The following is a 121,281-nucleotide window of genomic DNA, read 5'->3' on the forward strand; positions in this document are numbered from 1 at the left end:
ACAGCAGAGCCTGGATTCAAACCAGGATCTCTAGTGGCACAGCTAGCACTGCGATGCAGTGCCTTAGACCACTTCGCCACTCGGGAGGTGAACTACACGGCAGGACCTGGTCAATGACCTGAAGAGAGCTGGGACCACAGTCTCAAAGAAAACCATTAGTAACACACAACGCCGTCATGGATTTAAATCCTGCAGCGCACGCAAGGTCCCCCTGCTCAAGCCAGCGCATGTCCAGGCCCGTCTGAAGTTTGCCAATGACCATCTGGATGATCCAGAGGAGGAATGGGAGAAGGTCATGTGGTCTGATGAGACAAAAATAGAGCTTCGCCGTGTTTGGAGGAAGAAGAAGGATGAGTACAACCCCAAGAACACCATCCCAACCATGAAGCATGGAGGTGGAAACATCATTCTTTGGGGATGCTTTTCTGCAAAGGGGACAGGACGACTGCACCGAATTGAGGGGAGGATGGATGGGGCCATGTATCGCGAGATCTTGGCCAACAACCTCCTTCCCTCAGAAAGAGCATTGAAGATGGGTCGTGGCTGGGTCTTCCAGCATGACAACGACCCGAAACACACAGCCAGGGCAACTAAGGAGTGGCTCCGTAAGAAGCATCTCAAGGTCCTGGAATGGCCTAGCCAGTCTCCAGACCTGAACCCAATAGAAAATCTTTGGAGGGAGCTGAAAGTCCGTATTGCCCAGCGACAGCCCCGAAACATGAAGGATCTGGAGAAGGTCTGTATGGAGGAGTGGGCCAAAATCCCAACAAAAACATATGGTGGATTGGAAGTGATGCAGACAATTACATTGATGGAAGTTCTAATCTATCTGCAATATTAAAGCTGATCTACCCCCTAAAAAAAAAGAAGAAAAAAAAACATGTCATTAATCGTCATGACCTGTATGTAGGATGAGGAGGCAATATGGGAAAACTGGTAGTCATGCATACATACGTAGGTTACTACTTGGAATTCAACACAGTAATGGAAATATTCAATATTGTTTCCATGTAAATACCACACCCTGGCTCATGAGTCTGACCTTTGCTTAATTGGAAGACCCCTTTGCCATCATAGACGTGCATGTCCACATTTCAATATTAAAGAGGAAGTGATACACAGTACCCATACTAACCAGCTCCTCAGAACTCTTGCAGAGAGTATATTTACATTTCCATTTACGTCATTTAGCAGACGCGCTTATCCAGAGCGACTTACAAATTGGTGCATTCACCTTATGATAGCCAGTGGGACAACCACTTTACCATTTTTTTAAATATATATTTTCCTAATTTTATTTTTTTAGTATATTTTTCATTTGTATTTTTATATATATATATATATATATATATATATATATATATATATATATATATATATATTTTTTTTTGTTTATAAATATATTTTTATTTATTTATTGTTATTATTATTATTATTTGTTGTGGGGGGTGGGGGGTAGAAGGATTACTTTTATACTATCCCAGGTATTCCTTAAAGAGGTAGGGTTTCAAGTGTCTCCGGAAGGTGTTCAGTGACTCCGCTGTCCTGTATATGACATCATAAAACTGAGAAGAACTGTTCTTTTCAGGCACACCCATCCCCAAAAAGTCATTCTGAAAATCTCAATGGGTCTTCAGCTGATGGGGTATGACATTTGAACTTTGCTCATGAGGCATTTATGTTATACTCTTCAAGATTCTATGGGTACATATAATTAAGTCAAAAAATGGATGTAGCAATAGCATATTGTCCCTTTAACTCACACATTTGGGAGCCTGAGATCTATACTAGGCTGAAAGGTTTGACCAAATTAGGTTATATGGAAAAGTTGATGATGATGATGACAATATCCATTTACTGTAAGAAAGCACTCATGCCATCTGGTGGATAAAAATAGTTCATTAAAAAAGCACAACGCAAAGAAAAAAAACTTGAATAATACTTATTATATTTTTGAAATTCGAATACAAATATGTTATTCTATCATATGAATGACAGCCATAATACATAAAAGAGAATACATTTTAATACATTTACAACAAAACAATACACAAAAAAACAGATACAATTGCTGTAGCTGCAGATAATATCCATCATCATTACACCATATAATTAAACAAAGCTGTTACAGTAATACACAGTTAAACCATGCTTAAATACAATATATCTGTTGGTAAATAAAATAAGAAAAAAATCCTTATTGAACAAGGTTTTATTGTGTGTGTGTGTGTGTGTGTGTGTGTGTGTGTGTGTGTGTGTGTGTGTGTGTGTGTGTGTATGTGCTTGTGTGTGTGTGAGTGTTTGTGCATGGCTGCATGTGTGTGTGTGCTTGCGTGCGTTGAGAGTGCATAATCCATGTTCCCGGGTTCCATCTGCTCCTCTGATGGTGTGTCCCTCCATCCCTCCATCCATCCATCCATCCATCCCTCCCTTCCTATCTCCATCCCTCCATCCCTGCCCCCCTCAAGGACCTGCACAAAGTTGTTTAGGACATGCAGCCAAACAAACTCTTAAGAATCCAACAAAGAGACATACTTTAAATAGATACAGTATACTTTGATATCAGAGCATTAGTTCCATATTAGTATCATATTAAGTATCAATAGCATATGGCTATTAGTCTTACCTGGGGCTGTGACTGGCTTCACTTGAGAATAGACCGAATCTGCCTCAGGTGGGGTTTCTGTTTCTGTAAGGGGTGAGGATAAACATCAGAATAATAGAACAGTTACATGCATAATAATATACAGCTAGTCAATAAGGGGTCAAAGAGGTGTGAGGTTATGATAGGGGGAATATGGAAGGAGGGATTTCTAGTCTTACCTTTCTTCTTCTTGGCTTTGACCTGCTGTTTAAGGTCAACCTCAGCATAGGTCACATCAACAGGTCCAGTTGCTGTTGAAAATTGACATTTCCAGTCAACAAATGAAGGAATTAGTTTATTGCATATTCTGCTTCTTCATCGAAACTCCAAAATCGTACATTTACATACGACTGACTGCCAACCTGTAGAATGGGTCTTACCTGTGGCATTCTCTGTCTTGACCTCAGAGTAGACTGGATTCTCTTTTGGATCAGCTGGTATTTTTGAGGAGGAGGAGAAGAAGTAGCAGAGAATTTGTAAGTTTGTATAAAAAAAAACATGTTTTAAAAAATGTTTAAGGTGTATCAACACACCCAGTCACTACAAAGATACAGGAATCCTTTCTAACTCAGTTGCCGGAGAGGAAGGAAACCACTCAGGGATTTCACCATGAGGCCAATGGTGACCTTAAAACAGTTTCAGAGTTTAATGGCTGTGATAGGAGAAAACTGAGGATGGATCAACAACAATGTAGTTACTCCACAATACTAACCACCATTTTCTATTTTTTACTTAACCTTTATTTAACTAGGCAAGTCAGTTAAATTCTTATTTACAATGACGGCCTACCCCAGCCAAAGTCGGACAACGCTGGGCCAATTGTGTGCTGCCATATGGGACTCCCAATCACGGCCGGGTTGTGATACAGCCTGGAATCATACCAGGGTCTGTAGTGACACCTCTAGCACTGAGATGCAGTGCTTTAGACCGCTGCACCACTCAGGAGCCCGAGTGAAAATGATAGATTGAAAAGAAGTAAGCCTGTACAGAATAACAAATATTCCAAAACATGCATCTTGTTTGCAATAAGGCACTAAAGTAAAACTGCAAAAAATATGGCAAAGAAATTCACTTTATGTACTGAATACAAAGCATTATGTTTGGAGCAAATCCAACACAACACATCACTGAGTACCAATCTTTATATTTTCAGCATGGTGGTGGCTGCATCATGTTATGGGTATGCTTGTCATCGGCAAAGAATAGGGAGTTTTTTTTTAAATAAAAACAAACGGCTAAATCCTAGAGGAAAACCTGGTTCAGTCTGCTTACCAACAGACACTGGGAGACAAATTCACCTTTCAGCAGGACAATAACCTAAAATGACAAATATACACTGGAGTTGCTTACCAAGACAACATTGAATGTTCCTGAGTGGCCTAGTTACAGTTTAGACTTAGAATCGGCTTGAAAATCTATGGCAAGACTTGAAAATGGCTGTCTAGCAATGATCAACAACCAACTTGACAGAAATTGAAGAATTTAAAAAAGAATAATGTGCAAATATTGTACAATCCAGATGTGTAAAGCTCTCAGAGACTTATCCAGAAAGATTCACAGCTGTAATCGCTACCAAAGGTGATTCTAACATTGTATTTCTGTATTTCATTTTCAATAGATTTACAAACATTTCTAAAAACATGTTTTCACTTTGTCATTATGGGGTATTGTGTGTAGATAGGTGAGAAAACAAATACATTTCAATAAATGTGAATTCAGGATGTAACACAACAAAATGTGGAATAAGTCAAGAGGTATGAATACTTTTTGAAGGCACTGTACCCACCGGCTCTCTAAGATGTCAGGTAAACTATACTTTCCTTTGGATATTTTGTCTCAAATTTTGAGCGGCTGCAGGACAAATCGCACAGACAACCGGTAGAGTAAGTTCAATGTCACGCTCGTTGAGTACAGGATTGGACCAAGGTGCAGTGTGGTATGCGTACATATTATTTTATTAAATAAACACCGAACAAAACAACAAACGCAACGTAACGTGAAGTTCTAAAGGCTAACATCAAACAATCAAACACACAGAAACAAGATCCCACAAAACAGGTAGGCAACATGGCTACCTAAGTATGATCCCCAATCAGAGACAACGATCGACAGCTGCCTCTGATTGGGAACCACACCCGGCCAACATAGAAATACACATTCTAGAAACTATCAACATTCACACCCTGACCAAACTAACAAGAAACAACAGGCATTAAAGGTCAGGGCGTGACATTCAAATGTCTTTTTTTCTACATTCTGGCTTATAAGGAATATTTACACGATTTTGCACTCCAATGTTTCAGGCTGTATATACCAATGAAATTGTGTATTACAGTCTGATTAATCAGACTAAGGTAACCTCTGCTCCTCCTCTCCTTTCCTCCAAACTCCCTCCAGCTCTCTTTCACTGTCTCTGAAGAGGAGGTTCCCCCTGAGCAGCAGCACTGTGAGCAAGAGTGGAGCCCCTGTCTGGGGCAGGGGGACCCAGAGCCCACACAGATTAAAGAGGAACAGGAGGAACTCAGGACCAGTCAGGGGGAAGAGCAGCTTCAAGTGCTCTTAGATTTTGTATTATTCCTGTGTGAAAAGTGAATGTGATCAGGAGGACCCACTTCTGTCCTTGTCTCTTCCCCAAACCCAGACTGTGGAAATCAGACAGAGACTAAACCAGTTGATCTCATACCTTTTGTCACTGTGACTCACATAAAGGGTCGTGACATTCCCTGTGACCCTCCAGATAACGATAACAATGTTTCCAACCACAACTCTGCCGTAAGCAGCGACCCAGTAGGACTTGACAGCAGCCCACCATTGGATCTTAACCCACTATTGGGGGAACACTCTTCTAAACCCAGCACCACATCTAGAAAACATCTAGAAAAACTCACCACTGCTTCAGTCAGAAGGGGACCGTAACCAAACATATACGGACTCACACAGGAGGGAAATAATTTAGCCGTGGTGAAGCTTCAGTATCAAGAAATACCTAACCAGGCAAACTGTCTTACACAGGAGAGAAACGATGTAGCTGTGCTGACTGCAGGAAAAGCTTTAGTCTTCAGACAAACCTACTCAAGCATGTAAGAAATGTCCACAAAAAAATAAAACAGGATGAAACTGAAAGAAAGATAATTAGGACAAAGAGATCTTCTGTCAGAAGATTGGTGAAAAAGTCTCTTAGGGCGCTTTCACATACTGGACACAGTGAGGGAAAAAAGTATTTGATCCCCTGCTGATTTTGTACGTTTGCCCACTGACAAAGACATGATCAGTCTATAATTTTAATGGTAGGTTTATTTGAACAGTGAGAGACAGAATAACAACACAAAAATCCAGAAAAACGCATGTCAAAAATGTTATGAATTGATTTGCATTGTAATGAGGGAAATAAGTATTTGACCCCTCTGCAAAACAAGACTTAGTGCTTGGTGGCAAAACCCTTGTTGGCAATCACAGAGGTCAGACGTTTCTTGTAGTTGGCCACCAGGTTTGCACACATCTCAGGAGGGATTTTGTCCCACTCCTCTTTGCAGATCTTCTCCAAGTCATTCAGGTTTCGAGACTGACGTTTGGCAACTCATACCTTCAGCTCCCTCCACAGAGGCCACTCCAGGACGTTAATGTGCCTCTTCTTTAGCCACTCCTTTGTTGCCTTGGCCTTGTGTTTTGGGTCATTGTCATGGTGGAATACCCATCCACGACCCATTTTCAATGCCCTAGCTGAGGGAAGGAGGTTCTCACCCAAGATTTGACGGCATATGGCCCCGTCCATCGTCCCTTTGATGCGGTGAAGTTGTCCTGTACCCTTAGCAGAAAAACACCCCCAAAGCATAATGTTTCCACCTCCATGTTTGACGGTGGGGATGGTGTTCTTGGGGTCATAAGCAGCATTCCTCCTCTTCCAAACATGGCGAGTTGAGTTGATGCCAAAGAGCTCGATTTTGGTCTAATCTGACCACAACACTTTCACCCAGTTCTCCTCTGAATCATTCAGATGTTCATTGGCAAACTTCAGACGGGCCTGTATATGTGCTTTCTTGAGCAGGGGGACCTTGCGGGTGCTGCAGGATTTCAGTCCTTCACAGCGTAATGTGTTACCAATGGTCCCAGCTGCCTTGAGATCATTGACAAGATCCTCTCGTATAGTTCTGGGCTGATTCCTCAACGTTCTCATGATCATTGCAACTCCTCGAGGTGAGATCTGGCATGGAGCCCCAGGCCGAGGGAGATTGACAGTTCTTTAGTGTTTCTTCCATTTGCGAATAATCACACCAACTGTTGTCACCTTCTCACCAAGCTGCTTGGCGATGGTCTTGTAGCCCATTCCAGCCTTGTGTAGGTCTACAATCTTGTCCCTGACATCCTTGGAGAGCTCTTTGGTCTTGGCCATGGTGGAGAGTTTGGAATCTGATTGATTGATTGCTTCTATGGACAGGTGTCTTTTATACAGGTAACAAACTGAGATTAGGAGCACTCCCTTTAAGAGTGTGCTCCTAATCTCAGCTCGTTACCTGTATAAAAGACACCTGGGAGCCAGAAATCTTTCTGATTGAGAGGGGGTCAAATACTTATTTCCCTCAGTAAAATGCAAATCAATTCATTTTTTACATGCGTTTTTCTGGATTTTTTTGTTGTTATTCTGTCTCTCACGGTTCAAATAAACCTACCATTAAAATTATAGACTGATCATTTCTTTGTCAGTGGGCAAACGTACAAAATCAGCAAGGGATCAAATACTTTTTTCCCTCAATGTATCTTGTATGATCCGAGTCCTGGAAACGTCTTTAGGCAAGCAAAGCAACTCTGGAATAGATGTGTGATGGATTTACCTTTGTAAAACGTTCTTTTTAAATAAAGTTTGATTTGAGTTGTATGATGATGCAATGATCAAACAGTACAGAGTACTGTTGGAAGCTCACAGGTCAGCTGTTCAAAGCTGTTCAAATTATGTCACTTTTTTCAGGTAATTAGTTTGTTTTGGAATGTCTCTCAGGGTGATGAGAGAATGGTCAGACTGGTGTTATTGATGCATTAAAAATGTATCCTTTCCAGAAAAGATCTCCATCCATTTGGCCAATAGTATTTCTCATTCATTTTGACCTAATGCCGCTTATTAATGATATTGATTTAATCTTGTATAGCGTAATGATATACAGTCGACTCCTGATGAAGAATTGATTCTCCCACGTCATTCTATACTTACAGTGCCTTCGGAAAGTTTTTCCATATTTTGTTATGTTCCAGCCTTATTCTAAAATTGATTAAATAAATAAAAATCCTAGGCAATCTACACACAACGCGAAAACTGTTTTTAGAAATGTTTGCAAAAGTATTAAAACTTTAAACATAAATACCTTATTTACATAAGTATTCAGACCCTTTGCTATGAGACTCGAAATTGAGCTCAGGTGCATCCTGTTTACATATATCATCCTTGAGATGTTTCTACAACTTGATTGGAGTCCACCTGTGGTAAATTCAATTGATTGGACATGATTTGGAAAGGCCCACACCTGTCTATATAAGGTCCCACAGATGACAGTGCATGTCAGAGCAAAAAACAAGACATGAGGTTGAAGGAATTGTCCGTAGAGCGCCGAGACAGGATTGTGTCGAGGCACAGATCTGCGGAAGGGTACCAAAAAATGTCTGCAGCATTGAAGGTCCCCAAGAACACTGTGGCCTCCATCATTTTTAAATGGAAGAAGTTTGGAACCACCAAGGCTCTTCCTAGAGCTGGCCACCCGGGCCAAACTGAGCAATCGGGGGAGAAGGGCCTTGGTCAGGGAGGTGACCAAAAACCTGATGGTCACTCTGACAGAGCTTTAGAGTTCCTCTGTGGAGATGGGAGAAACTTCCAGAAGGACAACCATCCCTGCAGCACTCCACCAATCAGGCCTTTATGCTAGAGTGACCAGACGGAAGCCACTCCAGCCCGCTTGGAGTTTGCCAAAAGGCACCTAAAGACTCTCAGACCATGAGAAACAAGATTCTCTGGTCTGATGAAACCAAGATAGAACTCTTTGGCCTGAATGCCAAGCATCACGTCTGGAGGAAACCTGGCACCATCCCTACGGTGAAGCATGATGGTGGCAGCATCATGCTGTGGGGATGTTTTTCAGCGGCAGGTACTGGGAGACTAGTCAGGATCGAGGCAAAGGTGAACGGAGCAAAGTACAGAGAGATCCTTGATGATAACCTGCTCCAGAGCGCTCATGACCTCAGACTGGGGCAAAGTTTCAACTTCCAACAGGACAACGACCCTAAGCACACAACCAAGACAACACAGGAGTGGGTTTGGGACAAGTCTCTGAATGTCCTTGAGTGGCCCAGGCAGAGCCCGGACTTGATCGGACATCTCTGGAGAGACCTGAAAATAGCTGTGCAGAGCTTGAGAGGATCTGCAGAGAAGAATGAGAGAAACTCCCCAAATACAGGTGTGCCAAGCTTGTAGCATAATATCCAAGAAAACTCGAGGCTGTAATCGCTGCCAAAGGTGCTTCAACAAAGTACTGAGTAAAGGGTCTGAATACTTATGTAAATGTGATATTTCCGTTTTTTATTTGTAATACATTTGCAAAAATGTCTAAATCCTGTTTTTGCTTTGTCATTATGGGGTATTGTGTGTAGATTGATGAGAGGGGGGAGGGGCAATTTGATCAATTTTATAATAAGGCTGTAACGTAACAAAATGTGGAAAAAGTCAAGGGGTCTGAACACTTTCCGAAGGCACTGTATGTTAAACACTGTTTGTCTACATGTAGTTATCGTTTCCATTTACTACTGGTCTGTAGGCTGCCTTGTAAAGTAATAAACCTCCATCCAACTGGCGGCGCTGTTGTACGTTTCCGAGTTTGCCACCCCACCAGAACCAAGGAGTTTTTTTTTTTTAAATGACTAGAACACGGAAGTAGGATTGTAGACGACTTTATTTTGCATTGCTTGTGTGGAGTGAAGAAAGACCCTCTAACTGAACTGAATAGGTTGCACAACTCTAATTCGACTGAAAATGTCTAAACTACAGTTGTTGCATGTGTTTTTAAATGAGCGTTTAACGGCAGCAGTTGAGGAGATTGTCGGGGCAGTTGAGAAAACAGTAGTGGAGTACCAGGAGGAGAATGATCGGCTACGGAGAATGCTGCGGATCACACAGGAGATACCACTATGTAAAATAGGTTAGTATGTAGATATCCTGATAGATAGCTATAGTTCTACTCAATTAATCAACTGTTTAACATAACAGTAATCGCCATTTCATAGTTTTTTTAACCCCTAAAGCTACCAACATAGTTTGATCCCAAGAAAAAACGATTGGAAGTATCAATCATAGCCAAAACATCGAATTATTTCATATCAAACATAACTAGACATGTAATTAATGTTATCTGAAAACAAACTTGACTAAAACCTTTATTTGATCAAAATTATAGTTACTTTGCATATTCTGTAAAACGAAAATATGTTTCCTTTGTGCAGCTTTTTTCCAAAGTACAATCCACATTAGTACTGAACATCTGATTTACCATCGTATGATAATAGTATCATTTCGTTTTCAGAACGTTTAAATATACATTTAGTCATATTTATGGTAAGAACGACTGCCATTTAAAGGCTTAGTTTTCTTTATGTACTTACCCCACTGCCAGCATTAGCATCACTGTAAGTGAAACAATGGGAGTGGTATGGCTAAGGTAGCATGCTTAAATAAAACATGACTAAATGCTCTTGTCACTTCAAACCAAATGGGATAGCACCCACAATATCATATCAAGTTGTACATATAGAATATTGGAGGATATTATAGGAACCAGTGGCGGCTCCTGAAAAAATTCTCAGGAGGGGCAATTTTTCTGATGATTTAGGTGACCTACACACATTTAAAAAAAGATATGTCCAGCAACAACATGAAGACAGGGGCAGCATATAAGTCAATACCAGAAGCATTTATTGACTGATCTCAAAAGTGTTGGCTTACCAGGGTTGGTGGAGCCCTCAGTTTCATCTTTGCCTCGCAAAGCTAACTCAAACACTCCGCAAAACTTCACACACTGGATTAGCCGGCTGAGGATGTGGCGGTTCTTGCTAATGTCGTAGTAAATATATTTGTTATAGTGAATATGGAATATGATATGTTGAGTAAAATGTTGTGCTAAGATCTATTTAGGTCAGGAGCTGGTTATAAGTTCTGTTCCTATCCAATAACAATGGACAAAAGGGTCCTATCTTGTCAGCCTTGTCAGCAGGTGGCCAAGGACAACACCCACGCCATAGGCCTCTCAGTTCTTCCAACTCACGAGTTCTTGCTCTGAGGACACACACACACACAAACACACACACACACACATCATCACTGTTAAACACACACACACACACACACACACATCATCACTGTTAAACACACACACACACACACACACACACACACACAAAAATCCCTCTCTTAGGCTGAACATTTGAAGACAGAGAACCCGACTCAGAGCCAATGCAACAGTGACAGTAGCCTGCAGGGGACCTCGCCCAACTCATCAGGACCAATCAGAAGATCAGAACTACTAGATTGAACCTACTTCATTTATTGCATAAAATGTCTGCACACAATGTTTCGGGGCTCTCTTCAGATAATAATAATAATAATAATAATAATAAAATAATAATATGCCATTTAGCAGACGCTTTTATCCAAAGCGACTTACAGTCATGCGTGCATACATTTTTGTGTATGGGTGGTCCCGGGGATCGAACCCACTACCTTGGCGTTACAAGCACCATGCTCTACCAGCTGAGCTACAGAAAGTGGATACTCATGGATGCGCATTGCAATTGTAAAATGTCAACACAATTGGAGACACCACGTCATTTTTGGAGACATGTTATTGACAGTAAACTATTGTAGATGCGACTGCTAACTAAATAAAACATTTTAGCTGGCTAGCTAATCATCTTAGCTAAATGTGGGCAAACAATTCAGTTATTTACCGTTAATTTGAGGGATTGGGGTGAAAGAAATCGAGTTACATAGTGATACTTTACCGATATACTGTATTGACAATATCGCAATATTTTAGCGCTAGTTGGCTGTACCTGCACCAAAACACCATTATTGTTCCTTCAAAGCTTGTTCTCAATCTTTTTCACATTGGGAGCAAATTTGTTTTCAGCACTTTTATTTCCATGACTGATCAAAACTCGTTCTCATGGCTTTCTGATCCCTCTGCAACAGACATATGGTGCGCAATAAAATCACAGTATCGAATCGCCATACGTATAGAATCATGAGACTCGCAATGCTGATGCATATATCTTATCGTGAGGTTCCTGGCAATTCCCAGCCCAAGTTCATTTGCCACAACAAATCTCTTCGCTAGTAAACGCGATGTCTTCTCCAAAACGGCAATGTGTCTCCAGCAATGTTTACTTTTTTTGACGTTCTATGGCATCTCCACTTTCCAAGCATATATGACCACATGTAATATTTTGGTAAGTGATGCAAATAGTGAACTATGTAGGGCCAGGATGTAAAATATATGTAGCTGCAGCAATTTCTCTTATCTGATATGGTAAGTAATGGGGCTTAATTTATAGCTCCCTAAGAGTTTGACGAACGGGTCCGTGAACGCGATTCCAGATATATTTACCTCTGAATAAACTGCCTTTATTACACCATATCCACATCCAGTAAACTTGTGATTATCAACACTAACCTCATCGTTGTGGCGGCGGACAGCTAGCCTGTATCCCTCGTCATCCAGTTGAGTGAGTGGCAATGTCTTTTTCGTTCAGTACCAATTTTTGGAAAATCCTCGGGTGTAGGACTTTCCGCCTTTAGTAGAAACCTGTTGAATTATTAAATTTGGTCTGGGAGGTCCTAATTGTTTCGTTGCCAATTTATCTTCATTTGTTCGCCGAATCGCCGACAAAAAGGAACTTCTTTCAAACAATCCACTCTTTTCTCAGTTACGTTCATGGTTACGTAACGATGACGTAAAGCGCGTAAGTGCAAGCCCACAGACACCCATTGAGATTGTATTGAAGGCTCTGAAATTTGAAAAAAATAGATTTTACATGGGAGTCTATTACAGACTTCTGGGCGATTTTCAACCTGACTGAAATCGCCCCAAAAGAGGGGGAGCCATTTGAAGCACGACTTTAGCCTGATTCGACATTTAGTGGCAGTGTGGCACTGTGGCAGATCAGACGTATAGATTACAACACTGATAACTACTGTTGCCGTGATATAATTGATTAGAAAAAAAATCCCTTCCTTTTCCCGTTTGGCAGTGCGTCGCCCATATCGCCCTATTGAACAGGCCGCCCCTGATAGGAACTCTATAACTATTTTTCGGAGAATACACACCAATGCAGCACTATGTGTACATTCAGAAGGTAGCTGGATTCTGTAATTTCAGTTCTACGAGGTATTCATTCACTTCCATGAGTTGTTTGGACACACCTACTCATTCAAGGGTTTTTCTTTATTTTTTACTAATTTTTACATTGCAGAATAATAGTGACCTTCATGTCTTAAAGTAATGATGGACTGTCATTTCTCTTTGCTTATTAGAGCTGTTCTTGCCATAATATGAACTTGGTATTTTGCCAAATAGGGGTATCTTCTGTATACCCCCCTACCTTGTCACAACACAACGGATTGGCTCAAACGCATTAAGAAGGAAAGAAATTCCACAAATTAACTTTTAAGAAGGCACACCTGTTACTTGAAATGCATTCCAGGTGACTACATCATGAAGCTGGTTGAGAGAATGCCAAGCTTGTGCAAAGCTGTCATCAAGGCAAAGGGTGGCTATTTGAAGAATCTCAAATATAAAATATATTTTGATTTATTTAACACTTATTTGGTTACTACATGATTCCATGTGTGTTATTTCATAGTTTTGATGTCTTCACTATTATTCTACAATGTAAAAATAAATAAAATCCCTTGAATGAGTAGGTGTGTCCAAACCTTCAACTGGTAGAGTAACTAAGGTAATTTTTTACATAAGGGGCTCCTATGTCTATGCAGGTGATCTGTCTCTAGATCACTGATACAGATCCCCCTCCACCCTCTGATGATATTATGTATAACTTAATGTTATGTCTTCAGAAAAACCTGGATTCAAATAAATACTTTTTTTAGATTCGCCCTAGAATAACTAGCCTGGTGGAACCATCCTGATCGCTGCGTTCGCAATTCTATTTCACTTCACTTATCAGTCTTCCATTCCTTCTCATTGAAACAGTTTGAGTCTACCTCTGTAGTGAGGGGCATTTTTCAAAATGAACTTGTTGGCGATTGAATCACCGTCAACCAGTCAGAGGACGGCCTAGTTCAAAGCACTGTTCAATTAAGTTGGGCTAGGTTGCACCGGGCTTTGGCCCGCCACATGACCATGAGAAGCCGATGAGGGAGGGGCACCCTGCTCAAATCGAACAGTAATCGCGCCACTCAGTCATATTGTCAACAATGCAGCATGATGCATCGTCCAGAAACATACAACATCTCTTTTCCATAAAATATATGTTTTTGAATTTTCTAACTAGTTTTCACGTGGAAGGCAGATAAAGCGTTTTTATCAAAGGCAATCACTTTTGCATGTGAAAACACTAAATCCTATGAATTACTCCATGTGTTTAACCTACTTCACTTTTGTTTTGAGCCGACTTCGACGTCGGCCAGAGTGGGTAGGCAAAACTAATACAATCCATTTTCACCCAGTGCAAACTCCACCCAGCCGGGCCATATTAATCAAATCCCCTCAGTGTTTGGCCAAGTGGGATTTTGTCCTAAACCCACCCATTATTTCTGAGAGGATGCTGATTGGACCAGTCATTTTCTAACATATTCCAAATGCCTAGTCTGATTAATCAGGCTGTAATACACAATTAATTGGTGTATATACAGCCTGAAACTAATGACTGCCAAATCATGTAAATGTTCCTTACGCCTCGATCAGACCGACAGCTTCATTGCGTATAGGTACACCAGAAGTACATTCCTTGCAGCGTTGCAGAGGCATTTGCAGTGCGTTCTGTGTGGGGCATACTTTGGATTTATCCAGCGTATGCATCAAACTGTATGCGTAGATTTGACAGATAGTAGCAAAAGGTGAATGTTGAACTTTTGTTGCACACATATTCACAAAAATGTTTGGAATACATAATGAAAAAAGTTTAACTGCAGAATTTATTATGCAACATTGATGCAATGATGCTGTCGGTCTGATCGAGGCATTACAAGCCAGAATGTTTAATAATATATTTGGTCCTTCAGATGGTTGAAATTTTAGACAAAATATCCACAAGAAAGTATTGTTTACCCGACTGTTTAGAGTGTCAGTACTGAAGTTGGCATTTCTATCACACATGCACAAAACCATGTAAACACATGCTGACTTCAGTTAGTATGCATGCATTGCGTGCATGGACTTCCATCTTGTACACATGTCTTCAGTCATGAGCAAACACGTGCACGCGATGCATGCATACTAACTGAAGTCAGCAGGTATTCACATGGTTTTGAGCATGTACCAGGTGATAGAAATGTCAACTTTAGTACCGGCACTCGGGTAAACAATACTCTCCTGTGGATATTTTATCCTACATTTCGAGCGGCTGAAGGACAAACCACACAGACCACCAGTAGAGTAAGTTCAAATGTAATTTTATTAAACATTCTGGCTTGTATGGAACATTTACAAGATTTTGCAGTCATTAGTTTCAGGCTGAATATACCAATTAATTTTGTATTACAGCCTGATTAATCAGACTACCAAATGGCCATCGATTGGAGAAAGGCCAGACTGATACGTGAAGTGAAACAGAATGGTGAACCTAGCAATCAGGCTGATTCCACTAGACTAACTACATTTCGGAGAATACACACCAATACAGCTCTCTGTGTGGATTCTGAGCATATCGGAGTTCTGTACTGCAGAAATGTCCTTGTTTTCGAAAGAAATGCAATTTTTTTCCCATTTAAAATAACATAAAATTGATCAGAAATACAGTGTAGACATTGTTAATGTTCTAAATGGCTATTGTAGCTGGAAAAGGCTGATTTTTTTATGGAATATCTACATAGGTGTACAGAGGCCCATTATCAACAACCATCAGTCCTCTGTTCCAATGGCACGTTGTATTTGCTAATCCAAGTTATCATTTATAAAGGCTAATTGATCATTAGAAACCCCTTTTGCAATTATGTTAGCACAGCTGAAAACTGTTGTGCTGATTAAAGAAGCAACAAAACTGGCCTTCTTGAGACTAGTTGAGTATCTGGAGCATCAGCAATTGTGGTTCGATTACAGGCTCAAAATGGCCAGAAACAAATAAGTTTCTTCTGAAACTCGTCAGTCTATTCTTGTTCTGAGAAATTAAGGCTATTCCATGCAAGAAATTGCCAAGAAACTGAAGATCCTGTACAACGCTGTGTCCTACTGCCTTCACAGAACAGCATAAACTGGCTCTAACCAGAATAGAAAGAGGAGTGGGAGGCCCCGGTGCACAACTTAGCAAGAGGACAAATACATTAGTGTCTAGTTTGAGAAACAAACGCCTCACAGGTCCTCAACTGGCAGCTTCATTAAATAGTACCCGCAAAACACCAGTCTCAACGTCAACAGTGAAGAGGCAACTCCGGGATGCTGACCTTCTAGGCAGAGTTGCAAAGAAAAACCCATATCTCAGACTGGCCAATAAAAATAAAATATTAAGATAGGCAAAAGAACACAGACACTGGACAGAGGAAGATTGGAATAAAGTGTTCGAAGTTTGAGATGTTCGGATCACAAAGAAGAACATTTGTGAGACGCAGACCAAATGAAAAGATGCTGGAGAAGTGCTTGATGCCATCTGTCAAGCATGGTGGATGCAATGTGATGGTCTGGGGGTGCTTTGGTGGTGGTAAAGTGGGAGATTTGTACAGGGTAAAAGGGATGTTGAAGAAGGAAGGCTATCACTCCATTTTGCAACGCCATGCCATACCCTGTGGACGGCGCTTGATTGGAGCCAATTTCCTCCTACAACAGGACAATGACCCAAAGCACAGCTCCAAACTATGCAATAACTATTTAGGGAAGAAGCAGTCAGCTGGTATTCTGTCTATAATGGAGTGGCCAGCACAGTCACCGGATCTCAACCCTATTGAGCTGTTGTGGGAGCAGCTTGACCGTAAGAAGTGCCCATCAAGCCAATCCAACTTGTGGGAGGTACTTCAGGAAGCATGGGGTGAAATCTCTTCAGATTACCTCAACAAATTGACAACTAGAATGCCAATGGTCTGCAAGGCTGTAATTGCTGCAAATGGAGGATTCTTTGACGAAAGCAAAGTTTGAAGGACACAATTATTATTTCAATTAAAAATCATTATTTCTAACCTTGTCAATGACATTCCAATTCATTTTGCTATATTTCGTATTCAAACTCATTTCATGTATGTTTTCATGGAAAACAAGGACATTTCTAAGTGACCCCAAACTTTTGACCGGTAGTGTGTATATACCAGCGATGTGGTAGAAAAAAAAAAGGGCAAAAAAGGATGATTGACAAAGTTATAAAAAAAATTATAAACCGCTTTGAACAAAAATATGCCTCAACTTTAGGGTTAAAGAACAGTTATCTACTGTAACTTTGACCGTGCATGATTAAAAAGTTGTCTTTGTCACGAAAAAGTTGATTGAAATGGGATATAGGCATGGGTACAACTTAGCCCAGCTTCTAGACCGACATTGTATCTCGATTGTATCTTGGTCTAGCAGTATAAAACTAGCCCACTATGCAAGTGATTTACCGACCTGTGTCTGTACCTGTTCGGCAATGCTTTTCCCACGTCGGAGGCAGGGTGGGAAACTAACTTTTTGGTCCACTGTGTCAGGTAGATTAAAAAATCTACCAGCCACTCAAATTTCTTACCAGCCACAATATTGTTTCAGCCACAATTACACAACAAATCACATAAAAACGGATGAGCATGCTTTGTAATGTTTCTAAAACAAGAAATGTATTACTAGTACAGTGCATTCGGAAAGTATTCAGACCCCTTGACTTTCTCCATATTTTGTTATGTTACAGCCTTATTCTAAAATGGATTAAATAGTCCCGTCCCCCCCCCTCAATCTACACAAAATACCCCATAATGACAAAACAAAAACAGGCTATTTTTTTTCCTTCACATTTATATTAAAAAATAATATCACATTTACATAAGTATTCAAACCCTTAACTCAGTACTGGTTTGCTTAATAGAAGAAATGTGAAATGATTTATACTTTTAGTTTTGATACTTAAGTATATTTTAACAATTACATTTACTTTTGATACTTAAGTATATTAAATACCAAATACCAAGGAGTTCAATCTTGGTTTCATCAGACCAGAGACTCTTGTTTCTCATGATCTGAGAGTCCTCCCATCTCCACAGAGGAACTCTGGAGATCTGTCAGAGTGACCATCGGGTTCTTGGTCACCTCCCTGACCAAGGTCCTTCTCCCCCGATTGCTCAGTTTGGCCGGGCGGCCAGCTCTAGGAAGAGTCTTGGTGGTTCTAAACTTCTTCCATATAAGAATGATGGAGGCCACTGTGTTCTTGGGGACCTTCAATGCTGCAGACATTATTTGGTACCCTTCCCCAGATCTGTGCCTCGACACAATACTGTCTTTCCTTTGACCTTATGTCTTGGTTTTTGCTCTGACATGCACTGTTATTTGTGGGACCTTATACAGACAGGTGTGTATGCCTTCCCAAATCATGTCCAATCAATTGAATTTACCACAGGTGGACTCCAATCAAGTTGTAGAAACATCTCAAGGATGATCAATGGAAACAGGATGTACCTGAGCTCAATTTCGAGTCCCATAGTTATGTAAATAAGGTGTTTCTTTTTTGGGGGGGCAAAAAATTCTAAAATCCTGTTTTTGCTTTGTCCTTATGGGGTATTGTGTGTAGATTAATGAGAGAGGATTTTTATTTAATCCATTTTAGAATAAGGCTGTAACGTAACAAAATGTGGAAAAAGTGAAGGGGTCTGAATACTTTCCGAAGTAATGGGGTATATTGCTTCATTTAATTTAATTTTTGTGACCTGTGTCTTTTAACCAATGTATGTTAAAATAAATGATTTAGATTCAATAGTAAAAACAGATACAGTTCTACAACTGAACATCAAGAATCAACAAAGTGCCTGCCCTGCTACAAAATGCTGAGGGATACGGCTTATTTATTATTAGAGTTCCGGGCTCTTCGCTGACATTTTTTACAAGGAGTACATAATGTGCAGCTAAGTAAAAATGTAGAAGCGCATGTTAAGTTGCGTCAATTCAAATCTGGTATTGGAACAAAAAGAGGTCAATACACGTCTTCTAAAATAGACTAGTATTTTAATTAATGCAAAACACTTCAATGGTAAATATGATGTTCGTATATACGGGTCCACTGAAATACCACGCAGGGTAGTCAGAGAACTAACTGTCCCAACCCAAAGTTATTATTTTAATACTCTGACAGAGATAGTTCCTGCTCCAAGCAGGCCTATCAGAGTAGAGACTGAGCGTGGTTTAGACTTACTCAGCCTATCGTTGGCGCACAGGCTGGTCCCATTCCCTTGGCGCTTCACTGTTGCCAGGCATTAGTAATTATCTCCACAACTTGTCCAGAGAGTCAGCACTCTCAGACATCTTTGTAGCAGAACACATGTCCTTGAGCGGTCTAACAAAGAGGCAGTGTGTGTGTATGTGAGACACAAGCCTTATCTCAGCCTACCCCCTAATAGTTCCTCACATTAATCACAGCTTGTTATGTTAAACAGTCTATATCAGTACAGCACAAACCTATTATGTTTAATCATTAATGCTTTCTTATTAAGCTAACAGCACATCTAAAATATAAGAGAATAATTTCCCACACGCACAAAAATCTAGGAGAACAATTAATGTATTTGATTAATGTTAATTAATGTTTTAATAATTACAAATGACAAAGTTCATGAATAAACGTTTTTGGGCATGATCCATGCTCAATCAAGCACAATCATTAGGTGAGACAAATGTTCAGCTGTCCCTTTAAAGTGTAAATGACTGCCTCTTAACTACTTTGCAGATATGAAACAAACATAATATCAGTAAAAAATATAAAAGTCCCAGTTTATGCTTTACAAGGTTTTAAAATAGGTTTTATTTGACTAAAAATTTCATGACGCACAGTAAGGCATTGTTGGCAGAGTAGATGGATGCAGTTCAATGCATGATTAATATAATTCACCAATACATTTCTTGGTAGTCCCAAAAATATTGCTATCAGGTTGTAAATCACAGTTGGTCTGGCACATCTGTGTGTTTCACACCTGTTTGTCCTAGCTAATCATCCTGGCAATACGGGCACCATGCTGCTACAGACAGGATGTAGAACGAAGCGTGTTTGCACATCCTGCTCAAACATTGACATCCATGTTTGGTTTTGAATTGGAGGTGGGATTTTCGCATCTAATAATTTGTTTTTAATTATTTCCTGGGCACCACTCGGTGATGCAAAGGGAAGGGATCACTGCCGCTACCTCACTTTCCAACCAAAGTGCATGAATTAAGGAGCAAACTTTGCTAGAGAGGATATTTGGCAACACTTGGAGGACAATGGAATTACATTTGAAAAAGTGTCTTTATTGCTAAAAGTAGAATCTACGCGTTTCGGCTTTTGGCCTTCTTCAGGGTTTTACAGAAGTAAAACAGAATGAGGCTTTTATACATTTCAAGGGACCAATCACAATGGATATGCAAATAAAAACCATGATGTGATTGATAATTAAGTTGTAGAATGACCAACCAATAGATTGTGAGTACATGTTGCACTGACCAAAGGAATATGTAAACACCAAAATAACAATATGGTAGGTTAGATGAATTACGTGGATCTGACCAATTGTTTTTAACAGACTGGCCAATAGATTGTGATAGCATGTTGTACGGACCAATAGAACATGCATATATGCTTTCAATGAGGGAGTTTGATTAAGTGCAATGGGCTATTGACCTGTGACGTGAACAGGCAAAAGTGGTGAGGGAGGAGCGCCCTTCTCAAATCAAACCGTAACCTGCAACGCTCGCTCATGTTGTCAACAAGGCAGCATGGTGCATTGTCCAGAAATATACAGTTGAAGTCGGAAGTTTACATACACTTAGGTTGGAGTCATTAAAACTTGTTTTTCAACCACTCCACAAATTTCTTGTTAACAAACTATAGTTTTGGCAAGTCGGTTAAGACATCTACTTTGTGCATGACACAAGTAATTTTTCCAACAATTGTTTACAGACAGATTATTTCACTTATAATTCACTGTATCACAATTCCAGTGGGTCAGAAGTTTACATACACTAAGTTGACGGTGCCTTTAAACAGCTTGGGAAATTCCAGAAAATGATGTCATGGCTTTAGAAGCTTCTGATAGGCTAATTGACATAATTTGAGTCAATTGGAGGTGTACCTGTGGATGTATTTCAAGGCCTATCTTCAAACTCAGTGCCTCTTTGCTTGACATCATGGGAAAATCAAAAGAAATCAGCCAAGACCTCAGAAAAAAATGATAGACCTCCACAAGTCTGGTTCATCCTTGGGAGCAATTTCCAAACGCCTGAAGGTACCACGTTCATCTGTACAAACAATAATTCGCAAGTACAGTGAGGGGGAAAAAGTATTTGATCCCCTGCTGATTTTGTACGTATTCCCACTGACAAAGAAATGATCAGTCTATAATTTTTAATGGTAGGTTTATTTGAACAGTGAGAGACAGAATAACAACAAAAAAAACCAGAAAAACGCATGTCAAAAATGTTAGAAATTGATTTGCATTTTAATGAGGGAAAGATTTCTGGCTCCCAGGTGTCTTTTATACAGGTAACGAGCTGAGATTAGGAGCACACTCTTAAAGGGAGTGCTCCTAATCTCAGTTTGTTACCTGTATAAAAGACACCTGTCCATAGAAGCAATCAATCAATCAGATTCCAAACTCTCCACCATGGCCAAGACCAAAGAGCTCTCCAAGGATGTCAGGGACAAGATTGTAGACCTACACAAGGCTGGAATGGGCTACAAGACCATCGCCAAGCAGCTTGGTGAGAAGGTGACAACAGTTGGTGCGATTATTCGCAAATGGAAGAAAAACAAAATAATTGTCAATCTCCCTCGGCCTGGGGCTCCATGCAAGATCTCACCTCGTGGAGTTGCAATGATCATGAAAACGGTGAGGAATCAGCCAAGAACTACACAGGAGGATCTTGTCAATTATCTCAAGGCAGCTGGGACCATAGTCACCAAGAAAACAATTGGTAACACACTACGCCGTGAAGGACTGAAATCCTGCAACGCCCGCAAGGTCCCCCTGCTCAAGAAAGCACATATACAGGCCCGTCTGAAGTTTGCCAATGAACTTCTGAATGATTCATAGGAGAACTGGGTGAAAGTGTTGTGGTCAGATGAGACCAAAATGGAGCACTTTGGCAACAACTCAACTCGTCGTGTTTTTCTGCTAAGGGGACAGGACAACTTCACCGCATAAAAGGGACGATGGACGGGGCCATGTACCGTCAAATCTTGGGTGAGAACCACCTTCCCTCAGCCAGGGCATTGAAAATGGGTCGTGAATGGGTATTCCAGCATGACAATGACCCAAAACACACGGCCAAGGCAACAAAGGAGTGGCTCAAGTGGAAGCACATTAAGGTCCTGGAGTGGCCTAGCCAGTCTCCAGACCTTAATCCCATAGAAAATCTGTGGAGGGAGCTGAAGGTTTGAGTTGCCAAACGTCAGCCTCGAAACTTTAATGACTTGGAGAAGATCTGCAAAGAGGAGTGGGACAAAATCCCTCCTGAGATGTGTGCAAACCTGGTGGCCAACTACAAGAAACGTCTGACCTCTGTGATTGCCAACAAGGGTTTTGCCACCAAGTACTAAGTAATGTTTGGCAGAGGGGTCAAATACTTATTTCCCTCATTAAAATGCAAATCAATTTATAACATTTTTGACATGCGTTTTTCTGGATTTTTTTGTTGTTATTCTGTCTCTCACTGTTCAAATAAACCTACCATAAAAATTATAGACTGATAATTTCTTTGTCAGTGGGCAAACGTACAAAATCAGCAGGGGATCAAATACTTTTTTCCCCTCACTGTATAAACACCATGGGGCCACGCAGCCGTCATACCGCTCAGGAAGGAGACTCGTTCTGTCTCCTAGAGATGAGCGTACTTTGGTCCGAAAAGTGAAAATCAATCCCAGAACAACAGCAAAGGACTTTGTGAAGATGCTGGAGGAAACAGGTACAAAAGTATCTATATCCACAGTAAAACTAGTCCTATATCGACATAACCTGAAAGGCCGCTCAGCAAGGAAGAAGCCACTGCTCCAAAACCGCCATTAAAAAAATGGACTACGGTTGGCAACTGCACATGGGGACAAAGATTGTACTTTTTGGAGAAATGTCCTCTGGTCTGATGAAACAAAAATAGAACTGTTTGGTCATAATGACCATCGTTATGTTTGGAGGAAAAAGGGGGTTGCTTGCAAGCCGAAGAACACCATCCCAACCGTGAAGCACGAGGGTGGCAGCATCATGCTGTTGGGGTACTTTGCTGCAGGAGGGACTGGTGCACTTCACAAAATAGATGGCATCATGAGGAAGGAAAATGATGTGGATATATTGAAGCAACATCTCAAGACATCAGTCAGGAAGTTAAAGCTTGGTCTCAAATGGGTCTTCCAAATGGACAATGACCCCAAGGATACTTCCAAAATTGTGGCAAGATTGCTTAAGGACAACAAAGTCAAGGTATTGGAGTGGCCATCACAAAGCCCTGACCTCAATCCTATAGAACATTTGTGGGCAGAACTGAAAAAGCGTGTACGAGCAAGGAGGCCTACAAACCTGACTCAGTTACACCAGCTCTGTCAGAAGGAATGGGCCAAAATTCACCCAACTTATTGTGGGAAGCTTGTGGAAGGCTACCCGAAACGTTTGACCCAAGTTAAACAATTTAAAGGCAATGCTACCAAATATTAATTGAGTGTATAAACTTCTGACCCACTGGGAATGTGATGAAATAAATAAAAGCTGAAATAAATCATTCTCTCTACTATTATTCTGACATTTCACATTCTTAAAATAAAGTGGAGATCCTAACTGACCTAAGACAGGGAATTTTTTACTAGGATTAAATGTCAGGAATTGTGAAAACTGAGTTTAAATGTATTTGGCTAAGGTGTATGTAAACTTCTGACTTCAACTGTACATCTCTTTTCCATGAAATATATGTTAGAATTTTCAATCTAGTTTTCATTGGGAAGGCACAGAATCCTATTCATTAGTCCACGTGCTTAATCTAGCCTAGGCTACTTCATTTTTTATTTGAGCCTACTTCGCCATGGACTTTGAACTAGTTATGGGAAGTTCGGCTCTTTTTACTGACTAATCTTTGATTCATTCAGTCAAAATACAAAATCTTTCGACTCATTTCGTTCATTCGAATCAGTAATGCCCAGAGCATGCAGGACCCCCTACCGACAAAGGATGGGGCTTATTGGAGCTGTCATTTGTGACAGACTTGTAAACGCATGCTTTAAACAATGGACATTTGTTGATTGCTAGGCATACAAATAACATGATTTGGTACATTTGAAACAAGGTCTCGTTGTCGCCGCAACCGGACTAGATTGTGAACAACTCTTGGCAGAATGTATTGCTTGACTGCCGTGAGGGTGATAAGCACAATATCATTCGCGAACTGCAGCACCCCAGACGATTCACTCGAGTTTGAGTTTGCTGAGGAGAGGCTGTGTATGTTTTGGTTCAACAAAGCTGTATCCATAACATTCAATTAATTGCATTCATTCTTGCGCCATGCGATCAATGATCAGTTCTAAACATGCCTTTTTATTCTCTATGCTGCCTGGAACATGATCTATTTTGCCTGCTTGCATATATTACAGACAGTTGTTGGTTGGAGCACGTCACTGGAGGAGCGCGTATTAATCCTGCTGTAGAATTCATTGCCCAGCAGGTCAAACGAATGACTAAAATGAACGAGTCATTCAGAAAAACGAATCATGACTCTCGAGTCAGTAAAAAGAGTCCTTCAAAAAGAAGTAATTGTTTGCGAACTGCACATCACTAATTTGAACGGGGCACCTGGCTCTGGCTCACAGCCGGGAGGCAGCCCGGTTCCAAAACGACTGCATTCATTTTTCACCCAGTTCAAACTCCTCCCATCGGGGTAACCTGGGCCAGATAATTGAATCCCCACATAGGTAAAACAGTAGACAATATTACAACCTGACAATGTAAATAGACACTCATGACAATACCAATGATAAATAATAAAAAATGGTAACTTTCTAAAGGAAATCCTTTATAATCAATTCCTCATTCATTCCACTCTGCGACGCAAACAACGCATTCCTTATCAGAACCGTCCACTGACACCGGATATACCGTTTGACACGGGAAACAGGCACAGACACAGGCTAGTGTTATACTGCTAGACCAAGATACATTCTCTGTCTTGAAGCTGGCCCTAGCTATCTGCACTCAGGCATGTCTAAAGGCTGTATAGATCATAGAGATCTGTAATTCACGTGTATGATTCAAGTCTTCTATTTCATTCTGCTCCTCCTCTCCTTCCCTCCAGGCTCCCTGCCGCTCTCTCTCGCTGTCTCTGAAGAGGTTCTCCCTGAGCAGCAGCACTGTGAGCAGGAGTGGAGCCCCAGTCTGGGGCAGGAGGACCCAAAGCCCACACAGATTATAGAGGAACAGCAGATTCAAGGGCTGGAGCCTGATATAGAGTTCAAATTCACTCCTTCCTGTGTGAAAAGTGAATGTGATCAGGAGGACCCACTTTGGTCCTTGACTCTTCCTAAAACCCAGACTGTGGAGCACATAAATATTGACTCTAAACGAGTGGATCCTGATCCTTTTGCCACTGTGACCCACCTAAAGGGTCTCGAAATTCCCTGTGACCCTCCAGATAATCAAAACAATGCCTCCATCCACAGATCAGCCATAAGCAGTGACCCAGTAGGACTTGACAGCAGCCCACCATTGGATCCCAGCCCACCATTGGCTCCGACCCCACCAATGGGAAAACCCTGCACCTTCCCCAAGACATTAAAACAAAAAGGACATCTGTCCATGCACATGAGTATTCACACAGGAGAGATGCCATTTAGCTGTGGTGACTGTGGGAAGTGCTTTATTCAGAAGGGGTACCTTAGAAGACATATACTGACTCACACAGGAGAGAAACCATTTAGCTGTAATTTTTGCGGTAAAAGCTTCAATCAGAAGGGGGACCTAAGAAGACATATACTGACTCACACAGGAGAGAAACCGTTTAGCTGTGGTGACTGTGGGAAAAGCTTCAGTCAGAAGGGGGACCTAAGGAGGCATATACTGACTCACACAGGAGAGAAACCGTTTAGCTGCGGTGACTGTGGGAAAAGCTTCCGTCTCAAGGGAAACCTAACCACTCATACACTCACTCACAAAGGAGTGAAACAACATGGCTGCTCAGTCTGTGGTTTAAGATTCACTCATAAGGCTTATCTGCTGAAGCATGTGGATAAAGTCCACAAAGGAAGACAACAGGATTGAAAACTGAAAGGAAACATAATTAGGACAAAGTGATCTTCTGTCAGAAGATGGGAATAAAAAAAACAGGATGTGTATAACACTCCTAGGAAAGCAAAGCAACTCTGGATAATTCATGTTCTGCGTTTCAGATAAATAGATGTGATTAATTTACTTTTGTAAATCCTATGTAAATAAAGTTTGATATGATTTGAATGATGAGGTAATGATCAAAACAGTATTACACTGTATTATGGGAATCTTACAGATCTGAGGGGTATACTAATTAAATCAAATATATTTATAAAACCCTTTTGTCAGCAGATGTCACAAAGTGCTATACAGAAACCCAGCCTAAATCCTCAAACAGCAAGTAATGCAGATGTATCACGGTGGCTACAAAGCAGGATCAAGGAGTTAGCCAGCTAACTACCATAAATATAATTATTTTGCATTTTTTAAAGATAAGCTTGAAATGGGCATGGTCTAACTGATTCAGCAACCCAAAAAACGTATATCTAAGTGTAGGATTCTTAATGAATCACAAAATGTATCGTTGTTTCTGGTTGCTTATCAAAGTTAGCTGGCTAACTCATTGATCCAGCTTTATAGTATACCCCTTTGCAGTACAAGCAACAACAAAGTGGACACCCCGCCACTGTTTTGGTAAACAGCTGAGGGACAATGAAACGTAAACACTTTTAACCATGTTTTGATGCTATATAGTGTTTGTTTGCAATGACATTGTTTACAAACAATGGAGTTAAACTAGCTTAGCATTTTAGGTTCTGATGTTTTGTGATCTGATGGGGTGACTGTTGAACTGAGCTCATGAGGCATTTATAAGTTGCATTCTTCAAGAATCAATGGGTATATACACTATATGACCAAAAGTATGTGGACACCTGCTTGTTGAACATCTCATTCCAAAATCATGGGCATTAATATGGAGTTGGTCCCCCCTTTGCTGCTATAACAGCCTCCACTCTTCTGGGAAGGCTTTCCACTAGATGTTGGAACATTGCTGCGGGGACTTCCTTCCATTCAGCCACAAGAGCATTAGTGAGGTCGTGCACTGATGTTGGGCGATTAGGCCTGACTCGCAGTCAGCGTTCCAATTCATCCCAAAGGTGTTTGATGGGGTTGAGGTCAGGGCTCTGTGCAGGCCAGTCAAATTGTTCCACACCGATCTCGACAAACCATTTCTCTATGGACCTCGCTTTGTGCACGGGGACATTGTCATGCTGAAACAGGAAAGGGCCTTCCCCAACTGTTGCCACAAAGTTGGAAGCACAGAATCGTCTAGAATGTCATTGTATGCTGTAGCGTTAAGATTTCCCGTCACTGGAACTAAGGGGCCTAGCCCGAACCATGAAAAACAGCCCCAGACCATTATTCCTCCTCCACCAAACTTTACAGTTGGCACTATGCATTGGGACAGGTAGCGTTCTCCTGGCATCAGGCAAACCCAGATTTGTCCGTCAGACTGCCAGATGGTGAAGTGTGATACATCACTCCAGTTTCCACTGCTCCAGAGTCCAATGGCGGTGAGTTTTACACCACCAGCCGACTCTTGGCATTGCTCATGGTTATCTTAGGCTTGTGTGCGGCTGCTCGGCCATGGAAACCCATTTCATGAAGCTCCGGACTAACAGTTATTGTGCTGACGTTGCTTCCAGAGGCGGTTTGGAACTCGGTAGTGAGTGTTGGAACTGAGGACAGACGATTTTTACGCGCTTCAGCACTCGGCGGTCCCATTCTGTGAGCTTGTGTGGCCTACAACTTCGCGGCTGAGCGGTTGTTGCTCCTAAACTTTTCCACTTCACAATAACAGCACTTACAGTTGACCGGGGCAGCTCTAGCAGGGCAGAAATTTTACAAACTCACTTCAGTAAGGCCATTCTACTGACAATGTTTGTCTATGGAGATTGCGTGGCTGTGTGCTTGATTTTATACACCTGTATAACCAAATCCACTAATTTGAAGGGGTGTCAATGTAACAGTTTTGCTTCCGTCCCTCTCCTCGCCCCTACCTTGAACCAGGGACCCTCTGCACACATCGAGAACAGTCACCTTCGAAGCAGCGTTACCCGTCGCTACACAAAATCTGCGGCCCTTGCAGGGAAAAGGAAACAACTACTTCAAGGTCTCCGAGCGAGTGACGTCACCGATTGAAACGCTACTAGCTATTGCAACCACACAACTCAAATGCCGGTTCACCAGTATGTACTAAATTGTAAACAGCTTTTTTTGTTATAGCCCTCAAGAACTGCTGTCTGCTAAAGATGGTCATCTGTTTGCATCTGCCAATTTATTGGCTGTCCAGTATCCAGACGACCTGTCCTCAGAGCTTCCTATACAGCTAATCTCTTTCCGTAACGTGTTGAAGCCAGCAAGATGTTACAGAACTGCTGTATTTGAAGCACAACTCCCTTCTGCCCAGTATGTTGCTACGGCAATCAAGCTGTTTTTACCATCCCTGTAACTGTCGCTTCTTCAGAGAGATCGTTTTCTCTACTAAAACTCATAAGGAACTACCTAAGAAGCATTAGGCTCTCGGTCTGATATGCACTTTTGAACACCTGAGTACAGTGTTGTTGTAGTCCGGTCTCGAGACCACATATTGAGTGTCTCGGTCTTGTCTCGGTGTCGGATACATTTGTACTCGGTCTCGGGCAGTGCGGACTCGTAATTTCTTCCCGAGACCAGCGGAGTAAAAATACTCATAATTATCAGCTTCCATTCAGTCAGCGCATAAAACTGCTTCGTCAGGCCAAATATATACACTCCTTTCTTTAAACATTAATACAGTATCTTAACAGCCTTATTGTCTATTACAGTGGGGAGAACAAGTATTTGATACACTGCCGATTTTGCAGGTTTTCCTACTTACAAAGCATGTAGAGGTCTGTAATTTTTGTCATAGGTACACTTCAACTGTGAGAGACGAAATCTAAAACAAAAATCCAGAAAATCACATTGTATGATTTTTAAGTAATTAATATGCATTTTATTGCATGACATAAGTATTTGATCACCTACCAACCAGTAAGAATTCCGGCTCTCACAGACCTGTTAGTTTTTCTTTAAGAAGCCCTCCTGTTCTCAACTCATTACCTGTATTAACTGCACCTGTTTGAACTCGTTACCTGTATAAAAGACACCTGTCCACACACTCAATCAAACAGACTCCAACCTCTCCACAATGGCCAAGACCAGAGAGCTGTGTAAGGACATCAGGGATAAAATTGTAGACCTGCACAAGGCTGGGATGGGCTACAGGACAGTAGGCAAGCAGCTTGGTGAGAAGGCAACAACTGTTGGCGCAATTATTAGAAAATGGAAGAAGTTCAAGATGACGGTCAATCACCCTCGGTCTGGGGCTCCATGCAAGATCTCACCTCGTGGGGCATCAATGATCATGAGGAAGGTGAGGGATCAGCCCAGAACTACACGGCAGGACCTGGTCAATGACCTGAAGAGAGCTGGGACCACAGTCTCAAAGAAAACCATTAGTAACACACTACGCCGTCATGGATTAAAATCCTGCAGCGCACGCAAGGTCCCCCTGCTCAAGCCAGCGCATGTCCAGGCCCGTCTGAAGTTTGCCAATGACCATCTGGATGATCCAGAGGAGGAATGGGAGAAGGTCATGTGGTCTGATGAGACAAAAATAGAGCTTTTTGGTCTAAACTCCACTCGCCGTGTTTGGAGGAAGAAGAAGGATGAGTACAACCCCAAGAACACCATCCCAACTGTGAAGCATTGAGATGGAAACATCATTCTTTGGGGATGCTTTTCTGCAAAGGGGACAGGACGACTGCACCGTATTGAGGGGAGGATGGATGGGGCCATGTATCGCGAGATCTTGGCCAACAACCTCCTTCCCTCAGTAAGAGCATTGAAGATGGGTCGTGGCTGTGTCTTCCAGCATGACAACGACCCGAAACACACAGCCAGGGCAACTAAGGAGTGGCTCCGTAAGAAGCATCTCAAGGTCCTGGAGTGGCCTAGCCAGTCTCCAGACCTGAACCCAATAGAAAATCTTTGGAGGGAGCTGAAAGTCCGTATTGCCCAGCGACAGCCCCGAAACCTGAAGGATATGGAGAAGGTCTGTATGGAGGAGTGGGCCAAAATCCCTGCTGCAGTGTGTGCAAACCTGGTCAAGACCTACAGGAAACGTATGATCTCTGTAATTGCAAACAAAGGTTTCTGTACCAAATATTAAGTTCTGCTTTTCTGATGTATCACATACTTATGTCATGCAATAAAATGCAAATTAATTACTTAAAAATCATACAATATGATTTTCTGGATTTTTTTTTTAGATTCCGTCTCTCACAGTTGAAGTGTACCTATGATAAAAAATTACAGTCCTCTACATGCTTTGTAAGTAGGAAAACTTGCAAAATCGGCAGTGTATCAAATACTTGTTCTCCCCACTGTATAGACATGTTTGCGCAGTGGCGAACATATACAGTGAGGGAAAAAAGTATTTGATCCCCTGCTGATTTTGTACGTTTGCCCACTGACAAGCTGGTGTAACTGAGTCAGGTTTGTAGGCCTCCTTGCTCGCACACGATTTTTCAGTTCTGCACATTTTCTATAGGATTGAGGTCAGGGCTTTGTGATGGCCACTCCAATACCTTGACTTTGTTGTCCTTAAGCCATTTTGTCACAACTTTGGAAGTATGCTTGGGGTCATTGTCCATTTGGAAGACCTATTTGCGACCAAGCTTTAACTTCCTGACTGATGTCTTGAGATGTTGCTTAAATATATCCACATAATTTTCCTTCCTCATGATGCCATCTATTTTGTGAAGTGCACCAGTCCCTCCTGCAGCAAAGCACCCCCACAGAATGATGCTGCCACCCCTGTGCTTCACGGTTGGGATGGTGTTCTTCGGCTTGCAAGTATCCCCTTTTTCCTCCAAACATAACGATGGTCATTATGGCCAAACAGTTCTATTTTTGTTTCATCAGACCAGAGGACATTTCTCCAAAAAGTACGATCTTTGTCCCCATGTGCAGTTGCAAACCGTAGGCTGGCTTTTTTATGGCGGTTTGGGAACAGTGGCTTCTTCCTTGATGAGCGGCCTTTCAGGTTATGTCAATATAGGACTCGTTTTACTGTGGATATAGATTATTTTGTACCTGTTTCCTCCAGCATCTTCACAAGGTCATTTGCTGTTGTTCTGGGATTGATTTGCACTTGTCGCACCAAAGTACGTTCATCTCTAGGAGACAGAATGCGTCTCCTTCCTGAGCTGTATGACGGCTGCATGGTCCCATGGTGTTTATACTTGTGTACTATTGTTTGTACAGATGAACGTGGTACCTTCAGGCGTTTGGAAATTGCTCCCAAGGATTAACCATACTTGTGGAGGTATACAATTTCTTTTCTGAGGTCTTGGCTGATTTCTTTTGATTTTCCCATGATGTAAAGCAATGAGCCACTGAGTTTGAAGGTAGGCCTCTAAATACATCCACAAGTATATCTCCAATTGACTCAAATTATGTCAATTAGCCTATCAGAAGCTTCTAAAGCCATGACATCATTTTCTGGAATTTTCCAAGCTTTTTAAAGGCGTAGTCAATTTAGTATATGTAAACTTCTGACCCACTGGAATTGTGATACAGTGAATTATAAGTGAAATAATCTGTCTGTAAACAATTACTGGAAAAATTACTTGTGTCATGCGCAAAGTAGATGTCCTAACCGACTTGCCAAACCTATAGTTTGTTAACAAGAAATTTGTGGAGTGGTTGAAAAACGAGTTTTAATGACTCCAACGTAAGTGTATGTAAACTTCCGACTTCAACTGTATATATGCTATCAAACCTGTCTTCTGGTTTGCTTGGTTAGCTAGCTAGCTAAAAGCCAATGCCATGGCAAGCAAGGTAGCTAGTTAGGAATTAAGCTAGCTAGCCTTTTGTGCTAGCGACGACAGTAACCATTTAGCTAGGTACCGTTAGATATTACGCTAAATACATGGCTAGTCTGAATCTGGTTGGCAGGAGTATGGGGTAACGTTAGTTTCGGCATGATGAAGGTAAATTAAATTCTCCAACATCTTTCTAGTTATCTAGCTAGTTGTAGCCAAAGGACGTTATATACTGCACAGTCATATTGGCTACCTAGCAACATCATGACATTATTTATAATTTCTGGCGACAGTGGAAATACATTTCGAGCTATTCCACCAAGGCCAGCACAACCCGGGTTGACTTCAAAGTGCCAATGAAAACAAGGCAGTTCCTATGCCGCCTTCACATGTTATTCGGATCGAAGAAACTCGGACATTTTCGACTTACTAACTGGTTGAACTATAACCAGTTAGCAAGTCTGACATTTTCAAGTTTCCTAGTTTTGACTAGCACGTCAACGCGGCATTGGGCCTGAGGCGAAGCCAAGGGCCAGGAAAACATCCCTTTTGTTATTCACGATAATTCCCGGGTTAGAAGGCCTTGTTGCTTTTATAAAACGTTTGCCAACATATTAAAAAAAGTATGTATGTATTCATTAAAAACGTTATTTTAATGTGTAAATTATTCCACCATACAAAATAGTCAGCCCAAAACCCAGTCGTTAGTTCTGAGATTCTGAAGTTGCTAGCCAAATGCAGTCATGTCTAGATGGATACAGCTTTAGTCAAATTGATGTCAAAAGTAAAAAAACAACAACAATTTAGCTAACCCTTAACCTAACCTTAACCTAAAGTGCATTCGGAAAGTATTCAGACCACTTGACTTTTTCCACATTTTGTTACGTTACAGCCTTTTTCCCTCAATCTACACACAATACCCCATAATGACAAAGTGAAAACAGATTTTTTTGAAATGTTTGCTAATTTATATATATATATATATATTTTTAATGGATACCTTATTTACATAAGTATTCAGACCCTTTGCGATGATACTCGAAATTGAGCTCAGGTGCATCCTGTTTCCATTGATCATCCTTGAGATGTTTCTACAACTTGATTGGAGTCCACCTGTGGTAAATTCAATTGATTGGACATGATCTGGAAAGGCACACATCTGTCTATATAAGGTTCCACAGCTGACAGTGCATGTCAGAGCAAAAACCAAGCCATGAGGTCGAAGGAATTGTCCATAGAACTCCGAGACAGGATTGTGTCGAGGCACAGATCTGGGGAAAGGTACCAAAACATTTCTGCAGCATTGAAGATTCCTAAGAGCACAGTGGCCTCCATCATTCTTAAATGGAAGAAGTTTGGAACCACCAAAACTCTTCCTAGAGCTGGCCGCCCGGCCAAACTGAGCAATCGGGGGAGAAGGGCCTTGGTCAGGGAGGTGACCAAGAACCCGATGGTCACTCTGACAGAGCTCCAGAGTTCCTCTGTGGAGATGGGAGAACCTTCCAGAAGGACAACCATCTCTGCAGCACTCTACCAATCAGGCCTTTATGGTAGAGTGGCCAGACGGAAGCCACTCCTCAATAAAAGGCACGTGACAGCCCGCTTGGAGTTTGCCAAAAGGCACCTAAAGACTCTCAGACCATGAGAAACAAGATTCTCTGGTCTCATGTAACCAACATTGAACTCTTTGGGCTGAATGCGAAGCATCACGTCTGGAGGAAACCTGGCACCATCCCTACAGTGAAGCATGGTGGTGGCAGCATCTTGCTGTGAGGATGTTTTTCAGCGGCAGGGACTGGGAGACTAGTCAGGATCGAGGGAGAGATGAATGGAGCAAAGAACAGAGAGATCCTTGATGAAAACCTGCTCCAGAGCGTTCAGGACCTCATACTGGGGCGAAGTTTCACATTCCAACAGGACAACGACCCTAAGCACACAGCCAAGACAATGCAGGAGTGGCTTCGGGACAAGTCTCTGAATGTCCTTGAGTTGCCCAGCCAGAGCCTGGATTTGAACCTGATCGAACATCTCTGGAGAGACCTGAAAATAGCTGTGCAGCGACACTCCCCATCCAACCTGACAGAGCTTGAGAGGATCTGCAGAGAAGAATGAGAGAAACTCTCCAAATACAGGTGTGCCAAGCTTTTAGCATCATATCCAAGAAAACTCAAGGTTGTAATCGCTGCCAAAGGTGCTTCAACAAAGTACTGAGTAAAGGGTCTGAATACTTATGTAAATGTAATTTCAGTTTTCTTTTTTTTTTCTTTTTTGTAAAAAAAATCTTAACTGTTTTTGCTTTGTCATTATGTGGTATTGAGTGTGTATATTGATGAGGGGAAAAAACTATTTAATCCAATTTAGAATAAGGCTGTAACGTAACAATATGTGGAAAAAGTAAAAGGGTCTGAATACTTTCCTAATGCACTGTAATTATCCTAACCTGCTAAGTTAATTCTCCTAACCTGCTGCTTAAGTAATCCTAACCTGCTATGAAAACTACATTTTAACAAAAGCTGTATCCTTTCTAGACAAAATGTGCTGGTCGTTCATTCTTTCCGTTCTACTTGCAATGGTTGCTATGCAGGCTAGCTATTTCTCCTTTGCTAACTAGCCAACTAAAGGTAACACACAATCACATCAAGCAGCTGAAATGAACGCAAACTATGTGCATTTTCTTTTGTTTTACCTTTGTTTCTATTGCCATTTCTTTGAATATCAATTATAATGATCCTGATAAATGAATTTGCATGGCTCAGAGAAGCTGTCAGTCTCGTCACGTTCATATGCATAGCATGGTGGAGATCGCAACAAAAACTAAACGGCCACATTGTTTCACAGGTCGAGGCAGACAACAAGGTTTAGACAAACCCCAACTGTTGCAAAGCGAATGATAGGCTAGTGTCACGCCCTGACCTCTAGAACTCTAGTTAGTTTGGTCAGGGTGTGCATGTTTAGTTCTATGTTGTATGTTTATGGTTAGAGTCTAGTGGTTATACTTCTATGTTTGGCCGGGTATGATTCCCAATCAGAGGCAGCTGTCGCTCGTTGTCTCTGATTGGGGATCATACTTAGGCAGCCAGTTTTCCTGCCTGGGTTGTGGGATCTTGTTTGTGTTTCTGTGTGTTTGGCTTATTTGTGTATAGCCTTCCGACGTCACGTTTCGTTGCCTTTTGTTGTTTTGTACGTGTTTATCCAGTTTAATAAACATGTTCGCATACCACGCTGCACCTTGGTCTGACCCGTCTCTCAACAATGGTGACAGCTAGTAGCATGGGGAAATATAGTCTTGACACTTTTTTCCAGGAGAGATGAAGTATATAAGTGCCTGGCTGGGCTGTGGGACAGGGGATGCGCATTGACAATTTAAATGGAACCGTTAACAGGCATTACCCAGGGATTGTGGTGAATAACTAACTCCCTGCTATCAACCAATCAGCATCCAGGATTCAAACAACCCAATTTCTAAGATGAAATAAACCATTGAAGCAATTAACAATTTATAATTAAATAGTTGTCACAAAAAGCATTTTGAAATGGCATTGTGCACTCAGGGATGTCTAAACGCTGAATAGGTAACCTCTGCTCCCTCTCTCCTTCCCTCCAGACTTCCTGCAACTCTTTCTCGCTGTCTCTGAAGAGGAGGTTCCCCCTGAGCAGCAGCACTGTGAGCAGGAGTGGAGCCCCAGTCTGGGGCAGGGGGACCCAGAGCCCACACAGATTAAAGAGGAACAGGAGGAACTCTGGACCAGTCAAGAGGAAGAGCAGCTTCAAGGGCTCTTTGATACCAAAGACTCCATATTCACTCCTCCCTGTGTGAAAAGTGAATGTGATCAGGAGGACCCACTTCACAAGGCCATACTAGCTGAATACCCAACTCTCAGTCGACTGAAAATGTCTAAACTACAGTCGTTTCGTATGTTTTTAAATGAGCATTTAACAGCATCTGCTTCAGTGGAGATTTTCGGGGCAGTTGAGAAAACGGTAGTGGTGTACCAGGAGGAGAATGATCGTCTACGGAGACTGCTGCGGATCACACCAGAAATAAAACTATGTAGAATAGGTTTGTATTTAGATCTACTGATAGCTAGCTATAGTTCTACACAATTAATAAACTGTTTAGGCAGATAGCATCACAATTTTAAAAAATTAAGACATTGTTTGTTTTTATTATTATTATGATTATTCTTTTTATTTACAGAAACGTATTAATCTACCTGCCTAGTTATTCATTGCTATCTCCATTGTTTCTCTTTATACAGTGCCTTCAGAAAGTATTCACACCCCTTGACTTTTTAAACATTTTGTTGTGCTACAGCCTGAATTTAAAATTTGTTAAATGTAGATTTTTTTGTCACTGGCCTACACACAATACCCCATAATGTCAAAGTGGAATTGTGTTTTTAGAAATGTTTACTAATTCATTAAAAATGAAAAGCTGAAATGTCTTTAGTCAATAAGTATTCAAACCCTTTGTGATGGCAAGCCTAAATAAGTTCAGGAGTAAAAGTTTATTAACAAGTCACATAATAAGTTAATAATACTCTGTGTGCAATAATTGTGTAAAACATTATTTTTTAATGACTACCTCATCTCTGTACCCCACACATATAATGATCTGTAAGGTCCCTGAGTCGAGCAGTGCATTTCAAACACAGATTCAACCACATAGACCAGGGAGGTTTTCCAGTGCCTCGCAAAGAAGGTCACCTATTGGTAGATGGGTAAAAATAACAAAAGCCGACATCGAATATCCCTTTGAGCATGGTGAAGATATTAATTACACTTTGGATGGTGTATCAGTTACTACAAAGATACAGCCGTCCTTTCTAACTCAGTGAAGGAAACCGCTCAGGGATTTCACCATGAGGCAAATGGTGACTTTAAAACAGTTACAGAGTTTAATGGCTGTCATAGGAGAGAACTGAGGATGGATCAACAACAATGTAATTACTCCACAATACTAAACTAATTGACAGAGTTAAAAGAAGGAAGCCTGTACAGAATAAAACAATTCCAAAACATGCATCCTGTTTGCAATAAGGCACTAAAGTAAAACAGCAAGAAACTTGGCAAAGAAATGAACTTTATGTCCTGAATATAAAGTGCTATGTTTGGGGCAGTATTCTCAAGCATGGTGGTAGCTGCATCATGTTATCGGTATGCTTGTCATCAGCAAGGACTAGGGAGTTTTTTAGGATAAAAAGAAACAGAATAGAGCTAAGCACAGGAAAACCTGGTTCAGTCTACTTTCCAACAGACACTGGGATACATTCACCTTTCAGCAGGACAATTACCTAAAACACAGGGCCAAATATACACTGGAGTTGATTACCAAGACGACATTGAATGTTCCTGAGTGGCCTGTTTATAGTTTTGACTTAAATTGGCATGAAAATCTATGGCAAGACTTGAAAATGGCTTTCTAGCAATGATCAACAACCAACTTGACACAGCTTGAAGAATTCTAAAAAATAATAATGTGCAAATATTGTACAATCCAGATGTGCAAAACTCTTAAACCCAGAAAGACTCACAGCTGTAATCACTGCCAAAGGTGATTCTAACATATATTGACTCATGGGGTTGAATACTTACCTAATCAAGATATATTAGGGTTTAATTTGTATAATTATTATAATTTTTTACAAATGTTAGAATTGTTCTTCCACTTTGACCTTACAGAGTATTTTGTGTAGATCGAAGAAAAAAAAAGGACAAATCCATTTTAATCCCACTTTGTAACACAACAAAACGTGGAAAAAGCCAAGGGGTGTGAATACTTTCTGAAGGCACTTTCTAAATAGGCATTTACAGCAATTCAGAATTTAGTTGCCAATGTGTAGATGAAATGAATCAGTAAACAATTAATATATATGATTAAATAATTGTGTCACAAACCTTTAAAAAATTACATTGTGCACTCAGGCATGTCTAAAGGGTGTATACTGTAGGTAACCTCTGCTCCTCCTCTCCTTCCCTCCAGACTCCCTGCAGTTCTCTCTCGCTGTCTCTGAAGATGTTTCCCCTGAGCTGCAGCACTGTGAGCAGGATTTGAGCCCCAGTCTGGGGCAGGAGGACCCAGAGCCCACACGGATTAAAGAGGAACAGGATAAACTTCAAGGGCTCTTTGATACCAAAGATTCCATATTCAGTCCTCCCTGTGTGAAAATTGAATGTGATCAGGAAGACCCACTTTGGTCCTTGACTGTGGAGAACAGAGAGAGTGAGTCTAAACTAGTGGATTTCCAACCTTTTGGCACTGTGACCCACCTAAAGGGTCTCGACATTCCCTGTGACACTCCAGATAATCAAAACAATGCTTCCAGCCACAGATCAGCCATAAGCAGCGACCCAGTAGGACTTGACAGCAGCCCACCATTGGGGGAACACTTTTCTAAACCCAGCACCACGTCTAGAAAAACCCACCACTGCCGTGACTGTGGTGAAATGTTTGCTCTGAAAGCTGACCTGCAGAGGCATGGGACTCTCGCCAAGAAGAGAATCCGTGAATGGTGCTTCTGCGAAAAAACGTACGCCACCTGAAGTCCCATGTCCGACTCTGTCACGGTGGGAAACCCTGCACCTGCAGCTTTTGTGGCAAGACCTTCAAACAAAAAGGACATCTGTCCAGACACATGAGGATTCACACAGGAGATAATCAATTTAGCTGTGGTGACTGTAGAAAAAGCTTCAGTCAGAAGAGTAACCTAAGCGAACATGTACTGACTCATATAGAAGATAAATTATTTAGCTGTGGTGACTGTGGGAAACGCTTCAGTCAGAAGGGGAACCTAACCATTCATAAACTGACTCACACAGGAGAGAAATATTTTAGCTGTGGTGACTGCGGGAAAAGCTTTGGCCTCAAGCGGCACCTAACCATGCATAAACTGACTCACACAGGAGAGAAACCTTTTAGCTGTGGAGACTGCGGGAAAAGCTTCAATCGCAAGGAGGTCTTAACGATGCATATACGGACTCACACAGGAGAGAAACCATTTAGCTGTGGTGACTGTGGGAAAAGCTTCAGACATAAGGGGTCTCTTAAGATACATATATTGTCTCATACAGGAGAGAAACCATTCAGCTGTGGTGACTATGGGAAAAGCTTCAATCAGAAGGGGAAGCTAACCATGCATATACGGACTCACATAAGTAAGAATACATTTTGCTGTGGAGACTGTGGGAAAATCTTCAATCAGAAGGGGCACCTAACTGAACATATACAGACTCACACAGGAGAGAAACAATTTAGGTGTGGTGACTGTGGGAAAAGCTTCAATCAGAAGGGGGACCTAAGGAGGAATATACTGACTCACACAGGAGAGAAACAACATGGCTGCTCAGTCTGTGGTAAAAGATTCACTCATAAGACTCATCTGCTGAGGCATGTGGATAAAGTCCACAAAGGAAGACAACAGGACAGAAATTCAAAGAGGAAAGACAATTAGGTAAAAGAGGTCATCTGTCAGGTAAGGTAATAAAAATGCAGGATGTGGACAACACACTTAGGAAAGCAACAGCGATATCACCCTCATCAAATATGTGGACAACCTGATGAGCAAGGCCAACTCAAGCTACTCCCAGTTCATTGACAGCCTCGTGATAAGGTTTGACAATAGCTTCCTGGACCTCAACAAGACTAAAAACATTTGGGATAACGGAAGCCACTCTCTCGAGCATGTCATCATGAAAGGACAGGACATGGAGCATGTCACACATTTTAAATACTTGGGGACAATTTTAGACCCCAAACATAGCTTCCAGGAAAACACTGACAGCTTATTTTCCTACTTAGGAAGCTATTTTAATGCACACTGACCATGGTGTACAAATCCCTGATCGAATGCTCTCACTTTCAACATCCCCTCCTGGTATTGGAACCTTTCAGTAAGGTACTGGAGTAAACTGCCACAAGTTGTCTATAAGGCCAGCAAAACTATCAGCAGCAAATAGCCACAACTCCTAGAACTGTACACAGAACAGCACAAGGAAAGCACTCCAGGTCTTCAACGACAACACCCACCCACTGCACGCATCCTTCCAAATGCTGCTGTCTGGGCAGATACTAAAGTTGCCTCTAGCAATGAAGAATGGCATAAATATATATTTTATCCCCTCTGCAGTGACAATCTTCAATAAGACTGATGAACGGATATGTAAATGTTTAAAGTGTTTGATTTGTATGTTTTATGTCTGTTTGTATCCATTTATTGTAACTCAGAGCGCCAAAAACTAATTTTAATTCTGTGTAAACATAATGGACAATAACGTTTTTCTTATCATCTTAAAGCAAAGCAACTCTGGATTATTCATGCTGTGGGTCTCAGAATTAGTGTAGTGGATTTACTTTTGTAAAACATTTGATTTGGTTTGATTGAAGGTAATGATCAAACAGTACAAATTAAGATGAGGTTTCCTTTATTGTCCAATTGAACAAGGTCCAAATGAAATTCGACTTCTGCTCCGAAAGACACACATACATACACAGAGGTTGGAAAGGTTGGAGCAGAGGGCTACCATACTATGGCGCCTCTGGAGCAGTTATTGTGGGGGGTTAAGTGCCTTGCTCAATGGCAGGCATGGCAACTAGGATTTGATACCAACAACTGCTCACTTCCTGCCCGATTTTTCCCGTCAGACCTGGGATTGGAATCGGAAACCCTCGGATTGCTGTCTTGCCCCACTTAACCGCTAGGCTACCTGTCACCCATTGTAGGAAAGTATTGTAGGAAACTCACAGGGCTGCTGTTCAAAGTCTCTTGATGTTTTCATGTCATTAGAAAGAGGAATTCCTGGTCGTTTGTTTTAGGATGTCTCTCAGGGTGATGAGAGAATGGTCTGACTGATGTTATAGACTTGCCTGGCTAAACAGACTCCTTGTTCCGGCCAAATGCTATGCCACGCCCACGGACGTTAGTTTCTTCTCTGGATCTGAGTACCTCCCCGACCCTTCACCCAATGCAAACACATTCAGGGCCGTATGATTGGTCCAGAAACGGATGGGTTGGGCCAGAGCCAGAAAACACTTGGGTAAAGCGGCAATTTGAATATTCATTTTAGTCGTGATATTGTTTGAATATTTTGGGAAGTAATGATATACAGTTGACGCCTGATAAGTGCATTTTGTAGAAGTGCAAACTACAGTGTTTTTCTAGTCCCAATTCAATAACATTCTTTGTAATCGCTCTTGATAACTGCATTCTTTGGTTTAGTGCACGCTGTTACATCAGTTCTAAGCCGCTGCAGTTATCAGGAGTCACCTGTGTTACAATTTCTTGTCTTTAAATTTAGTTAATGCAAGAAATGATCATCCTAGATCACCCTGGCCCTTATCGGAGTAGCTACGGATAAGACTTTTCCAGACCTTTCCTCTTGATAGCTAAAGATCCCGAAGCCTCTGCACATATGCAGGACCCTCCACTCCACTCGTGGAGAACAGGCTACTCTGGTGAATGGCACTTGTTTAATTAAGTTAGATCAAAGCTGAATCAATGTCTGCAAGTTCACATAATGATAGTATTCTACATAACACAACCAAATACAATAGCACAGTAAATCGTTACTGCAAGACAAAAAACACCACCTCATTTTGTATGTTTTAAGATGATTGTGTGAATGGTCACATTTTTCTCTCATGTGGCCAAAACTCAACAGCGTGCGCCACCAGGCAAAATAGGTGCTTTGATTGAAACTAAACACAGGTAGGCTTAGCTATGCTACAGTTAAAACCATCTGCTCACCTCACTGCACATAATTCAAAACAACACTGTAGGCTACATCGAAACTGTATCTTATAACTCAAGAAGATCTAAATGCATATCCCTATGAAACTGATTGAGATCAAATGGTTGGTATGCATATCATTCACTATTGACAGTGAGAAATGTGAGGGGAGGTCTTCTACATGTAGGACAGAGAATGTGCGCAAAGTAGAGAATCCCGCAAATGCGCAGAAGCCCCCGGACCCCCAGACGGCAGGAATCGGGGTCCGGCAAGTCTGATCCGCAGTCTACGCCCTTATTTATTGTAACTGTTTCCCCACATCTATTTCCATTATCACTGGTCTCTGTACCTTGAAGTAAAACCCCAGGTTAGATACATTAAACATATTGATAAATGTCAAATATACTGTACTTTCAAGAAAACATGCATTTGTCCAGTATTTCTCATCAATTTTGACCTAATGCTGCTCATTCATGATATTGATTTAATCCTGTGTAGAATATTGCTATACATTTGACTTATAATGAAGAATGGATTCTCCCAGATCATCCTTGACTTATATTAACCACTGTTTGTCTACATGTAGTTATCGTTTCCCTTTACTACTGGTCTGTATCATTGAACTTGTATTGTAAATGGTCTGTAGGCTGCCTTGCACAGTTGTAAACTCCCATCCACCTGGTGGATCTGTTGTGCGTTTCCTGATTCGCCACCAACTAGCTAGATTGAATCTAGGTATTTTCTAAAATGTCTTGACTAGAAGGCGTAAGGAGACGAGTTTGTTTTGATTTTGCCTTCAGATACCTTGGTTCCGCCAGCAAGAATAAGCAAGACCTAGAAAGAATATGGCCGTGACTTCGGCGATTTCCCTTCAAAATAAAAGTCCTGCAATGAAGATGGTAAAAAGATTATACAAATGGTCGAATTTCTTAACATTTTATGAGGAAATGCTAAACAAGGAACAAATCAATATTATAGCATTGACATTATTGTTAACAGCATTAAGAGTAATGATTACTAGATAGTTATGATAACAACAGTAATACAAATAAATAAATATAATGCTACTATTAATAATTATAATTGTATTATAATTATAATAATCAACTTTAGAAAACACATTTAAATCCCATTGTTATTTTGCGGCAATTAACACATGCTCCGGAACTTTGGCGACTACTAACTATTTTTTAAACCTCCCGCTTTGGGCTGGATGTGTCAATGTGTAGTTCATACATGCATAACCTATGAGCAGACTTACTGTCTTACCTCAATTTGTCAAGAAATCCATAGTTTGAAAGTGACTGCTTTTCTGGAAGCTGTGCTGCGCCATTATTCCTACATTTCCCCCATCGTGGGCCAGCCCCCTAGCAATTCGAGTTCTAGCCAATGAGCTTCAGCCCCTCGCAATTTGAGTGACAGCTAACAAGATGCACATCATGCACACACAGCAGAACGAGAGAGAGAGCAACAACGTGGTGGACATATCCGCAGATATAGTGGGGGAAAAAAGTATTTAGTCAGCCACCAATTGTGCAAGTTCTCCCACTTAAAAAAATGAGAGAGGCCTGTAATTTTCATCATAGGTACACGTCAACTATGACAGACAAATGGAGGAAAATGTTTCCAGAAAATCACATTGTAGGATTTTTAATGAATTTATTTGCAAATTATGGTGGAAAATAAGTATTTGGTCACCTACAAACAAGCAAGATTTCTGGCTCTCACAGACCTGTAACTTCTTCTTTAAGAGGCTCCTCTGTCCTCCACTCGTTACCTGTATTAATGGCACCTGTTTGAACATGTTATCAGTATAGAAGACACCTGTCCACAACCTCAAACAGTCACACTCCAAACTCCACTATGGCCAAGACCAAAGAGCTGTCAAAGGACACCAGAAACAACATTGTAGACCTGCACCAGGCTGGGAAGACTGAATCTGCAATAGGTAAGCAGCTTGGTTTGAAGAAATCAACTGTGGGAGCAATTATTAGGAAATGGAAGACTCTCCCTCGATCTGGGGCTCCACGCAAGATCTCACCTCGTGGGGTCAAAATGATCACAAGAACGGTGAGCAAAAATCCCAGAACCACACGGGGGGACCTAGTGAATGACCTGCAGAGAGCTGGGACCAAAGTAACAAAGCCTACCATCAGTAACACACTACGCCGCCAGGGACTCAAATCCTGCAGTGCCAGATATCTGGGCGCAGAACCATAAATACTCCTGTAAACCAAACCCAGTCTAATCTGGGACACCCTAGCCAGTTGAGTTCCTGAAAGCAGCTCCTGCCTATGTGAGAATGTGGACTCACCTTCAATACTACCCTGATCAGCTTATTCTGGGCTATCTGGAGCTTACCCTTCATAAGCTTAGATAAGCCCCAAAACCAGGAAGTACTGGCATAGTCAAAATGGCATTGAATGAGGGCAGTGGCTAGCACTTTCATGGAGTCCTTATCAAGCAGCTTGGACTTTCTTGCCAAAAAACTTAGTCCTGGCATTAACCTTCCCAAGCACTTTAGTGGCCATGCTCACACCTCCCAAGCTTCCATCAAGGATGCATCCCAGGTAGCTATCAGAGGTTTCTGTAGTCAGCACCTCACCCCCTAACTCCACTCTGATTTCAGAGGATCTACTCAATTTAGGTCTGGATCCAAAAATAATTGCCTCAGTTTTACCTAAGTGCAGAGATAGCTTATTATCTCCAAGCCATTTGCTAATGTTAGTAACCTATATGCTAAGTATGATCTCCAAGATAAACTCAGCAAAAAAATCACACATGCGGGACAGGTACAGGATGGCAACAACAACTGCCCGAGTTACACCAGGAACGCACAATACCTCCATCAGTGCTCAGACTGTCTGCAATAGGCTGAGAGAGGCTGGACTGAGGGCTTGTAGGCCTGTTGTAAGGCAGGTCCTCACCAGACATCACCGGCAACAACGTCGCCTATGTGCACAAACCCACCGTCGCTGGACCAGACAGGACTGGCAAAAAGTGCTCTTCACTGATGAGTCGCGGTTTTGTCTCACCAGGGGTGATGGTCGGATTCGCGTTTATCGTCGAAGGAACGAGCGTTACACCGAGGCCTGTACTCTGGAGCGGGATCGATTTGGAGGTGGAGGGTCCGTCATGGTCTGGGGCGGTGTGTCACAGCATCATCGGACTGAGCTTGTTGTCATTGCAGGCAATCTCAACGTTGTGCGTTACAGGGAAGATATCCTCCTCCCTCATGTGGTACCCTTCCTGCAGGCTCATCCTGACATGACCCTCCAGCATGGCAATGCCACCAGACATACTGCTCGTTCTGTGCATGATTTCCTACAAGACAGGAATGTCAGTGTTCTGCCATGGCCAGCGAAGAGCCCGGATCTCAATCCCATTGAGCACGTCTGGGACCTGTTGCATCGGAGGGTGAGGGCTAGGGCCATTCCCCACAGAAATGTCCAGGAACTTGCAGGTGCCTTGGTGGGAGAGTGGGGTAACATCTCATAGCAAGAACTGGCAAATCTGGTCAGTGAGATGCACTGCAGTACTTAATGCAGCTGGTGGCCACACCATATACTGACTGTTACTTTTTGACCCCCCCCTTTGTTCAGGGACACATTATTCAATTTCTGTTAGTCACATGTCTGTGGAACTTGTTCAGTTTATGTCTCAGTTGTTGAATCTTGTTATGTTCATACAAATATTTACACATTAAGTTTGCTGAAAATAAATGCAGTTGACAGTGAGAGGATATTTCTTTTTTTTGCTGAGTTTAGTTTTACTTTTGTGAGACACCAGAAGTGTAGAGTCAACCGCATAAAGGAAAAGACGGCAAGAACAAGCATCTTTCATATCGTTAATATACAGTAAAAACAGTAGAGGCCCAAGCATGCTCCCCTGCGGAACGCCACAACTCATTGGTTTTGCCTGGGACAGTGAACCATTAACCTCTACTACTTGCTCCCTACCTGATAAATAGGAATTTACCCAACCTAGAGGGATAATGCTTAACCCCAGTGCCTCCAGTTTGGAGATTAGGAGACAGTGGTTAACTGTATCAAAGGCCTTCTGTAGGTCAAGCAGTCCCATTCCACAGAGGTATCCATCATCAATCTCTTTCCTGATGAAGTCAGTCAAGTAAAATAGACATGAATCAGTATAGTATGTCTTTCTAAAACCAGACTGATTTCTCTCCTACTGAATCAGGAGCCGGGGGGACAGTATAAAGACCTAGTCTCTCAAAAAAATGTGGAGGCCCATCACCCTTCAATGTAACGATGCAAAATGTATTGCTCATAGAATAAAAAAGCTATTACCGGATATTATTCATCATGATCAGACAGTATTCTTAAAAGGAAGATATAGTGCTATGAAATAGTATTTGGCCCCTTTCTAATTTTCTCTACAATTGCATATTTATGATACTGAATGTTATCAGATCTTCAACCAAAACCTAATATTAGAAAAAGGGAACATAAGTGAACAAATAACACAACAATTGCATATTTATTTCATTTATTTCATAAACAAAGTTATGCAACACCCAATTCCCCTGTGTGAAAAAGTAATTGCCCCCTTACACTCAATAACTGGTTGTGCCACCTTTAGCTACAATGACTCCAACCAAATGCTTCCTGTAGTTGTTGATCAGTCTCTCACGTCGCTGTGGAGGAATTTTGGCCCACTCTTCCATGCAGAACTGCTTTAGCTCAGTGACGTGTGGGTTTTCAAGCATGAACTGCTCGTTTCAAGTCCTGCCACAACATCTCAATTGGGATTAGGTCTGGACTTTGACTAGGCCATTCCAAACTTCCAATTTGTTGCTTTTTAGCAATTTTCATGTAGACTTGATTGTGTGTTTTGGATCATTGTCTTGCTGCATGACCCAGCTGCGCTTCAGCTTCAGCTCACAGACGGATGGTCTGACATTCTCCTGTAGAATTCTCTGATACAGAGCAGAATTCATGGTTCCTTCTATTAAGGCAAGTCGTCCAGGTCCTGAGGCAGCAAAGCATCCCCAAACCATCACACCACCACCATGCTTGACCTTTGGTATGATGTTCGTACTGTGGAATGCAGTGTTTAGGTGCCTTTTGGCAAACTCCCAAGTGGGCTGTCATGTGCCTTTTACTGAGGAGTGGCATCCGTCTGGCCACTCTACCATAAAGACCTGATTGGTGGAGTGCTGCAGAGATGGTTGTCCTTCTGGAAGGTTCTCCCATCTCCACAGAGGAACTCTAGAACTCTGTCAGAGTGACCATCAGGTTCTTGGTCACCTCCCTGACCAAGGCCCTTCTCCCCTGATTGCTCAGTTTGGCCAGGCGGCCAGCTCTAGGAAGAGTCTTGGTGGTTCCAAAATTCTTCCAATTAAGAATGATGGAGGCCAATGTATTCTTGGGGACCTTCAATGCTGCATATATTATTTGGTACCCTTCCCCAGATCTGTGCCTCGACACAATCCTGTCTCGGAGATATACGGACAATTCCTTTGACCTCATGTCTTGGTTTTTGCTCTGACATGCACTGTCAACTGTGGGACCTTATATAGACAGGTCTGTGCCTTTCCAAATCATGTCCAAATCAATTGAAATTACCACAGGTGGACTCCAATCAAGTTGTAGAATCATCTCAAATATGATCAATGGAAACAGGATGCATCTGAGCTCAATTTCAAGTCTCATAGCAAAGGGTCTGAATACTTATGTAAATAAGGTATTTCTGTTTTTTATGTTTAATACATTTGCAAAAATTCCTAAAAACCTGTTTTCGCTTTGTCATTATTGGGTATTGTGTGTAGATTGCTGAGGAATTTATTTTATTTAATCCATTTCAGAATAATGCTGTAACGTAACAAAATGTGGAAGAAGTCAAGGGGTCTGAATACTTTCCGAAGGCACTGAAGCTTCATGCAGCTAACTATTTTAGTTGATTACCAACCAAATAATTATTTAATCACAAAGCATAACAAAAAATGTCATAGCATTTCTTACCTCTCTTTTGGTGTTGATTTTTCCACAACCAAAACTTCTACAACCTCAGGTTCCATCGAAATCAGTCTCCACCAGTATCTGTTTTTGTGATGTTACTGTACACAATTTTATAGCTAGTGTTTGGTCCTCGGAAGAAAATGCTGTCAACCACCTAGCTAGCATTATCATCTACAAACCAAACACACTATCATGTCAACAATCTGCATATCTAGCTTTAGCTAGCTAGCTAACGTTAGCTAGTTGAAATAAAGGCATTGGGCATCTTATGCAGTGTAGCTACATGATGTAGCTATCGCTAGATTCCTTTGAGTACAAAACCGTCAGAGTACAGAAGATGTTAGCTAGCTAATTCAAGAGAACGGTGGCCATTTAGGTGTCACTCTTCCACCTTTCAAAATGAATTCCAATGTTTATCCGGTTTCTGGATTGGTCATGAACAGTCTTTTTTTATTTTGGGGTCGAGTTGATTCAGATCCGAGAATGATGCTTGTTTCTGTCGACATTTTCTGAAAATGTCCCTGCTACAAGGACAGTTGATCTGCAAACAAGTTAGCTAGCTTGTTGGCTTCGTCTGCGCTGTGTTTATAACTCGCTTATACTTTGCTTGAAAAAATGAAAATAAATCAACAAATACCCTACCATCTAACCCTACACTCATTAAAAACACACCACCCTACTCCACTATTTAAACCTATCTAGTCCTTCCGCAGGTCAACAGCCTGGAAGGACATGACACCACCACTCAACACACCCTGTAACTATTCTGACGTCAAATCCCGTACACCCAAATACTTCTCTGCAGCTGCCACCACAACCTCCATTTTCTGCGACTTCCCTGCATCACAGTTGAAAACCATTGCTATGAACGCTAAAAAGCCAATCTTACTGAAGCATATATCACTCGTTGGCCTATCACTCAGTACTGATAGAGTGTCTGTTAAATGTAAATGATACAGATCTACTACTCACAAGAATCTTCTCAGGATCCCTCCCCCTTGACCCACCTTTCTCAACTTTCTTCATTGCCTCAGCATACAACACCCTCTGCTCTACTCTAACCCTGGTAAACTTAACGTGCCTCTCTCGGACCAGACATTTCTGATCCCCAGACCCATGGGCACCTCTACAATTAACACATACCGCTTCTTTCCCCAATGCTACACATTCCTTTCTCATGCCCTTCTGCACACTTCTCACACCTAGGAACCTCCCTCCTACACACTGCTGCCAAATGCCCATAAGCTTGAAACTTTGACACCTATAACAACGTAGTGTATTCGGCACATAATCCTGTACGTGATAACTGAAATATCCTAACATCACTTTGTCGAGCAGAGCCTCAACATCAAAACTCAAAAGAACAGACAATGACTCTTGTTTCACCACTCACACCACCCTGTCTGCGTCGCACCAAACAACAAGCATCACAAACCATTTTCACATTTACCGCTACCCCAGTAATGACTCCTTTCAATGGCGCCCTTTTCTTGAGAGGAAAACAAGTCACATCTCTTGTCCCAATACATCTCGTTCTTGCCCTCTCAAGGGACCAGTGGTGATTTTAGCATGTCAATCTTGGTGGGGCAAACTCAAAACACATTTTTGTTGATGCATGCCAGCAAAGCCACAACACAACACTAAACAATACGTTAATTGCACTATAACGGTGACAAACGGTGCCCACAAACTGTTAGGGCCTACATAAAGCTGTCCCAACCGCAGAGCTTTCTTTTCATCACCATGGGGTGAATCTTTACCACTGCTACACCTGGCTATCACCGCAGCCTTGTCTGGCAGCGAAACAGTTCATTCAGCCTCATTTACTGCCTTTTTAAAAAACATATATGATATGGCTGACTTGCTTAAACAAATGTGGTTTCTACTGACAATTGAGATGTACAAACTATGGCATAAGGGAACGACGAGCGGATAAGAGGCAATCCATAATTTTGATTAAGACATTCATGAGCGAGCTAGGACGGATGTAGTCAAAATAACTATTTGTTCAGCACTTTTGAAATGTACAGCGACAGAATTCAGAACATGGGTCGTTCTTACAGTATTCTCCCTGTACACCAAGTCAGAATCGTAGGATAAATAAAGGGGGCATATAAGCAGACAATGAAAGCTCTTACAATATTCAATGATTACATTTCTCTAAAACAGGATATAGGCTATATGTGCACCACCAATTCAGAACAGTAGGCTAAGTTATGAGGGGGAAAGGGACCAAATTATTAGGGTGAGGTACATGGGCTACTAACAGCTTACTACACAACATACACGTAGTATTACGATCTTAGCTACAGTACACATATCTCCCTGGCATATTACATTATTTATGCAGCAGCACACAATACATTTTTGGACTCACCTTGTTGTGCTGTGCTCACTTAAACAGAAAGGTGGGGCGGCGGTCCTTCTTCTGGGAAAATTTTGTTATCAAACTTTGTCATCAAAGTCTGGCATTCTCTGGATTTATGGTACTTTCAAGACAACTGGGAACGTCAGTGATCTTCAGGTCAGAGCTCTAGAAAGAGGCCCGAGTTCCCGACTTGGAATTCCGAGTTGGATGACCGTTCAAAACATATTTTTCCAGTCTGAGCTCGTTTTTTTCAGAGTTCCCAGTTGTCTTGAACTCACTGAAGTCTGAGATTTCCCAGTTCCGAGTTTCCTGTCATTTTGAACGCGGCAGGAAGTCATGCTGGATTGACAGCATGGCCAATGTACTCAACCTTTTTTGGCCCATGGTGTTGCATGTGAATGTTTATCCTTTTAAGCATGGAAAAGAGACCCTTAAACCCAGACCTGGACCAAACATACCCACTCCACTGAATAGCAGGCTAGTGATTGCTTTGCAACCCTTGCAGTTTGCCACTGATTCGTCCAAATCACTCATTGATGAATTTGCGATTTCCAACTTGTTGTGTAATGTTTATGTCCAATGGCCGATGAGCATCAATACGTTTTATCTATCATTTCTCTTCATTTGACAAGGATTGAAAAGGATTTGCCAGTAGATTGTTGACTTGATACATGATGATGATTCCTTGTCTAGCTTGCTAGCTAAGATTTTGAAAGTATGATGTTGACATGATCAGTCCAATCAAAGCTACGGTAGATATAACGTGATTTAACGTCATTTTATCTGTGGCCAATGACCTTGAGCCTTCTTGGATGGGCACTTCTAATGTAACTCTAGGGCAGCACTCAAGGGGCTTGAATTTTCGAGCTCTCCCCGTAGATTTTGCGATGACGTAGTGTCCCCATGAGTGACAGAACACTGAGCCAATCACGGCGCAACTAGAGAACATTACCAACCCCTACGCTCTGTATTTTCCGCTGGCTGCCCCACTACCACAGAAAGCAGTGAGCTAGAATGAAACACCTGCATTTTGGAGCTGCATTACCCAAGAAAGCAAAAAAGAGACCATGTTTGTATGCGGGTTTATTAACTCAATTAGTATTTTTTTTTTTACATTGTTCGCAAACTGACATGTGACACTATTAATAAATAAAAAAAACAGGTGGGGTTCAAACACCTGCCCTGAATGACAGGTCGCCACTGCAAGGGACGCCATTTTCTCTGTCCTCCCTCGGGACATAATCGTCCACTTTCTCGTCTTCTTTGTGTTTTAGCGTTTGAAACTACATTCTGCGGATTCCATCTTTAAGGGGCTTTGAATGTTAGTCCCGTGTAGCTCAGTTGGTAGAGCATGGTGTTTGCAACGCCAGAGTTGTGGGTTCGTTTCCCACGGGGGACCAGGATGAAAAAAAAATGTAGGCACTCACTAACTGTAAGTCGCTCTGGATAAGTGCGTCTGCTAAATGACTAAAATGTAAATGTAAAATGGGCGTAAAATGAGCTGCGACGCTCCTCTGAGTGTGAACTGTGAATTTTTGGTCAGCATAGAAATACTTGTAATTGTTCTTTGAATGATAACTAGTATAAAATATACTGAACAACAATATAAAACACAACATGTAAAGTGTTGGGCCTATATTTCATGAGCTGAAATAAAAGATCCTAGAAATGTTCAATTTCCACAAAAAGCTTATTTCTCTCAAATTTGCTGCACAAATTTGTTTACATCGCTGTTAGTGAACATTTCTCCTTTGCCAAGATAATCCATCCAAATGACAGGTGTCGCATATCAAGAAGCTAATTAAACAGCATGATCATTACACAGGTGCACCTTGTGCTGGGGACAATAAAAGGTCACTCTAAAATGTGCCGTTTTGTCACACAACACAATGCCACAGATGTCTCAAGATTTGAAGGAGCGTGCAATTGGCATGTTGACTGCAGGAATGTCCACCAGAGCTGTTGCCAGAGAATTGAATGTTAATTTTTCTACCATAAGCTGCCTCCAACGTCGTTTTAGAGAATTTGCCAGTACGTCCAACCGGCCTCACAACCGCAGACCACGTGTAACCACGCCAGCCCAGGATCTCCACATCCGGTTTCTTCACCTGCAGGATTAGCCACCCGGACAGCTGATTAAAATGTGGGTTTGCACATCCAAAGAACTTCTGCACAAACTGTCTTAGGGAAGCTCATATGCGTGCTCGTTGTCCTCACCAGGGTCTTGACCTGACTGCAGTTTGGCGTCGTAATCGACTTCAGTGGGTAAATGTTCACCTTCGATGGCCACCGGCACACTGGAGAAGTGTGCTCTTCACGGATTAATCCCAATTTCAACTGTGTTACCGAGCAGATGGCAGACAGCGTGAATGGTATCGTGTGGGCGAGCGGTTTGCTGATGTCAACGTTGTGAACAGAGTGCCCTATGGTGGGGGTGGGGTTATGGTATGGACAGGCATAAGCTATGAACAACGAACACAATTGCATTTTATCGATGGCTATTTGAATGCACAGAAATACCGTGACGAGATCCTGAGGCCCATTGTCGTGCTATTCATCCGCCGTCATCACCTCATGTTTCAGCATGATAATGCATGGCCCCATGTTGCAAGGATCTGTACACAATTCCTGGAAGCTGAAAATGTCCCAGTTCTTCCATGGCCTACATACTCACCAGATGTCACCCATTGAGCATGTTTAGGATGCTCTGAATTGACGTGTACGACAGCGTGTTCCATTTCCTGCCAATATCCAGAAACTTCGCACAGCCATTGAAGAGGAGTGGGACAACATTCCACAGGCCACAAACAACAGCCTGATCAACTCTATGCGAAGGAGATGTGTCGCGCTGCATGAGGCAAATGGTGGTCATACCAGATACTGACTGGTTTTCCTGAGTGACGCAGTGGTCTAAGGCACTGCATCGCAGTGCTAACTGTGCTACTAGAGATCCTGGTTCGAATCCAGGCTCTGTCGCAGCCGGCCGCGACCGGGAGACTCATGGGCGTCGCACAATTGGCCCAGCGTCGTCCAGGGTAGGGGAGGGAATGGCCGGCAGGGATGTAGAGCAGTTGATAGAGCATGGCGTTTGCAACGCCAGGGTTGCAGGTTCGATTCCCATGGGGGGCCAGTATAAAAAAATAAAAAAAATAAAAAAAATATGTATTCACTAACTGTAAGTCGCTCTGGATAAGAGCGTCTGCTAAATGACGTAAATGTAAATGTAAATGATCCACACCCATGCCTTTTTTTATGTATCTGTGACCAACAGATTCATATCTGTATTCTCAGTCTTGTGAAATCCATATATTAGAGACTAATAAATGTATTTCAATGGACTGATTTCCTTTTATGAACTGTAACTCAGTAAAATCTTTGAAATTGTTGCATGTTGTGTTTTATATTTTTATAATTGTGCACATTTTACATCATTTTTGCCCAAATTATTCATTTACAAAGTATACAGATCAGGGCCCGGTTTCTCAAAAGTATCTTAAGGCAAAGTTCATCGTTAGAACCATTGAGGTCAATGGTGGGCCCTGGACTCGTATTCTGAACGATTCCAAAAATATGTGACCCGGAAGTACTTAGTTATTTGTGCCTGCTTCACATCGGTCCTTCAGACGGGTCCAGGGCTTTACCGTGTTGTGTTAGGAAGAAATGGAAGCTGGACAATGAGGGGGGGTGGGGGGGGGTAGTATAGCGGTCGTGCTGCCGAGGACCTTGGAGGAAAAATAAGAAGATAAAGAGAGGAAAGAAAGCAGATGTTCAGTTGAATCCAATGAAGCTAGCAACAAAAAGGTAGATGGTGTGTCGAGGAAGATTGGTCAAAGTACTCCAAAAAAAATCAGCCGTACTCCAGACCAAGTTCTGGAGGTGAAATGGAAGAGAATGAGGGAGAATTACCGGAAGTGGCAGGTGTGGTGAAGATCTTGGAGCCTAAGCTTCGCAATGATGGTCAGGATAAAAATGAATTTGGTCCAGTAGGAGTGACATTTTTGGAGAAAGTGGTTGCCTGCCTTTTGGCAGACCCATTTGTGGTTTCAGGGTGTGTGGGAAAAGATAGGTGCTGTTGAATCGTGACGGGTAACCTGAAGGGGTCTTGTGCTGATTTTTTGTGTTTCTTCTGACCAGAGGGAGCAGGAACCCCGAACCACGCGAATGGGGACAAGAGATGTTACTTGCTTTGCTCTAAATAACAGGGCGCCATTGAAAGGAGTGTTTACTGGGGTAGCGGTAGGGGTGAAGATGGATCAGTTGAAGTGGAAGATTCTCGGTGTCTGTGACGCCCGCAGTCTGGTGCGACGGAGACCTGGTGGAGAGAGTGGTGAAACAGAAGTCACTGTTTGTTATATTGAGTTTTAGTGTTGAGTCTTTACCCGACAAAGTAATGTTAGGATATATCAGTTATCCTGTATAAGCTTTTGTGCTGAACCCACTATGGTGTTTCAGGTGCCAAGTGTATGGTCATGTGGCAGCAGTGTGTAGGAGGAAGATTCTTAGATGTGAGAAGTGTACAGGAGGGCATGAGTCAGAGGAGTGCATAATATCAGTCAATGATGATGGCGATTCCCTCCCGGAATGAGGCAAAGATGGCGGACGTTGATGTGGAGTGTGAATATAATGGCGGGGGAATCAAGGAGAATTGGAATATTGTCCAAAAAAATAGAAAATGGAGCAAAGTAGCATACAGTGATGAGAATGTCCCTTCTTATCTTGTAGGAGTATGTTTTGTTAATGAGGAGCAGCTGATTGGATTACCAATTTTGAAGAATCCATTTGATATATCCAAACTGGTGGAGAGTGCTGGGTAAAGTGAAGGCTGTGAGGATCACGAGAGGTGGGCTTGTTTTGATTTTTTGTTCTTCTGAGGTTCAGAAGGAGCGTGTGTTGCGTCTCACCCAATTTGAGAAGTTTGATGTGTCCTGTGTGTCTCTTCGGAACAGGGGTGTAATATCTAGCATTTCGTGGGAAGTCGATGTTGCAGAGATGAAAAATATTCCTGGAGTGATTGATGTTCATCGGATGAATCATGTGGTGAATGAAGAAAAAGTGAAGAGTCTATCTGTTCTTTTGTTTGTTGATATGGATTCTCTCCCCACTCAAGTGCAGTTGGGATATATAAACTACAGAGTCAAAGCATTTGTTCCAAGACCAATGCAGTGTAATCATTGTAAAGCTTTTGGACATGTTTCAAGTGTTTTTAGAAGGGAGAAGCCGAGATGTTCAAGTTGTGGAAAATATTATGTGTTTTAAAAGTGCTGAAAATGTGACATGTTGCAATTGTGGTGGGAACCATGAAGCCACGTCTTTGGAATGCCCAACCAGAGTGAAAGAGAATGAGGTGGCCAAAGTCAGGGCTGTCCAGAGCATTTCATATGCAGCGGCTGTTAAAAGGGTTGAGTGTTCGAGTGGTGCTCCTGAAGAGTCCATGGTGGTGGATAGGCATTCACTGAAGGCTGCAGGGGTTGCCATTTAACAGCAGGACCCAGATATGTTAAAGGTTAAGAAGGTGGACTTTGTGGCCTTTATAGCTATGATGATTAATGGCACTGCCAAGGAAGTCCAGGAAAATAGAAATCATTGTGGATGCGGCGGAATGGTCCCCTGGGCCTGAAAGACTTCTTGGCGGAGTAGTTGCATGGAGTACTGTCAAGCCGTACCACCCTCTCAGGTCATAGACTCTGAGAAGGGAGATATGGAGATTTGAAGGAAGGAAGAAGTGGGTGTTTTGGTCTTGTCAATGTGTTTGTTTATTAAGTTAGTTTTTCCTGGTGGATGGAGAAAAGATATTCACTTCATCCATGCTACTGATCTTAATGAAGAGTCTCTCCCTTCTCATATAAAGTTAGGATTCATGAGCTACCCTGTAAGAGCTTTTGTGCACAAGCCCCTTCAGTGGCATAAATATAAAATATTTGGTAATGTGTCAAGTGTGTGCAGAAGGGAAGAGTATCGTATGCCAGATGAAGTGAAATGCTGCAACTGTGGAGGTGAACATGCGCCTGAATTCCTGGAGTTCCCTGTTAAGGTGAAGGAGAATGAGGTGGCAAGGGTAAGGAGTGTCCAGCATGTCTCCTATCTGGAGGCGGTGAGAAGATTGGAAGGAACAAGTGTCGGGGAAGAAACAATGGTAATAGAGCCACCACGACCAATACTACACGTGAAAAAGGTGGACTTTGTATTAATATTGTAATGGTCATAAACTGTACAGCACAAGTGTTATACATACCCCTGATAGGGGGAAATATAGAAATAAATCACACGGAGACGTAACTTTGGCTTCAAGTCACTTGTAATGAGTCTTTTCATATAAAATCATCAACCATTTACATAGGGAAAAAAAAGTTTCACAAATGCACAAAATATATCTCAAATTACATAGCTGTTACAATTGTTCAATAAACCAGTATTGTCTAATTTATACTTTACAATGGCTCAATGAATCCTTTATTTTCCCTCTTTAAATTGACACTATGAAATGCAATGACTAACCTTTTGAAATCCATCACGTATCCCACTAATTATTATCACCATTAATTATCCTTGTATATACTGTTCCTATATATATATATATATATATATATATATATATATATATATATATATATATATATATTGTGGGGATCTATTTTCTTACAACTAGATGTGATGCCTAGCTTAGAAAGAATACATTAATGATTAAACATAATAGGTTTGTGCTGTACTGATATAGATTGTTTAACATAACAATAATAATAATAAATAATAATATGCCATTTAGCAGACGCTTTTATCGAAAGCGACTTACAGTTATGTGTGCATACATTTTTACGTATGGGTGGTCCCGGGTATCGAACCCACTACCCTGGCGTTACAAGCGCCATGCTCTACCAATTGATTCTACCAATTGAGCTACAGAGGACCACCACCAAAATATCTTTCTATGAGCAATTGTGTTAGTATAAAATAATATAATTTCCCCAATTTTTTTGAGCATACAATATAGCTCAGTATTTGAATTATCGATTTTATACAGTCAGGGCGCCAATAATATTAACAATATATATATATATATATATATATATATAATATATATTAATAATAATAATAATAACAAGCTGTGATTAATGTGAGGAACCGTTAGGGGGTAGGCTGAGACAGACTTGTGACTCACACACACACTGCCTCTTTGTTAAACCGCTCAAGGACGTGTTCTGCTACAATGAAGAAGAACAAACTATGTCTGAGGTTGCTGACTCGAGACAAGTTGTAAAGATAACAACTAATGCCCGGCAACAGTGAAGCGCCAAGGGGCTGGGACCAGCCTGTGCGCCATCGATAGGTTGGGTAAGTTTAAACCACACCCAGCCTCTATTCTGACAAGCCCAGCAGGGAGCGGGAACTATCTCTGTCAGAGTATTTAAAGAAGAACTTATAACAATAGTTCAGTTCTCTGTCTGCCCTGCGTGGTTTTTCAGTGGGCCCGTATATACGAACATCATATTTACCATTCAAGTGTTTGCATTAATTAAAATACTAGTCTATCTTAGAAGACGTGTATTGACCTCTTTTTGTTCCTATACCAGATTCGAATTGAGCAATTTAACTATATATATATATATATATATATATATATATATATATATATATATATATATATATATTACCTACTGTATGTGTTAGTTCCTATCAGTATGCAAACTCATGTATAACCTTGTATTAATTCGTATTTAGTGCTTTAGATAACATTCACATTTCCCGAAAGTTTTCCATTGTTCCAATTCACCCACACACACTGGAGCTGTGCGCGCGGTCTCTCTCGGGCACGAACTGATCACGAAGTCAATTCGTGCAAGTGAGACACCTTCTAGCAAGCTAGCTAGCAAAACGGCTAATTTCGAAGTGGTCTAAATATACAAATAACACATTTAATGTTTTAAACATCTTTGCTGCTAACTAAATAACACAGTAACGTCTGTAACATTCTGACATGAACAAATACATTCGAAATCGCATTCATACCTGTGAAAGGGGGAAATGCGCGGTTTTTGCTTAAGTGCTTTGGGAAAAACAAAGACGCGTGAGTACCTTCCATAGTCCCCGGTGCGCCCCTATAGGAATTCCTAGGTATAACCAATCACTCAGATCAGACATCAATAGAGCACACAGATCGAATAATCAACATTAAAATAAATGAACAGCATATTACTTACTGGTACACATTATCATTCTGTATTATTATTATTTCGTTATTATTAAGGCACTTTTAATTCTATCACACACGCGGAGAAGAAGTCTAAGAAAATTGGAATCATTGTGAATGAAACTGAACGTTTTTGGGGTCTGATTTCACAGCCGAGGCCGTGCAATAAACCCTGTCGTTGAATGTTCCGCCATCACAGACCCCTGAACCTGTGTAGGGATCTATTTTGGAGTGGACTGTGATTGAAGAAGTGGGATGGGTTTTGTTAGTTTACGTGTTTAATTTTGTATTTTTTATGATGTCGGTTTCCCGCTTTCCTGCAATGTTTTTTTTTAGTTTCTTATTTAATACCCCGTCCAGCTGGTGGCGGTATTGCACCATTAACATTGGATGCCAACCGCCGTTAAACCCCGTCGAAGAAGAAGAAGAAGAAGAAGAAGAAGAAGAAGAAGAAGAAGAAGAAAAAGAAGCCATAATACTATAGAACCATAGAAGAAGATTTTGCCTTTTTTTGTTTAGTAAAGAAAGAACCACAGACCGAAGTGAATAGGCTACCCAACTCTCTTTCGACTGAAAATGTCTAAACTACAGTCGTTTCGTGTGTTTTTAAATGAGCGCTTAACGGAGGCTGCTGTGGAGATTTTCGGGGCAGTTGAGAAAGCGGTAGCGGAGTACCAGGAGGAGAATGATCGGCTACGGAGAATGCTGCGGATCACACCGGAGATAAAACTATGTGGAATAGGTTCGTATGTAGATCTACTGATAGCTAGATACAATCCTAGTCAATTAATAAAAAATGTAAAAGTGAGCACTATTTCATCCATTTTAAAGGAGAGTTTTAATGTAAGTTTCACTGTTGTCTGTCACGAAAAGCTTGTTGAAATAGCTATACTGAACAAAAATATAAACGCAACAATTTCAAAGATTTTACTGAGTTACAGTTCATATAAGGAAATAAGTCAATTGAAATATTCATTAGGCCCTAATCTATAGATTTCACATGACTGGCCAGGGGTACAGCCATGGGTGGGCCTTGAAGGCATAGGCCCACCCACTTGGCAGCCAGTCCCACCAACTGGGGAGCCAGGCCCATCCAATCAGAATTCGTTTTTCCCCACAAAAGGGCTTTATTACAGACAGAAATACTCCTCAGCACCCTCCCTCCAACGATCCCGCAGGTGAAGAAGCCGGATGTGGAGGTCCTGGGCTGATGTGGTTACACGTGGTCTGCGGTTGTGAGGTCGGTTGAATGTACTGTCATGTTCGCTAAATCGATTTTGGAGGTGCTTGTGGTAGAGAAATTAACATGAAATAATCTGGCATCAGCTCTGGTGGACATTCCTGCAGTCAGCATTCCATTTGCACGTGCCCTCAAAACTTGAGACATCTGTGGCATTGTGTTGTATCACAAAACTGCACATTTTCTGTTCAAATATTTTTTTATTGAACACACACAAGAATGGTGTATAGGTATGAAAGACATGTGTACAGTTCTTATCTAAACATAAGAGAACAGACATGAACAACAAGACCCAGAGTTCTGGACACAAAACAAATATTACAAAACAGGACATACAGAACAGGGACAGGCAGAAAGAAAAAGGGTAGATGTAACCCCCCCACTTATACCCCACTTTATCCCCCCCCTATTCCACCCTATTCCCCTCCCGACTGCTCGAGTGTCGGGGCCAGCACACGCCGCCCAAAGGTAGATTACAATATGACAATTGAGAGTGCGTTAAAAAGTACAAATTCACAGCACCGACTGGTCCAGGTAAGAGAGGAAAGGCTGCCAGATTTGATCAAATGTTGATAATTTATTGTTCAGAATATATCTAATTCTTTCTAAGTGTACAGTTTTTGCCACTTCGCTGAGCCATAATTTGGTAGAGGGCGCTTCCCTCCTTATCCAAAACAACAAGATTAATTTTTTTGCCGAAATGAGACTGTAAGAGATGAGTTGTTTTTGGGAGTTGGTTAATCCGTTTAGGGAATCGGACACTCCCAGGATTATCAGAAGCGGGTCTGGGTCTATTGAAGTCTCCAGAACTTCAGAGAGGACCCCAAATATTCCACACCAATAACCACACAGACTAGAGCATAGGGCAAAGCAGTGGAGTAGTGTACCCTGCTCAGCCTGACATTTATCACACATAGGGGATGTATCAGGAAATATCCTATGCAGTTTAGTTTTGGAATAGTGTAATCTGTGTAATACCTTAAATTGTATGAGACGATGTCTGGAGTTAATGGAGCAGGTGTGGATATACTCCAAGCTATCCTCCCAGTCTGCCACCGAAATATCAGTCCCTAGTTCTTCCTCCCATTTTGCCTTAATGGCATCTGTAGAGGGTGCGCTAACAGATTGAAAAGCGTCATATAGACGAGATATCAGTTTGTCTGAGGTGGGGCATATTTTTATGCATCCGTCAAACATGGAAGGTTTAGCATTCTCAAATGTTGGGAGGTGTTTTCTAACATAGTCTCTAATTTGTAGGTATCTGAAAAAGTTACTTCTGGGAAGGTTATAAGTTTCCCTCAGCGCTTCAAAGGAAGCAAAGGTCCCTCCTATATATAAATCCCCTATGGTACTTATCCCCAACTCTCCCCATCGCTCAAAGGTGTTATCAAGGTTAGAGGGGGCAAATGAGGGATTCCTGGCAACAGGGAGCATGAATGATATTGGTCTAAGCTCAAAGTGGACTTTAATTTGCTTCCAGATTCGGACTGTGCTATGTATAATAGGATTGTTATGGTAAAGTGACATCTCCAGATTAACAGGTGACAAAATCACGGCACCAATAGAGAAGGGGTGACACTCCTCCCGCTCCATGCTAAACCAGCTGGATGGCGGGGTTGCGTCATCCAGCAAAAACGTAACAGCGCGGAGGTTAGCGGCCCAATAGTAAAATATAAAATTTGGGAGAGACAATCCTCCTTCCATCTTGGATTTACATAGGTGTTTTTTACCTATCCTGTGTGTTTTATAATCCCAGATGAAAGGATTGATAATAGAGTCCAGTTGTTTATGAAATGATTTAGGTATGAATACTGGGATGTTCTGGTATAGGTAGAGCAGTTGTGGGAGGAAGACAATTTTAATGGCATTAATTCATCCGAGCAGAGAAATTGGGAGAGTTCTCCAAAACTGTATGTTTGCCTTGAGATTTTGCATCAGAGAAGGGAAATTCTCTTTAAATAGTAAGGAGTATTGTTTGGTAACTACAATTCCAAGGTAGATACATTTTTCTGAAGATAACTTAACTGGAAGATGTTCTAGCCAGAAGGTGTTTTGCAACCGTATGGGCATTAATTCACTCTTGTTCCAATTTATTCTGTATCCCGAGAAGGTACCAAACAAATTAATCACCTCAAGAATAGCTGGAATACTAGCTTGGGGTTCTGTTACATAGAGGAGAATATCATCTGCGTATAGGGAAATCTTATTTAGAGTATCTTTAGTATTATAGCCGTGTATTGCTGAATGAGATCTGATCGCTTGAGCGAGAGGTTCAATAATTAGGGCGAAGAGCATAGGCGACAGCGCATAACCCTGCCTTGTCCCTCTGTGAAGGTTAAATCGGGGCGACATTGATTGGTTAGTGAGTATTCTCGCACAGGGGTTCCTATATAAAAGCTGGATCCAATTTATGAACCCTTCTCCAATATTAAATTTCTGTAGGACCTTGAATAGATAGGGCCACTCAACTTGGTCAAAGGCCTTTTCGGCGTCAAGAGATATAACGGCAAGGTCCACGTTAGGTAACCTCTGAGAATACATAATGTTGAAGAGGCGCCTGAGATTGAAGAATGAGTTTCTATTAGGGATAAAGCCGGTCTGGTCCGAATGGACCAATTTGCCAATTAAAGTGCTAAGCCTGTTAGCCATTGGTCTGTATGACCCTACCCTATTGGTCTGTATGACCCTACCTCTTCCGGATCTTTACCCTTCTTATGTATAACTGTAATAAACGCCTCATCCAAAGTAGATGGGAGAGCTCCATCCTCATTGGCCCGAACCAACATTTTGTGCAGGTAGGGAGATAGCGTGTTGCTGAATGTTTTATAGAATTCACCAGGGTATCCATCTGGGCCCGGGGTCTTGCCACTCTTTAGAGATTTAATTGTTTCTCTAATTTCTTCAAGAGAAATTTCCTTATTCAGGAAGTTAGAGTCTTCCTGGTTCAGGGCAGGAAGATTACAGTCCTCCAAAAAGTTTTGCATAATTAAGGGGTTAGGATCCGCTTTAGATGTATATAGAGTCTCATAAAACTGACGGAATCTGTCATTGATGTCTTTGGGGGAGGAGAGTAATTCCCCAGATGCAGATTTAACTTTGTGAATCATTCGGTCACTCACGTTTTTTCGAAGTTGTCTGGCGAGTAATTTGTGTGGTTTGTCACCAAACTCAAAATATTTTTGCTTGGCATAGAGAAAAGATTTAGCAATTTTAGCCGAGAGGATCTGATTGTATTTAAATTTTAAAGACATAATTTGTTTATGTTTCTCCATAGATGGATGTCTAGCATTCTCCCTATCCAGTAAGTGAATTTGTCCCTCCAGTTCTACCAATTTTTTTCTGTTTTGCCTACTCCTGGCAGTCTAAAAGGAGATGATATAGCCCCTCAAATAAGCCTTCAGCGTTTCCCACAATAATTCTGGGGAAGTCTCTGTGTTGTCGTTGGTATCAAAGAAAAATGTAATTTGGTCTTTAAGATGTTCACAGAATGTTGGTTCTGTGAGGAGCTGAGGATTCAACCTCCAGACCCTCTCGTTTGGTACGATGTCACCCAATCTCAGGGAGAAGGTGAGTGGACTGTGGTCAGAGATTATAATATCATGATATCTCACATTACAGGTATAGGGGAGTAGTTTAGCATCAACCAAAAAGTAGTCAATTCGAGTATATACATTGTGAACATGAGAGTAAAAGGAGTATTCCCTACCCGTAGGATTAGAGATCCTCCATATATCAAATAAGTTAGAATTTTTTATGTAGGTATTCAAGAATTCGCTTGAATAGGAGGTAGGGGTTCGCCGGGTAGAGGATCTATCCAAATATTGGTCTAGTACACAGTTAAGGTCCCCTCCAATGACCAGATTAGTATGGGAGATATCTGGAATCAGGGCAAGGACTCTTTTGAAAAAGAGGGGTTATCAATGTTTGGCCCATAGATATTTAGTAGAGTTACAGAAGTAGAATGGATCTCTCCTATTACGATCACATAACGACCCTCTTTATCCACAATAGTGGTTTTATGTAGAAAGGGAATTCCTTTCCGTACCAGAATCGCTGTGCCTCTCGTTTTGGCAGAGAAGTTAGAGTGATACACTTGTCCCACCCACTTACATTTAAGTCTGTTATGAGATTTGTTTTTCAGATGGGTTTCTTGCAAAAATATAATATCAGACGAAAGTTCTTTCAAGTGGGCTAGGACCCTGCCTCTCTTAATTGGTTCGTTTAAACCCTTGACATTCCAGGAAGTGAATGTAAGTCCCGCCCTCCTCTCATTTGTAGTTCCTATGGTGGCCTGCATAACATGTAACTCACTAAAAAGGTAAGAAAGCGCACCAAACCATCACGATCAGCATATGTAGCACCTACACCCGAGCAGTATCCAACCCACCCCTCCCCCCGCAAGCACCTTTACTCTCCACCCTGTTCCCCTACTTTCCCCAATCTTTACCCCCCCATCAACCCACATTTAACAGGCATACACACATAGGACAGAAAAAAATATGAAAATAAAAATAACAAACACATTGTCTGGCCGATGCCAAAAAAGCACGGCGCGACCTCGAACAAGAGGTAAAACACAAATAAAATCCCAACTATGCGCTCACCTCTCACTATCCTAGAACTTCTACTAACATATGAACTGAGGAGGCTCCCGCACTTAAAGTGTTCAATTAGCATCTAATAAGCCTAAACAGAATAAGTTGCAACTTAAACATATTGCGCACTTAAGGTTAATCTTGGGTCAATCCCTGAGATAAGCAAGATGTATCATCACAAGATTCTATTGCTAAGCAATACCGGTCTAAACATAAACCATCAGTAACCGACATAGACAGCAGTACAGTTACATATTGTGGGTTAGGAGAAGGGAACAAGGATTTTGATAAATTGAACGTACCCCCCAATCAAAAAAATAACAAAGTAAATAAAAATGTAACAACAAAAAAAAAAAGTACAAATAATAATAATAAAATATTTTCAAATAATTTAAAAAAATTGTGATTTATATATACATATGTGCACACATACACATATACACATCCACACACACACACACATACATACATGTGCATACCTACATACATACACACACACACATACGTATATATATACGCACACACACACACATATACACACGTATACACGCACACATACATACACACCCCCCCAAAAAAATATACATATAAAATAAATATTCTTAAATATATACAGATACATACACACACATACACACATACATCCATACACACACATCTACATACACAAACATGCATACCCCAGAATAATAATCTATACAAATTTAAAATATACACATACATAATACTAAAATGCTAAGAGAAAATAATAATAAAGTACAAATAATTATTATTATATGTACGCACAGGAATAATGTAAGAATTGAAAAATAAATAACGAAACAAAACAAAAATGGGGGAATATAAGTATATCCATCCGAAAGTGTCAATGATCCGACCTGGAAGGCCTCCCAAACAGGCATCGCTCTAAACCCAGTCGGAATGAAAGTGAAATTAACGTTAAGTGAGAGCTCTGACCGCCCTCCATTGGTCAGCTCATCGTATTACATGTTCGGTAGCCCTTGCTGAGACCGTTTAATACGGTTTCACCCGTTATGGTATGGTATGGTATGGATTCGAGTCCGTGAGCAGACCTTAACACACAATGACAAGGCACTCTAACCTGTACGGGGGATTGGTGTATATTCCCGGACAAACTTCTCTGCGTCCAGAACCGAGGAGAGCCAGATCTTCTCCCCGGAAGGCGGGGTAATTCTTAGTCTTGCAGGGAAGAGCAAGGCTGGGCAAAGATGGAGTTTGTAGAGTTTGGTCATGACATGTCTGTAGCCAGCGCGGTGCTTTGCCACATCGGGCGCATAGTCCTCATAGACACGAAAGGGGTGCCCTTTATGTAACAGGTTGCCCCTCATTCGAGCCTCGCGCAGGATAAGGTCCTTGGTCTTGAAACTGTGACAACAGATGATTACTGGGCGAGGACGCTGGCCCGGTCCAGGCACTGGGACAAGGGCGCGATGTGCACGGTCCAGTAGGGGATCCGACGCCAAAACATCCGGTCCCATTGCATCCTTCAGTAGCTTGGCGAAGAAGTCGGTGGGGCGAGAGCCCGCCTCCACCCCTTCTGCCAGACCCACAATGCGAAGGTTATGACGCCTGGATCTGCCCTCCAGGTTGACCACTTTCACAGAAAGCCTCTGCACATTATCCTGCAATGACGTGCATAGCTTCTCTAACTCGTCGATCCTACCAGCGTTGAATTCAGAAGCTTTCTCAAGGTCCACAATACTCTGGCCCTGCGAAGCGACCGTTCGAATGGTGCTCTCGATTTTAGTGTCCAGTTCAGCAATAGTAGCCTTAAGATCCTCCGCTATAGCAACACGTAGTTCTCCCAAAGCCCGGGTAAGTTCTGTAAGTGTCACGTTGTTACCTGTGCCTTCCGCCATGTTTGTCTCGTTGTTTGGTGGGGAGTAGGCCTCTGATGTGGATTTATTGTCCTTTGGTCGCTTATTACTAGGCATTTTCACGTAGAAAGTTACAATATTGTATTAGAAAGAAAAGTTTGTTGTAACAAGTGCAATAAAGTAAGTTAGGTTAGATTATTTCGCAAAAAAATTGCGGGAGCTCAAGCGCACAGCGAAAAAATATATAATAATATACAGTACCAGTCAACGTTTGGACACACCTACTCATTCCAGGGTTTTTCTTTCTATTTTCTACATTGTAGAATAATAGTGAAGACATCAAAACTATGAAATAACACATATGGAATCATGTAGTAACCGAAAAAGTGTTAAAAAATCAAAATATATTTGAGTTTCTTCAAAGTAGCTACCCTTTGCCTTGATGACAGCTTTGCACACTCTTGGCATTCTCTCAAACAGCTTCACCTGGAATGCTTTTCCAACAGTCTTGAAGGAGTTCCCACATATGCTGAGCACTTGTTGGCTGCTTTTCCTTCACTCTGCCGTCCGACTCATCCCAAACCATCTCAATTGGGTTGAGGTCGGGGGATTGTGGAGGCCAGGTCATCTGATGCATCACTCCATCACTCTCCTTCTTGGTAAAATAGCCCTTACATAGCGTGGAGGTTTGTTGGGTCATTGGCCTGTTGAAAAACAAATTATAGTCCCACTAAGACCAAACCAGATGGGATGGCGTATCGCTGCAGAATGCTGTGGTAGCCATGCTGGTTAAGTGTGCCTTGAATTCTAAATAAATCACTGACAGTGTCACCAGCAAAGCACCCCCACACCATAACACGTCCTCCTCCATGCTTTACTGTGCGAACTACACATGCAGAGATCATCCGTTCACCCACACCACGTCTCACAAAGACACGGTGGTTGGAACCAGATATTTCCAATTTGGACTCGAGACCAAAGGACACATTTCCACCGATCTAATGTCCATTGCTCGTGTTTCTTGGCCCAAGCAGGTCACTTCTTATTATTGGTGTTCTTTAGTAGTGGTTTCTTTGCAGCAATTCGACCATGAAGGCCTTATTCACACAGTCCCCTCTGAACAGTTGATGTTGAGATGTGTCTGTTACTTGAAATCTGTGAAGCATTTATTTGGGTTGCAATGTCTGAGGCTGGTAACTCTAATGAACTTATCCTCTGCAGCAGAGGTAACTCTGCGTCTTCCATTCCTGTGGCGGTCCTCATGAGAGCCAGTTTCATCATAGCGCTTGATGGTTTTTGCGACTGCACTTGAAGAAACGTTCAAAGTTCTTGAAATGTTCAGTATTGACTGACCTTCATGTCTTAAAGTAATGATAGACTGTCGTTTCTCTTAGCTTATTTGAGCTGTTCTTGCCATAATATGGACTTGGTCTTTTACCAAATAGGGCTATCTTCTGTATACCCCCCCCACCTTGTCACAACACAACTGATTGGCTCAAACGCATTAATAAGGAAAGAAATATGAACTTTTAAGAAGGCACACCTGTTAATTGAAATTCCAGGTGACTACCTCATGAAGCTGGTTGAGAAAATGCCAAGAGTGTGCAAAGCTGTCATCAAGGCAAACGGTGGCTGTTTGAAGAATCTCAAATATGAAATATATTTTGATTTGTTAAACACTTATTTGGTTACTACATGATTCCATATGTGTTATTTCATAGTTTTGATGTCTTCACTATTATTCTACAATGTAAAAAATTAAAATAAAAACTTGAATGAGTAGTTGGCTCGGGGATTAGAACCAGTGACTTTTCGGTTACTGGCACAACGCTCTTAACCACTAAGCTACCTGCCGCCCATACATATACTTTTATTGGGAAACAAAACTGGGGGAGGGGGCACAAACTCTATCTAGGTGGGGGCCATGCCCGGCTTTGCTACCCCATAGCGTCGGCCCTGTCCTTAACCTAGCATGTAAGTGCATCCTTGTAGCTGTGTGGGCTAACATAGTACAAATGTTTTTCACTTGGGGTAAGTTAGCCAATGGCCATGTGGTAAGTTGAACCAACTACTCTTTGCCTGTTTGATGGTTCATTGGAGGGCATAGCGGTCTATCTTATAGGTGTCCGGGTTTGAGTCCCGCTCCTTGAAAGAGGCAGCTCTACCCTTTAGCTCAGTGCGGATGTTGCCTGTAACCATGGCTTCTGGTTGGGGTATGTACGGTCACTGTGTGGACGACGTCATCGATGCATACACAAAAAAACACACAAAAAAACAGACTTCTAAATATTGGCATGTTGGAGATATAAAGCAAATAGGAAGCATTATGGATGTTACATCAAATGGACAAGCTTTTTGGAGAAACTGAATATATTAACACAATTCTGAGGTCAAAACATGGATAGCCATTTCGAAGGAAAGGCTTGGCTGAACATGAACGATTGTAATTTATATTATTACTGTAGAGAGCAAAAACAACCATTATGGATGTTACACCCTCCGTTATGGAAATAGACCTTCAAATCTTAAAGGTGTCTTGGTCAAAATCATAACACATTTGTTGTATAGGATTGAATAATTACAGGTAGTCTGAATAAATAGTGTACAAGGCCAGGCGCCACACCCTAATAGGTTATTTTCTCTTGATAAATATCAAAATGAACCTTTACCAGTTTTTTTGTATTAAAACAAATCTGAGATATTGTAGCAGAGACAATATACAGTGGGGAAAAAATGTATTTAGTCAGCCACCAATTGTGCATGTTCTCCCACTTAAAAAGATGAGAGAGGCCTGTAATTTTCATCATAGGTACACGTCAACTATGACAGACAAAATGAGAAAAGAAAATCCAGAAAATCACATTGTAGGATTTTTTATGAATTTATTTGCAAATTATGGTGGAAAATAAGTATTTGGTCAATAACAAAAGTTTCTCAATACTTTGTTATATACCCTTTGTTGGCAATGATACAGGTCAAACGTTTTCTGTAAGTCTTCACAAGGTTTTCACACACTGTTGCTGGTATTTTGGCCCATTCCTCCATGCAGATCTCCTTTAGAGCAGTGATGTTTTGGGGCTGTCGCTGGGCAACACAGACTTTCAACTCCCTCCAAAGATTTTCTATGGGGTTGAGATCTGGAGACTGGCTAGGCCACTCCAGGACCTTGAAATGCTTCTTACGAAGCCACTCCTTCGTTGCCCGGGCGGTGTGTTTGGGATCATTGTCATGCTGAAGGACCCAGCCACGTTTCATCTTCAATGCCCTTGCTGATGGAAGGAGGTTTTCACTCAAAATCTCACGATACATGGCCCCATTCATTCTTTTCTTTACACGGATCAGTCATCCTGGTCCCTTTGCAGAAAAACAGCCCCAAAGCATGATGTTTCCACCCCCATGCTTCACAGTAGGTATGGTGTTCTTTGGATGCAACTCAGCATTCTTTGTCCTCCAAACACGACGAGTTGAGTTTTTACCAAAAAGTTATATTTTGGTTTCATCTGATCATATGAAATTCTCCCAATCCTCTTCTGGATCATCCAAATGCACTCTAGCAAACTTCAGATGGGCCTGGACATGTACTGGCTTAAGCAGGGGGACACGTCTGGCACTGCAGGATTTGAGTCCCTGGCGGCGTAGTGTGTTACTGATGGTAGGCTTTGTTACTTTGGTCCCAGCTCTCTGCAGGTCATTCACTAGGTCCCCCGTGTGGTTCTGGGATTTTTGCTCACCGTTCTTGTGATCATTTTGACCCCACGGGGTGAGATCTTGCGTGGAGCCCCAGATCGAGGGAGATTATCAGTGGTCTTGTATGTCTTCCATTTCCTAATAATTGCTCCCACAGTTGATTTCTTCAAACCAAGCTGCTTACCTATTGCAGATTCAGTCTTCCCAGCCTGGTGCAGGTCTACAATTTTGTTTCTGGTGTCCTTTGACAGCTCTTTGGTCTTTGCCATAGTGGAGTTTGGAGTGTGACTGTTTGAGGTTGTGGACAGGTGTCTTTTATACTGATAACAAGTTCAAACAGGTGCCATTAATACAGGTAACGAGTGGAGGACAGAGGAGCCTCTTAAAGAAGAAGTTACAGGTCTGTGAGAGCCAGAAATCTTGCTTGTTTGTAGGTGACCAAATACTTATTTTCCACCATAATTTGCAAATAAATTCATAAAAAATCCTACAATGTGATTTTCTGGAGAAAAAAAATCTCATTTTGTCCGTCATAGTTGACGTGTACCTATGATGAAAATTACAGGCCTCTCTCATCTTTTTAAGTGGGAGAACTTGCACAATTTGGTGGCTGACTAAATACTTTTTTTCCCCACTGTACATGTGCCTATTAGGGATGAATATTTTCCCGAAAGTCTCCCATATTTCAATACCGGGAATAATTCATATTTATCCCGATAGTCCTGGGAAATACTGCTAAAATCAAGCCAATTTTGAAGCGTTTTAACCAAGATATGCTCACTATGCCAGGGTTCTCTCCAAATAAGAGGGGCGTTGCGCCACCTTGTCGGCTTGGCTGTGCCACTATGTAACGATTTCAGAGCAAATTAAACTGATATTTAGTTACAGTGAAGGAAAAAAGTATTTAATCCCCTGCTGATTTTGTACGTTTGCCCACTGACAAAGAAATGATCAGTCTATAATTTTAATGGTAGGTTTATTTGAACAGTGAGAGACAGAATAACAACAAAAAAATCCAGAAAAATCCATGTAAAAAATGTTATAAATTGATTTGCATTTTAATGAGGGAAATAAGTATTAGAAGAATTCATGCAATTTCCTACTTAAACTTTTCAAATAAAGCCTAAAATCCAACATATAGATCTTGAAGGTCCAATGCAGCTGTTTTGATCTGTTGTCAACGTTTCTGTAGCATAGCATTTTTATTGGATGGTGTTGCTAGCCCCAAGCCCTTCGCCATTTCTGGTTTTGGGGTTTATTTGTTAGTCCCCTTGCCTTTTGACCTCCCGGTCTCATACCACATCAGACCAGACAGGCTTCGGGTTGTGTACACGCTGCCCTGGCGCGTCAAGCTCAACCAAGTCCTGCTGCTGTGTAGTAAAGGCTACAACACAAAGCTGTCAGAATATGATGGTTTTGGAGTTAGCAGTTCATACCAGCAGCCTGAGACGGGGACAATCAGTAGAGTATGTTCAAATGAAATGTTACTCAACATTTGCAAGAGACGAGGGACGTGTAGGTTTTTATCAATACAAATATATATGTGACTATGTTGTCCAAGGGACGTCAGGGCTAGAAACGGTCTATCTAAGAACAATTTATCCTTGATTGCGGTACAGTTTTGGAAACCTTGAACACGCAACGTAATTATCATCCTAAAATAACTTTACAAATACAAAAGATTAAAGCAAAGTTTTTTTATTTTTTATTTTTTTATTTATTTCACCTTTATTTAACCAGGTAAGCCAGTTGAGAACAGGTTCTCATTTACAACTGCGACCTGGCCAAGATAAAGCAAAGTAGTGCAATAAAAACAACACAGAGTTACATATGGGGTAAAAAAAACATAAAGTCAGAAATACAACAGAAAATATATATACAGTGTGTGCAAATGTAGCAAGTTATGGAGGTAAGGCAATAAATAGGCTATAGTGCAGAATAATTACAATAGTATTAACACTGGAATGCTAGATGTGCAAGAGATTATGTGCAAATAGAGATACTGGGGTGCAAAAGAGCAAAATAAATAACAATATAGGGATGAGGTAGTTGGGTGGGCTAATTTCAGATGGGCTGTGTACAGGTGCAGTGATCGGTAAGGTGCTCTGACAACTGATGCTTAAAGTTATTGAGGGAGATAAGAGTCTCCAGCTTCAGAGATTTTTGCAATTCGTTCCAGTCATTGGCAGCAGAGAACTGGAAGGAATGGCGGCCAAAGGAGGTGTTGGCTTTGGGAATGACCAGTGAGATATACCTGCTGGAGCGCAGACTACGGGTGGGTGCTGCTATGGTGACCAATGAGCTAAGATAAGGCGGGGATTTGCCTAGCAGTGATTTATAGATGGCCTGGAGCCAGTGGGTTTGACGACGGACATGTAGTGAGGACCAGCCAACAAGAGCGTACAGGTCACAGTGGTGGGTAGTGTATGGGGCTTTGGAGACAAAACGGATGGCACTGTGATAGACTACATCCAATTTGCTGAGTAGAGTGTTGGAGGCTATTTTGTAAATGACATCGCCGAAGTCAAGGATCGGTAGGATAGTCAGTTTTACGAGGGCATGTTTGGCAGCATGAGTGAAGGAGGCTTTGTTGCGAAATAGGAAGCCGATTCTAGATTTAACTTTGGATTGGAGATTCTTTATGTGAGTCTGGAAGTTGAGTTTACAGTCTAACCAGACACCTAGATATTTGTAGTTGTCCACATACTCTAGGTCCGACCCGTCGAGAGTGGTGATTCTAGTCGGGTGGGCGGGTGCTAGCAGCGTTCGATTGAAAAGCATGCATTTAGTTTTACTAGTGTTTAAGAGCAGTTGAAGGCTACTGAAGGATTGTTGTATGGCATTGAAGCTTGTTTGGAGGTTTGTTAACACAGTGTCCAATGAAGGGCCAGATGTATACAAAATGGTGTCGTCTGCGTAGAGGTGGATCTGAGAGTCACCAGCAGCAAGAGCGACATCATTGATATACACGGAGAAAAGTGTCGGCCCAAGAATTGAACCCTGTGGCACTGCCATAGGTCCAGACAACAGGCCCTCCGATTTGACACACTGAACTCTATCTGAGAAGTAGTTGGTGAACCAGGCGAGGCAGTCATTTGAGAAACCAAGGCTATTTAGTCTGCCAATAAGAATGCGGTGGTTGACAGAGTCGAAAGCCTTGGCCAGGTCGATGAAGACGGCTGCACAGTAATGTCTATTATCAATCGCGGTTATAATATCGTTTAGGACCTTGAGCGTGGCTGAAGTGCACCCGTGACCAGCTCGGAAACCGGATTGCATAGCGGAGAAGGTACGGTGGTATTCGAAATGGTCGATGATCTGTTTGTTAACTTGGCTTTCGAATACTTTCGAAAGGCAGGGCAGGATGGATATAGGTCTGTAGCAGTTTGGATCTAGAGTGTCACCCCCCTTTGAAGAGGGGGATGACCGCGGCAGCTTTCCAATCTCTGGGGATCTCAGACGTTATGAAAGAGAGGTTGAACAGACTAGTAATAGGGGTTGCGACAATTTCGGGCGGCTAGTTTTAGAAAGAAAGGGTCCAGATTGTCTAGCCCAGCTGATTTGTAGGGGTCCAGATTTTGCAGCGCTTTCAAAACATCAGCTGTCTGAATTTGTGTGAAGGAGAAGCGGGGGGGCATGGGCAAGTTGCAGCAGAGGGTGCAGAGTTGGTGGCCGGGTTAGTGGTAGCCAGATGGAAAGCATGGCCAGCTGTAGCAAAATGCTTGTTGAAATTCTCGATTATTGTAGATTTATCGGTGGTGATAGTGTTTCCTAGCCTCAGTGCAGTGGGCAGCTGGGAGGAAGTGCTCTTATTCTCCATGGACTTTACAGTGTCCCAAAACTTTTTGGAGTTAGTGCTACAGGAAGCAAATTTCTGTTTGAAAAAGTTAGCCTTTGCTTTCCTGACTGCTTGTGTATATTGGTTCCTAACTTCCCTGAAAAGTTGCATATCGCGGGGGCTATTTGATGCTAATGCTGTACGCCACAGGATGTTTTTGTGCTGGTCAAGGGCAGTCAAGTCTGAGGAGAACCAGGGGCTATATCGGTTCTTAGTTCTGTATTTCTTGAATGGGGCATGTTTATTTAAGATTGAGAGGAAATTACTTTTAAGGAACAACCAGGCATCCTCTACTGACGGAATGAGATCTATATCCATCCAGGATACCTGGGCCAGGTCAATTAGGAAGGCCTCCTCGCTAAAGTGTTTTAGGGAGCGTTTGACAGTGATGAGGGGTGGTCGTTTGACCGCGGACCCGTTACGGACGCAGGCAATAAGGCAGTGATCGCTGAGATCCTGGTTGAAGACAGCTGAGGTGTATTTAGAGGGTGTGTTAGTCAGAATGATATCTATGAGGGTACCCATGTTTACGGATTTAGGGTTGTACCTGGTAGGTTCGTTGATAATTTGCGTGAGGTTGAGGGCATCTAGCTTGGATTGTAGGATGGCTGGGGTATTAAGCATATCCCAATTTAGGTCACCAAGCAGTACAAACTCTGAGGATAAATGGGGGCAATCAATTCACATATGGTGTCCAGGGCACAGCTGGGGGGCTGAGGGGGGTCTGTAGCAAGCGGCAACAGTGAGAGACTTATTTCTGGAAAGGTGGATTTTTAGAAGTAGAAGCTCAAACTGTTTGGGCACAGACCTGGATAGTATGATAGAGCTCTGCAGGCTATCTCTACAGTAGATTGCAACTCCACCCCCTTTGGCAGTTCTATCTAGACGGAAAATGTTATAGTTGGGGATGGAAATTTCAGAATTTTTGGTGGCCTTCCTGAGCCAGGATTCAGACACTGCTAGAACATCAGGGTTGGCAGAGTGTGCTAACGCAGTGAATAACTCAAACTTAGGAAGTAGACTTCTGATATTTATGTGCAAGAAACCAAGACTTTTGCGATTACAGAAGTCATCAAATGATAGCGCCTGGGGAGTAGGAGTGATACTGAGGGCTGCAGGGCCTGGGTTAGCCTCTACATCACCAGAGGAAACAGAGGAGGACTAGAATAAGGATACGGCTAAAGGCTTTAAGAACTGGTCTTCTAGTGCGTTGGGTACATAGAATAAAGGGGGCAGATTTCCGGGTGTTATAGAAAAGATTCAGGGCATTATGTACAGACAAGGATATGGAAGGATATGAGTAAAGTGGAGGTAAACCTGAGCGTTGGGTAACAATGAAAGAGATAGTATCTCTAGAGGCATAAATTGAGTCGGTCTCTGAGTGTATGGGGGGAGGGACAAAATAGCTATCTAAGGCAGGTTTAGCTAGGCTGGGGGGTCTACAGTGATATAGTACAATTAGAAATAACCGAAACAACAATAAACTAGCCATGTTTGGGCTGAGGCTAAACATAAACAGGATGTAGTACCGTAAAAAGGAACAGTCCAGCAGATATCAGCTGTATAGCTGAGTTATCATAAGGTCCGGTGGTGAAGCACTAGTGAGTAAGAGGGTTAGCAGGGGCTAGTAAGGGCTAGCAGATGGATGGAATCTTCGTGGTTAACGTCGTAACCACATCAGACGATTTCGTCGGCAGACCAGTCGTGTAGGATCGGCGGGGCTCCGTGTCAACACTAGGTGGTCCCGTCCGGTTGACAAAGAGGTAGATAGCCGGGAGATGGGCCTAGCTCAGGATGATTAGCCAGACCACAGCGTCCGTTTTGTTGTAGCCAGCTGGTAGCGATGAATCCGGAGTTAAAGGTCCAGTGATTCAGTGATTCCGGCTGAAAAACTGATATGTTCTGGGTCGATAACGCGCTGTGCAGACTGGCCGAATATCAGGTGATCAATGTCCAGTGATTAAAATTAATCCCGCGGAGAAAATCCAATGTTCTGAGTGAAACACCGCTAGCTGTGGCTAATAGCAAGTAGCTAGTTAGCTGAAACTGGCTAGCTAGTTTCAACTGGAGATTCTAGATTCTAGACAAAGGTAAGTCAACAATGGAATCCGTTCCACATTGAGTGAGGCGGGTTGCAGGAAAGTATATTTTCTAGAAGGATGAAAAGTCTGATAGGGAAACATGTACGAAAAATACAAAAAAACAGGGTATTTACAGGCTATTTACAGACACACGACAGAAACAGGACTGCACTACTTCGCCATCTTGGAAAACAGGACTGCACTACTTCGCCATCTTTATGTTCCCTACCTTGTTTCCATTAGCTCAGGAAGTGTTGTAGTTCAGATAAATGTGCAACACAAAACACCTCTATGGGGAATCAGTGTTAAAACAACACACAGAAAGTGTATCTTTCGTATTTGTCCAATTTATTATTTGGGTGAATATAGTTTCCAAACCCGTATCGAAAGTCAGGATTATTAACAGTTAGAGAGAGTGTCCGAACTTTTGTACACATTAGCCGTGGGGTGTTTCATAGTAGGCATGAGAACTGGCTATAGGCCTAGGGCTTGTGCGACTGAGAGTAAATAGTCAGCTATCTGCACTCAGTCATGTCTAAAGGCTGTATAGATCATAGAGATCTATAATTCACATGTATGATTCAAGTCTTCATTTCATTCTGCTCCTCCTCTCCTTCCCTCCAGGCTCCCTGCCGCTCTCGCTCGCTGTCTCTGAAGAGGTTCCCCCTGAGCAGCAGCACTGTGAGCAGGAGTGGAGCCCCAGTCTGGGGCAGGAGGACCCAAAGCCCACACAGATTAAAGAGGAACAGGAGGAACTCCGGACCAGTCAGGAGGAAGAGCATCTTCAAGGGTTGGAGCCTGATATCATAGAGTTCAAATTTACTCCTTCCTGTGTGAAAAGTGAATGCGATCAGGAGGACTCAATTCAGTCATTAACTCTTCCCGTAACCCAGACTATGGAGAACAGAGAGCGTGACTCTACACCAGTGGATCTCAAACCTTGTGGCACTATTACCAACCTGAAGGGTCTTGACATTCCTTGTGACCGTCCAGGTAATCAAAACAATGCCTCCGGCCACAGCTCAGCCATAAGCAGCGACCCAGTAGGACTTTACAGCAGCCCACCAATGGATGCCAACACACCATTGGGGGAACACCGTTCCAAGCCCAGCACCACATCTATACAAATTCACTGCTGCCATGACTGTGGTGAAACATTTGCTCTGAAAGCTGACCTGCAGAGGCATTTGACTCTCCCCAAGAAGAGACCCAGTGAATGCCGCTTATGCAAAAAACACTACAACTCCACCTGTAAACTGAAGACCCATGTTCGACTCTGTCAAGGTGGGAAACCCTGCCTTGTTTGTGGCGAGACCTTCAAATACAAAGGAGATCTGTCCAGGCACATGAAGACTCACAAAGGAGAGAAACCATTCAGCTGTAGTGACTGTGGGAAAAGTTTCAATCGCAAAGAGTACCTAACAGAACATATACGGACTCACACAGGAGAGAAACCATTTAGTTGTGGTGTCTGTGGGAAAACCTTCAGTCAGAGGGGAGCCCTAGGGAGGCATATACGGACTCACACAGGAGAGAAACCGTTTAGCTGTGGCGACTGTGGGAAAAGATTCAGGCAGAAGGGTGACCTAGGGAAGCATATGTTGACTCACACAGGAGAGAAAATATTTAGCTGTGGTGACTGTGGGAAATGTTTCAGTCGCAAACAGACTAACTGATCATATGCTGACTCACACAGGAGAGAAACCATTTAGCTGTCGAGACACCATTTAGCTGTCGAGACTGGGAAAGCTTAAATCAGAAGGGGGACCTAAGGAGGCATATATTGACTCCCACAGGAGAGAAAGCACATGGTCGCTCAGTCTGTGGTAGAACATTCATTCGTAAGGCTCATCTGCTGAAGCTTGTGAATAACGTCCACAAAGAAAGAAGTCAGGACAAAAACGGAAAGAAAAAAGATTAGGAAAAAGATCTGTCAGATGGGAATAAAAGTTAAAGTTGAAGTTTTTGTCATATGCACAGGATGAGAAAAAATAAGAAACCTGCACACTGCTCTTGCTAGTATCACTGCTCTTTATTAAGCTTTACTTATCGGCCTCAAGGCCTTGGTCAGAGCTGTGATACTAGCAAGAGCAGTGTGCAGGTTTCTTCTTTTTTCTCATCTTATTCAATTGTTACCATGCACCTGCATCAAAGATAGCTCAGATGTGCGAGTGCCTTTTGAATTTTATATGCACAGGATACACATGGTGTACAATAAAATGCTTACTTGCAGGTTCACCTCTTGACAATGCAACAACAATAGAATACAAGTAAGTATAACAATAATACAAAATAAAGGCTCATTTGAATAACTTTATAATAAAATAAACATAAAAACAAGGAGGCCACTCAAACAAATTCACAGTAGAATATTTACATGTGTTAGGGGAGGGGAATGTGGAGAACAAAGTGTTGAATTGTGCAATAGTTTTGCAATAATAAATAGATGTTCAGTAGCAGCAGTCATGGTGAATGTGTGTGTTGGTGTGTGTGAGTGCATGTGTGCCAAGGTGTGGAGAGTCAGTGCTAAGGACCTTTTGGTGTGCAGGTGGGCAATGCCAGTTCAGGTGTTCATCAGTCTGGTGGCTTGTGGGTGGAAACTGATTTGATTTGAACTGTCTCTGAGCCTGGTGGTCCAAGACACGACGCTCCGATACCGTCTGCCTGACATTAAGGGAGTGAATAGTCAGTGGCTGGGATGTGTGGGGTCCTTGATGATATTACGGGCTTCCTCAGGCACTGCTTGGAGAAAATACTCTGTATGGGTGGGACCATGGCCCCAGTGATGGACTGGGCCTTCTTCACCACCCGCTGAAGGGCCTTGCCATTGAGAGCGAAGCAGTTTCAGTACCAGGCTCTGATGCAGCCGGTCAGGACGCTCTCAATGATGCGGCAGTAGTTAGTTAGAGAGGCTGTTGCGCCTTCTTGACCAGAGTGGTGGTGTTGACCCTTGTGAAAAAGTACTATTTAATTACTACACAAAACATATTTGTGCAGTAGTGACTATGTAGTGACTATGCAGAGGCTTGTGTAGTTTATGCACTATTCAAGATACACAAGTAGAGTTTTGTAGAGTTCAGTAGCAAAACACTAGTGTTTCCTGTAGTAATCAGGTAGAGATTTTATAACTTGTTGGTAGTAAATAAGTAGTCAAAACAGTACAGCTTCACTACGTTGGCTTTTCAATTGTAGTCAGAGCTTTTAGTGCTTGTTGGTATAGTGAATAAGTAGTTACAAAACTACAGCCAGACTACACCAGCTTTTCAGTAGTGATCAGGGCCCGGTTTCCCGATAGCGATGGAAATTAGGCTTACGAGTGTTTTTAAGGATGCATCGCAAAAATAATGACCGATGTCACACTCGTTTCCCAAAACACCACGCAGTGCACTCGTTACAAAGTGAAACTTAACTCTCGTTACAGGAGCTGTCCCGTGCTGAAAATGATTCCAGAATATAGGCTAAAGAGCTCATTGTAGCTGTTAAATGATGTATGCCTATTTAAAGTAATATTTTTTTAATCACTTTTTTTACACAATGCCGTTTCCCATCAAGATAATAAATGTTCTGTAGCCTATTATGTACACTGCTCAAAAAAATAAAGGGAACACTTAAACAACACAATGTAACTCCAAGTCAATCACACTTCTGTGAAATCAAACTGTCCACTTAGGAAGCAACACTGATTGACAATAAATTTCACATGCTGTGGTGCAAATGGAATAGACAACAGGTGGAAATTATAGGCAATTAGCAAGACACCCCCAATAAAGGACTGGTTTTGCAGGTGGTGACCACAGACCACTTCTCAGTTCCTATGCTTCCTGGCTGATGTTTTGGTCACTTTTGAATGCTGGCGGTGCTTTCACTCTAGTGGTAGCATGAGACGGAGTCTACAACCCACACAAGTGGCTCAGGTAGTGCAGCTCATCCAGGATGTCACATCAATGCGAGCTGTGGCAAGAAGGTTTGCTGTGTCTGTCAGCGTAGTGTCCAGAGTATGGAGGCGCTACCAGGAGACAGGCCAGTACATCAGGAGATGTGGAGGAGGCTGTAGGAGGGCAACAACCCAGCAGCAGGACTGCTACCTCCGCCTTTGTGCAAGGAGGAGCAGGAGGAGCACTGCCAGAGCCCTGCAAAATGACCTCCAGCAGGCCACAAATGTGCATGTGTCTGCTCAAACGGTCAGAAACAGACTCCATGAGGGTGGTATGAGGGCCCGACGTCCACAGGTGGGGGTTGTGCTTACAGCCCAACACTGTGCAGGACGTTTGGCATTTGCCACAGAACACCAAGATTGGCAAATTCGCCACTGGCACCCTGTGCTCTTCACAGATGAAAGCAGGTTCACACTGAGCACATGTGACAGACGTGACAGAGTCTGGAGACGCCGTGGAGAACGTTCTGCTGCCTGCAACATCCTCCAGCATGACCGGTTTGGCGGTGGGTCAGTCATGGTGTGGGGTGGCATTTCTTTGGCGGGCCGCACAGCCCTCCATGTGCTCGCCAGAGGTAGCCTGACTGCCATTAGGTACCGAGATGAGATCCTCAGACCCCTTGTGAGACCATATGCTGGTGTGGTTGGCCCTGGGTTCCTCCTAATGCAAGACAATGCTAGACCTCATGTGGCTGGAGTGTGTCAGCAGTTCCTGCAAGAGGAAGGCATTGATGCTATGGACTGGCCCGCCCGTTCCCCAGACCTGAATCCAATTGAGCACATCTGGGACATCATGTCTCTCTCCATCCACCAACACCACATTGCACCACAGACTGTCCAGGAGTTGGCGGATGCTTTAGTCCAGGTCTGGGAGGAGATCCCTCAGGAGACCATCCGCCACCTCATCAGGAGCATGCCCAGGCGTTGTAGGGAGGTCATACAGGCACGTGGAGGCCACACACACTACTGAGCCTCATTTTGACTTGTTTTAAGGACATTACATCAAAGTTGGATCAGCCTGTAGTGTGGTTTTCCACTTTAATTTTGAGGGTGACTCCAAATCCAGACCTCCATGGGTTGATACATTTGATTTCCATTGATAATTTTTGTGTGATTTTGTTGTCAGCACATTCAACTATGTAAAGAAAAAAGTATTTAATAAGATGATTTCATTCATTCAGATCTAAGATGTGTTATTTTAGTGTTCCCTTTATTTTTTTGAGCAGTGTATTTAAGTGTTTGTATTAAACGTTTGCCATGTGTTATGTATTCTAAGTATTTTCTCGTGCTATTTTGTATGCAATGTTTGATTATGTAAATTCTGCATTTCTTCTGTTTGTGTAACTGAACAAGAATGAATAAAGCCAAAGTCAGTCGCTCCTTCCCTCGTTCGCTATTTAGAAAATGTCAACGTGACCTAAAAATAGGATATGACAATGGTTTTTGTAACCACTATAGCCTAATGGCAGGCAGGAATTGGGCTTCAAGTAGGCCTACAGATATTCAATAATTAAACATGGAAGTAGCAAGTTAAGCGACGTTGTCATAGACCTAATAGGTAGACCTTTGTGTTATTGGTTAGGCAACAGTGAAATGTGTGAGCTTTTAGATAATAGTAGACTATAGGCCTAATCGATACGAATATTGAAGCGGCTCAGATGTAGCCCAATTGCTTAATACTAGGTAGGTCTTTTGATTGCATATGCATGAAAGGGATGTCTATATTTAGCCTAATCTAGCGATATGTGGTCCTCTGTAGCTCAATTGGTAGAGCATGGCGCTTGTAACGCCAGGGTAGTGGGTTCGATCCCCGGGACCACCCATACGTAAAAATGTATGCGCACATGACTGTAGGTCGCTTTGGATAAAAGCGTCTGCTAAATGGCATATTATTATTATAAAATTCGGTTATCTTAAAAAAAATGTTTTATCCTTGCTTCGCTTGTTTATAACATTGCAAACTTTTTGGGCTATTTATAGTAAACTATGACGTTTTCGGCGGTCACAGACATACAGATAAAGATCTTCATTCTATGTTTAGCAGAGATTTTCTGTGTGAAAAGTGACACGGGAGGGCAAACTTTGATCTAACGACACACTTAGCTGTTCACCGAGTGGTCTGAGACAGTCGTTAGATTACCAACGATTTCAAGTGCAACGTTAATAAAGACTGTTTTGGGAAATGGCTCGGACATTTAAAGATGCTCTTACGAAGGTTCTAACAATTAATTTAGCCTTAAGATGGTTTTGGGAAACCGGGCAAGGTAGAGTTTTTTGCAGCTCGTGGCTTCCTGTGCTCCACAGTCCTCTGTGCAAAAGAAGACAAAACAGGAAGTAGTTGGTTGTTGTTGTATAGCTACTGTTTGCCAATCCCGACTCTAATCATCGTCCACCATTGGTCATCCTGTCTTTCATAGCCCTTATGCTGCCACCATCTGTACGTTTTTAACTTTCCTGTATGTTTTATGAAAACGTTAATGTTGTTTAGCCTTTATATAACTTTTTGCCACATCAAAAAGATTGCTAGCCAAAACGGTCTCAGCCGTTAGCCGTTGTAATAGAGATGTATTGTGTTTAGCCTAGCTGTTTGCTCGCCCCATTGACATGTAGCTATGTAGCCTCTGCTTTCGTTATGATAGCTAATAAGTATGTGTGTTTGTATGCAAATGTACAGTAAGCTCATATAAGTATACTTACACATTCTACTTACCTCTTTTGACCTGTTGCCAAGGAGGCCCTCGACATAAGAAGACTGAAGGCCATCGTTGGTAAGATTGACATTGTTTATAAAATGTTTTTTTCTGTTTTGTCTTATGTGACCTCTGTTAGCAGATGATTGATAATGGCTTATAATTGGTTGGCTTGTGTGCTTGTCTTTTATTTTAAAAATCTAAAACAATTTGATTTAAGTTGATGGGCCACTCTATAAGGACCGACAAATGAGCAGCGACACTCCTATGGGTGTAAACTCTGTGGATCTGGAAGGCTGAAGTGCTCCTGAGTAGAATGCACTCAACTTTTACTGCGACACAATGTACAGGAAATTGTGTAAGATGCAATATGTATGTCCAATATGAAAAACGTACTGCAATTAAGCTGACTGGCCACTCTTTAAGGGCCGCAGAATGAGCAGTGACGCTCCTTGGGTTGTACACTCTGTGGATTTGGAAAATAGAGGTGCTCCTGAGTAGAATGGGCCCCCCTTTTACTCCAACAATGTACAGGAAATTGTGTACTATGTTGCAGTATGTCCAATATGAAAAACTTACTGAACATCGTGCAATACGAATGGGCTAATTAACAATAGGATTGAAGTGTTTTCTAAAGCTGATTATTATTATAATATTGTTATTACTATTATTAATAGTAGCATTATAAATGTTTTGTTATTTGTATGACTGTTACCATGATGATTATCTACAATATAAATCATTTTTAATGCTGTTAGGCCTAACAATAATGTAAATGCTATAATATTATTTGTGCTTTAAAAGCAATTAACTTAATATTTTGTTTAACAATATGAAAAAATAAATAGGTCTGCTAACATTTCCTAATAAAATGTTACGAATTTCGACCATTTGTATTTTTCACCATCTTCATTGCGGGACTTTTATTTTGGAGGAAAATCGTTGATTCTTTCTAGGTGTTGCTTATTCTTGCTGGCTGAACGGAGGTGCTACAGAGACTGCTGCTGATCACACCAGAGATAAAACTATGTGCAATAGGTGTTTATGTAGATCTACTGAAAGCTAGCAATAGTTCTACTCTATTAATAAACGGTTTAGGCTAACAGTGATCACTATTTCATCCATTTTACAGAACAGTTTTTTAATAACATTCAAATGTCTGTCACAAAAAGCTTATTGAAAATGATAATACGCTAGCTTGCTGAGAAATCTCAACTCTACACATACAAGGGAGAACGTGTGTGTCGTGAACAACATTAGCTTGAACAGCACTCGTTGAATCGGCGGTTCACCTTCAACATAAAAGTCCCCAATTTGAAATGGATACAAACAAATGAAAATAGTGGAATCATGCCACAATTGGCCAAGGTTGGAATGTTATATAAAATCAGCAAAAACTGAAATCGCACTGTGGATATATAGGCTTCAGAATTGCATTGGGGTCATACTTACAGTGCCTTCAGAAAGTATTCACACCCCTTGACTTTTTCCACATTTTGTTGTGTTACAGCCTGAATTAAAAATTGATTAAATTGATATTTTTTTGTGACTGACCTACACACAATACCCCATAATGTCGAAGTGGGATTATGTTTTTAGAAACAAATGAATAAAAATGAAAAGCTGAAATGTCTTGAGTCAATACGTTTTCAACCCCTTTGTTATAGCAAGCTAAATACATTCAGGAGTGAAAATGTACTTAACAAGTCACATAAGTTGCATGGACTGACTGTGTGCAATAATAGTGTTTAACATGATTTGTTTATGACTACCTCATCTCTGTACCCCACACATACAATTATCTGTAAGGTCCTTAAATCGAGCAGTACATTTCAAACACAGATTCAACCACAAACACCCAGTGTTATGTTTGGGGCATATCCAATACAACACATTACTGAGTACTATTCACCATATTTTCAAGCATAGTGGTGGCTGCATCATGTTATGGGTATGGTTGTAATCATTGAGGACTGGGGAGTTTTTCAGGATAAAAAATAAACGGAATGGAGCTAAGCACAGGCAAAATCCTACAGGAAAACCTGGTTCAGTCTGCTTTCCACCAGAGACTGGAGGATGAATTCCCCTTTCAGCAGGACAATAACCTAAAACACAAAGCCAAATCTATAATATGCCATTTATAATAATAATAATAATATAATAATAATAATAATAATATGCCATTTAGCAGACGCTTTTATCCAAAGCGACTTACAGTCATGCGTGCATACATTTTTGTGTATGGGTGGTCCCGGGGATCGAACCCACTACCTTGGCGTTACAAGCGCCGTGCTCTACCAGCTGAGCTACAGAGGTCTACACTGGAGTTACTTACCAAGAAGACAGTGAATGTTCCTAAGTGGCCGAGTTACAGTTTTGACTTAAATCTGCTTGAGAATCTATGTTAAGACCTGAAAATGGTTGTCTAGCAATGATCAACAAGCAATTTGACAGAGCTTGAAGAATTTTGAAAAGGAAAATGGGCAAATGTTACACAATCCAGGTGTGGAAAGCTCTTAGAGACCCAGGAAGACTCACAGCTGTAATCACTGCCAAAGGTGATTCTAATATGTATTGACTCAGGGGGTTTAATACTTGTCTAATCAAGATATCATCGTTTTATTTTATTCCTTTTTTTACAGATGTTTGAATTTTTATTGCACTTTGACAGAGTATTTTGTATTGATTTTTGATAAAAAATGACAAAACAAATGTAATCCCACTTTGTAACACAATAAAATATGGATGAAGTCAAATGGTATGAATACTTTCTGAAGACACTGTATATTACAATGTGCAGCCTAACCTATGGATCTTGGGTCCATGAAATGGCATACCAGCCTACTCAGTGACACCCACACATTACAATTCTGAAGAGTTTACACAAACATTAGCGTCATAGTCAGGGTTGCCAGGTCTAGCTAAATATAAATCGCCCCTTATTAAACTCTCCATATCATTTTCCATCAATGGATGTCAATTTAAATTGTTTTGACTTTTATGATTAAGCAATAAGGCCAGAGGAGGTGTGGTATATGGCCAATTTACCACGACTAAGTTCTGTTCTTAGGACATAGCCCTTAGCTGTGGTATATTAGCCATATACCACAAACCCCTTGAGGTGCGTTATTGTTATTATAAACTGGTTACCAATTTAATTAGAACAGTAAAAATACATTTTTTGTCATGCCTGTGATACAAGGTCTGATATACCATGGCTTTTAACCAATTAGCATTCAGGGCTCAAACCACCCAGTTTATAATTGTAAATTAATCCTGTTTGCGCATGTGCATAACTATAGATAAATCCAACAGGAGAGTTTGAGTGATGAAAGTTGGACAGAGGATCTCGAAATCACTGTGCAAGAAACACTTGGACGCAGTGGCGGCTCCTGAAAAAATTCTCAGGGGGGGCAATTTTTCTGATGATTTAGGTGACCTACACACATTTTAAAAAAGATATGTCCAGCAACAACATGAAGACAGGGGCAGCATATAAGTCAATACCAGAAGCATTTATTGACTGATCTCAAAAGTGTTGGCTTACCAGGGTTGGTGGAGCCCTCAGTTTCATCTTTGCCTCGCAAAGCTAACTCAAACACTCCGCAAAACTTCACACACTGGATTAGCCGGCTGAGGATGTGGCGGTTCTTGCTAATGTCGTAGTAAATATATTTGTTATAGTGAATATGGAATATGATATGTTGAGTAAAATGTTGTGCTAAGATCTATTTAGGTCAGGAGCTGGTTATAAGTTCTGTTCCTATCCAATAACAATGGACAAAAGGGTCCTATCTTGTCAGCCTTGTCAGTTTCAGTTCTCCAGTAAACTTGTGATTATCAACACTAACCTCATCGTTGTGGCGGCGGACAGCTAGCCTGTATCCCTCATCCAGTTGAGTGGGAATGTTCACTCTCCCCAAAGCAGACAATCTCAAACAGGTATCCATGTGGGTCTTTGACAGCTCATGTTTCTTAATCTTTCCTGAAAGATGGTGCATGTCCGTTACACACCAGTCGCTGTCCAAGCGGTGCTGTCTGCCGTGCCGCCTTCAGGGTGAAAGAGTAAGCAGGGGGGTAGCAGAAGACTGCATTAGCTACATCGCAGCCTGCTAGCCAGGTTTTTCGTTCGTACCAATTTTTTGAAAATCCTCGGGTGTAGGACTTCCCCCTTTAGTAGAAACCTGTTGAATTATTAAATTTGGTCTGGGAGGTCCTAATTGTTTCGTTGCCAATTTATCTTCATTTGTTCGCCGACAAAAAGGAACTTCTTTCAAAGACACAATCGAGTTGCACTGAAGCCTAGCCATTTTGACAGTAATAGTGAATTGATTGACGCTGCTACCCGCTCTTTTCTTAGTTACGTTCATGGTTATGTTACGTATGACGAAAGCGCGTAAGTGCAAGCCCTCAGAAACCCATAGAGATTGTATTGAAAGCTCTGATATTTGAAAAAAATAGATTTTACATGGGAGTCTATGACAGACTTCTGGGCGATTTTCAACCTGACTGAAATCGCCCCAAAAAGGGGGGCATTTGAAGCACGACTTTAGCCTGATTGGACATTTAGTGGCACTGTGGCAGATCAGACGTCTAGATTACAACACTGATAACTACTGTTGCCGTGATATAATTGATTAGAAAAAAAATCCCTTCCTTTTCCCGTTTGGCAGTGCGTCGCCCATATCGCCCTATTGAACACACCGCCCCTGCTTGGACGAACTTAAAAAATCGAATGTTAGGCAATTTTCTGGCAATTGTGCCATTACTATGTACCAGATGTTAAGACTACAAACCCTTATAAATGGCCTATTTGCGAGAATTTCTTGTTATTCCAATAGGCATAGGCTATTGACTAAAATCTGGGTTTATAAATGCAATTCAATTTTGCCATGGTTTGCTGAGCTGGATGCAGGTAGCCTATAGCACCTGATAGGCCAACATCTAATTTCAGGGAAAAGTCCACAATGAAACTGATACATTTGCAATAGAGCTGTGACCATGATCACAATTGATAACTTCCAATTTAATTATGTAAACATGGTCATTAATAATTGCATAATAACACAAGGCTACAACAACAAACTTGAGTTATAGGCTATTTATTAAATCCGTTTGCCAGCTCCAGGTAGGCTACACAAGTGGCACAAATTGATTTGCAATGACTCCAGTGATATCTTCATTTCAACATTTTTATTGTATCAAATGGTAGGCTACAGTAGCCTACAATGGCATAGACATGAATAGCCTACTTGATGGCCAACAGATGCAAATGTATTCTACCTATTGTTCTCCACATTTAATGCCATTTACATTGTGCACTTTTTCCCCATAACAGAAGCGCGCGAGGGAGTTCCATAACTTCCATTTCAAATTTCCACTCGCGCAGCGCTCCAGACCCTACAACTGAGCATGAGTAAAACCATTCGCTTGATACGGTTATCCATAAGAAAAGTCGACATTAGAATGCAGTTTACTTTAAACCACTTCTGAGCAAATGTATCTACAGAGCTCTAGTGCGCCTAAAGTCGTTTAACAATGCTTTGTCGCCGTTATATCAGTTCTAGCGCGTTAATATGTTGTATGGAAAAGGGGTGGCTCCATAATGACCAATCTAAATAACCTACCTACAACTGGTAAAAAGTTGTCACGACGTGCCTGTGTGCTGCTCTGTCTCCGTGACTCAGCTGCCTCTGCTGTACCACTCTCTCAACCAGTGCTCTCAACGCACACACACTCCTCCGGCCCTCCCCCTCCCCACCATTTACTCTTACTCACTCGGTAAATGCGTGCTCACTGCCTGATAGCAGTGTTGCCAACTCATCAGTAAGGAAAGTAGCTATTGGCTGTCCTAAAAGTTGCTAGAAGTCGCTAAATGATGTCATCGCCTAATTTGCATAATTGGCCATGTGCATGTAAATGTGATGGACGCTGTAGGAGAGAGGAATAACGTTGTGGGAGAGACAAAAAGTGAGTAAAAACCACCCTAAATATGTTTAGAACTACAAATGAACTTTCTTCTGTCGATTCTTGTTTTTCTTTTTGTCACAATTCCAACCCTCCTCCTTTATCCGGGCTTGGGACCGGCAAAAGTGACCCAAAACAGACACTGGCGGAGTTACTTATTTATTTATTTTTGTTCGTTTTTGTTTGTTTGATTGTTGCATGCTTCCCGCATGCGCGATTCATTTGCAGTCTGGCGCGGAGGGGTGAACATCTCCTGCTCTGACTGCAGCTGGGAGGGACTGCTGCGCGAGGACTGGGCCGCCTGTGAGTGCTTTGGGACTGGGGACGGGGGTGGGGGGTGGGGCCAACGGTAGCACCCGCTGCTCGTTGAGAAATGTAAGAACGATACGTGCTTTCACGTCAGAGTCTCCAAAAGTCTCCAATAACACCAGAAAAAGTCGCTAGATTTGTCGCTAGTCGCTTTTTTAAAAATGTGTCGCTAGAGGGGTATGAATACTCGCTAAATATAGCGACAAAGTTGCTAAGTTGGCAACATTGCCTGATAGTCAGCAGCAGCAGGTCACAGTGAAAATATATACAGTACCAGTCAAAAGTTTGGACACACCTACTCCTTCCAGGGTTTTTCTTTATTTGTACTATTTTCTACATTGTAGAATAATAGTGAAGACATCAAGATGAAATATCACATATGGAATCATGTAGTAACCAAAAACGTGTTAAACAAATCAAAATATATTTGAGATTTGAGATTCTTCAAAGTAGCCGCCCTTTGCCTTGATGACAGCTTTGCACACTCTTGGCAGTCTCTCAACCAGCTTTATGAGGAATGCTTTTCCAACAGTCTTGAAGGAGTTCCCATATATGCTGAGCACTTGTTGGCTGCTTTTCCTTCACTCTGCGGTCCAATTTATCCCAAACCATCTCAATTGGGTTGAGGTCGGGTGATTGTGGAGGCCAGGTCATCTGATGCAGCACTCCATCACTCTCCTTCTTGGTCAAATAGCCCTTACACAGCCTGGAGGTGTGTTTTGGGTCATTGTCCTGTTGAAAAACAAATTATAGTCCCATGAAGCGCAAACCAAATGGGATGGCGTATCGCTGCAGAATGCTGTTGTAGCCATGCTGGTTAAGTGTGCCTTGAATTCTAAATAAATCACTGACAGTGTCACCAGCAAAGGACCCCCACACCTTCTCCATGCGTCACAGTGGGAACCACACATGCGGAGATCATCCGTTCACCTACTCTGCCTCTCACAAAGACACAGCAGTTGGAACCAAAAATCTCAAATTTGGACTCAGACCAAAGGACAGATTTCCACCGGTCTAATGTCCATTACTCATATTTCTTGGCCCAAGCAAGTCTCTTCTTATTATTGGTGTCCTTTAGTAGTGGTTTCTTTGCAGCAATTCGACTATGAAGGCCTGATTCACACAGTCTCCTCTGAACAGTTGATGTTGAGATGTGTCTGTTTCTTGAACTCTGTGAAGCATTTATTTGGGCTGCAATCTGAGGTGCAGTTAACTCTAATGAACTTATCCTCCGCAGCAGAGGTAACTCTGGGTCTTCCTTTCCTGTGGCGGTCCTCATGAGAGCCAGTTTCATCATAGCGCTTGATGGTTTTTGCAACTGCACTTGAAGAAACTTTCAAAGTTCTTGAAATTTTCCGGAATGACTGACCTTCATGTCTTAAAGTAATGACGGACTGCCGTTTCTCCTTTGCTTATTTTAACTGTTCTTGCCATAATATGGACTTGATCTTTTACCAAATAGGGCTATCTTCTCTACCTTGTCACAACACAACTGATTGGCTCAAATGCTTTAAGAAGGAAAGAAATTCCACAAATTTGACAAGGCACACCGGTTAATTGAAATACATTCCAGGTGACTACCTCATGAAGCTGGTTGAGAGAATGCCAAGAGTGTGCAAAGCTGTCATCAAGGCAAAGGGTGGCTACTTTGAAGAATCTGAAATCTAAAATATATTTTGATTTGTTTTAAAAAATGTTGGTTACTACATGATTCCATATGTGTTATGTCATAGTTTTGATGTCTTCACTTATTCTACTATGTAGAAAATAGTAAAAATAAAGAAAACCCCTAGAATGAGTAGGTATGTCCAAACCTTTGACTGGTAGTGTAGCTGATATGGCTGATTTGCTTAAAGAAATGTGGTTTCTACTGACAATTGAGATGTACAAACTATGGCATAAGGGAATGACGAGCGGACAAGAGGTAATCCGTAATTTCGATTAAGACATTAATGAATGAGCTAGGACGGATGTAGTCAATATAACTATTTGTTCAGCACTTTTGAAATGTACAGCGACAGAATTCAGAACATGGGCCGTTCTTACAGTATTCTCCCTGTACACCAAGTCAGAACCGTAGTATAAATAAAGGGGTCATATAAGCAAACAATGAAAGCTCTTACAATATTAAATGATTACATTTCTCTAAAACAGGCTATAGGCTACATGTGCACCACCAAGTCAGAACAGTAAGCTAAGTTATGTGGGGGAAAGGAACCAAATTATTAGGGTGAGGAACATGGGCTACTAACAGCTTACTACACAACATACACTTAGTATTACTTTCATAGCTACAGTATACATATCTCCCTGGCATATTACATAATTAATGCAGCAGCATAGAATACATTTTTGGACTCACCTTGTTGTGCTGTGCTCACTTCAACAGGAAGGTGGCGCAGCAGTCCTTCTTGTGGGCAAATTTTGTCATCAAACTTTGTCATCAAAGTCTGGCATTCTCTGGAGTTATGGTGCTTTCAAGAACTGGGAACTCGGAATAAAACAAGGTTGAATCATGACATCAGTGATCTTCAGGTCGGAGCTCTAGAAAGAGGCCCGAGTTCCCGACTTGGAATTCCGAGTTGGATGACCGTTTAAAACGTATTTTACAAGTCGGAGCTTGTTTTTTTCCAAGTTCACAGTTGTCTTGAACTCACTGAAGTCTGAGATGTCCCAGTTCCGAGTTCCCAATTGTTTTGAACATGCTGTATTGACAGCATGGCCAATGTATTCAACCTTTTCAGTCCCTTGGTGTGTTGCGAGTGAATGTTTATCCTTTTAAGCTTGGAAAAGAGACCTTTAAACCCAGACTTGGACCACACACCCTCTCCACTGAATAACAGGCTAGTGTTTGCTTTGGACTCCTTCCAAACCACTCATTGTTGAATTTGCGATTTCCAACTTGTGTAATGTTTATGTCCAATAGTCGATGAGCACCGATAAGCTTTATCTATAACTTCCTTTCATATGACAAGGATTGAAAGGATTTGCCAGTAGATTGTCGACTTGATTCATGATGATGACTGCTTGTCTAGCTTGCTACCTAAGATTTTGACATGATCAGTCCAATCAAAGCTACGGTAGATATAACATGATTTGACGTCATTTTATCTGTGGCCAATGACCTTGAGCCTTCTTGGATGGGCACTTCTAATGTAACTCTAGGGCAGCACCCAAGGGGCTTTAATTTTTTTGCTCTCCCCGTAGATTTTGCGGTGCCTCAGGACTACCTGGCCTGACCACTCCTGGCTGTCCCCGTCCCCAGTCCACCTGTTCTGCCTGCAGCTATGGAACCCTGACCTGTTCACTACCTAGTCCCGGACCTGCTGTTTCGACCCTCTCTAATCCTCCCTCTCTCTCTCTCTCTCTCTCTCTCTCTCTCTCTCTCTCTCTCTCTCTCTCTCTCTCTCTCTCTCTCTCTCTCTCTCTCTACCATACCTGATGTCTCGACCGCAATGCTCGGCTATGAAAAGCCAACTTACATTAACTCCTGAGGTGCTGACCTGTTGCATCCTCTATAACCACTGTCATTATTATTTGACCCTGCTGGTCATCTATGAACATTTGAACATCTTGAAGAACGGTCTGGCCATAATGGCCATGTACTCTTATAATCTCAACCAGAATAGGACTGGCCACCCTTCAGAGTCTGGTTCCTCTCTAGGTTTCTACATAGGTTCCTGCCTTTCTAGGGAGTGTTTCCTAGCCACTGTGTTTCTACATCTGCATTGCTTGCTCTTCTGGGTTTTAGGCTGGATTTCTGTATATCACTTTGACAACTGCTGATGTAAAAAAGGCATTATAAATACATTTGATTGATTGATGCTGAAATGTTTTTCTCTGCCATTTTAGCATTGTATCTTGTTTAAATGTTCTTATTTTTTCGGTATTTTCCCCCCCAATGCATGTTTATCTTTGTTTCAATGGGGCCAGACAGATTAATCAAATAAAGCAATATTGTATTTTGACAACATATGTTTACGTTTTGGTGATTGGAAATGAGAACTGAAACATGATTATTGGGGAATTGGAATTGGAGCTTAAGGTAATCGACTAGTGAGTGAGCAAGATAGAGAGAAAGATCCAAAGGTGAGGAGGAGAATAGTAAGAAAAGTGAGGGAACCACTTAACTATCGCTATGAAACAGTGAGAGGACTAGGGTTGCAAAATACCGGGAACTTTCAATAAATTCCCTTGTTTTCCCAAAATCCCAGGAAATCCGGTATCCTCCAACCAGGATTTTGGGAAAAGCATGGAATTTATTGAAAGTTTCCGGAATTTTGCACAACCCTAAAGAGGACAGAAGGGCACTCGGGGTTAAATATGCGAGTGACAGCTCTAACTGCCAATGGGATGATGACTCAAATAAAGTCTCTCTCTCTCTCAGGTGAGTTACTTAGCACCCTACTCATTCCTCTTCCTCTAGGCCAGGGATGGGCAACTTGGATGGGAGTGGGGACCACAAAAAATCCACAGTTATATACTATAATATCTGAGTGACACTGACTAACAAAATCACCGGGCGGTAATTCGACCATGATAACAAGTTTAGATAGCTGGCCGCTAAACTAACTTAGCAATCTAAAATAATTTAGCTGACGTGGGCTAATTGACTGACTATAAGTGACTGACATAACAAGAGAAAAACTGCTGATGCACAACCACGTTTCGAAAATGCTCTTTGTGTATTTTATTATTGTAACTCGCAACAGTAAGTTGAAACCCCTCGGATCAATTTCCAGGGATGGGAATTGATCCGAGGGCCTTCAAAAGGGGGCATGCGGCCCGCGGGCCACCATTTGCCCATCCCTGCTCTAGGCTAATCTCCATGGCAACCATCTCATTCATGTGGATTGAAGCTTGTCAGATCAGTTTGGGTGTATGTCTGTGTGTGATCCTGCTGACCTTCTACGAATATGTTCCCCCTTTCACTTGCTCCAGAATGCATAATGAGGAGAGGTGCCAAGGCCTTGTGATGTCTTGATATGAGACCAGCCTTGGATCAAAGCAGCTCAAACAGGCTCCAAACCAGGCACCAAGACGCCTAGAACATTCCCCTTTTACAGTTTAAGGATGCAACACTTTACAGATATGAAAAATAATATTGAAAATCAAATAAGAATCTTGTATGGCAGAAGAAGATTACTTATTAGATTTTTGTATAAATAATCTAATAAAGAGCTGATACAATTTTGTATGTCTGGTGTATTTCTATGTGTAAACTTATATGCCTCACAGTGCCTTCAGAAAGTATTCATACCCCTTGCTTTATTCCACATTTAGTTGTGTTACAGCCTGAATTAAAAATGGAATAAAGATGTTTTTCCCTCACCCATCTACACACAATACCCCATAATAAGTGAAAATGTTTCTAGACATTTTTGCTAATTTATTGAAAATTAAATACAGTATCTCATTTACATAAGTATTCACACCCCTGAGTCAATACATGTTAGAATCACCTTTTGGCAGCGATTATAGCTGTGAGTCTTTCTGGGTACCTCTCTAAAAGCTTTGGACACCTGGATTGAACAATATTTGCACATTATTATTTTAAAAATTCTTCAAGCTCTGTCAAGTTGGTTGTTGATCATTGCTAGACAGCCATTTTCAAGTCTTGCCATAGAATTTCAAGCCGATTTAATCATTTTTTGTCAACGATCTACACAAAATACTAATGTCAAAGTGGAAGAAAAATTATAACATTTGTAAAAAAAAAAAAAAGAATAATATGAAAAATAAAACACTAATATATCTTGATTAGATAAATATTCAACCCCCTGAGTCAATACATGTTAGAATCACCTTTGGCAGGAATTACAGCTGTGTCTTTCTGGGTCTCTAAGAGCTTTCCACACCTGGATTGTGCAACATTTGCCCATTTTCCTTTTCAAAATTCTTCAAGCTCTGTCAAAGATTCCATAGATTCTCAAGCAGATTTAAGTCAAAACTGTAACTCGGCCCCTCAGGAACATTCAGTGTTGTGTTGGTAAGCAACTCCAGTGTATACAGTGGGGGAAAAAATTATTTAGTCAGCCACCAATTGTGCAAGTTCTCCCACTTAAAAAGATGAGAGAGGCCTGTAATTTTCATCATAGGTACACGTCAACTATGACAGACAAATTGAGAAAAATAATTCCAGAAAATCACATTGTAGGATTTTTTATGAATTTATTTGCAAATTATGGTGGAAAATAAGTATTTGGTCAATAACAAAAGTTTCTCAATACTTTGTTATATACCCTTTGTTGGCAATGACACAGGTCAAACGTTTTCTGTAAGTCTTCACAAGGTTTTCACACACTGTTGCTGGTATTTTGGCCGATTCCTCCATGCAGATCTCCTCTAGAGCAATGATGTTTTGGGGCTGTCGCTGGGCAACACGGACTTTCAACTCCCTCCAAAGATTTTCTATGGGTTGAGATCTGGAGACTGGCTAGGCCACTCCAGGACCTTGAAATGCTTCTTACGAAGCCACTCCTTCGTTGCCCGGGCGGTGTGTTTGGGATCATTGTCATGCTGAAAGACCCAGCCACGTTTCATCTTCAATGCCCTTGCTGATGGAAGGAGGTTTTCACTCAATATCTCACGATACATGGCCCCATTCAGTATTTCCTTTACACGGATCAGTCGTCCTGGTCCCTTTGCAGAAAAACAGCCCCAAAGCACGATGTTTCCACCCCCATGCTTCACAGTAGGTATGGTGTTCTTTGGATGCAACTCAGCATTCTTTGTCCTCCAAACACGACGAGTTGAGTTTTTACCAAAAAGTTCTATTTTGGTTTCATCTGACCATATGACATTCTCCCAATCCTCTTCTGGATCATCCAAATGCACTCTAGCAAACTTCAGACGGGCCTGGACATGTACTGGCTTAAGCAGGGGGACACGTCTGGCACTGCAGGATTTGAGTCCCTGGCGGCGTAGTGTGTTACTGATGGTAGGCTTTGTTACTTTGGTCCCAGCTCTCTGCAGGTCATTCACTAGGTCCCCCCGTGTGGTTCTGGGATTTTTGCTCACCGTTCTTGTGATCATTTTGACCCCACGGGGTGAGATCTTGCGTGGAGCCCCAGATCGAGGGAGATTATCAGTGGTCTTGTATGTCTTCCATTTCCTAATAATTGCTCCCACAGTTGATTTCTTCAAACCAAGCTGCTTACCTATTGCAGATTCAATCTTCCCAGCCTGGTGCAGGTCTACAATTTTGTTTCTGGTGTCCATTGACAGCTCTTTGGTCTTGGCCATAGTGGAGTTTGGAGTGTGACTGTTTGAGGTTGTGGACAGGTGTCTTTTATACTGATAACAAGTTCAAACAGGTGCCATTAATATAGGTAACGAGTGGAGGACAGAGGAGCCTCTTAAAGAAGATGTTACAGGTCTGTGAGAGCCAGAAATCTTGCTTGTTTGTAGGTGACCAAATACTTATTTTCCACCATAATTTGCAAATAAATTCATTAAAAATCCTACAATGTGATTTTCTGGATTTTCTTTTCTCAATTTGTCTGTCATAGTTGACTGTCAGAGTGGTGGGTGTAGATGAGTGGAAGGAATCAAGCGCAGGAACCAGGATGACTTCAACCGTCTTTTTAGTAACGTTCAAACACGTGAACAAAATAGTCGCCAACCCAACCGGGTGGCGCAAAACAATTACGCACAAACACAGTGCGAAATACACAAGAAAAGCGCACGCAGTGCGAACTCTCGGGACAAGCAACAACGAGAGAAATGTAACCATACAGAGGCAGTCTGACAATAAACAATCACGCATAACACCTGACCCAAACAAACGAAACTAAATAGGGAACATCATCAAACACAAACAAGGGACAGGTGTTACAAAGAGACAAAACCAAACGAACAAGAAACATAGAACGGTGGCAGCTAGTACTCCGGAGACGACGACCGCCGAAGCCTGCCCGAACAAGGAAGAGGAGCAGCCTCGGCCGAAACCGTGACATTGACGTGTACCTATGATGAAAAGTACAGGCCTCTCTCATCTTTTTAAGTGGGAGAACTTGCACAATTGGTGGCTGACTAAATACTTTTTTTCCCCACTGTATTTGGCATTGTGTTTTAGGTTATCGTCCTGCTGAAAGGTGAATTTGTCTCCCAGTGTCTGGTGGAAAGCAGACTAAAACATGTTTTCATCTAGGATTTTGCCTGTGCTTAGCTCTATTCTGTTTCTTTTTATCCTAAAAAACTCCCTAGTCATTGCCGATGACAAGCATACCCATAACATAATGCAGCCACCACCATGCTTGAAAATATGAAGAGTGGTACTCAGTGATGTGTTGGATTTGCCCCAAACATAACGCTTTGTATTCAGGACATAATGTTCATGTCGTTGCCACATTTTTTGCAGTTTTACTTTAGTACCTTATGGCAAACAGGATGCTTGTTTTGGAATATTTGTATTCTGTATAGGCTTCCTTCTTTTCACTCTGTCATTTAGGTTAGTAGTGTGGAGTAACTACAATGTTGTTGATCCATCCTCAGTTTTCTCCTATCACTGCCATTAAACTCTGTAACCATTTTAAAGTCATCATTGGCCTCATGGTGAAATCCCTGAGCGGTTTCCTTCCTCTCCAGCAACTGAGTTAGGTAGGATGCCTGTATCTTTGTAGTGACTTGGTGTATTGATACAACATCCAAAGTGTAATTAATAACTTCACCATGCTCAAAGGGATATTCAATGTCTGCTTTTTACATTTTGACCCATCTACCAATAGGTGCCCTTCTTTGCGAAGCATTGGACAACCTCCCTGGTCTTTGTGGTTGAATCTGTGTTTGAAATTCACTGCTCTACTTAGGGATCTTACAGATGGGGTACAGAGATGAGGTAGTCGTTCAAAAATCATGTTAAACTATTATTATTATATTAAGTCCATGCAACTTATTATGTGACTTGTTTAGCAAATGTTTACTCCTGAACTTATTTAGGGTTGCCATAACAAAGGGACTGAATACTTATTGACTCAAGACATTTCAGCTTTTCATTTTTTATTAATTTGAAAAAATGTCTAAAAACATAATTCCACTTCGACATTATGGGGTATTGTGTGTAGGCCAGTGACACAACAAAATGTGGAAATAGTCAAGGGGTGTGAATACTTTCTGAAGGCACTGTATATGACATACACAATTGAATACATGATTGTGGTGCATTTCCTACAAAGATATGGTATGACATATTTGAGACAAAATATATTAATTATATGGGTCATCTATGAATATTATAAGAAAAGTGTATTTACTGAGAATGTAACCTCTACAAAATAAAGGCTTTTCTTATAGGTTTCACATTGTTTTTTAAAGTCAACATACACCGAGTGTACAAAACATTAGGAACACCTTCTCTTTTCATGACAGAATGACCAGGTGAATCCAGGTGAAAGCTATGATCCCTTATTGATGTCACCTGTTAAATCCACTTCAATCAGTGTAGATGAAGGGGAGGCAGGATTTTTAAGCCTTGAGACAATTGAGACTGTGTGTGTGCCATTCAGAGGGTGAATGGGCAAGACAAAATATTTACAGTAAGTGCCTTTGAACAGGGTATGGTAGTAGGTGCCAGGCGCACTGGTTTGTAGTGTGTCAAGAACTGCAACGCTGCTGGGTTTTTCATCCTCAACAGTTTCTCATGTGTATCAAGAATGGTCCACCACCCAAAGGATGAGCTTGAATTAATGTTTTTTCCTGTCCAACAACGCCACCATGCGGCCAAACTTAACCATACTTTACAGGTAATCTACACTGTAATGGGAAATGTTAATTGTATGTGTCCACATAACTGAGTATGTGACTAACCTTGTGAAACGGTGTGAAACTGTCCTATTATAATCTCCTGTTCTTGGGAGTATCATCCTGTGTAGCAAACCAGCTTGCACCTGCGTCCTTGTATAGATAAAGTCCCGCTCAAGAACAGGAAACTATAAAGATATGTGCTTCTCACCCAATGCTTCGGAAATTCAGACTGTCTACACTGTGTTGTGTAACTCTGTTTATTTCTCTCTGAGCTCAGAAAAATAAAGAATCTTAGTTTGACTTGGACTCCAGCAAATCCTTATTTTATAATATCCACCACAACACTCACATCACTGAGCATGTGTGCCAAATTTCATGACTGAGTCATATCGTGTGGTCGATATGAAAGTGCTTGCATATGTTGAGTCTTGACAGTGTTTGCAACATATGTACCAAGTTTTGTTACAATACAAATATCCGTGACTGATTTATATGCATTTATGTCCCACACCATGCCCATGAATGCTTATTGGTTAATGTTGTTTTAGGGACTAGTTTGGAAAATATTGCGTTGAGAGACCTTTGTCCATTGATGCCACATATTGTTTTGTGCAGTAGCATTTGAGGAGTAGTGTTTTGAGAGTTTTTCACAAAATTCTAAAAGGCGGAAAATCCATCATGGCGGATCTTATGGGTCTTTGAGGCACATTTGTCCTTTCTGAGGAGAGGAAACTATTTACCAAATTTCATGACTCTAGGTCACACGTCGTGAGTGGCGTGAGCTTCCACAGTTTGCATGCCATTGCATGAGCAGGTGTGGCCCATGATCCTTTACCATCATGCTACTTTTTATCCTCCTTGGCCTTATTATTTGAATTTTTTCACCAAATTGGTGGAACCGGAATAATAATAATAATAATAATAATAATAATAATAATGAATGGCAACAAACAGCTTTGCTGCTGAACCCCAAAAAACACAATATTTGTATATACATTTTCAGGTGTGAGTTTCCATGGTTAAGGCTATGCAGCACCTCCTACTGGACAGTTGATTTATATACAGCTATGCCTTTGGTATCCCATCCAGGGCTTTAACCAAGCTCAGCTTTGATATTTGTCGCTGACTACTATCAATGTGTTATTGTGAGAATGATTGTTGAGAGATCTCCACTTAATAACTAAATAGATTCACTGCTGCGATCAGTCCTCCTCCTCCTCCTCTCCTCCTCCTCTCCCCCTCTTTCTTATTTCCCCCTTCCTCCTCCTTCTGCTCCTCCTTCGTGGTGGACTTTGCTTATTTTTTTCAATAAGTGTCACATTGCATGTGTCAATGATGTCAGACAGTGGGATTCAAGTGCTTTGAAATTCGTATGTCCCATGTATGAGACCTTAGAAAGCTTAGCTTACATGTCTCTTGTATGTTTTTTATACAATACATGCAACATTTCTGTTATGTCTGAATGTTAACCACCCATATAAGTCAGATATTACAAGAATCTACAAGGATTTGCTGGCATATGTATTACTTACAAATTCCATGTGGATCATATAAGAATCTTGTTAAATTCTTCTATATATTTTACATATGCGTATTGCTGCAAAGTCCGTACATACAGTACTTAAAACATGCAAGGAGACATGCATGGAGACTTTATTTGCAACTTATGCTGTTATCTCTGAGACAGACCATTTCATCTAAAAATGTCTTTATCACAGCACATTATGTTGCAACTTATAAGCACTTATTAATGAATTATTAGTAGCCATATACAGACTCTCCACTATTTGACAAACTCTAGACAATGATCTCATGACTTCAGCCATGAATTCATTCATGTTAATAAAGGAAATAAGCACAGTATTTAAACACTTTATAGATGGCACCTTAATGTAAAGTGTAACCAAGATCATAACATCAAGATAAGTGTAACATGGGTCACTTAACTGTGATTAGTTTCAGGTGCTGCCTGTGAGTGTGGGGTTTTGTGTATAAATGCCAAGTGATTCCCTGTGTTCGGCAGATCCCTTTTTATTCGTGTAGCCTTTTTTATTATATATATATATATTTATTTTTTTTCACCTTTATTTAACCAGGTAAGCCAGTTGAGAAACTGCGACCTGGCCACACAATAGAAAATCTATATACAATGTGTGCAAATGTAGTAAGTTATGGAGGTAAGGCAATAAATAGGCCATAGTGCAAAATATTGACAAATTACTATTAACACTGGAGTGATAGATGTGCAAGAGATGATGTGCAAATAGAGATACTGGGGTGCAAATGAGCAAAATAAATAACAATGTAAATAACAATATGGGGATGAGGTAGTTGGGTGGGCTAATTACAGATGGGCTGTGTACAGGTGCAGTGATCGGTAAGCTGCTCTGACAACTAATGCTTAAAGTTAGTGAGGGAGATAAGTGTCTCCAGCTTCAGAGATTTTTGCAGTTCGTTCCAGTCATTTGCAGCAGAGAACTGGAAGGAATGGCCGCCAAAGGAGGTGTTGGCTTTGGGGATGACCAGTGAGATATACCTGCTGAAGCGCATACTACGGGTGGGTGTTGCTATGGTGACCAATGATCTAAGATAAGGCGGGGATTTGCCTAGAAGTGATTTACAGATGACCTGGAGCCAGTGGGTTTGGTGACGAATATGTAGTGAGGGCCAGCCAACGAGAGCGTACAGGTCACAATGGTGGGTAGTATATGGGACTTTGGTGACAAAATGGATGGCACTGTGATAGACTACATCCAATTTGCTGAGTAGAGTGTTGGAGGCTATTTTGTAAATGACATCACCAAAGTCAAGGATCGGTAGGATAGTCAGTTTTACGAGGGCATGTTTAGCAGCATGAGTGAAGGAGGCTTTGTTGCGAAATAGGAAGCCAATTCTAGATTTAACCTTGGATTGGAGATGCTTAATGTGAGTCTGGAAGGAGAGTTTACGGTCTAATCAGACACCTAAGTATTTGTAGTTGTCCACATATTCTAAGTCAGACCCGCCGAGAGTAGTGATTCTAGTCGGGCGGGCGGGTGCAAGCAGCATTCGATTGAAGAGCATGCATTTAGTTTTACTAGAATTTAAGAGCAGTTGGAGGCCACGGAAGGAGTGTTGTATGGCATTGAAGCTCGTTTGGAGGTTTGTTAACACAGTGTCCAATGAAAGGCCAGATGTATACAAAATGGTGTCATCTGCATAGAGGTGGATCTGAGAGTCACCAGCAGCAAGAGCGACATCATTGATATACACAGAGAATAGAGTCGGCCCGAGAATTGAACCCTGTGGCACCCCCATAGAGACTGCCAGAGGTCCAGACAACAGGCCCTCCGATTTGACACATTGAACTCCATCTGAGAAGTAGTTGGTGAACCAGGCGAGGCAGTCATTTGAGAAACCAAGGCTATTTAGTCTGCCTTTAGGTCGGTGTGCTCTGGAAGGATGAGAGCAGGGACAGTGTTGCTTAATCCAAATCCAGTGGAACTTTGTAAGTGGGCTTGCAGCGTGAGTGCCCATCCCCCTCCAGATCTGCTCTCTGTCTTCCTGAGCAGGCCTTCCTCAACTATGCACTTTTGTAATTGTTATTGAAAGCTGATATCGGATCTAACTATTGGATAGCTTGTTGTTCAAGCGATAGCGCTGAAGATCATGTTTGATACAGTGAGGGAAAATAAGTATTTGATCCCCTGCTGATTTTATATGTTTGCCCACTGACAAAGACATGATCAGTCTATCATTTTAATGGTATGTTTATTTGAACAGTGAGAGACAGAATAACAACAAAAAAATCCAGAAAAACGCATGTAAAAAATGTTAGAAATTGATTTGCATTTTAATGAGGGAAATAAGTATTTGACCCCTCTGCAAAACATGATTTAGTACTGGGTGGCAAAACCCTTGTTGGCAATCACAGAGGTCAGACGTTTCTTGTAGCTGGCCTCCAGGTTTGCACACATCTCAGGAGGGATTTTGTCCCACTCCTCTTTGCAGATCTTCTCCAAGTCATTAAGGTTTCGAGGCTGATGTTTGGCAACTCGAACCTTCAGCTCCCTCCACAGATTTTCTATGGGATTAAGGTCTGAAGACTGGCTAGGCCACTAAAGGACCTTAATGTGCTTCTTCTTGAGCCACTCCTTTGTTGCCTTGGCCGTGTGTTTTGGGTCATTGTCATGGTGGAATACCCATCCACAACCCATTTTCAATGCCCTGGCTGAGGGAAGGAGGCTCTCACCCAAGATTTGAAGGTACATGGCCCCGTCCATCATCCCTTTGATGCAGTGAAGTTGTCCTGCCCCTTAGCAGAAAAACACCCCCAAAGCATAATGTTTCCACCTCCATGTTTGATAGTGGGGATGGTGTTCTTGGGGTCATAGGCAGCATTCCTCCTCCTCCAAACACGGCGAGTTGAGTTGATTCCAAAGAGCTCGATTTCGGTCTCATCTGACCACAACACATTCACCCAGTTCTCCTCTGAATCATTCAGATGTTCATTGGCAAACTTCAGACGGGCCTGTATATGTGCTTTCTTGAGCAGGGGGACCTTGCGGGCGCTGCAGGATTTCAGTCCTTCAAGGCGTAGTGTGTTACCAATTGTTTTCTTGGTGACTATGGTCCCAGCTGCCTTGAGATCATTGACAAGATCCTCCCGTGTAGTTCTGGGCTGATTCCTCACTGTTCTCATGATCATTGCAACTCCACGAGGTGAGATCTTGCATGGAGCCCCAGGCCGAGGGAGATTGACAGTTGTTTTGTGTTTCTTCCATTTGCGAATAATCACACCAACTGTTGTCACCTTCTCACCAAGTTGCTTGGCGATGGTCTTGTAGCCCATTCCAGCCTTGTGTAGGTCTACAATCTTGTCCCTGACATCCTTGGAGAGCTCTTTGGTCTTGGCCATGGTGGAGAGTTTGGAATCTGATTGATCGATTGCTTCTGTGGACAGGTGTCTTTTATATAGGTAACAAACTGAGATTAGGAGCACTCCCTTTAAGAGTGTGCTCCTAATCTCAGCTCGTTACCTGTATAAAAGACACCTGGGAGCCAGAAATCTTTCTGATTGAGAGGGGGTCAAATACGTATTTCCCTCATTAAAATGCAAATCAATTTATAACATTTTTGACATGCGTTTTTCTGGATTTTTTGGTTGTTATTCTGTCTCTCACTGTTCAAATAAACCTAGCATTAAAATTATAGACTGATCATTTCTTTGTCAGTGGGCAAACGTACAAAATCAGCAGGGGATCAAAAACTTTTTTCCCTCCCTGTATGTGCAGACCGCTCCGAATATTGATTGTTGATTATTATTTATGGTGATATTGAGATCATTGCTGCTTGCTGCTACAGAAAATACAAATAATATTTCTATGTGTCTTAGCATTTCCATGCTCCACCCTTGATGTGAAGAACCTGTGTTTTGATAATGTTTAGTTGTATTTAGTATTTATCCGAGGTCCTCACCCCGTTAAACAAGGTGGCGTAGCGGCTACAACCTTCAACCTACAACCTTCAACAAGGTTATGAAAACGTTAACCCCAAAACCACACCAAGAGCAATTAAAAGAGCAAAGCAACATGAACAACATATATAGTGGTAATGTAATCATTTGAGTGAGCATTATCAAGGCGTAACTGACAGTAATGAGCAGGGTGTGCTGTAAAGGGCCAGGGTTAAAATAAGGGTAAACTGTTTTTTAAAATAAAAGATGTATAGGCTCAATAATGAGGTGTAAATGTCCTATTCCTTGCCCTTCACACTCCTTTTTCCTACCTCCTTGACCCAGATTCCCCAGTGTTTGTTTGTGGAGGAGCAACACAATCCCGATGACCCTCTAAGCATGCCATACCCCTACTGATCCCCAAGTCACATGCCCCAGAATACACTGGGAGGTGGCGGCCAAGGCTTTGGGATGTCTAGGAGAAGCCTTGGGATTGGAGGAGCTCAAACAGGCTATAAGCCTAAAACATTCCCCTTTTTACGGTTCCAGGGTCTGATCGTCTATGCTTCAAGTGCAATACATAGTAAAAACTGCAGAGAAATTATTAAAAACGGTGAGAAATTAATTGAGAAAACATGAGGAAATAATGAAGGATGAGAAAAGTGTGTGGGGAAATGATAAAGAGGAACTGTGAGAATGGCAAGATGCAGTCTTGTGTATGTTACTGTAAGACATCTCCCCATCACTAACACAACCGTCAATCTATCACATGGTAAAATTGTGGACATTGCCACTCTGAAACCCAAACCTTTTTTTAGTTATTATTGTTTAGTTAGTACTCTGGAAAGACTTTGAGGGATGAGAACCTGGACCAGAAACAGACAATTATTAATAGTTTACTGTGCAATCTGATCCGTATGACTATGAGTATATATATATAGCTGCTTGTTTGTGGATTTATAAAGGGTTCTGTCAAATAGGGGTAAATACACACAAGGAGAGGGAAGAGGAAGAGGAGACAACAGAGATGCCTGACCCTGTAGGGAGGGTGGAAGAAAAGACTGCAGTATAAAGATCACATACAGTCTACAGCTAAGAGCCACTGCAGATGATTGAACACTGATACGACTATTCTTTTCTGTTGTATTTCTCCACAAAAACCTGTGTCAAGTAAGTGACTTCATAAGAGATTTTTTTTACAGTGTTTTTATTGGGTATTTTTTCCTAGATTTATTGGTAAGCTGTAGGTTGGGAGACTGTTGGACATTTGTTGACATACAGACTGTTATCATTGGAAGCGATGGCTTTAGCGGGATCAAGCTTCCAGGGGGGCTTGGAGACTCTATGGAGACAAGATAAAGAATTGATGGGGGAAGAGCACAACACAGAGGCAAATCGAGAGGGAATGAGGCATGCAGGGGAGGGGAAAGAAAATGATTTTGAGAATCAGGTGAACACAAAAAAAGATGATAAAGAATTTAGAAGGCTCGAAAACAGTAAGATAGATCTACAGAGAGAGCTAGCTGAAGAAGAGGACAATGAGGTTCAAGAAGTAAAAGAACAGTGGGCAGTTGTTAGAGAGCAGAAAGGGGTGATAGTGGATGTGGATACAACAAGGGTATACAGCAGAGACTCATATGCCAGAGAAATGTTCAAAGCCCTGGAGCAGCTCAGGGACTCGTCTCTCCTCACTGACCTGACTCTGAGCACTGAGAATGGGCAGTGTCTCCACGCACACTCCCTTGTCCTGGCTGCTGTCAGCTCCCTAGTACACCACACCCTAATACACCAGAGGCTGCCCAAGTGGGATGAAGACATGGAGAAGAGGAGGGAGAGGAGAGATTTTGACATGAACATACAGACAGAGATATCCATCAGTCTGGGTCCTGAGGTGAGGCGTGCAGGGCTGGCAGGGGTGACTGAGTTTGCCTACACTGGTGCCATATCAGCTCTGAACAGAGACTCACTGGCCCAGATACAGACTGCAGCTAAAACACTAGGGGTCCCCAGAGTTCTAGAACTCTGCAGGAAAGAGGAGGGGAAGATGAAGAAGGGAGTAGAGAAGAGGGCAGAAGAAAATAAGGTGTCTGCTGAAGAACAGATGAAGTGCAGTCTTCAGTCAATCAGACAGCTGTGGAAAGAGGGAGTAGGCTGTGATGTGGAGCTGGAGGTTGGTGGGACATCATTCCATGGTCAGTAAACTGGTGTCAAAATACATCATGACTATGTACTGTACAATGATAGAGAAGACAATTCATATATTTTTAGTTGGGAGCATCCGAGATCAAGCTAAATAACCCATGCATGCTTATGATGGTAATAATATTGATTTTGAGCATATAATAATATAATTTTGAATAATAATCGGATGATATATAAGATATTAATATTACTAATATATTAATATATTATTATATGATGTTATAATGAGAAAATATATACATTAAATATTAATTTGATTTATATTTTTGTATATTTTTGTATTCATTGTTGGGGACTCGTCCGGGATCAACAAAATTTTATTATGTTAACTTATAATATTCTGACTTTCTGTCTTACATCTGAATTCATAAGAGTCATGATAAACCAGATGGGGAAGTAGTCTATTTATGAGCTACCTGATTATAATAATGATGATAACAGCAATAATCCATTTCCTCTTCTCTCTCCTATCTCCAAGTCCACAGAGTGCTCCTGGCTGCCAGTAGTGACTACTTCCGGGGAATGTTCACCAGCGGGATGAAGGAATCCCAGCAGCTCTGTGTGGCCCTTCCCTTCCTGGAGGCTGCTGAGCTGGAGGCCCTGATTGGCTGCTCCTACAGTGGGTCCCTCCCCCTCAGCTGGGGGCATATCTTTGAGATCACCTGCACCGCCTTCCAGCTCCAGTTCCAGCCCGCCCTCTCGCTGTGCCTCGACTTCCTGGAACAGGAAATGGATGCCCACTCCTGCCTGGATGTGGCCTCCTTCGCTGAGGCTTATGGGATGCCGGAACTCCTCGATGTGGCCAATAGTTTTGTCCTGAGACACTTCCAAAACGTGGCAAACACCCCTAAATTTCAAGACCTGCCAGCCAATAAGCTAAGAAGATACCTGAAAAGCAACTCCCTCTTTGTGCCCTCTGAGCTTGTCGTCTTCAAGGCTGTGGTGGCTTGGATCGAGGCGTGTCCCAGCAAAAGGCTTAGACTCACCAAAAAGCTGATGAAGAAAGTCCACTTTCCCCTCATGAACTTCAAAGAGTTCAATGAAGTTAAAATGGCAAAACTGTGGTCTGAATGCAACATGGAAGGTCTCTACCTGACTATACTGAAGGACTTCTACTCCCATCACGTTGCACCTCGGACCCTGTGCAGAGTCTACTTGCCGAAGGACAGTCTAGTCTTGGTGGGTGGAGATCAGATCTCTGCTGATTTTACCCGGCGATCTCCCAGCCGAGAACTGTGGTACGGGAACTCTCTGAGGAACTACACAGGTGTTGTAAAGAATGTGGAATGGAGGTTGCTTGGAGAGATGCCAAAGCCACCAAGGTTAAGTCACGAGGTGGCGGTACTCACAGGGAAGTTGTATGTGGTCGGGGGACAGAATTATGAAGGCATGCTTGACATTTTCAACTCGGTCTACAGGTGAGATAAGATGCTTTGGGTTTGTATCTACTAACCAATTAGTCCTTTAGGTATGACATTTTTTACATATTTATGTTTTTACACAATTTTCACATTCTTTATTGTCTTTCAGATATGATCCGCTTCAGAACCTCTGGGAGAGATTGGCTGACTTGCAGAAGACAAGGTGTAACTTTTCCATGGTTGTGCTGGACGGGATGATATATGCCATTGGAGGGGACATTGATCCAAAAACTAACCTGGATAGTGTGGAGCGCTACTGTCCAAACACAGATTTCTGGAGGTACGTTTTTTTTTTGGTAGCTCAAAAGGGAATGGTAACACAGCATTGCTTGCGGTAGTTAATGGTTCCGTTGGAGATTGTATATAACTTAAGTAAAACGTTGTTTCTTTGTTGCTATCATTACCAACTTTGGCCTTCCCTTCTAGCTTTGCCCGACCCTTGGATATGACTTTGAGTTGCCATGCTGCCACAATGTTGGATGGAAAGATTTTCATCTCAGGGGGGTTCGACTGCAGGCACCAGTGTCTGGTGTCTATGTTCCTGTACCACCCTGAGAGAGGAACCACCTACCTGGCCGAGATGAGCCAACCTCGAGCCCATCACTGCATGGAGACTTTAAACGGCCATCTTTACGTGGCAGGAGGAGTCACTGTTGATGAAAACGTCATGTCTATCGACCAGCTGGCCTGTGAGGTTTATGACTCGGTTAGTGACTCTTGGAGCGCCCTCACACCCCTGGCCGTCCCCCATGTCGGAGCAGCCTCTGTGGTTCTAGAGGGGATGCTCTATGTGCTAGGAGGATACTGCCAAGAGGACTACAGGGATACCAGATTGGTTCATCGTTATGATCCCACCAACCAACTTTGGGAGAATATGGGCGAGATGCCAGGACCCAACACTGACATACGAGCCTGTTTGCTCCACCTGCCCAACCACTTAAGACAATGAAACATCACTATATATCCCATAAGACTACACTACATTTTTCAGGGAACAGAAACGGAACCGGGAATGAAAGTGATCCATACTGTTCTGGAACATAACTGTTATTTTAAAAGCATGGGACCGGTTAATAACATTTGTTTATTTTCCAGGCATTCTTTTGTAGTCCCACAAAAATACGCAACAAAGTGTGTTTTTAATTCTGGTGCCGCTGTGCACACACAAGCTTGTTAGCTAGTTAGCTCAAAGGACATTCAAAGTTCCTTCATAGAAGCCGCTCCTCCTAGGTATAATTATGTGGACCTAATTAAGATCATGTATGTCATAACAAGATTTCCAGCACTTCAAGCCTCCTCCTCAACCATCTCTCGCTCCACCCGCAAAATTTCAGTCGCATCTTGCACCATAGGTTCCACTTGTCTGTCCATCACGCATGTAAACAACTAGCTTGCCTGCTCTATCATCGCTGATTGCTGAAGTAATTTAATGAGCTAAAACTGTTGATTTCACTGGTTGAAAAAGGAACAGAAAGGAAATATATCAACCGTTACTTTTTTTGGGTTCGAACCAGTTCAGAACTTTCTTTTGCTGGTCGGAACAGTGGAAACGAACAAACAAAAATGGTGGTTCTGTTCAAAACGATATGATAGGAAAATAATTTCAGTTCCAACCCCATTTGTAAGTATAATACCCATCTAGCTAACACCAAGCTATATTTACATAGATTAAGTTTATATTTTCAGTTTTGCAAACCATTTATGTTGTATATATTTTGCTCACACCATTTCAAAATGAATAAAAAGTATATATATATGTTCTCTACTGGCTTACAGCTCACTGAACTAGCTGTCGGAATTGATAATTTTCAAAAGGGAATTTCAATGTAGATGTAGTGTACAGTTAGCCACAGTGAGTTTGCTGTTTCCTAGTTGTGATGTCGGAAATACGACTTTGTTTCATTCATGTGCTTTATGGTCGGAATAATTCTTCAACCAACAAGATTTTAGCTAACTAGCTTAAAGGCCCCCACCAGAGGGAAATGCCGCCCCTATTTCAACATAATTCTGATCCTTGAGTGGAAATCCTCGTTTAGGTTCCACCTCCAAGTGTGTGCATTGTGGGAGGTTCTATTGTCAACAAATCATTTTTTTTTTTTTTTACCCATGCAAACGTTATCAAAGACATGACCGAAACAGGAAAAAACTTGTATACAGTGGGGCCCAATCCCAAATGGACCCCTAAGCCCTACACACTTGTGGAGAATGGAGAGGATTTGACAGGTGTAAGCAATATGGTAATAGCTCCATCTTGCCCTCTGAAAGACTATGTGGAATTTTCATCGTGTTGCTTATACCATTCAAATCATCTCAGATCTCCATGTGCATAGGGAGTCCATTTGGGATTGGGCCTGATATATACAAATAAATGTGATATTTGAGCCTCTCTCTCTCAGTAATTCAATGTACACACATATTATTTCAAATCAAATCAAATCAAATTTTATTGGTCACATGCGCCGAATACAACAGGTGCAGACATTACAGTGAAATGCTTACTTACAGCCCTTAACCAACAGTGCATTTATTTTTAACAAAAAATGTAAAAATAAAACAACAACAAAAAAAGTGTTGAGAAAAAAAAGAGCAGAAGTAAAATAAAGTGACAGTAGGGAGGCTATATATACAGGGGGGTACCGTTGCAGAGTCAATGTGCGGGGGCACCGGCTAGTTGAGGTAGTTGATGTAATATGTACATGTGGGTAGAGTTAAAGTGACTATGCATAAATAATTAACAGAGTAGCAGCAGCGTAAAAAGGATGGGGTGGGGGGGCAGTGCAAATAGTTCGGGTAGCCATGATTAGCTGTTCAGGAGTCTTATGGCTTGGGGGTAGAAGCTGTTGAGAAGTCTTTTGGATCTAGACTTGGCACTCCGGTACCGCTTGCCGTGCGGTAGCAGAGAGAACAGTCTATGACTAGGGTGGCTGGAGTCTTTGACAATTTTGAGGGCCTTCCTCTGACACCGCCTGGTATAGAGGTCCTGGATGGCAGGAAGCTTGGCCCCAGTGATGTACTGGGCCGTACGCACTACCCTCTGTAGTGCCTTGCGGTCAGAGGCCAAGCAGTTGCCATACCAGGCGGTGATGCAACCAGTCAGGATGCTCTCGATGGTGCAGCTGTAGAATTTTTGAGGATCTGAGGACCCATGCCAAATCTTTTCAGTCTCCTGAGGGGAATAGGCTTTGTCGTGCCCTCTTCACGACTGTCTTGGTGTGTTTGGACCATGATAGTTCGTTGGTGATGTGGACACCAAGGAACTTGAAGCTCTCAACCTGTTCCACTACAGCCCCGTCGATGAGAATGGGGCGTGCTCAGTCCTCTTTTTTTTCCTGTAGTCCACAATCATCTCCTTTGTCTTGGTCACGTTGAGGGAGAGGTTGTTGTCCTGGCACCACACGGCCAGGTCTCTGACCTCCTCCCTATAGGCTGTCTCATCGTTGTCGGTGATCAGGCCTACCACTGTTGTGTCGTCGGCAAACTTAATGATGGTGTTGGAGTCGTGCCTGGCCATGCAGTCATGGGTGAACAGAGAGTACAGGAGGGGACTGAGCACGCACCCCTGAGGGGCCCCTGTGTTGAGGATCAGTGTGGCAGATGTGTTGTTACCTACCCTTACCACCTGGGGGCGGCCCGTCAGGAAGTCCAGGATCCAGTTGCAGAGGGAGGTGTTTAGTCCCAGGATCCTTAGCTTAGTGATGAGCTTAGAGGGCACTATGGTGTTGAATGCTGAGCTGTAGTCAATGAATAGCATTCTCACGTAGGTGTTCCTCTTGTCCAGGTGGGAAAGGGCAGTGTGGAGTGCAATAGAGATTGCATCATCTGTGGATCTGTTGGGGCGGTATGCAAATTGGAGTGGGTCTAGGGTTTCTGGGATAATGCTGTTGATGTGAGCCATGACCAGCCTTTCAAAGCACATCATGGCTACAGACGTCAGTGCTACGGGTCGGTAGTCATTTAGGCAGGTTATCTTAGAGTCCTTGGGCACGGGGACTATGGTGGTCTGCTTGAAACATGTTGGTATTACAGACTCAGTCAGGGACATTTTGAAAATGTCAGTGAAGACACTTACCAGTTGGTCAGCACATGCTCGGAGTACACGTCCTGGTAATCCGTCTGGCCCTGCGGCCTTGTGAATGTTGACCTGCTTAAAAGTCTTACTCACATCGGCTACGGAGAGCGTGATCACATAGTCATCCGGAACAGCTGGTGCTCTCATGCATGCTTCAGTGTTGCTTGCCTCGAAGCAAGCATAGAAGTGGTTTAGCTCATCTGGTAGGCTTGTGTCACTGGGCAGCTCGCGGCTGTGCTTCCCTTTGTAGTCTGTAATAGTTTTCAAGCCCTGCCACATCCGACGAGCGTCAGAGCCAGTGTAGTACGATTCAATCTTAGTCCTGTATTGACTCTTTGCCTGTTTGATGGTTCGTCGGAGGTCATAGCGGGATTTCTTATAAGCGTCCGGGTTAGAGTCCCGTTCCTTGAAAGCGGCAGCTCTACCCTTTAGCTCAGTGCGGATGTTTCCTGTAATCCATGGCTTCTGGTTGGGGTATGTACGTACGGTCACTGTGGGGACGACATCATCGATGCACTTATTGATGAAGCCAGTGACTGATGTGGTGTACTCCTCAATATTTCAGTTTGAGAGTGGGATATGGGGGTTGCAGACATAGAAAGAAAACTTTGATAAACAATGGCAATATTGCCATGTTGAGTTGAACCTTGCTGCTGGAAAACTACATTAGCGTACCGACTTTTGGCTGTCACAGTTGCACCTCCCCCGACTTCATTCCTCGAATTTTGTCTACAGTTGGTTGCTTGAGCCTTTACCACTCAAACGCACCCAGTCTGACCCGCCAAACCTCACTAGAGAAAAAAGCTTGAAAACCCCATTCTATTTTTGCCCAAAATTAAGAGAAAAATAACTCAAACTGAACATAATTCATGATGGCTTTTATTTTATTTTATTTCGATTTTTTTGAGTCAAAGATAATAGTTTCAGTATAGTTTTAGTTTTTCAAACAGGTTTGTTAATACTTTTATTTCAGTTTACTAAAATGTTTTTTCATGATTAGTTTTAGTTTTCTATAATAACCTTAGTGTGAACGTTGTGGTGAATAATACGAAATAAAAGTAACAAATAATTAAAGAGCAGCAGTAAAATTAACAATAGCGAGGCTAAATACAGGGGGTACCGGTACCGAGTCAATGTGCGGGGGCACCGGTTTGTCGAGGTAATTGAGGTAATATGTACATGTAGGTAGAGTTATTAAAGAGACTATGCATAGATAATAAATAGAGAGTAGCAGCAGCGTAAAAAAATAGGGGGGGGCAAATGGACTGGGTAGCCATTTGATTAGATGTCTTATGGTTTGGGGGTAGAAGCTGTTTAGAAGCCTCTTGGACCTAGACTTGGGCATTCCGCCTCGGAGGCGGATCCGGCTCCGGGCGTGACCACCACCTATTTTCCGCCTCCCTGTTGCGCCCTTGGTCTGGTCTGGACCTCGGCGCGCTGCTTCCCCTCTCCTTCCTCCCACGAAGTACCAAGCCCTGTCTGGACCCTGGTGTGGGAGACCCTGAACCTGGAGAGGGGCTGACGTCTGGGTCTGGACTGGAACCGCTGACTGGAGCTGGACCCGACGACGGTGGAGCGAACTGCTCTGACTCCAGAGTGGAGCCGCTGACCGGAGCTGGATCAGGCACCGGTGGAGCGGACTGCTCTGGCTCCGGAGTGGAGCCGCTGACCGGAGCTGGACTGGACCCCGGTGGAGCGGATTGCTCTGGCTCCGGAGTGAAGCAGCTGACCGGAGCTGAACTAGGCACCGGTGGAGCGGACTGCTCTGGCTCCGGAGTGGATCCGCTGACCGGATCTGGACTGGACCCCGGTGGAGCGGACTGCTCTGGCTCCGGAGTGGAGCAGGCATGGGCCGTGACGGACTGGACACCCGCACCACTGGTCTGGTGCGAGGAGCAGGCACGGGCCGGACCGGACTAGGAACACGCACCACTGGCTTGGTGCGAGGGAGCAGGAACAGGCCAGGCCGGGCTGGCAACGCGCACCACTGGCTTGGTGCGAGAGACAGGAACAGGCCGGACCGGGCTGGCGACGCGCACCACTGGCTTGGTGCGAGGGACAGGAACAGGCCGGACCGGGCTGGCGACGCGCACCACTGGCTTGGTGCGAGGGGCAGGAACAGGCCGATGCCGGGCTGGCGACGCGCACCACTGGCTTGATGCGAGGAGCAGGAATGGGCCGGACCGTACTGGGAACACGCACCACTGGCTTAGTGCGGGGAGCAGGAACGGGTCGGGCCGTACTGGGAACACGCACCACTGGCTTAGTGCGGGGAGCATGAACGGGCCGGGCCGGTGCTGGGAACACGCACCGCTGGTTTGGTGCGAGGAGCAGGAACGGGCCGGACCAGATTGCGAAGGCGGACTGGAGGTCTGGAGCGGAGAGCTGGCACAACCCGTCCTGGCTGGCTGCCCACTTTCGCATTACACATGCGGAGCGCTGGCACAGGACGCACTGGGCTGTGCACGCGCACTGGCGATGCAGCTCGTAGAACAGGAACAGGATATGCGGGACCGAGGAGGCGTACTGGAGACCAGGAGCGTTGAGCCGGCACACCCCGTCCTGGCTGAATGCCCATCTTCGCACGAGACGTGCGTGGTGCTAGCACAGGACGTACAGGACTGTGCCGACACACTGGCGACACAGTACGTATCTCCGCATAACACGGAGCCTGCCCAGTCACACGCTTCCTCGCGTGAGTACGGGGAGTTGGCTCTGCTCTAACACTAGGCTCCGCCAACCACCCTTTTAGCCCCCCCCAACATTTTTCTTGGGGCTGTCTCTCGGGCTTCTTCCTCGGCCGGCACCTTCTGCGTTGCCGCTGCTCCTCTCTATACCGCGCCTCCACTGTCTCCTCCCAAGGACGGCGATCCATCCCGGCCTGAATCTCCTCCCAAGTCCAGGATCCCTTACCGTCCAGGATCTCCTCCCAGGTCCAGGCTGGGAGGAACACGAAACGTGAAGTCCTAGGTAGACAAACAACATACCTCACACGGAACAAGATCCCACAACCCACTAGTGCCAATAGGCTGCCTAAGTATGGTCCCCAATCAGAGACAACGAGCGACAGCTGTCTCTGATTGGGAACCACACCGGCCAACATAGATCTAGACATCCTAGATCTAAACATAGAAAATACAACATAGAACATCACAACAATGAATATATACACCCTGACTCAACATATAAGCGTCCTCTGAGTCAGGGCGTGACAGGAATGCATTTCAATTAACAGGTGTGCCTTCTTAAAAGTTAATTTGTGGAATTTCTTTCCTTCTTAATGCGTATGTTGGGATCTATTTTCTTATGGCTGGATGTGATGCCTAGCTTAGAAGGAATGCATTAATGATTAAACATAATGGGTTTGTACTGTACTGATATAAATTGTTTCACATAACAAGCTGTGATTCATGTGAGGAACGTTATGGAGTAGGGGGAGATAAGAATTTGTGTCTCACATACACGAACACTGCCTCTTTGTTAGAACGCTCAAGGACATGTGTATTGCAAAAGTGCCGACTCTCTGGACAGATTGTGATGATAACAAACTTATGCCTGGCAACAGTGTGCAACAGTGGAGCGCCAAGGGACTGGGACCAGCCTGTGCGCCAACGGATAGGCTGAGTAAGTCTAAACCATGCTCAGTCTCTACTCTGATTGGCCAGCAGGGAGCGGGAACTATCTCTGTCAGAGTATTTGAAGAAGAACTTAGAACAATGGATCAGTTCTCTGAGTGCCCTGCGTGGTATTTCAGTGGACCCGTATATACGAACATCATATTTACCATTGAAGTGGTTTGCATTAATTAAAATACTAGTCTATTTTAGAAGACGTGTATTGACCTCTTTTGTTCCTAATACCAGATTTGAATTGACACAACTTAACACGTACAGTGGGGGAAAAAAGCATTTAGTCAGCCACCAATTGTGCAAGTTCTCCCACTTAAAAAGATGAGAGAGGCCTGTAATTTCCATCATAGGTACACGTCAACTATGACAGAACTTCTCCAGAAAATCACATTGTAGGATTTTTTATGAATTTATTTGCAAATTATGGTGGAAAATAAGTATTTGGTCACCTACAAACAAGCAAGATTTCTGGCTCTCACAGACCTGTAACTTCTTATTTAAGAGGCTCCTCTGTCCTCCACTCGTTACCTTTATTAATGGCACCTGTTTGAACTTGTTATCAGTATAAAAGACACCTGTCCACAACCTCAAACAGTCACACTCCAAACTCCACTATGGCCAAGACCAAAGAGCTGTCAAAGGACACCAGAAACAAAATTGTAGACCTGCACCAGGCTGGGAAGACTGAATCTGCAATAGGTAAGCAGCTTGGTTTGAGGAAATCAACTGTGGGAGCAATTATTAGGAAATGGAAGACATACAAGACCACTGATAATCTCCCTCGATCTGGGGCTCCACGCAAGATCTCACCCCGTGGGGTCAAAATGATCACAAGAACGGTGAGCAAAAATCCCAGAACCACACGGTGGGGACCTAGTGAATGACCTGCAGAGAGCTGGGACCAAAGTAACAAAGCCTACCATCAGAAACACACTACGCTGCCAGGGACTCAAATCCTGCAGTGCCAGACGTGTCCTCCTGCTTAAGCCAGTACATGTCCAGTGTCAATGGGGCTGATGTGGATGCGGAGTCGGAGTCAGGCGCAGGACACAGAAGCTCAGTCAAACAGACTTTACTAGTCAAATATACAATACAAAAATAAACGGGCCTCAAACACTGGAGGCGAGAGATTACGCAAGCAGTGCGTAAAACACTAACTAAATGAGCACACAACTCTGACATCAACGGACAGGCGGACAACAACACACAAACTCACATACACAAAGCAGAAAACTAGACACAAACGGACACAGGTGCAACAGACAGACCAAACCAAACAAACATCGAATCATCCAACGGTGGTAGCTAGTACTCCGGGGACGACGAACGCCGAAGCCTGCCCGAGCAAGGAGGAGGAGCTGCCTCGGCAGAATCCGTGACAGTACCCCCCCCTTGACGCGCGGCTCCAGCCGTGCGCCGACCCCGGCCTCGGGGACGACCAGGAGGACGCGGAGCAGGGCGCGTGGGATGACCACGGTGGAACTCAGTCAGGAGGGATGGATCTAGAATATCCCTCCTAGGCACCCAGCACCGTTCCTCCGGGCCGTACCCCTCCCACTCCACGAGATACTGGAGACCCCCCATCCGACGTCTCGAATCCAAGATGGTCCGGACCGTGTACGCCGGAGCTCCCTCGATGTCCAGTGGGGGCAGGGGGGGTCTCTCCTATCTCACCTTCCTGGAGTGGACCAGCTACCACCGGCCTGAGAAGAGACACATGGAACGAGGGGTTAATATTCTTATAATCAATAGGCAGTTGTAACCTGTAACACACCTCGTTCAATCTCCTCAGGACTTTAAAAGGCCCCACAAACCGCCGACCCAGCTTCCGGCAGGGCAGGCGGAGGGGCAGGTTTCGAGTCGAGAGCCAGACTCGATCTCCCGGTGCGTACACCGGGTCCTCACTGCGGTGGAGATCAGCGCTCGCCTTCTGTCGACGGATGGCCCGCTGCAGGTGGACGTGTGCAGCGTTCCACGTCTCCTCCGAGCGCCGAACCCACTCATCCACCGCAGGAGCCTCGATCTGGCTCTGGTGCCATGGTGCCAGAACCAGCTGATACCCTAACACACACTGGAAAGGGGTTAGATTGGTGGAGGAGTGGAGAAGAGAGTTCTGTGCCATCTCTGCCCAGGGGATATACCTTGACCACTCCTCCGGCCGGCCCTGGCAATAGGACCTCAGAAACCTACCCACATCCTGGTTAACTCGTTCTACCTGCCCATTGCTCTCTGGGTGGTAACCCGAGGTAAGGCTCACCGAGACCCCCAAGCGTTCCATGAACGCCCTCCAGACTCTGGAGGTGAACTGGGGACCTCGGTCAGACACTATATCCTCGGGAACCCCGTAGTGCCGGAAGACGTGGGTAAATAGTGCCTCAGCGGTCTGTAGGGCAGTAGGAAGACCCGGCATTGGGAGGAGACGACAGGCCTTAGAAAACCGATCCACAACGACCAAAATGGTGGTATTCCCCTGGGAGGGAGGAAGGTCGGTCACAAAGTCCACCGAGAGGTGAGACCATGGTCGTTGTGGAACGGGCAGGGGATGTAACTTCCCCCTGGCCAGGTGTCTAGGTGCCTTACACTGGGCGCACACCGAGCAGGAGGAGACATAAACCCTCACATCCCTAGCTAACGTTGGCCACCAGTATTTCACGCTAAGGCAGTGCACTGTCCGGCCAATACCTGGATGTCCAGAGGAGGGTGACATATGAGCCCAATAAATAAGCCGATCACGAACCTCGAGCGGAACGTACGTCCGCCCCACAGGACACTCTGGGGGAGTAGGGTTGGTACGTAACGCCCGCTCGATCTCCGCATCGACCTCCCACACCACCGGAGCCACCAGACAAGACTCCGGCAGTATGGGAGTGGGCTCAATGGACCTCTCCTCTGTGTCATACCGCCGGGACAGGGCGTCTGCCTTACCGTTCTGGGACCCTGGGATGTACGTTATTTTAAAAATGAACCGGGTTAGAAACATATTCCACCTAGCCTGACGAGGGTTTAATCTCCTAGCTGCCCGGATGTACTCCAGGTTACGGTGGTCAGTCAGAATGAGGAAAGGGTGTTGAGCCCCCTCAAGTCAATGCCTCCACACCTTTAGGGCCTGAACCACGGCTAACAGCTCCCTGTCCCCTACGTCATAATTTCGCTCCGCCGGGCTGAGCTTCTTAGAATAGAACGCACAGGGGCGGAGTTTAGGTGGCGTGCCGGACCGTTGCGACAGTACTGCCCCAATACCGGCCTCTGACGCGTCCACCTCTACTTGGAATGGTAAAGTGGGGTCCGGATGCGCCAGCACCGGAGCCGAAGTGAACAGGTTCTTCAGTTTAACAAATGCCTTGTCCGCTTCAGCTGACCACTGCAAACGCACCGGACCCCCCTTCAGCAGGGACGTAATGGGAGCTGCCACCTGTCCAAAGCCCCGGATAAACCTCCGGTAGTAATTAGCAAAACCCAAAAACTGCTGCACCTCTTTAACAGTGGTTGGAGTTTGCCAATTACGCACGGCAGACACACGGTCAACCTCAATCTTCACCCCTGACGCGGAAAACAGATAACCCAAAAAGGAGATGGACTCCTGGAAAAACAAACATTTCTCTGCCTTGACATACAAGTCATGCTCCAACAGCCTCCCCAACACTCGGTGCACCAGGGCTACATGCTCGGCTCGTGTAGAAGAGTACACTAGAATGTCGTCGATGTACACCACAACACCCTGCCCATGCATGTCCCGGAAGATCTCGTCCACAAAGGATTGGAAGACTGAAGGAGCATTCATTAACCCGTATGGCATGACGAGATACTCGTAATGACCCGAGGTGGTGCTAAATGCTGTTTTCCATTCATCTCCCTCCCTAATGCGCACCAGGTTGTACGCGCTCCTGAGATCCAACTTTGTGAAGAACCGCGCTCCGCGTAATGATTCAGTCATACTCGCAATCAGAGGAAGAGGATAACTGTATTTAACCGTGATCTGATTGAGACTACGGTAATCAATACACGGGCGCAAACCCCCATCCTTCTTCTTCACAAAGAAGAAACTCGAGGACACCGGGGAAGTGGAGGTCCGTATGTATCCCTGTCTCAAGGACTCGGCTATGTAAGTCTCCATAGCCGCTGTCTCCTCTTGAGACAGAGGATACACATGGCTCCGCGGGAGTGCTGCTCCTGTTTGGAGGTCTATCGCACAATCCCCCTGTCTATGAGGTGGCAACCGTGTCGCCCTTGTTTTGCTGAACACGAGTGCTAAATCCTCATACTCAGGGGGAATGTGCATTGCAGGCACTTGGTTCGGACTCTCCACCGAGGTCGCCCCCACGGAAACACCTAGACATCTCCCTACACACTGGGCAGACCACTCCATGAGAGCCCTCTGTTGCCACGAAATGGTAGGATCATGGGCGATTAACCAGGGAAGCCCCAGCACCACGGGATACGCAGGAGAGTCGATCAGATATAACTGAATGGTCTCCTCATGACCCCCCTGCGTATTCATCTTAAGTGGTGCTGTGACTTCTCTAAGCAACCCCGATCCCAGCGGCTGGCTATCTAGGGCATGGACAGGGAAGGGAGCATCAACAGGCAGGAGGGGAATCCCTAACCTTAAACAAAATGTACGATCAACAAAATTCCCAGCTGCGCCTGAATCGACTAGCGCCTTATGCTGGGAATGAGGTGCCACGTGTGGAAATCTTACAGGTATACACATGTGAACAACAGAGAGCTCTGGGTAAGTGGGGCGCCTACTCACCTGAAATGACTCCCCAGTGCGTGACCTGTTGTTCCCTCTCCCTGGAGACCCTCCCCAGCACCTAGCCGCAGTGTGCCCTCCACGGCCACAGTTGGTGCAGGGGACGGCCCCCCTCGGGTTCTCTCTCCTCCTCTCTCTAGCGCCAGCACCCCCGAGCTCCATAGGGATCGGCTCGGAGGTGCTGGAGGATGGAATGGACGACCCCCATTCGGGACGTCCGCGGGTAGCCAGCAGGGTATCGAGACGGATGGACATGTCCACCAACTGGTCGAAAGATAGGTTGGTGTCCCTGCAGGCCAGCTCACGACCTCACTAAGACTGCATCGATAGTGGTCGATGAGGGCCCTCTCATTCCACCCTGCATCCGCCGCTAGAGTCCGGAACTCCAGGGCGAACTCCTGTGCGCTCCTCTTCCCCTGTCGGAGGTGGAACAGACGCTCCCCCGCCGCTTTCCCCTCAGGTGGATGGTCAAAAACTGCCCTGAAGCGGCGGGAGAACTCCGCGTAGGTGATGGTGGCGGTGTCTATTCCCCTCCATTCGGCGTTGGCCCACTCCAACGCCTTGCCGGAGAGACAGGAGATGAGGGCGGAGACGCTCTCGTATCCCGAGGGCGCCGGGTGTATGGTGGCCAGGTAGAGTTCCACCTGCAGGAGGAACCCCTGACACCCGGCTGCGGTGCCATCATACGCCCTCGGGAGCGAGAGCCTAATTCCACTGGGTTCCGGTGCTGGGATGGGAGGACTGGCCGATGGTGATGGTAAGGTGGGCGGAGGTGTGGGCACCTCTCTAGTTACCAATCGGCGCAGAGTGTTCGTCACCTCATTCATGGCGGACCCGAGTTGCCGGATCATGGCGTCTTGCTCGCTGATCCGATCCTCCGGCGACTTGGGTGCAGCCGCTGCTCCTGCTGACTCCATGAATGGTGTGTTGTTCTGTCAATGGGGCTGATGTGGATGTGGAGTCGGAGTCAGGCGCAGGACACAGAAGCTCAGTCAAACAGACTTTACTAGTCAAATATACAATACAAAAATAAACGGGCCTCAAACACTGGAGGCGAGAGATTTTGCAAGCAGTGCGTAAAACACTAACTAAATGAGCACACAACACTGACATCAACGGACAGGCGGACAACAACACACAAACTCACATACACAAAGCAGAAAACTTATAGGACACATAATTAGACACAAACGGACACATGTGCAACAGACAGACCAAACCAAACAAACATCGAAACATCCAACGGTGGTAGCTAGTACTCCGGGGACGACAAACGCCGAAGCCTGCCCGAGCAAGGAGGAGGAGCAGCCTCGGCAAAATCCGTGACATGAATGAGTAGGTGTGTCCAAACTTTTGACTGGTACTGTAGGTTATTGCCAACAAAGGAGGAAGTGGTGGATTGTTAGAGCACAGACATGGTTCTAATTACAGTGGTGTTCATGAGGACTCCCATAACGGGTCC

At 42.9% G+C, this 121,281-nt stretch overlaps 2 protein-coding genes and 1 long non-coding RNA gene across 3 annotated transcripts; all 3 read left to right on the plus strand.

Moving 5' to 3' along the window:
- Positions 1–9,556: 9,556 nt before the first annotated feature.
- Positions 9,557–38,674, plus strand: LOC121571360. Its single transcript, XM_045222267.1, has 4 exons — positions 9,557–9,819; positions 25,309–25,418; positions 35,849–36,191; positions 38,115–38,674. Exons 1-4 carry the CDS (start codon positions 9,654–9,656, stop codon positions 38,672–38,674), a joined length of 1,179 nt encoding a protein of 392 aa, XP_045078202.1. The 5' UTR covers positions 9,557–9,653.
- A 20,162-nt stretch (positions 38,675–58,836) lies between these two features.
- On the plus strand, positions 58,837–77,713 carry LOC121571361 (endothelial zinc finger protein induced by tumor necrosis factor alpha-like). The gene is made up of 2 exons (XM_041882770.2): positions 58,837–59,130; positions 76,292–77,713. The coding sequence occupies exons 1-2, from the start codon at positions 58,965–58,967 to the stop codon at positions 77,341–77,343; spliced, it is 1,218 nt and encodes a 405-aa protein (XP_041738704.2). The 5' UTR covers positions 58,837–58,964; the 3' UTR covers positions 77,344–77,713.
- Positions 77,714–81,487: 3,774 nt separating this feature from the next.
- On the plus strand, positions 81,488–93,762 carry LOC121571359. Its single transcript, XR_006001699.2, has 3 exons — positions 81,488–82,038; positions 82,333–82,369; positions 93,509–93,762. It is a non-coding gene; the product is annotated as an uncharacterized LOC121571359 (long non-coding RNA).
- The last annotated feature ends 27,519 nt before the right edge of the window (positions 93,763–121,281 follow it).

Source organism: Coregonus clupeaformis, chromosome 8 (assembly GCF_020615455.1).
Source record: "Coregonus clupeaformis isolate EN_2021a chromosome 8, ASM2061545v1, whole genome shotgun sequence".
Taxonomy (NCBI): Eukaryota; Metazoa; Chordata; class Actinopteri; order Salmoniformes; family Salmonidae; genus Coregonus; species Coregonus clupeaformis.

Excerpts from the sequence above, each read along its gene's own strand:
- LOC121571360 (XM_045222267.1), top strand. The coding sequence starts at position 9,654 with ATGTCTAAACTACAGTTGTTGCATGTGTTTTTAAATGAGCGTTTAACG. Across the intron at positions 25,419-35,848 it reads AGGACCCAAAGCCCACACAG|ATTAAAGAGGAACAGGAGGA; the intron begins ATTATAGAGGAA and ends GAGCCCACACAG. Across the intron at positions 36,192-38,114 it reads AATAAAACTATGTAGAATAG|ACTCCCTGCAGTTCTCTCTC; the intron begins GTTTGTATTTAG and ends CCTTCCCTCCAG.
- LOC121571361 (XM_041882770.2), top strand. The coding sequence starts at position 58,965 with ATGTCTAAACTACAGTCGTTTCGTGTGTTTTTAAATGAGCGCTTAACG. Across the intron at positions 59,131-76,291 it reads GATAAAACTATGTGGAATAG|GCTCCCTGCCGCTCTCGCTC; the intron begins GTTCGTATGTAG and ends CCTTCCCTCCAG.